This window comes from Engystomops pustulosus, chromosome 4 (genome assembly GCF_040894005.1).
Source record: "Engystomops pustulosus chromosome 4, aEngPut4.maternal, whole genome shotgun sequence".
NCBI lineage: Eukaryota > Metazoa > Chordata > Amphibia > Anura > Leptodactylidae > Engystomops > Engystomops pustulosus.
Window position 1 is genome coordinate 33,992,993 of NC_092414.1, and position 144,179 is coordinate 34,137,171.

The 144,179-nt window shown below is 43.6% G+C and overlaps 1 long non-coding RNA gene across 1 annotated transcript; it reads left to right on the top strand.

Annotated features, from left to right (window-relative positions):
• The first annotated feature begins 18,212 nt into the window (after nt 1–18,212).
• LOC140128926 (uncharacterized) lies at nt 18,213–67,152 on the top strand. Its single transcript, XR_011855192.1, has 3 exons — nt 18,213–18,285; nt 18,502–18,597; nt 66,872–67,152. It is a non-coding gene; the product is annotated as an uncharacterized lncRNA (long non-coding RNA).
• The last annotated feature ends 77,027 nt before the right edge of the window (nt 67,153–144,179 follow it).

The window sequence follows — 144,179 nt, forward strand, 5'->3', positions numbered from 1 at the left end:
GTGTCCCCATGTATACATAACACTCCCACTTTACGCCCACTATACAGTCCAGGATCAACCAAAGTTCCCCGCACCAGGGTAACCAGACTCCCTGAGTCTAGCAAGGCTTCCACCGTGTGACCACCGATTGTGACCATACACACTTGGGGTTCTGCATCCGTGACTGACTCGGCAGCCAGAACCGGCCGGGCAAACAGGGACATTCGCCGGGTCTGGTTGTAGTCCATTGGCTCCACTGACAGGGGACAGTTGGCAGCAATATGGCCCATTTCATGGCATCGCCAGCACTGGATACGGCTATGACCTCTGTCACGAGCCTCACTGGGTTTCTGGGTATCCAAGCCCCCCAGTGTACCCCCTCCCAACCTGACCTGTTTCCCTTTTTCTGCAGTAGCAGTCTTACCAGATGGTTTAATGGCCTTGTCACTGGCACTGCTTCGTGTGGGAGGGATAAGTAGAAGATCCTCCGTAGCCCGATACCTCTCTACTAGGGACACAAGTTCCTCGGCATTTGTGGGACCGGCCTGTCCAACCCACCGCTGGAGCCGAGAGGGCAGAGAACGGGTGAACTTGTCAAGAACCACTCTCTCGACCATCTGTGCTGGGGTGCAATCCTCGGGTTGTAGCCACTTCCGGACAAGATGGATCAGGTCATGCATTTGGGAGCGCGGGGGTAGTTTTTCAGAGTATGCCCACTGGTGGACCCGGCTGGAACGAACTTGAATGGTGACCCCAAGACGAGCCAGAATCTCCGCCTTTAGATGGGGGTACTCACGGGCCTCAGTTTCACTCAGGTCGTAGTAGGCCTTCTGCGATTCGCCCGTCAGGAACGGCGCCAGGACATCTGCCCACTGCTCAGCTGGTAACTCCTCTCGCTCAGCTACTCGCTCGAACACAGTGAGATAAGCCTCCACGTCGTCGGTCGCCGTCATCTTTTGTAAAGCCTTCTGCACTGCAGCCCGTGCGGAATGCTGGACAACCGGGTACCCTTGCAAACCAGTATGGGACCCCTCAGTAGTCGTCGCTTGCGGTGCTGCCATAACGCCAGAAAACTTTTCCATCATCAGCTGGAACATGGCTCGGGACTCTTCCTGCTGTTGCTGGAGCATGGCTTGCTGCTGTCGGGACCTCTCCTCCTGCTGCTGGAGCATGGCTTGCTGCTGTCGGGACCTCTCCTCCTGCTGCTGGAGCATGGCTTGCTGCAGCTGCCGATTAGCCTGGGACTCTTCCTGCTGCTGGCGGGATCTCTCCTCCTGCTGCTGGAGCATGGCTTGCTGCAGCTGCCGATTAGCCTGGGACTCTTCCTGCTGCTGGCGGGATCTCTCCTCCTGCTGCTGGAGCATGGCTTTAATAAAGTCCTCCATCTTGGCTTTATCCTGCAATTTGCCTGCTGCTTTCACCCAGGCCATGCACTGTTGCAGGATGTAGCGAGCCTTTCAGGTGTGTGTCTTTTGAACTGCCCGCAATCCGAAGCACCATATGTGGGAGATTTGGCCCAGTAGAGACCGTGGTAGCGGGGTGCTGTGATGCAGTTCAAGACAGTGACACCAAGGTTTAGTCCAAAACAGGTCTCGCCTGCGTTTATTGTAGCAGCAAAATAAAACAGCCTTTACATTCAGGCATTAAATAAACAAAAATCCTACCCGTCAGGGTGCTAACTATACAGGTATTCCACTAACTCACCACTATACAAAATCACTTGGCTGCTCCAGGCACAGAGGTCAGTGCTGTGCGCTCTCCAGCCTCCTTCCAGAGAGAGACAACACTTCCAGCTCTGCTGAGCGGTTTAAAAAAAAAGACTGATTGGGCTGCTCCCATCACCTGTGTCCAAGGTGCTGGACACCCAACCTCAGCACTAAGGCCTTGCATAATAGGAAAACCTAGGGGAAACATACCGCCCATCCACAGTTAACCCCTTCAGTGTCTCACACCATGATATTTTTTCTCTCCAGAAAGTCATCCAGGCCTCTCTTGAACATGTACATAGAGTCGGCCATAATAACCTCCTGCGGCAGAGAGTTCCATAGTCTCACTGCTCTTACAGTAAAGAACCTTTGTCTACTATGAAGGTAATGAAACATCCTACAAGTCAATAACATCTGTAAATTAAAATACCTATCAAAATTAAATTGACTTCTTTAGTGTAAGACTGGAACACTAGCGTAAAAGAGAATCTATCTGGGTCCCATATACACATAATGGGGCACCCTATCTAAGTAAAGCTGTTCATAGGTCCACAAATTAATAGGACCATAATACTGCCCAACATCACAGGGAGACTTGTATGGATGAAATATATCTACAAGCAGCGAATTCTTAGTCTAATCTCCAAGTACCCAGATGATCCCACGCACTCTACTACATCCTCTGTACAGTCTGAACAAGCTTAGAGATTAACACAAAGTAGATTGTATTAACTATGTCCACAAATGGAAGCACTTCAATATATGGGTGAAGACAAGTAATCAAGTGGGAAGCGGGAAAACTAATTATATAGGGATGAGACGTGAATGAATTATTGAAAAAGAATATATATGTTATTATGGACAATGAAGACCGACTGTGTAATGGGAAATAATTGAAAACATTTCAAGATTATAGAATTATTCTATGTTTTACTTTAAAGAGGTTTTTCCAACTACTGCCTCTTATTCCCTATCCGCAGGTTAAGTATCTGGTAGTGAGAGACGGGGTGATGAAGCCCATTACTTTAATAGGACTATGTCCAGCATCAGCATACATGATGGAGGTCACAACCTTCCTACAGGGGAGTCCATGGTCCATGGAGACCCTTAAACTCTGCATCGCAGTCTAACCACAGCCAAACCAGATGCAGCCCAAAGCATCTGAAACTCACAAGGCTACTAGCCCATAACAAGGCAAACCAACACAGATACCAAAGCAGCATAGGGCACGGAAGCCAGAAGGTTCTAGAACAGAAACTAAACTGAATTCTTGCTGAACTTGTTCCACTTGCAAGAAGTGTTAAGTTCCCAGAGTAAGATTTTGTGGAAATCACAAGATGCTGTATAACACTTTAATATCCTTTGATGTCTGGCAATTTAAGCATCATAAATTGTTCTTACTCTATAAAACAAGATTTGTGACAACTGTCAGTTTATGTACCCCTTGTAATCTTAAGGCTATCATAAACTTCTTATTGTCAGAAGCAGCAGTAGGTCACTAAATAGTCAAGTAACGGAGGCTATACATTATACATTATTCTCCTTTTACTCACTTCTCACTACATTAGGAAACCTAGCATCAAAATTAGGCGTGAAAAACCGCTGCCACTTATGTGACTATGGTAATCTTCTTATATTTGTTATCCATGGCTTTTTCTTTTTTTTAATAAAATCGACTGTTATACCAGGGAGTTTTACTGGGAGTTTTACCAGAGCACCTCCATACTACAGCTTCACATCCTGTTATACTGCCTCACCCTTCCTCCTGATCCCACAGTACTCTCCCTTCTCTCTGCCTGATGTAATCTCACGGCAGCAGAGGAAATTTGAGCATGCAGTGGGAAAGGGGTGGAAGTGTTCCTGCACAGTGTGACAGCCTGTGAAGCAATGAGGGGCTTTGGTAACACCCTGAAGTCACACCCTGAGGAGCACAAGGGGTTCATTAGCATACCTTTCAAAGTTGCTTTTAGAAGAAAGGAGACCATGGTTAACAAAAATAAAAATCATTTACACAGTGACGTTGCATAGTCTGTTAGTAAGTGTTCCTGGTTTATCATGATAGATTTTCTTTTAGGGAAGAGGTCACTGGATTCTACCGTGCAATCACTTCTGTGTACAGCTGGTATACATACAATATTACAGAGGTGTCTATCATACATAGAGCTGAGCCCCTTTATCTTAACCTCCATTATTTGGCATTCAAATTACTTAGCCTTGGAGCTGAGCTGCTGTGTCCATGTTGCCTCATTTGAAAAGATATATTAATCAAATCTTTGAATAATATAGCTAATATAACATATCTAATATAATAAATCTAATATGTATTAGAGATGAGCAGGATTGCTTTGGTCACGCCCCAATCACAGCCATAGTGTGTGTCTAGGCTCATCAATTTTCAAAATCGGTTGCACGGCCTCCAATATGGTAATATCTCCAGGTCACATGGGACGCACCCGAACCAAGGACCTGTGGACCTAAAGTTTGGGTTCACTCATCTCTACCTGTAATATTTCAAAGATCCTGGCTGCTAGTTCTGCATCAATGTAAGCAGCTAAAATGTAATGGTTGGCATATGTATTTTTTTAAGACAAAATTGTTTAATTACCACTGTATCACTGTATCAAGTGGTATCCATTAGCAGTCAATAAGTACCCATTGGTTATTGTCACGAACCTGTCCCTCAACCGTACAACCACAACTAGACTTGGCACAAGCTGTCAGACTGGGTAAGTGGTGGCAAACTAACCCTAGGGCTATGCCCTTTCTACAGCAGATAAAAACACCCGCTCTCAGGAACCTAATGAATGGTCTCTGGGTTATGCTTCAAGGTGACAGGGAAGGCATACTTTGTCTGGCAGCTGCTGGATGGTAGAGCAAACAGGTAACAGGAGATCAGAGGTAGACCAGTGTTCACACTAGTACACAGAGAAGTACAAAGCCAGAAACAAACAAGGCTGGGAAGGGGAGGCAGGCCCCACCGGGGGATACACAACATGATGAACAAACAACAGGTACAGACAGACAAGCGGAGTCGGACAGAACCGGGTCAGAGCAAAAATGGTGGAAAAGGCATAGATCCGTAAGGCAATAGAATGGTCGGTAATTGTCGCAGAAGTTGAATGTGCAAAGATAGCACAAGGCAAAGCAAGGAGAAGGACTGACTACCCAACACCCTCTGAAGGAACTGAGCAGGACATACAGGGAGCAATGGACACAACCTCCAGCACTGATTGGTTCAGTTGTCCTTCACTCAAACCACGGCTGCAAACAATACTAGCTCAAACTCACACCCAGCTTTCCATAAGGAAAGATCCTGAAAGGGAGCTGTCAATCACAGGCAGCTCTGGAATCTCACCCCATTCAGAGAAATGTGTGAGTTCTGTCAGTTATGTTGTGAATTTCAACCTTTCAGTGGTTTTCACGCCTATTGAGGCACATTTACCAAGGGTCCGACGGACGCATTTCCGTCGGGTTTCCCGAATATTTTTGATTTGCCCTGAATTGCACAGGGCTTTTTGGCACATGCGATCGGATTGTGGCGCATCGGCACCGGCTTTCATGCAACACAAATCGGAGCGTGGCCGTCGGACAATCCGACTGATTCGGACAAACTGCGGAATTTAACTTTCAAAATTGTGTCACAAGACACGCATTTACATGCATCGGGAAGAAGATGGTGAACTCTGGCGGACCTGAGCGGGGAAGCGGCACATTCAGGAAATTGGACGCAAGATCTTAGTGAATCGCGGCAGCTCCAAATCCTCGTCAGACATTCCGGATCGGTGGTGTCAACGGGACGGTAAGTAAATGTGCCCCATTGTATTGAATTGGTTGCATTAGGAAATGAGCAGCTAAGTACCGATTCATTAAAATGAGAACTAAAGTGTAGTTACCTAACCAGACCACTAGGAATAAGGCTGTTCTTAAAGTCCCTGACCTCTGATCTCTGTAAAGAGGATGAATATTAAACCCTACCCATACGCATACACAACATACTGTAGACGCTCTCCTCCTCATCCATAAGCACTGAGCACCTGACTATAAATTACAAGTCATCTGTAATTCTGGCAATATCTCCAATATCACACAAATCATAAAAATATATTTTAGCATCGCCTGATGTGACCCAGAACACTCTTCATCATATCTTGCCAACAATATGCAAATCTGCATTAAAAAGCCAACAAAAACATCACAAACATTGGGAGAAAAAGAGTTTTTTTGTGCGTGTATGCTTTATTACTTTTCTTCGGAGACATTACATCCGGAGTTATGAATCAAATTACAGACGGCAATTATCACTAATCTCTCTCCGCTAACAATGGATTTCTCGCCCTCGTCTTATGGAGTAACGGAGTAAACAAAAAATGACAATAATGGTGCATGGTAACTGCCTAATTGCTGATACCGGAGACCTGTTTGCTTCATTTTTTCATTTCCTCTGATTAATAATATATCTGTAATGGAGCCTTGGATGTAAAAGTATTTACTGAGGTATCTCCTGGGCTTCAAAGATGCCTTACAGTTTTGTTTTCTCACGGTAAAGAGCACAATACGATATAACTGTTCCCGGCTCTAATGAGACAATCTAAGCAATAATCTTTTATTCATTCATCACGGCGATGCCTAATGAACACTTACTGTACATAAATGATATTGTTATAGGCAATAGGAGGGGGCCAAACTTGTACCCAGTTAGGACCAAGCCAGTTTGGCTTTGTAATTTTTTATCTCTGCATTTTAGGATTTATTTCTTTTTATTTTTTCATGCTCAGTATCTATTCTTTTCGGTTTCAGGATATTCTATTTTTTGAAAAAGCAAAGAGAAAAAAAATTGCCCTCTTTACTTCTTACATAGCAATTCTTAGAGGGGCTTACTTTGACCCACTTCGGCCAATCATTGGCCTCCTCGGACCAAGGGATGTCACTTCCTTTGATGTGACAAGTGACTTCCTGTGGATGAAAGAGGCTTCTGATTAGTAGTGTTGATTGGACTTGTTAAAGTTTGTGCTCAGATGAATTTTAAAAACTTCTTCAGGTCTGGTTAATGGACTCAGACCACAATCAGTAACACTAGTGTTAACTGTTTAATTGCCAGTAGCAAAATCACCACCAGCATGTAATCTACAGCGGCCCCACCATTTTGGGGAGGGTCGATGCTCCTGATGACTTAATTGGTGTCACAGATGCACCCGCGATCCTTGCTGTGGATCGCGGGCACACCCGTGCCCCTCTATGTGTCCCGGTCCCCGCTGCCGCTGCCCCACTCTCCGGCATGGACTCACCTCTCCACGCTCCTGGCTGTACTCCTGCTTGGCCGCGCGCTCCTACTGCTAGGGCCCGCGCGCGCCGACTCTTTAAGACTTAAAGGGCCAGCGTCCTCCTGATTGGCTCATGCTAATCCGGCTCGCCCTTATAAACCGGCACCTCCCTTCACTCCCTGCCGGATCTTCAGCATCATTCCTGCTAAGTGAAAGCCCTCCTGAGTTTCCGGTGTTCCACTGTGTTCCAGCATTACCAGCGATCCTCTGTGTTGCTTCCATTGCTGTGACCTGCTGTGCTTTCCTGGGTTCCAGTCCAGCGGAATCTGTCGGTGCCAACATCACCAGTGTTCCTCTGTGTGCCAGCGTTACCAGTATTCCTCCGTGTTTCCTGCTGTCATCTCAGGTTTGGACTGTTTCCTGCTGTACTACCTTGGCTGCCACCGCGGGTCTCATATCACCTCCCGCAGTGGTCCAGAGGGTCCACAGACTCTTCCAAGAGACTTTTACACACTTTCCCTCTTCAAGTGTGACAGTAAGATCCGGCCATGGATCCCGCCAAGGAGTCAGACCTCGCCAAGGAACCACGTCGCCTTCTGGCTGAGCTCTCCAGTGTTGTTGACCGTCAGTCCCAGCAAATTGCTTATCATGGAGAACTACTAGGCAAAGTTGCCTCCACTCTTCAACAACTGATCGGCTTCTGAATCCACTCCTGCTTCCCCTCCATCCACCCCTGCTTTTCCACCGGCAGCAGAGCCAAGACTGAGACTTTCTATGCCTGAAAAATTTGATGGTGACCCCAAACTCTGCAGGGGCTTCATCACCCAGTGCTCATTGCACTTTGAACTTATGCCAACTCAGTTTGTCACCGAACGCTCTAAGGTGGCATTCATCCTGAGCCTCCTCTCCGGGAAGGCCCTGGCCTGGGCTACTCCTCTGTGGGACAGAAATGACCCAGTTACGGCCTCCCATGCTACATTTCTGGCTGAATTTCGCTCTGTATTTGAAGAACCCGCACGTGCCTCCTCAGCTGAAACGGCCCTGCTGAACCTGCACCAAGGACATTCTTCTGTGGGCGAGTACGCTGTCAAGTTCCGCACCCTAGCCTCCGAGCTCTCCTGGAATGATGCAGCCTTGTCAGCTACCTTCAAGCAAGGACTGTCCCCCCAGGTGAAAGACGCACTGGCTGCCCGTGACCTGCTGGTTACTCTGAGTGGTCTTATCACACTGGCCACCCGGATAGACGTGCGGTTCGCAGAACGTGATGGAGAATTGGGTCACGAGCACCCTCAAGTCTGGCTTCCATGTCAGTCACGCTTGGCTCCGGTTTTCCAAGAACCGCCTCAACCTCCAGTCACACAGTCTAAACAGGAGCCAATGCAAGTCGACAGAGTTCGTCTCACCGTCCAGGAACGTTCCAGGCGTCTCCGGGAGAAACTTTGCCTGTACTGCGCTAGCCCCGAACACCCTATTGGGACTTGTCCTGTCCGTTCTCCCACGTCCAGAAAACCCCAACACCCTGAACTTCTGGGAGGTACTTCCCTAGGTGTCAATGCTGTGTCTCCACGTCTATCGGTTCCTGTGCTCCTAGATGTCGGTGCTCGCTCTCCTGTGCGAATCCCAGCATTCCTGGACTCTGGTTCTATGGGGAATTTTGTGGATGCCGCCCTGATCTCCCGGCATCACATTCCGGTGGTTCCACTCAAGAATCCGCTATCCCTGTCTTCCGTGGATGGTCAAGTCCTGTCCAAACCGGTCCGGTACCGCAATTTCTCTCCAGGTTGGAGCTCATCACAAAGAGACTCTGGTTTTCTATGTTCTGCCACGATCCACATCATCTCTTCTTCTAGGTCTTCCATGGCTACAACTCCATGCTCCGGTCCTCAACTGGAAGACTGGTGAGATCCTGAGTTGGGGACCAGACTGTCATTCTCGCTGCTTGGCTTCACCACCTCCTGGCCTGACAAATTTACAGCTTCTTAGTTCCCTCCAGAGATGTCCTGGGACTGATAAGAAGAAGAAGAGGAGGTCAAAGAAGAAGAGGGGCCATAAAGGGGGGGGTACTGTCACAGATGCACCCGCGATCCTTGCTGTGGATCGCGGGCACACCCATGCCCCTCTATGTGTCCCGGTCTACTCAAAAAACACAAAAACCTAGAAATACTCACCTCCACTCCTCTTCACACACTGCGATCACCTAGAAAAGAAAGTTATAAATAGCAGCAAAGAGCTCTGGGACAAGATGTCTGCTAAATATGCACGTCCTCACACCTACCTCTCCCATGCTGGGAGCATTTTGAGAGCGAGGTGACGTCCCACGAGACGTTGTTGCTGGCTGTTAATCACTGAGGTAGGTAAGACCCCTAACTTTGCAGTTTGAGTCCACTCAATACTACTGATTAGCCAAAGCAGGTCATGTGACCTAAAGAGACATTTGGGCAAATGGAGGTGCTGAAGACTAGAAGTTCTGAAACGACATAGTAACCTTTCCATAGTTTATTTAAGGTACCTCAGCCCAGGCTTCCACAGATTTTTCTAGACCTTCTAGAAAACTCTTTCAATGTTAACATTATCGTCTAAGCTTAAAAGGAATGTGTCAGGGCATTTTGGACACTTAACCGGGGTTTAGCACTCCAAATATTTCACCACTGTTGCTTTACAAAATAAACACTTACCATATGTACTTGTGTATTAGCTGACCCGAGTATAAGCCGAGACCCCTAATTTTACTACCAAAAACTGGGAAAACCTATTGACTTGAGTATAAGCTGAGGGTGTAGTATTCAGCCAGCCAGCCCCCTGTAACATACAGCCAGCCCCCTGTAGTATACAGCCAGCTCCATATAGTATACAGCCAGCCCCCTGTAGTATACAGCCAGCCCCATGTAGTATACAGCCAGCCAGCCCCCTGTAGTATACAGCCAGCCCCATGTAGTATACAGCCAGCTAGCTCTCTGTAGTATACAGCCAGCTAGCTCTCTGTAGTAAACAGCCAGCCAGCCCACTGTAGTATACAGCCAGCACCATGTAGTATACAGCCAGCCAGCCCCCTTCAATATACAGCCAGCCCCCTGTAGCATACAGCCAACCCCCTGTAGTATACAGCCAGCCCAATGTATACAGCCAGCCCCATGTAGTATACAGAAAGCTAGCACCCTGTAGTATACATCCAGCCAGCTCCATGTAGTATACAGCTAGTCCCATATAGTATACAGCCAGCCCCCTGTATGCCAAGCACATAAAAAATAAATAAACTTAATACTCACCCTGCGGCGATACTCACCTCAAATTTTTTGTGCTGAAAAACTTGCCTTATACATGACTATATACGGGCACCGGAGGGTGAGTATTAAGTTTTTTTTTTTATTGACTTGTGTATAAGCTGAGGAGAGGTTTTTCAGCACATTTTTGTGCTGAAAAACTTGGCTTATACACGAGTATATACAGTATATTGCTCTGGAATTGCTTCTTCCTGCTCAGTGAAGCCATTGTAGTAGGCCCTAGCTGCAGTCCAGATACAATGTACATCTTCGGCTACATTGAAGCAATGGGAGCAACCCAAAATGATCTGTTTGACTTTACTGAACTCTGCCCTAGGTGTTTTATTTTCAAAACTTCCCCAAATTGGACCCCCATTTAGTAATTTAGTACAATAAACAACTGGTCATATGGGGCCCAGGGGTTGTTTACTCCCCTAAATTGTCCTTATAAGTTCCCATTAAAAGATATTCCCCACTACAGGAAATGTGATAAATTTATGATAACAAATGATGAGACCAGTTTACATCGCTGTTAGGTCTTCAATTCTTTCCTTCAGTTATTTTGAGCCATAATCAGGAGTGGTAGAACACATAGAACAGGTGCAAGTATTTTCCTTTTATTTTACCGCTGTGGAGTTGCTGGAAAGACTTACACCTGTTCTGTGTGTTGGACCAGTCCTGGTTTTGGTTAAACATAACTGAAGAAAAAAACTGAAGACCAAACTGAGATGTGAACTAGCCCATAGATCCCAGAGCATGAGAACAGAAGTCCCGGAGTCGTCTTTGATCAGGACTGGGGAACATTCAGAATTCAACAAAGTTTCTTGGGGTCCCTTTTGAATTATGTCAAGTTTTTGACAAGTTTCTAATATGGATGACATCATTCACATTTTATCCATGCAGGATGGTAACATACTTAGATATATTTAGCTACATGACGTAAGCTGTGCTATTTTTCACATAGTTGTATCAATTTCTCAACGAAACTTTACAGCTAAGAACAATGATGATCCATGTCAAAAATTTCGCAAGGCAGCAAATTCACTTTTTTTTGGATCCAAGGATCGAGCTACTTTCCATCTACATATTTTTACTTCACATTTGTTTCCAGAGGAAAACACTTAAAATAGAGTATGTTATACAACCTTTATTCTAAAAAAGAGTATGAGGATGTCAAGTACATTCCCTTCAGTGTGACATAAATTAAGAAAAGATTTCCCCCAAAAAATGCTATGAGATATATCGCCCTAGGCTTTGCAGCTAGAACAGAGACAAGATTGTTTTAATCCAGGTAATATATTTTATCCATAGTCTCAGTGATTAATATTGAATCATAAATTATTTATTAATACACACGCAGAGAGGAAATCCTGCAAATGTTGCTATAAAATAATAAAAAAATTGTATTACATTTATCCAACATTTTAAAAAATTTAACTCTGGTACATCAGACTCCAGGCCCCACACGTTTCTCCAATCACAGCCAAAGCTTCTTTTTTGGTAGGGTGGTATAAAGTGTCCCACTTATATCTTCTGGTCTAGAGTTAGGGGTGTCCCAACACCCCAATATGCAGAATAAGTAATGCTAAAAGTGTACAATATGGAATCAGGTCTCCCATAAAAAAACTGGAGGAATGAATCATGTCTAAGACCAAGATGGAAACATTAACAAGAAAATATTCAGTTAATAAATTGTAGTTAATAAACTCAAATCAACTAATAATTTTGATCTTGATTTGGTAAAAGGTAGCTGGGAGAATGCAGTGTAATCTGCTGGCAGCATGTTATAGAGAAGGAGTGTCCTATCTACAGGCAACACAATGGGGCTCATTTACTAAGGGCCCTGCGGACCGCAATTTAATTGGAGATTCCGTTTTGCGCCACTGTGACCAGTATTTAAAAAGTTTTTTGGTACACGCGATCGGATTTTGGAACAATCGCACCGACTTTCATGTGACGCAAATCGGGGGGCGGGCCGTCAGATGATCCAATGGATTCGGACAAACCGCGGGATTTAACTTAAAAATTGTGTCGCAAGCCATGCACTTACATGCCCCGGGAAGAAGAAGGAGAACTCCCCCGGACCTGAACGGGGAAGCGACACATGCAGGATATCAGGCGCACAATCTTCATGAATTGCGGCAGAGTTCATCCTCGTCGGACAGTCCGGATCGGGGGTTGTGCAGGGACCGGGTAAGTAAATGTGCCCCAATATAGGGCAAAGTGAACTGATCTGATTATACAAAATGTCTAAAAGAAGCGTGTATTAGAGCAGGAATTAATCAGTTTGTACATAGTGCCTTATCTGCAGGCAGCATGTTATAGAACAGAAGAGGCTGAATATAGCGTAGATGATGTCCTATCTGCAGGCAGCATGTTATAGAGCAAAAGAAGCTGAGAAAATTGTTCATAATGTCTTATCTGCAGGGAACATGTTATAGAGCAGGAGGAGCTGAGTAGATTGTATATAGTGTTCTATCTGCATGCAGCATGTGTAACATTCCCACCGGAGCCTAGCCTTTTCTTGGTGCCCGGAGGCAGCCGGGGCCCAGAATACCGGAGTGGCTGGTGGTCACGCTGTGGTCACGGTGCGTGGTATGGGGGCCGGAGGGCTGTCCTACAGCCTGACAGGTCTCCAGCAGGTGGTGTGTGCAAGAAAAATGGAGGGAGAGGCTGATATACTGGTTCTCCCTAGGGCAACCCCTTTATGTACTGAAGGGGAAATGGAGAGTGGTCCTCAGGAATAGTGCACCAGCCTGGTAGTAAATGCAGGCTGGGATGGAGCTGTGTCCAGTTGTGGATGCTGCAGCTCTTGTCCTGGAATTAGCTGAGTGTCAGTGCTGATGGTGCACAGACACTATCCCTCTCTTCACTCTGTGACAGGATGTGCTCTCAGGTAAGAGCTTGTGCTCTAAGTTCTTTCTAGAACCGACTGCCTTAGCCCCTCCTTGTCCAGGGGTTTTGTTAACCTGGTCAGCTGGTAGCTCACTTTCCAATCACACTCCAGTATACATGGTGGCAGTTTGTTCCTAAATGGAAAAGCATGTTATAGAGCAGAAGGTTTTGAGTAATTGTACATAATGGAGCTCATTTACTAGGGGTCCGAATCGCGCACTTTTGTCTGGTTTCCTGACGATTTTCGATTTGCGCCGAATTGCCCTGGGATTTTGGCGCACGTGATCGGATTTTGGCGCATCGGCGCCGGCTTTCACGCAACAGAAATCAGGGGGCGTGGCCGTCGGACGGATTCGGAAAAAAAGCAGAATTTAAAAAAGAATTTGTGCCGCAAGATCAGTACTTACATGCACCGGGAAGAAGCAGGTGAATTCTGGCGGACCTCGGCGCAGCAGTGACACCTGGTGGATATCGGGCGCATGTACCTTAGTGAATCCCGGCAGACCCGAAACATCGTCGGACAACGTGCCACGGGATTGCGACTGGACCGGGTAAGTAAATCTGCCCCATTGTCTTATCTGCTGGCAGCATGATATAGAGTAAAAAGAGCTTGGCACATTGTACATAGTGTCCTAACTGCAGACGGCATAGTTTAAAGCAGGAGCAACTGTGGAGATTACATATAATGTCCTATCTGCAGGAAGTATGGTATAGAGCAGGAGGAGCTGATCACATTGTATATAGTGTACTTTTGGCAGGAAGCATATTGTAGAGCAGGAGAAACTTACAGATTGTAGATAGTGTCCTATCTGCAAGCAGCATGTTATAGAATTGAGTAGATTGTTATATTGTCTGCAGGAGATGCTGCGCTGATCAATACTTTTATTATGCTTAGAAACTTTAGTTAAAGTGGTTGTTTAGCAACTAATTGATAAAGTTTGTGCCAAAAAGTTATACATTTTGACAATACAATTTATGTATCAATTCTTCACAGTTTTCTAGATCTCTGCTTGCTGTCATTCAACAGGAAGCTTCATTGTTTATTTCTTGTGGTTATAAAACAATCCATGGCCATGTGATGTCACACAGGTGCACTGGTAATCAGAGCTGTGTGTTATAATGCGCTGTGTACCTGTGTGACATCACATGATCATGGATTGGTTCTTATCCACAGGTAAAAAGAACAATGAAGATTCCTGTTGAATGATAGCAAGATCACAGATCTAGAATATTGCGAGGAACGGATGGAATTGTATAGCTTTTCATCACACAGACAATATTATCACCTATTTGCTGAAAATGGACAATTCCTTTAAGCTAGGACGGTCTCCGAACTGTGAATTTCAGTTATTTCTGGATATAAATACATTGAGAGCTGTCAATTAATGTTAGGACCACCCCTAGGACCAGCAAGATCACAGATCTAGAATATTGCAATGAATGGATGGAATTGTATAGCTTTTCATCACATAGACAATATTATCACCTATTTGCTGAAAGTGAACAATTCCTTTAAGCTAGAATGTGCTCCATCCTGTGACTTTCAGTTATTTCTGTATACATATACATGGAGAGCTGTCAATCACTAATAGGACCACCTGTAGGACCACCTCCGTGACTCAATGGGGCAGATTTACTTACCCAGTCCTGTCGCAATCCAGTGGCGCATTCTCCGTAGAGAATTTGGGTCTTCCGGCGACTCACTAAGGTAGTGCGCCGGAGTTCATCATCCTATCCTGGGTGCAGGTAAGTGCGTATCAAACGACACGCTTTTTTAAAAAAATACTGCGTTTTTTCTGAATCCGTCGGGTTTTCTGACGGCCACGCCCCCGATTGCCGTAGCATGCATGCCGGCGCCGATGCGCCACAATCCGACCTAGGGCAATTCGCCGCAAACGGTAATTTTCGGGAGACCCGACGAAACAGAGCGATTGGGGCCCTTAGTAAATGACCCCCACTGACTGTTTTAAAACACAGAAACATCAGGTATACAGGCAATGTGCACCTAGATATATATCTACTTCCAAGTAATCTTTTGATCTAGGAGTAGGTAAACATATGAACCTATTAAAAATTTAAAAATTAAACTTAGACTGAAAGCTTCAATCTTAACAGAAGCAAAAAAGATTGGACTCGTGTGATAGATGCAGGGGAGCACCTGGAAGCCATCCTGCCCCGAGCGCTAAAAACCTTGGCTTCGAAATCTAATCTGTAACTACAAATATACAAAATATGCAGATAATTTGCATACATTATAATATATTTATGGTGTATAAAAGATCGATTCGATCCGAGGAAACCAAGCAGATTACAATTATTCCTCTTTAAGTATCGCACACGAATGCTGAAGTTAATCAACCTGGAATTAGGTGTCATTTTCCCATGGCAGGACCTATATTGTTCCCTTAAATTTTTAATAAGGGGGATTAATGAGCAGACAAGGGTCTGGAGAATAGTTTCATTATAGTGCTTAAAGGCACAGTGAAGAAGGGGCCGCTCCGCCTTGGCCCAGCATTTCTCACACGTATTTATCATTATTTCCGTTACATTGTAAATGTAGGTCACATCACTTATCTCCCAAATAAGCAAATATTACAGAAAGCGTCGCTATTGCATATCATCTCAGAAAAAAAATGTCAACGCTTAAGGCAAGACGGAGAGTGATTTTTCATGTTTTATGAAAATGTGTGCTGAACGCAACAAATATTATTAGATGATTAGGATTTGACATAACTATATATTTTCAAATTGAAAATATTGTTCATGTTTTTTTGGCAATCGCGATCATATTTCACTCATATCGTTTGTATGCTTTTTTTTTGTCAATGTACAATTAAAAAAAGACAAAAAAGCGCCAGGTGAATGATTAATGAAAGTGCCTAAAAGAAGGTAGTTTGGTGTCAGATCAAGGATTTCATATACTTTTAAATGCTGTAGGTTATGAGAAAAAAATGTAAAGGAGTTACCGGTATGCAGGATTTTATAAAGAGGGCTTATTCTCAATGCGAAACACACTGCAGGGTAAAGTAAGTAGATCAGTCCATGCTCTATTTAGGTGCTCCCTTTTAATTAATGGGGGGCCAAATCTTCAGTTATTATGTTAGGCCCATAAACAGAGCGTAGGGGCACATTTACTAAGGGCTCTGCGCCAGTTTTCTGTGGGACTTTGAAAGTTCTTTCTAGTGTAAACTGCTTGCACAGGTAATTAAGAAGTGTCTGAACCACAAATTTGTCGCACATGACCGTTTTGTGGTGCAGCTGCACTAGGCATCATGCGACACAGATTAGGGGGCGTTCTGGTGCGCCGGAGTTATCATGCAAAGTCTGGCGTACGTCCTATGTTAAAGGTGCACCACAAAAAAGATGGTGAACTCTAGGGAAACGATTTGCCCTGAATTGCCCTGGGTTTTTGGTGCACACGATCGGATTGTGGCTTGCATGCGGCACAAATCGGGGGGCGTGGACGTCGGACATCCCGACTGATTCAGACAAACCACGGAATTTTAAAACAAAATTGTGTCGCAAGATCAGCACTCACATACACCGGGAAGAAGAAGGTGAACTCCAGTGGACCTCAGTGGGGGAAGTGACACGTGCAGGAAATTGGACGCACGATCTTAGTGAATCACGGCAGCTCCAAATCCTCGTCAGACATTCCGAATCGGAGGCGTCAATGGGACGGGTAAGTAAATATGCCCTATTGTGTTTAGTGATGAGCAGATCTGCCCAATATTGCAGTGTTCAGTCTCTTCACTCCTACTACATATTGCTCTACTATATTATATTATTGCAGTATATGTTGAACTGACTGCTAATCTGTAGTCTGAGCACTGTTACAGATCGCAGGTTGACAGACTTCTGGTACAGACTCTAAGAACAGGTAGCAGCTCCCCAATGACGATAAAAGAAGCAACAATTTAAGGCAAAATGGTGGCTAGCTACTCAAATTAATGAAACAAAATAAGATCTTTTCAGGAAAAATCTTTTTTAGAGGTAAAGAGGGGGCTATATGCCAATTTCTAGGATCCAAAATGAATCTTTTGAAAAATTCTGCGAAGTATCAACGGAGCACATCTTGGATGATTCACTACACACTTTTCACTGTAGCCATCCTTGACAAGGTATTTTCATATTTCCCAGAATCTCATAGTGGAGGATTAATGGCTATAAGTCATGCTTGTATGACAGCATTAAAGGGGGTTCAACTGTTTTTAAAATCCTGTATGCAAGCTGAGGAGGGATTATTTTTTTTAAAAAAACTATACTCACCTTCTCTGTCACTCCCGGCGTTCCGCAACGCCATGGCCTGTCACCTTGGCCGGCCAAAAACTGAACTCAGTGCAGCTTCCACGCCCCTTTAAACAAACAGGAGCATGGACTGGAGAGAGGAAGGAGGTGAGTAGAGCTTTGTTCTTTTAAAAATTCCTTCCCAGCCCGCCTGCAGAGTCGGGCAACCCTTTTAATTGGCAAAGTGCCTGTAACCTTTGAGCCATAGGTAGGTGTGCCTCTACATGACAGATTACATGCACCTCCGCCTATGATCTTCATAAGTATTGATGCTATTTGGTCTCTCCCGGTACGCTTCTCGCCCATCACTGGCTGTATTTACAGTTTGTACCGCTCTAGGCCAGAGTGAATTAATACATTGTAAATTATTAATTGTGTATCCTGCCAGCTCATTCCTCACTGCCAACATGCATCCCCGAATAACTTTGACATTATAAATGGGAAACTGACACTAAAAAATTTTTTTTTTTTTCTACAGCAACCAAGACACGGCTGCTTAAAGGGGTGTTCCCATTTCACAAAGTTAATATTATTGCTTGCTTAATGAAAAGTTATACAATTTTCCAATATACTTTTCATATACTATATCAATTCCTCACAGTTTTGTAGATCTCTGCTTGCTGTCATTCAATATAAAACTTTGTAAACTTTTTGGGGATATAAATCTGTCCATGGTCATGTGATGTCACACAGGTGTACAGCTCATTATAACACAGAGCTCTGAATACTCTCTGTAATATAAACGAGCTGTGCACCGGTGTCACCATGGACAGGTTGGACATCTCCGCGCACGCGCAGTGCCCCACTCCTCCTTCCTCCTATGTGTGAGCACTGCGCATGCACGGGGAGACACGGACGCCTCCGGATCTCCATGGAAATCATCTCGGTTGTCCATAGGTGTGTATTTAAATCTCAAGCAGACGTATGCATTGTACTAAGTCCTGATTAGATTTCCATGGTATAGTGATTTTGGATTGTTTATATATCCTTGGAGCAATTGCGGCATCAGTTAATTTGTAAGGGTCTTATTATCTTAAGGATCTTATTCCTCCTTGTTTCTTACAAGGTAGGTATATTCTTTTTCCTTATTTTCCTCTTTTTTTTCTCCTTGAGGTTGGCGACCTCAAGCTCCACCCCCTGCATCGTACATCAAGTGGCACCCACATATCATGTATAGGAAGGTTCTCTGAAGGGGGAGATGACAATGAGGTAAGCAAATATGCATTATACACAAATCTACGGGCCTTGGTGTAAACTGATGAATGATTCTGAGGAAGTGAAATACAGAAGTGCTAAAAAACAAAAACAAACTTTGTGCCGGTGAAAATTGATCACGTGAGTGCAGTGCTGTGAGGCATGCATAAATGAATCCTAAATTCCAAAGTGAGTGCCTATCATAAATAATGGTGATTGTACCGGCGTGGTAGAAATGTATATTGGTGGTAGTGTGAATTTTATAAATGCTAGTGCAATGTGAGAAATAGATGATCCTGTGTATTTGAGGGAAAACCCCTTTAATTTCCTTGACTATCACTTTTTACCTCTATTTTTAACAATCAATGCCGCATCATCCACTACTCACAAATTAGACTTGCGGGTGAAATTTTCTGGATGAACCAAAAATACTCTCTAACCTTTATAGGAGAATTTAATGTGACTTTCTCTAAAATTTTGAATGCTTGTGACCAACTGTTCATTGTTTCATTACGTTCTGCTCAACTAAGTGCAAAATCTCACTCATGCTGTATGTAAATAGCCACTTATACCCACTTGTATAGTATCTCTTTTACTGAATCTAGAAAATGGGACCGAAAATAGGTTGTCCCAAGTTTGATCGCCATCCACTAACCACAGGATAGAAGGTAACAATAAAACCCAACTGCTGGGACCCCCAAATTTCCTGAGAACTGGAGTCCCTTTTTCACTAATTGTTGGAGCAGCAGGTCAGCATTTTTCATGCTGCCCCATTTAATACTATGGGAACATTAGCATTTGCAGACCACAGCTCTCAGCTATCTCCAGCAACATCATTGATAGTGAATGAGTGTGTAGAGCAGCATGGTCACTACAGCCTTGCAGCGCTGGGGACCTGGGTTAAAGTCCCAGGTCCACATCTGCAAAGAGTTGTTCTTTCAGTGTTTGCGTGGGTTTCCTCCGGTTTCCTCCTACACTCCAAAACAAACTAGTTGATTGATTAGATTGTGAGCCCCATTGGAGTCAGCGTCTGATTTAGTAAGTTGTGTGCAGAGCTGCGCAATCTGTGTGTGCTATATAAATAAAGGAATGATTGTTATTATTATTATTATTATTACTATTATTATTATTGTTGGAGATACCCAAGCACCGTGCTCAGCAATTTCTGACACTCTCATAGTATTGAGTGGAGCAGCAGAACGCATAATGAACCTGTCACTCCATCAATTAGTATGAACAGGATTCCCATTCTCATGAATGTGGAGGTACATTATTGTTATGTTCTGGGGGGTCACCGGAATCATACCTCACATTGTTATACCCTATCCTGTCGTTAGGGGAGAAAAATCAAGCTTGGGACAACCCCTTTAAGACAACTTATAATCATGGGTGTTGATTTTTGCTCTCAGTCTCCAATAACTTCGATGCTACCCGGTCAAGCATTCATACTTATCACTATAGGAGAAGGGCGTAACTACATTAAAAAAATTGCATCCTGATATGTCATAAGTAGAGATGAGCGAGTATACTCGTCCGAGCTTGATACTCATTCGGGTATTAGCATACTCGAAACGGCTCGTTGCTCGGAGAAGTATCTTGCCAGCTCGAGATCAAGCATTTACTTAACGAAACACAGTGAAGAACAGTGAAGAATATATTGCAGATGTTTCTGAACATCTGCTAACTTATCCGAAGACACGAGTGCCGAACGGTGTTCTTCACAATAGTATGCGAAGAACAATATGTGTGAAGAACACATTGCAGATGTATGAAAACATCTGCAATGTGTTCTTCACACATATTGTTCTTCACATACTATTGTGAAGAACACCGTTCGGCACACGTTTCTTCCGATTAGTTAGCAGATGTACGAAACATCTGCAATGTGTTCTTCACTGTGTTCTTTCAGTGAAAACATCTGCAGACATCTGCAATGTGTTCTTCTTTAGTGTTCTTTCAATGTGTTCTTTCATACAAGCATACGATACAAGCACTCGAGCATCGGGAAAAGTTCGCCCCGAGAAACGAGCACTCGAGCATTTTAGTGCTCGCTCATCTCTAGTCATAAGCCTTGAAATCGTAATTATTTTAGGATTGCTCCATTCTCTCAGTTATTGACTTGGATCCTGTTGACTATAATAAAGACTGTACTACCAGCGAGCTTCCGATCACACTGATAAAATTTGTTTGTACAATTTGTCAATTAAAATGATCAATCCACAGAGATCCAAAACCCCAAACAACCAGATAATAAGTTATTTTACAATCTCGGCTGTCCCAAGCGAAGTCTCGTTCTATGCAAATCTTGCTGGTCACAGCATGAAACGGCATCATAATCCAGGCTCAACAAAAGAGTACGATCTGTAACATCTGGATTATTGCCTAAATAACGAGACTTTTTATTTAAGGAAAGACAAATAACAATATAACATTTTTTAAGTTGTAATATTAAAAATGCATTAACCCAGTTTCAAGAAATTTTTGTCTTTTTGATTAAAGAAAATCTACCATCAAAATCCTTCATGATAAACCAGGGACACTTACTCATAGACCCAATCACCGTGACTGTGTCTTCCCGCTGATTGCTGCCGGCGGCTTCAAAAAGATGGCGGCACATGGGTGCCGCCATCTTGCCATGGAACGGCGCTCCCCGTGACATCATCGGGGAGCGGCGATCCGTCACCATGACAGCCTCGGGTATTACAAAGACCTGAGGCTCTCTCGTTTTAACCCATTCATTACAATGTGCTAATAGCACATTGTAAAGAATGAGGAGGAAAATCTCCATATACTGCCATACTGTAGTATGGCAGTATATGATAGGATTGATCAGACAACCAAGGGTTAAAGTACCCTAAGGAGTCTGAAAGAAGTCCTAAAATGATAGCAATGAAAACACCATCAAAAGTTTCAAAAAAATTACACCACCCACAGCTCCGTACACCAAAGTATGAAAAAGTTATTGGGGCCAGAAGATGGCAAAATCAAAAAATTTGTACAGGAGGTTTTTTGTAAAAGTATGAAGACATTATAAAACCTATACAAATTTGATATCCCCGTAATCGTACCGACCCAAAGAATAAAGTAGACATGTGATTTGTGGCGCACAGTGAAAGCTGTAAAATCCAAGCCCACAAGAAAATGTTGCAAGTGCGCTTTTTCATCATTTTCGCCGCATTTGGATTTTTTTCCTGCTTCCCTGTACAAGGCATGGAGAATTAAATACAATCACTATGAAGTGGAATTTGTTACGCAGAAAATAAGCCATCACAGAGCTCTTTATGTTGGAAAAAAAAAAAGTTATAGATTTTTGAAGGTGGGGAGTTAAAAATGGAAGTGAAAAAAACGAAAAAGGGCTAGGTCGTTAAGGGGTTAACTGGCAGCCTAACTTTCCAATTTACAGTCATAGTAAGATTTCAAATCTGTGATTTCGAGAATATTTCCTCTTTACAGCATCACAAACACTTTCACGTCTGCCAAGAAGCCTGATTGCCCTTGAGGAGGGTACAGAATAATGCTGAGAATCTCCATTGGTAATTGTTTCAACACTGCAGCTGTAATTGCTCACCAGTTTATCACTGAACAGCATAAGGATATGTTTCTTCATGTAATGCCTCAATATTGGATCGAATACCCACTCTGCAGTGACCAAACCTCTCATTAGCAGAAAGAATCAAAAGACTAGACTACCTGCACTGTGGAACATTTTGTGTAGACAGAGCAAAAGTGGTCCACAGTACATTTTAGTAATGAAAGTAAGTTTTATTTATTTGGGTCTGATGGGAAACATTATGTTCATTGTCAAACTGGGGAAAGACCTAGACGTGTGTAAAGTGATAGGTGGTGGATGAAGTGACATGGTTTCGGGAATGTTTTCTGCAGCAGGAGCTTTACCTCTCATAAAGCTATATGGCAAAGTGAGTGTAAGGCTACATTCACACTGCCATTGCCCGCCCGCCCGTACCGTAGCGGGCAACGGCAGTGTACGGGGAGAGGAGGAGGAGGTGAGCACAGCTCACCCCCGCCCCTCTCCATAGGAAGTTATGGTGCACGGCGCCGTACTACGGAGAAAGATAGGACATATCCTATCTTTTTCCGGGGTACGGAGCGGTACGGTGCCGCATGTGTGCTGCACCCTACCGCTCCCGTAGGGCGCCGTGTGCCCATTGCCGTCTATGGGGGACGTATATCGGCCGTATATACGTCGGCCGTATATACGCCCCCCATACGGTAGTGTGGATGTAGCCTAAGTGTGTATCAGAAACTTCTTCAACAACACATGGTTCCTTCCTTAGGTTCTTCACTCAATCAGCCAAAAATTTTCATGCAGGACAATGCCCCCTATCACACAGCAGAGCATATAAAGCAGTTTCTTGAAACAGTAAATAGTGATATGAACAGCCTAGAGTCCAGATCTAAACCCAATAGAACCCCTCTTGGAAATCCTTGGTGACAAAGTTTTGGCCAAGAAACCTAAAACAGTCACAGAACTGTAGAAGAGACTAGAAGAAGAGTGGTCCAAAATCCCAGCAGAGCCACATATAAGAGACTAGTAATGTGCTGTAGGCTGTACACTTCCTGCTTTGGAAATTTTTAAAATTCTATTCTACTTGCATGGTGCACCCCTACCATCAAATGTTGATCAATGGAGATTACATTATTTCTGAATACTCATTGATTATACATTGTCCTCTAATTCTGATCTACAGTGTTTGTATTTTTTTTTAAAAGGAAACCATCATAATGCACGATCCTTGCAACGTCCTAGCCTAGACTTTGCTAACAAATTAAGAATACCAATAGCCGCACCCACCTCTCTTGTAACAGATCCCTATGCTGTTTAAACGATAAATACCAACAAAAAGCATACAAGACCAAAGTTCATACTCCAAGTACCATAAAGTAATTCAAAATATAAATCTTTATTAATACATATAGAAAATCAAAAATTGGACATTAAAAACACACACGTTAAAATCCACACAAACAAACAACATGGTGGTGGTTAGAGATGAGCGAGCACTAAAATGCTCGAGTGCTCGTTATTCGAGACGAACTTTTCCAGATGCTCGAGTGCTCGTCTCGAATAACGAGCCCCATTGAAGTCAATGGGAGACTCGAGCATTTTTCAAAGGGACCATGGTTCGGGAATAAAATGTGTTATTTAATTGAAAAAGAATGTCTTCTGATAAGTTAGCAGATGTATGCAAACATCTGCAATCTATTCTTCACTGTTCTGCGCGTATATTATCTCCCGACAAGTTAGCAGATGTGAAGAACAGTGAAGAATAGGATCATTTAAGTGAAAAACACAGTGAAGAATAGATTGCAGATGTTCGGCACATCTGCTTACTTGTCGGGAGATACGCTGTCTCCGTGCCCCGCTGTCTCCGTGCCCCGCTGTCTCCGTGCCCCGCTGTCTCTGTGCCCCGCTGTCTCCGTGCCCCGCTGTCTCCGTGCCCCGCTGTCTCTGTGCCCCGCTGTCTCTGTGCCCCGCTGTCTCTGTGCCCCGCTGTCTCCGTGCCCCGCTGTCTCTGTGCCCCGCTGTCTCCGTGCCCCGCTGTCTCCGTGCCCCGCTCTCTCCGTGCCCCGCTCTCTCCGTGCCCCGCTCTCTCCGTGCCCCGCTCTCTCCGTGCCCCGCTCTCTCCGTGCCCCGCTGTCTCCGTGCCCCGCTGTCTCCGTGCCCCGATGTCTCCGTGCCGCTGCCTGATGTCTCCGTGCCACTCCGTGCCGCTGCCTGATGTCTCCGTGCTGCTGCCCCATGTCTTCGTGCTGCTCCCCGGTGTCTCTGTGCTGCTCCCCGGTGTCTCTGTGCTGCTCCCCGGTGTCTCTGTGCTGCTCCTCGTTGTCTCTGTCCTGCTCACCGTGTTCTGCAATGTGTTCTTCACACATATATATTGTTCTTCACATACTATTTTGTTCGCACCGTTCCGCGCGTATCTTCCGACAAGTAAGCAGATGTGCCGAACATCTGTAATCTATTCTTCACTGTGTTCTTTACTGTGTTTTTCACTTAAATGATCCTGTGTTCACTGTTTTTATTCTATTCTTCATTGTTCTTCACTGTGTTTTTTTAATTAAATGCTCGATCTCGAGCAGGGGAAATACTCGTCCGAGCAACGAGCCGTCTCGAGTACCTTAATGCTCGAACGAGCATCAAGCTCGGACGAGCATGTTCGCTCATCTCTAGTGGTGGTCAATCTATTATCCGTAGTACAAAATATCAAGTCATGTAAACATACCAAATGAATCAATATATTTAGATAGGGGCTGTGCTGAGCACACAATTATAGAGTCCACCCAGGTAATACCACAAGTGTCAAGGAAAAAAATACCTGTGCCTCAAGTGAATAAGCCCCAGACCACCACCACAGCACCCCGACGCGCGTTTCGCCGTCGCTTCCTCAAGGGGGTGTGCTGTGGCACGGCGGGGGGAGGATATATCTACCCTCACACACATGACCAGTTGACCATTGTAAGCCAACGAGAGGGTGTCTTACCTAAGATATATTAAATAGGCAGGTGTCTGTTAATGGCGCATCGCTGCGGTCGTCAGGCACACCACCGGAAGACAGGCCGAAGTTCCGGAAAATGGGTGGCGCGCAATCATGCGCGTCATCACAAACCGGAAGTTCGGGCCCGTCGCCGAAATCCGAGCATGCGCCGGAGAGATGCGCAACACCCGCCCATCTTAGGTGCTGGCAAAGAGTGTGGGCAGCGGAACACACCGTAAGGACTAGAGGTAAGTATGCCACAAAAAACAAGAAGATGTTAAAATACATGCAGGGAACAGCAAAATCATCACATCCAATGTATATGGAGGACCACTTTAATTATGTATGTAATTACGTGATTAGTGTGAACAAATGGCTGGTTATACATTTATAGAGGACATGTACTATTGATTATTTATTAATTACTCATGTGCATATCAAAAGTGAAGTGAAGAAGCAAAAAAACACACAAAAGACAATACATTGTCCTCTAATTCTGATCTCCAGTGTATGTATTTTTTTTAAAAGGAAACCATCATAATGCACGATCCTTGCAACGTCCTAGCCTAGACTTTGCTAACAAATTAATCACTGCTAAATTTTTGTTGGAGTACTGTTTGTCTATCTATCTATACATATTATCAGGATTGGTGGCAGTGGATCCTCTGCACCACCGCGGACGATGACGTAAGCCCACACCTGGGACCACTGCAAAGCAGGTTGGACTTGTTGCGGCGTGGTACCACCACGTCGTTCCACGGGTACGACTTTGTCCGCGGTGACGGCCAAGGTGTAGTATAGAACCGTAAGGCAAACTCGTGGTCGGGGACAGGCAGGAAGTCGGGACAGGCAGCAAAGGATCAGAGTCGGGGACGTAGCAAGAGGTCTCAACAGGCAGTACGGGATCGGAGTCAGGAACGGAATTGAGGTCACAATGGGAAATCAGGATAATCGCAGAGGGCTTGGAATACATCTTTCTCTCAGGCATAGAAGCACAAAGATCCGACAGGGGACATTGGAAGGGGCTGGAATTTACCAGGGCAGGCAGTTGGCCAGCGCCAATTAGCGGCACAATGGCCCTATAAATTTTACAGAGCTGGCACGCATGCCCCAGGACAGAGGAGCAGGCGCGCCAGAGCGCGGACATCATGGAGACTGCCGCTGGAGCCAGGGCAGGTGAGTTAGGACCTGGGGAATACAGAGGTAAACAGGTGAGCCTGCAACTCGGGAGAGGGTTCGCAGGGGCTCTCGTAACATACATACAACTCTATCTATACATTGTTTGGAAATGACTACATTACGTAAGTCTTTCACTCGTATCATTAATGTAACCCTCAATTTTCCATTTCATCCAATGAACATCCTAAACACCCTGAAGCTCTCTTTATAAAACCTTGTTTTCCTCTTCCTCTCGACATTACGTGTCTAAATATTCTCATAACCTGGGTGTCACATAATACATAATTATAAGGAGCCGCGTTTGCTCGCAGCACTGTTTGACATAATGTAAGCAGATGTTTATTTATATGTCATCGGAAGAACGTATTGAAGGTGGCAATTGATAATTAACTCATGGATTATCGAGAGTCTTGTTTTGAAAGAGTCTTGATAGCTGTGAAATGTTGCCAGAGATGTTAGAAATGCTCGTAGCTATGACACATTTTCCTGATGGAATCAATTCCCTAGGTTCGAAGTATCTGTGAAAAATATTACATATATTTTTTTTCAAAAAACTTAGCACATAGAAATGAAAAGAAATCAACATTCCCTCCACAGTTTTAAGGAACGGTAGCTGGATCATGGAAATGGGAATGATTGTACCATGTTGCCTATGACCTTCCATGATAGCTAAAGGAGGTGTGGCCTGTCATAAAAATCGGAGTTTATAAGGACATTGTTATAAGGCAGTGATGGCAAACCTTTTAGATGCTGAGTGCCCAAACCACATATTTTTCTCAAAGTGGCGATGCGACAATTTAAGCAGTAACTTATTACTCCCTGCTCTGTCACAGGTTTAAATTGTGTAGGTACCTGAGGACACAAATACAGTACAATGAAGGAGAAGATGTTTGAATTATCATTGTAGCTTCCTTTTAGGGTTCTGGGCTGCAAGAGGCCTTGAGTCCTGTCTGGTGAACTCTGCGTTGGGGTGATGGCACAGGTACCCATAGAGAGGACTCTGAGTACCACCATAGGTTGCCCCCACTGTTATAAGGTATGAAGAGGTAGCACTGACCACCTGGACCCTGTTGCCCACTGCGGGCCCAAAGGAACAGGGTACCTTAACAAAAATCTATGGAGAGGGGTAGAAGGAAAACCTCCTTAGGAACGGCTGCAGGCTAGAAAGAGTTTTGATCTATAATTCCAGTGCTCAATTCAAAGTAACACTGCTCAGTACTGCTCTATAATGTTCTCCATGCTTCTGCTGCTTCTAATGGTGCAGACCAACAAGACATGAGAGCAGCATCTCCTCTTCTCTGTGAGATGTTTATGAGCAACATCATAGATGCTAATTTTCATCAACTAATTCAGTGGAAATTGAGTATCAGAGAAGAGCTACTGAGGACAAATGATGATTTATGAAAGAAACATGTAAAATAAAAGTCAGAGGTAGTAATATTCTCTATGGACAAACTTGACTGCTTATTCACTATTTATTAAAGGCCACCTGAAAAGGGGTTTTCAGTAATATATGGTATAATCATTTAACAGCCATGCGCCAGATTTAACATGCAAAGTCTGTCATACGCCCTATGTTAAACTGCACCACAAAAATGTTGGTGAACTCTGTTGGGTTTGATGATTTCTGGCGCATGATCTTAATGAATCTGTCGCACCCATCATTATACACGGGCAGAGCACCTTTAATGCAGTTTCCCACATTCTTACCCCATTGTGCCCCATTGTTTCACTTTTTAAAAATGTATTAAAGCACAATAAAACCGTGACGACACAGTGAAAGTCGTAACAATTGAGCCCACAAGAAAGTGACGCAAATGCGTTTTCTTGCCAATTTTACTATATTTGCCATTTTTTTCACGCTTCCCAGTAAACGGTCTAGAATAATAAATAACTTGTAATGGAAGGACACCAACAAGGACAGTAAACCCTCGTATCGAGACCCCCAATCTGTCCCTAACTACTTATTGGGTCCCCCCTAAACGGAGGCAAGATAGCAGTTTGACCAGCAAGGAGTCAAAGCAACACTGGAGACTTATAGGGAACTCAGCCCTGCCACAGGTGGAAGGAGCAACAATTACAGGTCTATAGTGTTAACTCTTGCAAGACAGAATCAGTAAGAGGAGTGGCAGACATCAGGTCAGACAGCCATAGAACCTAATTCAGACTGCAGGATGATGAAAACACAGTGGGGGTCATTTACTAAGGGCCCGATTTGCGTTTTCCCGACGTGTTACCCGAATATTTCCAATTTGCGCCGTTTTTTCCTGAATTGCCCCGGGATTTTGGCGCATGCGATCGGATTGTGGTGCATCGGTGCCGGCATGCACGTGACGGAAATCTGGGGGCGTGGCCAAATGAAAACCCGACGGATTCCGGAAAACCAACGCGTTTTTTTGTAAAAAAAAGTGTCGCTGGACACGCACTTACCTTCACCCAGCAATGGATCGTGGACTCCGACGGACCTCGGCGGACTTCAGCACAGCAGTGACACCTGGTGGACGTTGGAGGAACCCGCGAATGGACGGGGTAAGTAAATCTGCCCCAGTGTCTCCTAATCCTACCAGCACGGATAGAGGAGAAGGCAGGCGCAGACGTGACATGATGTCACTGAGAAGTAAAATTTGTAACGCAGAAAATAGCACTGTACACGGAAAGTTGTAGATTTAGGAAGGTGGGGATCAAAACATTTTATGAAAAAACACTGCATCCTTAAGGGGTTTATTATCTCAAGGTGGATTTGTTGTTACTGGGTTACAGCTTAATGTAAAAATGTTATAATTTCTTATATTCATTTATTTATTTGATATATCTGTATAAAATAATAATAAGAACAAATAATAATTAATAATACATCCTAATAATCATAATAATAAATAATAATCATAATAACAAATAATAATAATCATAATAAATAATAATATAAGAACAAATAATAATAAATAATAATAATATAATAACAAATAATAATAATAAATATTATAATAAGAACAAATAATAATAACTAATAATAAATAAACAATAATAATAATTAATAATAATAAAAACATAAGAATAGTAGTAATAATAATAATTTAAGTAACATAAGTTAATGAATAGAGATGAGCGAGCACTAAAATGCTCGAGTGCTCGTTATTCGAGACGAACTTTTCCAGATGCTCGAGTGCTCGTCTCGAATAACGAGCCCCATTGAAGTCAATGGGAGACTCGAGCATTTTTCAAAGGGACCATGGTTCGGGAATAAAATGTGTTATTTAATTGAAAAAGAATGTCTTCTGATAAGTTAGCAGATGTATGCAAACATCTGCAATCTATTCTTCACTGTTCCGCGCGTATATTATCTCCCGACAAGTTAGCAGATGTGAAGAACAGTGAAGAATAGGATCATTTAAGTGAAAAACACAGTGAAGAATAGATTGCAGATGTTCGGCACATCTGCTTACTTGTCGGGAGATACGCTGTCTCCGTGCCCCGCTGTCTCCGTGCCCCGCTGTCTCCGTGCCCCGCTGTCTCTGTGCCCCGCTGTCTCCGTGCCCCGCTGTCTCCGTGCCCCGCTGTCTCTGTGCCCCGCTGTCTCCGTGCCCCGCTGTCTCCGTGCCCCGCTGTCTCTGTGCCCCGCTGTCTCCGTGCCCCGCTGTCTCCGTGCCCCGATGTCTCCGTGCCCCGCTGTCTCCGTGCCCCGCTCTCTCCGTGCCCCGCTCTCTCCGTGCCCCGATGTCTCCGTGCCCAGCTGTCTCCGTGCCCCGCTGTCTCCGTGCCCCGCTGTCTCCGTGCCCCGCTGTCTCCGTGCCCCGCTGTCTCCGTGCCCCGCTGTCTCTGTGCCCAGCTGTCTCCGTGCCCCGCTCTCTCCGTGCCCCGCTCTCTCCGTGCCCCGCTCTCTCCGTGCCCCGCTCTCTCCGTGCCCCGCTCTCTCCGTGCCCCGCTCTCTCCGTGCCCCGCTCTCTCCGTGCCCCGATGTCTCCGTGCCCCGCTGTCTCCGTGCCCCGATGTCTCCGTGCCGCTGCCTGATGTCTCCGTGCCACTCCGTGCCGCTGCCTGATGTCTCCGTGCTGCTGCCCCATGTCTTCGTGCTGCTCCCCGGTGTCTCTGTGCTGCTCCCCGGTGTCTCTGTGCTGCTCCTCGTTGTCTCTGTCCTGCTCCTCGTTGTCTCTGTCCTGCTCACCGTGTTCTGCAATGTGTTCTTCACACATATATATTGTTCTTCACATACTATTTTGTTCGCACCGTTCCGCGCGTATCTTCCGACAAGTAAGCAGATGTGCCGAACATCTGTAATCTATTCTTCACTGTGTTCTTTACTGTGTTTTTCACTTAAATGATCCTGTGTTCACTGTTTTTATTCTATTCTTCATTGTTCTTCACTGTGTTTTTTTAATTAAATGCTCGATCTCGAGCAGGGGAAATACTCGTCCGAGCAACGAGCCGTCTCGAGTACCTTAATGCTCGAACGAGCATCAAGCTCGGACGAGCATGTTCGCTCATCTCTATTAATGAAATGTATAAAAGAATAATATTTTTTGCTTTTTTGCTTTCTGGTTTTACGTTATGAAATTGCAATGTAAAAGAAAAATATAATGAAATATTGAAACGTGCTAATGCATTCAGAGGTGCAAATTACAGAAGACAGGCGGAGAATATAGTCCAATAGGTTAATAGGCAGATTCTAAAACCTGACTGCTTCTTCGCTTTCGTTATGGAGCAATGTGCTGTAAAATGTAGAAATGTAAAAGAAGAAATAAATAAAACGTAAATCCCGGGCAGCGGTTGAATTATACAACAAAGACATTTAGAATGCAATTTTCCACACGTCCCTCTTAGATTATTGTAAAGATCTATGAATCAAACTGACTCTATTAACACCATCCAGTATGTGAGTGATTTACTACTCTCTCTCTTTCGGCATCCACGTCAAATGTAAGAAATTTGTTTATTAAGTTTCATACATTTGATGCAAATCTCTCCGGCAGATAGGATTACATCAGCCCAGACCTGGCAGTTTATTTGATGCGCAAGGAAACAAGGAAGATGATACCAAGACATGCAGAAATTGATCGGTCCATTAAAACACAAGCTCCGGGTAACCCCTTCCTTGCTGCAGTGCAGAACGTTCATTTTATATAGACTGTAGACAAGGGGGGGTGTAGTCACTGGCGTAAAAATATGATGTTACATAAAATATATATACTATAATATGTTTTTATTTTTGTATGTTTTTTAAATAAAAAGCGTCAGTTATAAAGGATACATTCTCTATCTCCACCTACTGGCCAGTGGGGATATTACAGCTAATATTAAAGCATTCACTGCCCCACAGTCTAGATTAGATTTCAACATTTCACAAAACCTCCCTTGGGGTATTACCCCGGTGGCCTGGAAGAATTAAGAAGTTATTAGCCACCACTCACTGCTATCACTTCTTTCTTATTTCACAGTTTCTTTAACCGTTTACAGTCAGATTGGTGAAGCAGTAAGAGCTAATAATGCACGAAGACTCCTTGGACCAGTTTCAGTTACACCAAAAAAAAGAGTTCTATAATATTATAGTCCTGTCAATACAAAACCGAACAACATCAAAAGTATTCAGGTCCAACAAATCAATACTTTATTAGGAAATCACATTAAAATACATAACAGTTATGGTTAAAAATGTCAAGAATAGAACTCCAACAAGACTATACTGCCATCTGACCTAAGTATTACCAAAGAGTATAATTCGAAATATATCAGTGCATAGTGCGTGTAAACTTTTTAATGGGAAAACATTACTAGGAATGAACTTATTGATATCTCATAAAAGCAAAATATGCAACACAATGGGGGTCATTTACTAAGGGCCCGATTCGCATTTTCCCGACGTGTTACCCGAATATTTCCGATTTGCGCCGATTTTCCCTGTATTGACCCGGGATTTTGGCGCACGCGATCGGATTGTGGCGCATTGATGCCGGCATGCACGCGACGGAAATCAGAGGGGGCGTGGCCGAACGAAAACCTGATGGATTCGGAAAAACCGCCGCATTTAAAAAAAAAAGTGTTGCGGAACTTGCACTTACCTTCACCAGGTATAGGCCGGTGAACTTCAGGGCATTCCAGCGGGCCTCGAGGAACTTCAGCGCAGCAGCGTCACCTGGTGGACGTCGGAAGGAACTACCTTAGTGAATCCTGGCCGGACCCGAATCCACCGCAGAGAGTGCGCCGCTGGATCGCGAATGGACCGGGTAAGTAAATCTGCCCCAATGTCCATGTTTTAGTTATGCCTAGTATATACAATCAAATAGAAGCTGATTGCTCAAACCCATTTAAATTACTCCTGGATACAAGGCCGTGGTCAATATTCCCCGTCAATGTAAAACCAGTAACTGCATCTATTGTATATACTATGATTTGGTATAGGACTCGTTGTAAAGATGTTGTCTTGTAGAAAAGACAGAAATAAGTTACGAACCCTCTGACCTGTCATCATTCTCATTCTAATGGTGCCCATCCTTCTGACAAGTCTCTTCTTCTTGTTCCCTGAAAAAAATAAAGTTACACTCAATCATTGGTTGAGACCAGCGTCGGATTAAGACTGCCATATACCCTGGGCTATATGAATATTATAGCCCCACAAGTCTGGAATACGCATCCTATATCAGGACTTGATGACACGTTCTAGATGTGTCCCTTCTGTCCGCTTTCAATCTGCGGTTTCAGGTCCTTCAAAGGTCCTGAAATGGTTCTTGTGTATATGTGTATTGAAAGCAGAAGCAGGAACACATATATGAGGATTCCCTGTATGAAGGCCTTTCTCAGTATGGGTGGCCATGGACCCCCTAGAAGGCTTTGGCCCCCGGTTTCACCTAATCCACTATAATTCACTACTGACCTGGGTCGTCAGGTTTGAAAGCCAAACAGTTTTTGCTCTTGGTTCTATTACTGTATTATATTAGCCAATAAGCAGCAGCACTGTGAGACATGAGGGCCCAAGCCCAAAGATGACAGGTGCACACTTCCTCCAAGGCTTGACTCCAGCCATTATCAATCCACAAAGAAAATGATCCACGGAAGCAGACCTCCAAATTGTAAGAAGGTAATTCATTCACCCATAGTCAGATGTACCATGCAACTTTTCTGCTCCCCCATGGAGCCATTATCAAGTGATTATACACGGTTACAAACTGGGTGCAAATACCCACTGAGGTCACTTACGACAATGCTAGAAGTGTAATTGAATACATGCCAATTCCTTTTATAAGGAATGTATAATAAAGCTGAAAGGACATCGATCATCAGATCAAGGATTGCAAACCAAGCACACTGACAGGATCTGCTTTTCTTTTCGCTTCTCATGCCCTTGATTTTAAGAAAAAAGTGCTTTAAAAATTATGCTAATGAGCCTGATGGCCTCCAGGCTCCATTGGATCCTGGAGCCCCTTAGGCTCATTTTGCCTTAAAAAAAAAAAAAACAGGGCATAAGAAGCTAAAAAAAAGAGCAGATCCTGCCAGAGGGGGCACACACCAGTATGTCAGTGTGCTTGGTTTACAATACTTTATCCTGGTGTTAGATGCCCTTTAAGGTGAAGTGTAAAGCGGTCATAGTGCCTTAAAAAAAAGTGTCTCAATAAAGTTCATACCATATTAAATCTTATGATAGGATATCACTCACCACCTCCTTGGAGCCATGAGCCACATTACATCAGCGTAACTAAACAACGTAGACTCTGACCTGCCATCCTGGAAGCGACCCCCAGCTACTTTGCACGGTACATCAGAGAGGAACCCCTCTCCTATAGGTAAGGATTATTGCTGACCAGTGAAGCATCAGATCAGCAGCCAAGACCATGAACAGACATCACTGTCTGCTAGATGTAGCAAAGTCTCCATCGTAATGCGGGGCAATTACCCACAACAGCTGAGCAACAGTTAATAAAAATATATACAAAAGCTTGATAAAAGACTAAGGCTATAAATCTATACGAGGGGGTACGAGAGAACCACAGATGTTCCAACCGGCAACGGGACACCACACACTGTGGCACATTTACTGCACTGTCCGACCAGAATGCACTCTTCTGCAATCGTGCACCCGATATCTCACATGTGTCGCTTCCCCGCTCAGGTCCGCCGGAGTTCACCTTCTTCTTCCTGGTGCATGTAAGTGCTTGATCTTGCGACAAAATTTGAAAGTTAAGTCCCGAGCTCAAGCCGAATCAGTCGGATCGTCCGACAGCCCGTCCCCCGATTTATGTCACATGAAAGCCGGCTCAGCCGCGCCACAATCCGATCACGTGCGACAAAATCCCCAGTTAAATACCTGTCTCACCGGCGCAAATCCCGAAAGCGATGGAAAATCCAACCAAAGTGAGGCCACGGACCATTAGTAAATAAGCCCCAATCAGTTGTACTCTGGTGCACTGTGTGATGTAGCTGAAATGGTGTATTGTACATCTGACTATGGGTGAACAAATCGCCTTCTTGAAATTTGGAGTGCTGCTTTCATGGATATTTTTCTTTGTGTATTACATTGACTCAATAAATGTCAGAAAAAAAGGTGTTTTTAATACAGTTCCTATTTTGCTGAAGAATGAAACTTGTGTAGACCAATCACATTACGTATGAAAAATGAAAACTTAGGCATGACTAAGACGTACTCTCAAGGTTATAATACGGATGCGATCCCAAGACCATTGTCAGACTGTAGGTTTCCCATGGAGCTATGAAAGGAACACAATACTATGGCCTTGTATTTCACATACTTATCATGTGCCGTACGGCGTGACCTGTGAATATCTCTCAAAAAATAGCATTCTACCTCTAAACGATCTATAGCTACTAGACCTTGTACAGATGTAGGACGCCAGAAAGCCGTTCTTTGTCATTGTGTACTGGTGTAAATCAAGGAATTTGCCGACTGTCCTTGCAGAACAAAGAAAAATTGAAAAAAATAATACAGAAATGTTGCATTTGAAATACAACATACAATAGTTTGAATCGTAACAAGTTGAGTCCTACAAAAAATGTTCTGTACTGTATGGCAGGAGGGTCCACGCTTTTGAGAATAGAAACTATTTAAAACGTAACTGTAAATAATTTATAGGTTACAGCCCACAATAATTACATCTTTATGGATGGCTGGTGACTGAGATGCCAAAAAGTTTTTGAAAAATCCTAGGAAAAATGAAATGTCTTATGGATTTCAGTCTATGTCATGAGCAACGTTCAAAGAGAATGCGATGCATTAAAAAAAGCACCAAAGTTTCGATGATTTGAAAAAAATATACTTTACTGATAATTTCTTATTTACTGTTTATATAATTCTTACATACTGTAGCTAGCCAGGCCCCCAGTTTATAGCTAGCCAGTCCCATGCCCCCCAGTATATAGGTAGCTAGCCCTCACTCCCCTGTATATAGCTAGCCAGCCCCATGCCCCCAGTATATAGGTAGCTAGCCCTCACTCCCCAGTATATAGCTAGCCAGCCCCATGCCGCCCAGTATATAGGTAGCTATCCCTCACCCCCCAGTATATAGATATTCAGCCCGTCCATGCCATTTAGTATATACTCAACCAGCCCCTGCCCTCCGGTATATAGCTATTCAGCCAGCCCAAGCCCCCAGGGTATAGTCAGCCAGCCCCTAGTATATAGCTGACCCGTGCCCCTAGCATCTAGCCAGCCAACCGATGCCTGTCAGTATATACTCAGCCAGCCCCTGCCCTCCGGTATATAGCCATCCAGCCAGCCCATGCCTTCTAATATATAACCAGCCCAAGCCCCCAGGGTATAGTCAGCCAGCCCCTAGTATATAGCTGACCCGTGCCCCTAGCATCTAGCCAGCCAACCGATACCTGTCAGTATATACTCAGCCAGCCCCTGCCCTCCGGTATACAGCCATTCAGCAAGCCCAAGCCCCCAGGGTATAGTCAGCCAGCCCCTAGTATATAGCTGACCCGTGCCCCTAGCATCTACCCAGCCAACCAATGCCAGTCAGTATATAGCCAACCCCTGTCCCCATTATATAGCAAGCCCTTCACCAGCACATAAAAAAAACCAAAACTCAATACTCACATTTCTGGCGCTCCCTCACAGGTCCTCTTCTTGCTTACAGTGGCAGGTCCGTTTGCACCTGCCACGCACACACTATGATATCAAAGGTGAGTATTGAATTTATTTTTTTATAGACTTGAGTATAAGCGGAGTTTGTTTTCGTCAGAATATTTTTGTGCTGAAAAACTTGGCTTATAATTTAGCATATACAGTAATTGAAAAAAACTTGTCATGGTTTTGTATCCTACTCTGTCGTTCTATGACCTACCAGGTTCTCTCCCCGAGATACTTGCTTTGATAAAGTGATTCACAAGCTATCTGAAAGCAGGGCCAACTTTTAGGAGAAACATCTTGATTTGAGAATGAAATTACAACTGTTTTAGGTTTTTCAGATGCTTTCATGCCTCTTTTTGTGGTTTTAACTGTAGTACAACCACCCAACTTGCTTAATGACAAAAAGCTCACAACCCTTCATGCTTGGACCTGCTCACCACCGCTACTTAGGCCTGCTGTTGTATAGGCATGAAATCCTGACTCCAAAGGGAGAAGGTCAAGGCAAAAGCCAATCAGCAGGTTGCTGACAGGCATCCCTGGACAATACCACTACAAGGAAAGGGCTAGGATACTTATTACTTCTGAGGAACCTTTAAGGGCAGCTAAATTTTGGAATTTTAAATGGGAATTTAGTTATATTTGCATGTACTGTAGCTTTATCACAAGTTTGTGATCCCTGAATGATATAATTACCATTCCTACAGCAATAGACGCATGTGACGCCAAAGTTTTCAATTTGTAAGTTCCTCCTAGACGCATACTTGTAAAAAATAGTTTAAGATTGTGAAAGTCATAGGTTAAGCCTCCAGAATGTAATAACTGGATGCGCATCGGAGAGATGGATGGAAAAATCTTGTTACTATATTCTCAGTCAGTCGTGGTTTATATTTTTTGGTTGATTCCCTTTGCATCTGAGGGTCACCCTATCTCATTCCGTTCTCTTGCCAAGTGCTATCTTCTGTTATGCCAAGCATGACAATATTAACACATTTGCACAGACAGGATCTCGGCAGGAATTCCAGACGACAGTCACAGGATGATTTAAGAAACTGTCAACTGAGATATTACTATATGGTGGTGTATTTATGAGCATAAACAAACAAAGTAATAAACTGTGAGGAATAAATCTGTCTATAATACACTTTCTCGTACACTGCGATATGTTACGGTAGGTGTTGATGCGTTGGGTCTTTACCATGTAAGTGATGTAGAATGGATGGAGGTCAGAAATATGTATTTATTTTGTGAGATTTGATTATATTTTTTACATTACTTACATTGTGTTTTGCATTGTTTTTTTGAAAATACAGTGGATACCCGGTTTTAATTAATTAACTTTAATATCCAACCCATTAAAAAGACTGCGACTATCAGTGTGAAATGTATGGGATGAAAACCGTTCGCCATTCTGTTCACAGTCCATTCCATAGTCTTTAAGTAGAACTTCTGAGTATACTCATGATCAACACTTTCAGTTCATATTGAGACTCCTCCGAAATAGTGGTCAGCAATGATCCTAAATTGTACAAATATCTCGATCCTTACTAAACATTTGAACTTGTTGGATAACCTTAATCTTAGCATGCGGTCATGTAGTGCGATCTTAGTCCGTTCTTGGTGCAAAAAACGAACAACGGACCCATGACTATATAAAAAGACTACCCTGCTCTATGATTTCTGGCCCAGGCAATTGGCTCATGAATGGGGTTGTGGAGCCCATGGAGGTAAATGGAAACCCATGCTATCCACTTACCAAAACAATGGGTATGAGCATGAGGCCTTAAAGGGAACCAAGGAACTTTCCATAAATAAATAGTACAAGTGACAACAAAAAAAGCTACTTAGTATAGTTACTTAACTGAATAAAGTGCCTGTTTTTCTACTTTCTTTAGCTCTTACCTCCCTTGCTCCCAAATAATCTGCTTTTTATTCAAATCTGCTTCCAAAACTCACTGAGTTGTCAAATTACCACATATACTCAAGTATAAGCTGACCTGAATATAAGCTGAGGTACCTCTTTTCTGGGAAAACCGATTGACTTGAGTATAAGCTTAAGGTGCCTCCCCCAGTATATAGCCAGCCTGCCCCCCCAGTATATAGTTAGCAAGCCCCCTGCCCTCTAGTATATCCAGCCAGTCCCTAGTATATAGCTACCCAGCCCCCAGTATATAACCAGCCACCTCCCAGTATACAGCCAACCAGAATATATCTAGACCCTTCCCCAGTATATAGCTAGTCAGCAAGAACCCGTTAAATGGCCAGCCTCTCCCCAGTATACAGCCAGCCAGCGTCTAGTATATAGCCAGCAAGCCTCCCCGAGTATATAGCTAGTCATCTAGCCCCAAGTATATAGACATCCAGGCTAATGTCTTAGAGTGTGAATGGCCAGCGTGCACTTAGTTGTTGCAGCTGGAAGACTCTTCTGTCCTGCGGGCGCATTGGAAAGGTGAGTCCTGATTATTTTTTTATTATTATTTTGTATATAAACTGAACTGATTTTTTGCATATTTTGTTGGAAAGTCAGGATTATTTTAATTCCTACTGAAAAAGTATGATCACTGGATCACTAAGGAGTCTCCATAATTAGTTCCTACTCTGGGGGGTTTCTAGGATAAGTGCTTACTCTGGGGAGAGGGGGCTCCAGTATTACTGCTTGTACTGGGAAGTCTCCGGTATTAATTCCTGCTCTGGGGGTCTCCAGTATTATACTTCTACTTTTGTGGTTCTTCTGTAGTATAGGAATGCTCTCTGGGGCCCCCAGTATTATAGGTATGCTCTGGAGGTCTCCTGTTTTATGGATCTGCTCTTGGGGATCTACGTGTTATAGGTCTGCATTGAGGTCTCCAGTATTATTATGGTCTGTTTTGTGCACTGCATTGTAGTCTGCACTGGGATCTGCAGTAGGTATTGTACACACGTAGTATTATGCAGTAGTGGTTTCTTGGGTGTCATTTGTGCCGCACCGTGGTTTTTGGCACCTCTAGGGTGCTGGTTACAAGGGCAGCCCCTTGAAGTTGGGTCGAATAACAATGCAGGCCACCCCAGGATTATACATTGTCAGGTCGGTGGCAAAATAGATAGTTCAGTTGGTTCAGACTCTTGGTTGACTGGGGCCAGATTTGTGTGCCCAAATAGACACCCATATTGAAAATTCTTGTTCCCATGACCCCCCAAAAATGTGGCTGGATATAAGAATTAAAAAAATAACAAAGCAATACCTTGACAACAATGGTACGAGCTGTAGGTTCATGTGGCTGATATGTTTATACAGGTAATCAATATAATATGACACAACAAACTAAAGAAACATGAATTCTGTTTCAAAAAATCATTTTTACCAATTGGAAAATTCATGAAGTTTGAATTCTACTTATCCTTCATGTGGCGGATGTTTGCAGACTCCAGTCTTTTACTTTGTATTGATAGAAAACCACAAATCAAATATGGCTCCCCGCTACTTCCTGTGTGGAATAACGATCCCGCTCATTTTAATCTGTATTGCCAGGCTTTGCTAATGTATCAGAAGGATTTCAGACTGTGAAGTTGTATAAAGGGGATCTCCTTGCTTTTTGTAGTTCCCACTCATATTCCCAAGTAACAGCAAGGTCAGTGTATATTCAATGCCGCACCGGATAATGATGGCGGCTCTCTGCAGGACCACTGCATAACATTAAAAAGCAGGCAAAGGGCCACCATCCAGAACTGGAAGATAGATATCATTAAATTTCTTCTGTAAAATAGGTCAGTGTCTTCACTGTAGGAATTCCAGGTGCGTGTAGCATTTTATTACTATTTTTACTCCCATTAGGATCTTTATTGAACAAGACTGTGTTGTAGTTGCATTAATAACGTTGTATCTAGGATCCCATCACTAGGGTGTCAGTAACCAAGATATTGAAGACAAATGGCTTCATGGACTTTACATTGCAATCAAATCTTTCTGAAACCTAATTTTATTTCCATAGGGAGTTAATAGTTATGAGTTTATGTGTTTTTAGGAGTCACACATAGATGGCTTATCAAGATGCCAGACCCTGATCACTCTGACCCCGATTATCCATTGTCCACATAGGCGCAGTGGCTTATCTGCATGGGAAGTATTGCATTCTATATGTTCACTGGAGACCAAGCCCACCAGACTGAAGGATTCTCGTTCTTAGAGTCTATACGAGCTCCCAAATCATAGCAGTAAACCCTATTTAGTAAAAAATAGAGATGAGCGAGCACTAAAATGCTCGGGTGCTCGTTACTCGGGTCGAACTTTTCCCGATGCTCGAGTGCTCATATCGAATAACGAACCCCATTGAAGTCAATAGGAGACTCGAGCATTTTTCACTGAAAGAATACATTGAAAAAACACATTGAAAGAACACATTGCAGATGTTTGCAGATGTTTTCACTGAAAGAACACATTGAAAGAACACAGTGAAGAACACATTGCAAATGTTCCCGTACATCTGCTAACTTATCCAAAGACACGCGTGCCGAGCGGTGTTCTTCACAATAGTATATGAAGAACAATATGTGTGAAGAACACATTGCAGATGTTTTCACTGTGTTTCCTTAAGTAAACACAAGATACTCTTCTGAGCAACGAGCGTTTTGAGTACGCTAATACTTGAACGAGCATCAAGCTCGGACGAGTATACTCGCTCATCTCTAGTGTCTTTCCAAACAAACCTTCCATGTTCCCCAACTGTCTATCATTTAAGAGAAAAGTAAATACATTTTTAGCTTCATGCAAATGTGCTGGGTGCTCTAGTAATGTGGCCACAGCTTCAGGTGCACCTTTTCTCTTCTTTCTACGACTTATTTGTAAAGAGAATGTCTGTCATCATGTAGAGGGGGGTGCTTGACTGCTCGAGGAAGAGAACAAACTGAGAGTCTCATTGGCATTGTATGTTTGGATATTATGTTCTGGTGGCATTTCTACTTAAGTTACGTAAAACACATACCAGGATGTAAAATTTATTGGACCAGACCAACCGTGCTTTGCCCAGTTGTGATATTTACTGTATGTGCCTTTTATAAGCACTTCTAGTAGTAAACAGGGGTCAGCAAAGGCAGTCAGACTCATTGGGCCACACTTATCAGGTCTGGGCAGAAATTGTCCCTAATTTCCCCATTATGCCACCTTCACACCATGGGGGCATGATTGGCAGTGGAGTGGGGAGGTGTGGGGTATTCCTGACCCATGCCTGCACATTGCCTATAGCCTGCACCCATTACAGTGCAGGATAATAATAATTCTATGCCAGGTCAGCTGCCCGCCAGAATATGTGAGAAGGCTGGAGCCTACTGATAGAAAGTGGGCTATAACCAAGGGTACATCAAAATATTTTAACAAAACATTGTACAGGGCCAACCAAGAAGTCCAATGTAAACCTTTTCTTTTTTTAATATTAATCCCCCCAACATATTAGGGCTAATTTGCAAGGGTTCGAATCGCGCACTTTCGTCGGGTTCCCCGACGATTTACGATTTCCGACGAATTGCCACGGGATTCTGGCGCACGTGATCGGATTTTGGCGCATCAGTGCCGGCTTGCATGCGATGGAAATCGGTGGGCGTGGCCGTCGGAAAACCCGACGGATTGGAAAAAATGCAGTATTTAAAAAAAACTGTGTCGCTTGACACGCACTTACAAGCACCAGGAAGAAAATGGTGAACTCCGGCGGACCAGGGATCACGAATGGACCAGGTAAGTAACTGTGTCCATTGGGATTAATGATAAGATAGTGGGCCTCATTAACTTACCCGATCCAGTCGCAATCCTGCGGTGCGTTCTCCACCGAGGATTTGGGTTCTGCCGGGATCGACTAAGGTCCATGCGCCCAATGTCCACTAGGTGTCGCTGCTGCGCTGAGGTCCGCTGGAGTTCATCTTCTTCTCTTCGGTGCATGTAAGTACGTGTCAAGCGACACAAATAATTTTTTTAAATACCGCATTTTTTCCGAATCGGTCGGGTTTTCCGACGGCCACGCCCCCCCAATTTCCATCGCGTGCAAGCAGGCGCGGATGCGATACAATCCGATCACGTGCGCCAAAAACCAGGGGCAATTCAGGGAAAAACAGCGCAAAACTGCAATATTCGGGAAACCCGGAGATTCGGCCCCTTAGTAAATGGGCCCCATTGTGTATGTATATAATATACAGTTTAGTGTATATAATATATATATATATATATATATATATATACACTACATACAGACACATATCCACGTTTCTATGACACTGATCATTAAAACAACAGCCAGTTCAGAGAATCGGGGAGAAGTAATGTGTGTTCCCGGACCACTTAATTCTTCTATATTAGCATTCACATGACAATGATATGCTTAAATAGTATGGCAGTAAAATAAAACATTAAAACATAGGCGCACATGATAGCAGATCTGATCAGGAGGTTGACGTGAGGAGAGGAGATTTTATGGGGAGGATATATGAGGTCACAATTACAGATGAGCATTTCATCAGCAAACCAACAGGCTGATTTTAAAATGGGGTTTGTTTCCCTAACATGGCATTGGCAAAACCACCATTTTGTCTGGAATCTTGTCATTCCCCATGATGTCATGTGCAACCGGCAATCACATGCTGAAGGCAGCTTTGTCCACGCATGTGGGTTAGTATGAGGAGACGCACAAGGAGCACAAGAAGATGCAATAAAAACAGGAGATTTAGACACAATTTGCAGATTGGTTGGCTATTTGCTAGGTCCTCCACCATTGGACGTCAGATGAATGAAGCTTCAGTCTAAGGCCGGGTGCACACATGGTTGTATTGGTTTCTGTCATGGTTTCGCACACACCTTACACTTGAACAATGGGGCTTATCTGCAGTTTAAATGGAGATTCTACCGTTGAAATCTGGCCAAAGTAGGACATGTCACTTTTTTCCAGGTGCAGGAGAGGTATATTAAGGGGGGCATTTGATTTTGTAGTAGAAGATGAACAATTCAATAATCAGAGCAGCAAAAGCAATAAACACCTACACCATCATAACTTTTAAGGAAAATTTCCGATAATTTTCTACTTAGTGTCAGTATTTATTTCAATATTGCGTATTACACTAAGCACAGCACAGAACACCTGTCTCCTCCATCCCTATTATGCACACTGCTACATCTGCACATTGCCATTCAGTCACTCTCTAAGATGATCTATATGAGGAAACCCATTAAAATCTCTTTGAAAAGGAAAAAAAAAAAGCGAGTGAATGAGTCTGAGAGAAGGAGAAATAAGGAGGCAGCATGGTTTGTCTTCACAAGCCCTGGAGGAACTGGCAGAGTTTGCCTCTGGTATCGCACTGTGCATATGGTCTGATTTCATTGTGCAATGCTCTGCAGGAGAATAAATGGACATAAGCATAATACTATCCGCGAAAATACATCCATCCCCGAAATCGTCTGCAAAGCAACCTTTAGAAAGAGACAGAACAAAGCAATAGTTCTCAGTTTTTGCTTACTTGCCACCCCCTCCTTTTTATTTTTGCACTCTTCTTCGCGACCCCCTCCCTTCATTTTGATTTCTTTTCTTTTTTTTTTTCCTAATTTGGTTATTTTACCGAGTTGGAAAATCTCACACAAAGAATAATGATTAATTACCAGTGTGGATTCATTATTTTGTACCCCTGCTGCCTGGCTCCTAGTGGCTTTTGGGAGGCGTCAGGCACTTTTCCATTGGGACGACGCGTGGCTCAAACCTCTCGCACGCTGCAGCCGGCACTGTTGGAAATTCAGTAATTGGCCATGGACCAAAACATTTCCATTTCGTATGTATTGGAGATGGCATTGCCACTCAAGAAACCACGGCAGTCTCTAACTTGGCAGCTACACGTGTAAACCCCTCCTTCTCCTCCATCGTGCTTCTTTCTCAATCCTTGTTTATTTCCTCCCAACTGGTGTTCTTTAATTGAGGCCTTCTCGGTTTATCTTGCAGCCCGCAGCAAACAAGCATGTATTCGGCGTCCATAACTTTTCTTCTCATTTCTGTAATCTCACGAATGAAAGGAAAGGAAAAAACTTTCTTCTACTTCCAAGCATGCTTGGCTCGGATTTTCCTACAGGGGCTTTCTCCCAGAAGGAGTCGGAGATGCAGATATTGTTTGCTTTTCCATCATCAGCCTATGTGTAGATTGGACATGATTTGCATATATAATCTTCAGAGCCATATTAAGTTGGTAACTTCACACTGATAGAGTAAAACAACAGAACCAAAAACTGCAACATCAATGCAATTTGTCAATGTCTTCCACCATGAGATAAGTCACATGACACATCACAACATGGTAAGAATTCTTGCCATTGTCAAATGTAACGTGCAACTTTTTACCTCAGCATGGACCTCACTGGCAAATCAACTTGCTACCATTTTTTTGGGTGACTCCACTGGATTACTCTGGAGCCCTGTCATAAAGTTCAATGGGACACAGACATGAAACTTTTAGAAGCCTTCAATGTTTCTAGATTTTATATTTACTTTCAAAACAACCGGTCACCAGATTTTTCACAATTACAGCGACAGGTGACAGGTTCCCATAAGGTCAATGAGTAATATGCCACTTTTTTTAGCTAAAAATTGAGGGGGCACACAGCAGTAAGTCAGAGGGCTGAGTTTACAATACTGGTGGTAGATGTCCTTTAAGCTAAAAACAACGCTCCGGGAGACTTATGGTTGTTTAGTGCCAATAAAGGCTCGTAATTAAGTCATGAGTAGAGAATAGAAAGGGGCTTTACCAAACAAAATTTTGGCTGTAATGCTGTAACTTTCAATATGGGGTAAAAGCACAGCCACTTTTTGAGAGTTTGGTTGCTAGGAATATTTTGCTCCAACAATAAATCGAGAGATTGTCAGGCAAAATGTTTCTGTAAACCAGCAGGTAGATTTTTTTGAATTTAATATGATAGAGAAATATTTGTATAGTAAAGCAGTTATACATAAACCACATCCAGATCTTAGTTTTAGGGTTTAACTTCCATCACAATTTTACATAAATCTCAAATCATTTTATATGAGGTTTTATTAGAATTACAGGTAGTCCCCCGGTTACATACACGATAGGGTCTGTAGGTTTGTTCTTAAGTTGAATTTGTATGTAAGTCGGAACTGTATACTTTATCATTGTAATTCCAGCCAGAACTTTTTTGGTGTCTGTGACAATTGGATTTTAAATATGTTGGGTTGTCATAAGAATCAGGAGTAACAATAAAGCTTCATTACAGACACCAGTGATAACTGTTATAGCTGATTATTGTAGTCTAGGACTAAAGTACAATAAATTACCAATATCCAGAGGTCCGTTTGTAACTAGGGGTCGTATGTAAGTCGAGTGTTCTTAAGTAGGGGACCACCTGTAGTTACTTAGAATTTTAAACCCATGTAAAGGAACCTCATTATATGTGGGTGGCCCAACACTCATTACTCCCAGAAATCAGAAACTGATAAACAGGGAATGGAATAGGAAGCCAACAGCTCCATTCTCTGTGTAGTGCTCAGACCGAGTTACTGTAGAGCAGCTCCTATTTTTTTAAAGACACTGACTGGCTCAGCTATTAAATGGGTTCTAGTCTCATTCTGGTGATGGGTGTCAGACCTTAACCAATCAGATGGGCAGCACGGTGGCTCAGTGGTTAGCACTACAACCTTTCAGCACTAGTGTCCTGGGTTCAAGTCCCATCCAGGTCAACATCTGCAAAGATCAGGTTACCTGGAGAGGGGAACTCAGAAGGACTCCGAGTAACCCCGTGGGAAAAAAATGAAGGACAAGACGGAGGAGCGCATTGCCTGACGAAGGCCCTGACGAACACATTGAGTTGTGCTTAAAGGAAACCTACCACTTGAAGTGGCAGGTATAAGAGGGAACTACCGAGCACCAGCTCAGGGTGAGCTGGTGCTGGAGCTTAGTTTTGTTAGTGTTTTAAACCGCTGCTTCGGCGCAGGGAGGTACGCGCTCGGCGCACCATGTAGCCCATGTAGCCGCGCGCGCATGGTTGCGCGCATGGTGCGCCGAGCGCGTACCTCCCTGCGCCGAAGCAGCTTCGGCCATAAAGTTTAAAAAGTGTTTTAAACCGCGATACTGCGGTTTAAAACACTAACAAAACTAAGCTCCGGCACCAGCGCACCCTGAGCTGGTGCTCGGTAGTTCCCTCTTATACCTGCCACTTCAAGTGGTAGGCTTCCTTTAATGTCATAATAGTAGCGCCGGTACACGTTTTCTCCATCCTTCGGGACATGCCTAACATCTGCAAAGAGTTTGTATATTCTCTCTGTGTTTGTGTGGGTTTCCTCCAGGTTCTCCGGTTTCCTCCCACACTCCAAAAAAACATACCGGTAGGTTGGTTAGATAGTAAGCCCCATGGGGACAGGGACTGATTGGGCATCTGTGTGCGCTATATAAATAAAAGGTTTATTATATTGATAATCCTTAGGATTGGAGATTACTGGATTTGAACTTTAAATTTGGGGTCCGAGACAAGGACACGCCTGGCCAATTACAGACCTGACTAGTAGCTAAGGTTGTCAATTTGCCGGATTGGCTGTACTTTATAAATTCTATAACATTCAAAACTATTTAAAAGTCTTTATTGGAATCAACTTAAAACACATCATAACATTTTTACATTGGAGATTTCTAGAAATGAACAGAAAAGGTTTTGTTTCATTGCTACTGATAGCAGATAAACTTCTAACAATTGAAAAAAACAATGATCAACAAACAGCAAAAACATAACCCATATGAATCGAGTGGCAGCTGGTTTGAATGACAAATTCAGAGGGGAGCAGATGGCACCCCTATAGACATGAGCAGAGACAGAATGTGTTCAAGGGACTATTGGCAGAAGCTGTGGCTCCATTTGGGCCCTTGAATAATATGGAAAATAAATATAAAAAAGATAAAAAAAAAGTTTTCAATGAAAATTAGTGACAAACTTTTCAAAAACAATTGAAACAATTTCAAGTGTTTCTTTTGCTCTTACACTCAGCGGCCATTGAGTCATCTATTGTATAACAATTCCATCTAATCCTTTGTATTGTGTTTGATTTTATTAAAAGGGAATGTATTCAGTGATAAAGAAGACTCATTTTTACTGTGGATGTGTCACCGCAATTCTCAAGCCCGACGCCGGTGTGTATTGGCTTTTGCCTTTTCGTATGACTGACTAATGTATAGAAAAATTTATAAATTTTTTACTGTGAAAACTTTTCTGACAGCAGCAGTTTTATTGCAAACATTCAAAGTTGATTTCTAAATATATACAGTGCATCAAGGTGTGTGCACTTTATGGCAACTGAAAATATAAGTGGCATCAAAGAAATTTCAATAGACAAATTGTCAGGGTCGTTAGGGAGAATGCTGGGACTTCTGGTTCTTCTGGTGGTTCCAGCAGCGTTCTCCGAACCCCGGCACGTATCCGCGCAAACTCCACCTCTCGTTCCGGGCAGCGGATGCTAAGATCTCGCGCTGTCTAGGAGTTGTGTTCGGAACTGCTGGGACTTGTGCTACCTCTGCTTGGTGCCTGGTTGTTCTGCACCATGAGGGGTTAATTCCCAGAAGCTGTCCAGCTCCTATCAGGTTCTGGAGGTGGAGTTCTGGCTGCATAAATTGCAGCTTCACTAGTCACCTGTGCCAGTGTTTGAAATCCCTTCTTCACTCGCTCTCAGCATTAGGTTTGACTTGCTCTGTATCTGTATCTGTATCGTTGTGACCTCGGCTAGTTTTTTGACATTGACTCTTTGTCTACTGATTTTGCTATTTGACGTACCCTTTCGTTGTGAATCCGGCTAGTTTACTACTCTTTTGTGTTTTATGTTTGTCAGTCTGTTTGTGTTTCCCTTTCCACACTTATCAGTGTATTTCGAGTCTTCAAGTAGTCGCCCCACGGGTTAGCGTGGGGGGGGCTATAGGAAGGGACAGAGGTTGGGGCAAGCTCAGGGCACACTATCCCCTGTCTTTTGTGTTACCCAATCTTAACACAAATACTATCACTTGTATATGTAGAAGTAGAGAGTAACGCTGGCACTAAGTGACCTCGAAGACAACCCTCCAAGGATTTACTCAAAGTACTGAGTGTACACTGCATCAATGGAGTGGTGTTCTGCAGGAACCTGTTATTTCTGCTGTATCTTAACGGGATATTCCCCCAAAAATGATTCTTAAATATACTACTCAGGATAATAAAATAAGACATTCTCTAATTCAATGTTATTAACAAAAATACAGTATTTCTCAGATATAATTCCAACCTGTCTCTATCAGTCCTGTGTTTACAATTTAGCTTACCCTGGGATCCAACCATAAATCTTCTATTTTCTATGGTCGAGCAGGGCAGATCCTCTCATGAATAGTGTCTACTGTCTGCCCCCTGCACCTGCCCGCAGTGTGCAGAGATGTACTCTTCAAGCTACAGGCAAGATAAGATCTTTATTCAGGGGAGGGAGGCATGTAGCATAGCTGACTGCGTGTGTTGTAGCTCAGGTGTACAGAGCTGAAGTGTTTCATTGGGTTACATGCTTCTCTTATCATCTCTTATCTCTCTTTTTCTATGTGTCACTTTTTCAAGTGTATAGAAACCTGTGACCTGATAATCTAAGCACATTGTCAGAACACTACATCTCACAGTACTAGAAGGATCATGAAGTGTCTGCTGTAGAGAATTTTATACTGACAATCACTTAGTGATAGGAGCTAAAACAGCAATAAAACTGAGTAAAATTGTAAAGTAAGGGATTAAAAATGACCTTTATTGAGGAATCATCATTAGGGGATTTAAAATTCTTTCACGGGCAAAACCTTTAAGGAATAGCCCGGGGCATACACTGACATGTATCCAGACTTTATTTAGTGACCAGTAAAGACCCACCCATTCACAAGCCAGAGTCCTGTTATTCTGCTCATGAAGACTCAATAAGGGTTGGACACATATCGGTGAGTACCACATTTTCACCTTCAAATATGACAATCTCTTTTATGACCACCAAGCCAGAGTAAATGAAGAAATGAACAACATTGCATGGGAGATTTATCATATGACGTATGACGTGCGTATGATAGTGGCTATGCCCTCCAGCCTCCCGGCGGATAGATCAAGGGGCTTGGGTCTCTTGATGAACCTGGCAGCGGCACAACTGCCAAGTAAATCTATGAATATTTGCTTGTTTTTCAGAATTACGCAGGTATGGGGTGAGAATGCCCTGTGCTTGCACGCTGGCCTCCATGCCCCTCTATGGCCCTGCCACCCCCACATGGAGGTGGCGTAGTTGCTGTAACAGTCGAAAATTAATTTTTCTCATATATTGATATATTGGTTGCCATGCCTACCTATTGACCCTTGCTTGTTCTACTCATCTGCCTTCACCTTGGAATGGTGGAACTATCAAGAATCCAGAATTCAGGCTTTATTGACTTTGCCAGGCTTCATTCAGCAAGTCTATTACGGGGCTAAAACCTTGTACTAAACTTTGCAGTTCAGACCTACTCAACACTACTCAGTGGTTCACAATAAAATTAGTAAATTCTCTGCTTAGCTCCTGCAAGAAACTGAACATCTGCAATTCATAGAACAAAGGGTTTATCTACTATTCTTTAATTTCCAGTTTCCTCAGCATAGAAAATGGCGGTCATTTACTTGTAATGTTATATCGTATTATTGGACAATTTCTGTTGACATTAATGTTAGGCCAATGAAAATGGATGCCGCAAAAATGGCTTGATTTTAGTGGTTTTTCGAGTATGCTGTAGTTACTTTACACTTACAATAAGTGGCATTTTATTTTTCTGGGCACTGTATTGTGTAGTTTATTGACAATATTCTTTTACAAGATATTACATTTCCATTAACACAGGAAATAGTATGGAGCGGCCATTAAATTTAATAAAATAAACATAATTATCCTCAATGAGTATAGGAAAGTTTATTGCAGCAATTGTGTCTCTGCTTTTTAATGGAAAAGAAACATATGATTTCATAGACGTCCTCAACAGGGCCAAGACTATATATCCCCTAAGCCCATCATAGAATACAAGATTTATCGACCTATGGTTAGATACACCACATGAACTGTGTCTCGGGTGTCCCTGCAATCCATTTCTCAGATTGCAGGCACACCCATGCCCTTCTCCATGGTGGCGCTGCCCTGGCTCCTGGCCCGCACTCACCTCTCCACGCTCCTGCTTCCATCCTGGATAGGCTGCGTGTGTGTCCCTGCTCCCTAGGGTGCACGCACGCAGGCACTAAGAAATTTAAAGGCCCAGCGCACCGCTGAATTGCACTGGCCACTTCCAGGTTCTATTTAATCCGGCGGCTCCCATCACTCCCTGCTGGATCTTCAGGCCATTTCCTGTGAAGTGAAAGCCCCTCTGTGTTCCTGCGTTCCCGTACCTGCTTCATTGTTCCTGTATTCCCTCCCTGCGTTCCTGTTCCTGTGTTCCAGTCCGTTCCTGTGTTCCTGTTTTCGTGTTTCATTCCGTTGTGCCCCTGTGCCATCTGCATGGACCTCTTGTTGTTGACCCCGGATTTGGACTCTGACTTCTGCATCTCTGTTGCCAGCCCTGACTGACCACGAGACTGTCACCTCCTAAGAAACTCAACCTAGGCTGCCATCTTGGCTAGGTGCACCTGTGGAATGACCTGGTGGCACCCTACTGGGGCAAGACAATCCCGCTTGGCAGCGAGCTCTGGTGAATACCAAGTGCTCCTCAGATTCTGGTCCCAGGTGTTGGCTAGTACCACCACCTCCCACTGTGGTCGAGAGGGTCCACTGATCCCGAACACACTGTGCAGAAATTCATCTGGTCTTCTAATATAGTCCATGGTAAAATTTACACCCTGAGCATAAATGTATGGATCCATGTATGAAGCAGGGTTAGTAAGTAGTAGAGATGGCCAACTCCCAGTTTCGATTCACTGAATCTTTACAAAATATTTGGTTCAGATCAGAATCTATTTGGTCCAAACAGATGCTTCTCTATTTGTCCCGGGAAAATTGGTATACAACCTCCTCTAATCCTTTTAAACATAGATTTTTTTGATGAAAGTCTACTATTTTGTTTCAAAAATTTTTGGGATTAATGACCATTTCACCTTTTTTGTAAATAAATTTTTATTGAAAATTTTTTCAAACAATACAACCATGTATGACAGTTGACATTCTGGTATAAAATAGCAGGGATAATACATTTTATCTATCTTTACTCTAATCCGCCAGGTACCTACATACTCATTTTGTGCTCTTGAAGGTTTTAGTCATACACTATAACTCAGAAATTAACAACACCAACAACTTAACAACCAATGGGCACAAAGGAAGGTGTATAGGCTCGCTTCTCTCACAAGCAAGAAACATACCTATAAACCGTATGGAGTGCAATTGATCTAGTGAGCTTTTGAAACAAACTTATGCTGATAAACCAGTTGTATCAGGGGTTAGCCGGGGGTATAAGCTTATCCAGGGGTCCCACATGTCTTTAAATTTCTGAACAGTCCCATTTCTATAGGCTATTAATTTTTCATACACGCAGTGTTCTGCCATCATCTCTGTTAGTTCATGGGTAGTTGGGGAAGAATTGCTTTTCCATTTCCTTGCTATCAGCAACTTAGTTGCTAATATAATATGACCCACCAATTTGCGACTTTTAGTCGGTATTTTAGTAATTCCTACTCCTACCAATGCCAATATCCTATCTGAGTTTATAGTTCTCATCGCAACTTTAGAACATATATCAAATACCATTTTCCAGAATATATTTAATTTTGGGCATTCCCAGAAAATATGTGATAAGGAGCCCTCGGCCCCACAGTCTCTCCAACACTTTCCAGATGTACCTGGATAAATTTTTGCTAATTTCTTAGGTGTAAAGTACCACCATGTTAAGATTTTCTGGTGCACTTCTAACATGTTAGCTGAGTGGGATGCTTTGGAGGCCCAATAAAATGCAGAGGCCCATTCTTTTTGGTCTATGTCTTTTCCTAGTGTATTTTGCCATTTTGTGAGGTGAGACATATGATTCTTGGCTTCCTTTTGTCTTATGGCTTCATATACATGTTTGGTGGATTTCAGAGTTTTGCTAGTTTTACCTTCTAACATTTTCGTTAAAGGGTCTGGTAAGGACAGAGTAGGAGTCGGGCCCCTAGGAAGTAATGCTCTTATTTGGGCATAAAGAAGGAAATCTGAGTCGGGGAGCATGAACTTAAGTTTTAGCACCTGAAACGGGACTGGACAGTTATCTTCAAAGAGGTCACTAAATGTGTGGATGCCCTTAAGAACCCAGTGTTTAACTTTAAGGTTAGGGTTGATTATACTCGCCGTCTCCAATGGGATTACATTTATACTAGTCAGTGGGGATAGCGAACATATAGAGGTCAGTAGTTTCCAGGTTTCTATCGCTGTTCTTATAGTTGGCACATTTTTGGGCGGAAGCGGTATATTGCCTCGGATTGTGTGGGCAATCAGATGTGCCTTCAGCGAATGACCTCCTGTTAAATATGATTCTATTTCGGGCCAGGAAGAATGAGGGTAACTTCCCCCCCAGGCCTTCAATGCTTGGGCCCCAATTGCCCTGTAATAAATCCATATATTAGGAACTCCCAATCCCCCTTGCAACTTTGGTTTGTCTAAAACATCTTGTGACACTCTAGGTTTCTGACCTTTCCATATGAATCTTAGCATCTGTTTGTGAAATTTTTGTAATGTCGACTTAGGGATGGGAATGACCAATGCCCTCAAAAAGTACAATATCCTTGGAAGGATAAGCATTTTGTATAAGGTTATTCTACCCAGCCAAGATGGTTCTACTCTTTCCAGGGCATCTATTTCTTTTTGTAGGTCGTTCAATAGTGGAAGGAAGTTGATTCTTGCCAAATTGGATATGGGGGAGCAAATCTTCACCCCAAGGTAGGTTATTGCATCTTCTACCCATTTGAATGGGAATGCTTCCATTATTTGTTTACGGAGAGTTTTGGGGATATTTATGCCTAATATGATAGATTTGTCGGTGTTGACTTTATAATAAGAAACTTTGCCGAAATCTTCTAATATCTGCATGACCTCTTTCAAAGAGGTTAAGGGGTCTGATAGCATGAGAACAACATCATCGGCGAAAAGACCAATTTTATGCTGACTATTCTGGGTGTTTATTCCCCGGATTGTTTCCCTCTCCCTGATCATAGATGCCAAGGGTTCCATTAACATGACAAAAATCAATGGGGATAAAGGGCAGCCTTGCCGGGTTCCATTAGTTATATCTAATGTTTGCGATAAGTAACCATTTGCAAGAACTCTAGCTGAGGGAGATGAATACAGTGCCTGGATAGCCTTCAAGATATGGCCCTCAAAACCAAACCGTCTAAGGGTTGCAAAAGCAAACCCCCAATGTATCCTGTCGAATGCCTTCTCCGCATCCAAAGTAAGGAGCAGAGAAGGCACCCGAGAGGACTCCATTACTGACACCACATCAATGATTCTCCGAGTACCATCCGACGTCTGACGTCCCTTTGTGAACCGAGCTTGGTTGTTTTTAATTATACTAGGGAGTATTTTAAGCAGCCTGTTAGCTAGAATCTTAGCATAAATCTTTGTATCGCTATTTAACAGGGAAATGGGTCTAAAGTTGGGAGGGGAAGTGGGTTCCTTCCCTGGCTTTGGCAAAGTTACTGTGGTAGCTTCCAACATTTCTGGGAGAAGGGTTCCACTAGTCATAGCATTGTTAAATACTTTTAGCATATGGGGCCCTAATATCTGGTAGAAGGTCTGGTAGTATTCGTTCCCAAAACCATCCGCTCCTGGTGCCTTTCCTTTTTTGGCCTGCCTTATTGTCTCGTGTAGTTCCTCTATGGAAATAGGGGAATTTAATCCCTCTAACTGATCTTTGGAGATAGATGGAAGCCTAGCTCTTGATAAGAAATCGTCAATTTCTTCTTGCTTCGGTGCATAAGTATCGCCAGAGTTTTTTAAGTTATATAGGTTCTCATAAAATGATTTAAACATATTTGCTATGCCTTGGGGATGGTTTTCCTTAACACAAGGGGTTCTAGACTTATACAGAAACGGGATAGCTGTCTTTACTCTCTGAGGCTTAGCCTTCGCGGCCATAAGTCTGCTGGGCTTATTAAAAGCGGAGTAATAAGATGCTTTAATAGATGTCATTTGTTTATCATAGTGAGACATCAAAACAGATCTAAGGTTTTGTCTAGCTACCATTAGTTCTGAATAGGTGTTTGTGTCGTAACCTGATTGGAGGACCAATTCAAGGGATCTAATTTTTTGGATACTTTCGTCAATTTTCTTATCCTTAGCCTTATTTAGCTGTGCACTAATTTGCATTAGAGTACCCCTAATTCCAATTTTATGGGCTACCCATAAGTCTTCCGGGGAGATGTTATCTACATTATTAGTGTCAAAAAATTCAAGCATAGCTCTTTCTATCTTTGCCTTTAAGGACGGTAGGTAGAAGATATAAGGTGAATTTCTCCATCTCCTAGTAGGAAGTAGTTTAGGGGATAGATTAATTTCTAAATAGATTGGAGAATGATCTGACCAAGTGGCTGTGCCTATTTCTGATGTCTCAACCCAGGGAAGTGTATTCCTATCCGTCAGAAAAAGATCTATTCTGGAGAATGTCTTATGCCTATTAGAAAAATACGAGAATTCCTTGGAAGTGGGGTTACAGCATCTAAAGCAATCAAATAATCCCTCATCCACAAGCCATTTTCCTAATGACGGGGGGGACGTCCTGCCCTGGTTCGTTGAATCCACCTGAGGGTCTGGTACGAGGTTAAAATCTCCGCATAGCACCATATGGCCCTTTTGGCCTTTACGTATCCTTCTCATCAGTTTGTTTAAAAATCTCTTTTGCGATGAATTTGGGCAATAGATATTGGCTAGTGTAAAAGGTACCGAGTTAATGCTACAAACCAGGACAAGAAATCTCCCCCCTCCATCTGCTATTACTTCCTGTACATTTATATTTACATTATTACGAATTGCTATGAAGACCCCTGCTACCTTAGAATCAGCGTTGGCTTGATAGCTGATATTATAATTTCTGTTGCTGTATTTAGGGCATTTATTTTTGGCAAAATGGGTCTCTTGGAGACATATGATATCCGCTTTTACCTTATCAGCATCCTTCCAAACTGAGGCTCTTTTAAATGGCGAGTTCAACCCCTTGGTATTTAATGACATAATTTTAAGAGACATCTTTGTTATTACCCCAAGCTGACAAAATCTGGTAGCTATTAGCATATATCCAATTTTTACCTCCAATGAAAATGTACTTATGGCCCATTAGAACTAGGAATAACCTTTTAACTAGTAAACAGTAACAAACAGTGGCAATGGAGGGGACACTGTGATCCTGCTGCCATCGCCCAACAATTGCTGCCAAAATTCTAGAGAAAATTGCATACATAAACATCAGAAAGACAGGATATTTCAAAACCTGTTGGTACATGGGGGTAACAGTCTGCCTGCAGCTTTTCGACTTGTCACCTAAATATAGATGGACAAAAGAAAGATTAAGCTTTCCTCCTTCACAGGAACGGTTAAGCTCTGTCCCAGTCCTTTTGGACCTTTTGCTGCTTATATTATTGTCGTGCATTCGGTATATCCGCTTCTTCTATGCCCCATTTAGCCAGTAGTGGTGGACCATCTTCTGGGCAATTTAGGATGTGGGTTATTCCGTCTTTACGTATCAGCAGCTTCAATGGGAATCCCCATTTGTACGGAATCTTTTGCGCCCGTAATGCTCCTGTTATCGTACCAAAGCGTTTCCTAGCTTGTAAGGTAGCTTGGGAAAGATCCACAAAAAGCTTTATCCCTGAATAGGGGTCTGGGAGAGTGGGCGCTTTCCTGGAGCAAAACATCAACGCTTCCTTTACATGGAAGTAGTGCAGTCTTGCAATTACATCACGTGGAACATTATCTGGACTGTTTTTGGGTTTTGGGAGCCTGTGGGCTCTATCAATTAAACATTCTTCTGATGGCACCTCTGGAAGAACTGTAGATATTAGCTTGTTCACATAATCTCTTAGTTCAGCAGGGGGAACTGATTCGGGGATTCCCCGGAATTTAACATTATTTCTTCTTCCCCTGTCCTCCATATCAGCCATTTTGATTTTAATAGAGTCCACTATGTCTTCCAGGCCATAATGTGCGTCAATAAGCTCATTATGCGAGCTGGTTATCTCGGACATTTTATGCTCTAGATGGTCGACTCTCCCTCCTAAGTCATCAATTGAGACATGTATAGCTGATGTAAGTTGAGTCAGATCTTTATGCAACGACCCTTTGAGAGCCAGAATCATGCTTTTTATAAAAGATTCTGATGCTGGTTGGTCTGATGATGGTAGGTCTTCTAACAGGACCCCTGCATCACTATGCTCGGCTTCAGAGTGGCACATACCTTCTGTGATATTAGACAGTCGCTGCCTCTGTTTGTCTGGGCTCTGTCCTGGCGTGTGTGGCTCTCTGGGTCTAGCTGCCGCCATTTTGGATCCTCTCCCTTTGCTTCCATCAAAGCTCTCCGGGCACAAATTTGTCTGGCGGGGAGTTTCAGGGCTTATGCCACCTTGCTCCGATGCGGTTGCTAGTCCCGTCCAGGGCTGCGAGGGAGCTGGAGAAGAACCGCCGGAGCCTGGAGAAGAAGCGTTTGAGCGCGGGAGTCCGCCATCTTGGGACCTGCTCGTCCCTTGTGTTCGGGCCGAAAAGAAGTCCGTGAGTCGTTTCGGACCACCTATTGCTGACTTCCCTCGGGTAAGCATGATAGGGGATATTCCGGTACCGTTCCGGCTCGGTTTGCTGCTGTGTGCGTCGCTAGGAGTGTGTCGCTAGCAAGTCTAGGAGTGGAGCTCACTCACATGCGTCCGTTCCGGAGCACAGTCAGGCCACGCCCCCCCACCATTTCACCTTTTTGACCTTTTCACAAGAGTAGAAAAAAATTGGATGTGCATCAGTGCCTGAAAATGGCCAAATTCATACCGAATCTACCAAGGAAATAATAGATTTGCTCATCTCTGGTAGTGAGGGATAATGATTTACATATTCTTGGGTATATAATCTTGTCTTAAATTACCCCATGGTCGAGTAATTCAAAACATACTAATTACTATACAAAAATATATATTTTTTTATCTTCAGTGTCTAGTATAATAGATTGAGTATTGAGTGTTCCTGGAATAGTTGGGAACACTGCAGCAGACGTCAGTGTTCCTAACTTTTGGCTATCTTGTCAGTATCAATAGGTTGAAGTCACTTACTCTGCTTTTGTAATACAATTACTCTAACCTTGCTTTTTAGTCTCAGAGCAAAAAAACACCAAGTATTCCCAGTATAATGAAATATTATTACGGTATGTAAACTGTTTACAGTGGCAGATTGATTTCCCCTGTTTTACCACTAAATATGCTTCTGTCAAACGACACAAAGAATCCCTCATAGCCAGAACTGCAAACTCAGTCTGTCTGATAATACAGTATCATAAAGTATCCTGCCAGAGAACACTATAACAATAAGTCATTGTCTTTAATTTAGCTCCCCTATTAAAGTGCTTTATTATACCCACCAAAGTTGATTAACTCTGTGGGATATCTGGGGTTTATGAAGTTGAAGACGTACAACTTCTTGTCTGGTAAAGAAGCAAATGAAGGGTCTAAAACTTTCCCTTTATGTGAAAATAAAAAAAAACAAAAAGATCTTTTTTTGGCAGTGCAGATAGAACACTAAAGACACAAATGTGGAATAATACAAAAGTGTATAATATACAATACAAGAGCCAATATTTTTTCTACTAACAACATTCATCCCATTCATCCAAAGGATGAGAGAAAAATGTGATCCTTTAGGTCCACATCGATTTTAATAACTGGGTCTTGCCAGCGCCCCCAAGAGCCTCATGTGAAGAGACCAAAATAAGAAGACATCCGGGCAGCGTAGCCGACACTTCGACAAACGGGTCAAACTGGGCAGTAGCACCAGAGAACCCACGGCAATGGGACACAACAGCCTTCAGCGTTGCTCCACCAGGGTAGGTAACCATGCAGTCAAAGGAAAAGAGACTAGCACTCTCCGAACTTTGCTGGTAATTCTTCATTCAAGAGGCAACAGACACATGCCCGGCCAGGGATCATTTCACTTTGATGGGACTGTGAGATATAGGGATCCTGGAAGTGAATGGTTGAGAATGGTTGTGCTCTAGTGTTGTGTTCACATGTGGTACCCTAGTGGTGACACTAGTGGTGGCACTGCACTATGGACCGTAACTGGGTGGTTTCAAATGTATTGATTAAGGTTCTTCATAAATACGAGGGCATAAATACAGTTGTGAAATCTTAAGTGATACTCAAAGTACAAGTGGTGTTATGTTATGTCTGATATGTAGCTTAAAAAGGGGTTTTCCAGGAATTTTGATCGATAACCCGTCCTCAGGGTGACCTAGGCCACAATCCACTCTATTTAGTGGCCAAAAGCTTTCACGTCTATGAAAGCCATGTGTGCAGTAATGCCATCTAGCCAGTGCAGTAAACACTGAGCCAAATGCTTTCGGCCTTAAAGCGGTTTTACAGTTTCAGAAAATAATTGATATGGTTTTTGTAAGGAAAAGTATCAATTCCTCATAGTTTTCTAGATCTGCTTGCTGTCCCTCTATAGAAAGCTTCATTGTTTACTTCCAGCGGACAGAAATCTGTCCATGGTCATGTGATGGAAGCACAGGTGCACAAGACATTAGTATCACACGGCTCTGATTATTTATTGTGATACTAATGCCTTGTGCACCTGTGTGTCCATCACAAGACCATGGACAGATCTCTGTCTACTGGAAGTAAACCTAGAAGCTTTATACAGAATTACAGCAAGCAGAGATCTAGAACACCATGAGGAATTGATACAGTAAGTATATTTGAAATTGTATAACTTTTCCATATCAATTATTTGTTTAAAGTGGACAACCCCTTTAAGGTCTGCATTTAGGCGCAGCGCTCGACAATTTCCGTCATAGAGATTAATGGAGCAGAACGGTCATGCGCGGTTGTCTGCTCCATTAGTCTCAGAAGCGGCGAGGGGTCAGTCAGACACCTCATTCTTGCGATCTGCGGGGGTCTCAGCACTATCCAAAGTTAGGGCCTAACTTTGCTTTGTGGGAGGAAAACTCCATTAAGTGATTTTTATGCCCTCATGTCACAGGTTTCATCCCCTCAATGGAGCCATGTTCAATCATCATCATCCTTGAAAATAGCTCCATTGAGGATCTGAAAATTCACACCTCTACCATGGGTGAATAACATGACTGAATGTTTCCAGGTGTGCGCCGTCTCTGGGGCTCATTTACTAAGGGACGACGGACCACTATTCTGTCGGGTTTCCCGAATATTTCCTTTTTGCGCTAAATTGGCCCGGGCTTTTGGCGCACGCAATTGGATTATGGTGCATCTGCGCCGGCTTGTGTGCGACAGAAATCAGGGGGCGTGCCGTCGGACAACCCGACGGATAAGAACAAACCGCGGAATTTAAAAAACAAAATTGTGTCGCAAGATCAAACACTCACATGCACCGGGAAGAAGCAGGTGAACTCTGGCAAATCTCAGCGCGGAAGCATCACATGCAGGAAATTGGACCCGAATCCTCATCGGACAACGCACTGTGGGATCGCGTCAAGACCGGGTAAGTAAATCTGCCCCTCTCTGTCTGTTTGGCTATCAACGTTATGCACCTGGTGTACCTGAGGTTTGCACCCTAATTGGGACTGTGATCCCTGGTGCTCTTTGTGATGCTCCTTAGCTTTTGTTTGGTATATGTTGACTTATATAGATGAAACGGCTATAGCCCAAACTTGGCCAATACTGGAAGTTTATGGCCAGCTTCAATCCGGATTCTGCATCGACTTCTCAAACTTTCTCACAGCAGGGAGGAAGTAAATTGCTTCAGTAATTAGAGCTCCTTAAACTGAATGCTTTGTGATGCCTCGAAGTGAATATCCTAGAGCACCAATTTATGTATAATTCTATACTAAATATTTCAACTTACTTACTAATGTACTGTACATATATACATATATATATATATATATATATATACTTATATATAAATGTTATATATGTTAATCAGTGGTTCTGAACTCTACACCAAACCAGTTTCTAAAACCCACGTGAAAGAAGATGAAGATGCCTTTAATAAATATTGAGATTACATTTTTTTAATTTTATGTCTATATATTGGTAACTAAAATAAATTAATGTCTTATTATTATCATTGAATTACGCTCTTACGCATCTGATGTAATAAAGCCGTAAATTTGATTTTCTCTTCTCGCATTGCCGATCTGTATCCAAAATGAGACTTCACAAATTGACTTAATGGTGTCTGCTTAGCATCGCTGTACAATACAATTTCGCTCCACATTCTGACCTTCTCCATTGAGAGGTCGACTATAAAGCAGAGGTTTGATTTTTTCCTGCACTTAAGAACTCGCACTTAAGAAATATTAACAATCTTTCCCAAGACATTAATTGGGGGTGAACGTAAACTCTCCCTTCCAAAACCCTGCAAATTGATAGAGTTTTCGGTAGAAGTTAACATCATTTTCCTGACATGAATTTGACACTGGAATTGTTACCAACAGATCTAATGGTTTTTCTCCTACATCCGCTAACAAATCTGATTGCCAGCCTCCAATTTGGAGACAAAGAGTTTGAGCACAAACCTTGTAGTCCCCTGAAACTGCCCACTGGGAATAAAAGCAATATTTGCTACACATGGAAGAGCTCCTTGTGTCTGTGTCGCTCTAATTCTCTGACTTAAGCAGAAATGTAGAGGAATGTCACTGCTCTATCCGACAAATAGGGAGCAGCGGGGTCTGAAGGCTGCAGTATGTGTCATGTAATATAAAGGAGCTGAAGAAAGGAAAAGACACACAATTGCAGTCACATGTACACATTATAAAAGCAGTGCAGACATAGACACTAAAACAGGCACTTTCGTACAAACACACTCATACATAAAAAAACACACGTATAGTACATAGACATTCATACATACACATCTATACATGCAGTAGATACACACTCATACATACAAATCTATACATGCAGAACATACATACACATTTATACATGCACTACATACACATTCATACATACACATCTATTCATGCAGAACATACACACATACATACACATTCATACATGCAGTACATACACACACACACATATATACACATCCATATATGCAATGCATACACATTCATACAAACACATGTATACATGCAATACATACACATTCATACAAACACATCTATACATGCAGTATACATACACACTATACATACACAGTATACATACACACTCATACAGACACATTCATATATGCAGAGCCTACCCACTCATACATAGACATTCATACATACAGTACATACACACTCATTCATTCACATCCATACATGGAGTACATACACGCTCATACACACACCATCTTACACGCTTATTTACTATCTCGGCGCTACACATTATCTTTTTTCCTTACACCATTTTTTTGTTACTCAATTTGGGTGCAGCTTATGAATCCAAATACTTTTCCTTCTCTTCTTGTTTGTGTCACACACTTACACCCACCAAAAGCAAGAATACTAAGTTCTATTTCAGCTTCGTGAATGTGGAGTCATAACAGACACTTTCGGTCATGCGCCAATTTATTAATCCCTTTGACATGATGAAAAATCACAGTCTAATAAACCACACAGTTTGTGTGTCACCGGGAATGTCACTTTAGCTTCCAATAGCCTGTGCTTTGCTGATTTTAAAAATGCCTTTGTCAGCATTCTGAATCATTTCAGTAGTTATTAATAGTTTATTTTACATAACATGGCTCCATGCCAGCAACATGTGGTGAGTCCCAGAGGGGGGAAGCTGCTACCTGTGTTTTTGTGATAGTCTCCTCTCCTCTGCACTCATCCATCTCTGTCCCCCATCCCCTCTTCCTGTCATGTGCATTGAGCAGACAGGGGAGGGAGGAGGAATGTGTATCTGAAAGAAGACTCACTGCATGCTGCTGGCAGGGAGCCAGGTAATGTGAAATCATTTTTTATAAGTAGTGGCAGTATTCAGAAGGCTATTGGAACTTGTCACCAGCTGAAAATGACTTCCTGGAGGCAGGTTCACTGTAAACAGAATAATGATATTGATGAGGTAACCACAGGATATCATGTCAGTGATGCCAGAGTAATACCAAAGAACAGAGGGACATTCCATGTATAATGGCAAGTGACGATTTTCTTCCATATGTGCACGTATGTCACCCTATCCCTATGGATGACTGACTATTGGCTGGCTGACAGAATGCACATCCCTCTAGTTCTGGATACTGCACGTATATACAGCACAACCATATGCTGCCTGCATGTGACCCGTATTTTATACATTTCCATTGACTTCTATGAGGCATACAGAACTGAAATACTGTAGAAAATAGGACATGTTCTATATTTTTGTATGGCTTGCTTATGTTACGCTACGGTGGGCAATACAGCCATGTAAATGGGTGGCCATAGTGCCAATTGAAATGAATATACTACCTGTAAATTTGGACAGCGTTTTCATTCGTTCGTGTGAATGCAGCCTAAGGCATGAATATTAACTTGTCCATAGCCCATCTACTAGCCACACAAACATCAAACATCAACCAAACTAGATCCCCAATGTTGTCAATTGTGCTCATTCACTGTGCAGAGTATGCATAATCATGCACAGGCTATAAACCCACCCCGCACCTCCTTGTGAATGCCGACTGCCCGCATCACAAAAATATGGCCACAAATATGTTTTCAAGTGGACATTGGCTGATGAGTGGCAATCACCCACCAATGTCAGACCAGCCTCATACTGGGGATAATTTTCCCTTCGTGCAGCCCACAAAATGTATGCAAGACCTTAGACTGTGATGTTATGAAGTAAAAGATAGGTTCAGGGAGCAGAACTAGGTCCATCTTAGCAGATCTGACCTTTCTCGTGATCAACACTGCACCATAAGTGTTTAGTCTAGATAAATCTCTGTCTTTTTCCGCCTTTCCAACACTACTTTAGGTTGAAAAAAATGTGGTTTTAGTCTAAGAAGAACAGCTCCGTAAAGTTATAGCAAATCTAGTAAACAACACATTACGTTGCAGGATATACAACAATTCCAATATGAAATAATGGCGGAAATAGAACTTCAGCGACGTCGTCCATATTTTCCCCTTGTATAGAGTTAACTTAATTCCGCCCGGCAATATCGGAAAGGACACTTGAAGTAATATTTAAGATTCAGCTTTCTTAAATAGTTATAAAGCATCGTAAAACGACATGCCATCCCTCCTATGTACTTAGCCGGAGTATCTCATTTCAGGAAAGCTTATACAGAAAGAGAGACTTGTGTATACGAATAAATCCAAATAATGGGGTAATCACATCGAACTGTTTAGCTGGAATTCCGCACTCAAGATTTTACTGCGTGCTGGGCTCCGTAGCGATGAAAAATATCTGGGAAATGTATTGGAGCACCGCTACTGGAAGTGTCTCATAAAGACCTTCTAACAACCATCATCTCTGCCTGCGAATTGGGTTTAATTCAGAATAGATGAAAACTGTCTATCATTACAGGTTCCTGATTGTTATCGTAACAGAGTTAATTAATATACAGCTCATCCGAGCTCTTCACCAATGGTTCCGGAATTGCGAGCAAAAGCAGAGCCGCGCGCAGGAGAATAGATTTAACTCTTACAACGTGGCTTCAGGGATCTTGTGATTCTGAGCATGAATGTCAGTCAATAGGGGAATACAGAATGAAAGGCAGAATAAAGAGACCTGTTTTTATTGTTTCTGTGTATTTATATTACATCTCTATATGCAGTTATTTGAAAAATAATAATTGATGATTAATGGGCTCAAATGGTGTCTTGTAGGTTCCATGTAAATTGATGTGGAATCGGTTTTTTAGAATATCAGATAGTTTATCCAGTATGTGAAAAATACTAATTTTGTAGGGTGTTTAATAGTCAACTGTTTATGTCAGAGGGGTCAGAGGTTGCAGCTCCCAAAGGATAAAGTGTGCAGCACTTGCTACTAAACTGTGTTTATGCCAGAGGAGTAACATGAACCTATTGGTCTAAATACAAAATCTGTAGCAGGCGACCAAGTATAATACATAATTTATAGTGCTGGTCTCTCTGTATATGTCCCCTATGGCTTCTGGGCCTGGATGCAACAAGTCCTGTTCCATACAATCCAAACTTTTACTTTATCAAAGAGCTTGTTCAAGGGGTTGTCCAAGACCGTAAAAAAAAAAAATGGTGGCTGGGAGGGGGCTGCTTAAAAAATGATACATGTACTTATCTTTGCTGTCCCTCCCAGTGTCCTGCGCTGCCATCTCTCCAGTATGTGCACCTGTAAGCAATAGGGGCATGGAATCTGCGCTGCGTTCAGCTTCCAGACAGGTGAGGTGGCCGTCCATGCCCATGGCCCATCGCCAGCCACCTCAGCCATGAGCCCGCAATGAAAACAAACTATCCTTACCTTGCGGTTCTTGGCACCTGCAGAGTAGTTGTTCGAAGTTAGCATCACTGAATCTATAAAGTAGCCTAGGTCTAGCTTCATTGAAGCATTGTGCAGGCCTCTGGAGCACCAGCGATGTGTTTATAACATTTATATCTATAAAGATATGAGGGAGTTATTAATCTTTAGTTTGTAAACATGCACCTGTTTTTCGGGGGGGTGGTTGAGATTGTTTTTGTTTTATTAGAGGGCATTTAAGGTGTTTTTTTGTGACTTTTTTCAAAAAAGTCCCACAAAAGTCACAAATTGTTCAACGATAATGCCCTCTGCCGAGAGTCACTAAGATCAGTCCGAATCAGTCGGATTGTCCGATGCCCCGCCCCCTATTTCTGTTGCATGAAAGCCAGCACAGCTGCACCAAAAAACGATCACGTGTGACACAATCCCCTGTTAAATATCTGTCACAGCCGCACCAAACCCAAAAACGTTGGTTAGTCCGACAAAAGTGCGTCCGCGGACCCTTAGTAAATAAGCCCCATTATGTGTAAGGATATCTACCAGCAGGTAGACTGTCCTAAATAGGCTGCTCATTATGTCTAGGGGATGGGGGGGACTGTGTTGAAACTGTATTTTAGCATTTTTATTGCCGAAATTACAACTTTGTGAAAGTGCCAGAGATGCTCTGGCAGACAGCACCTGAGTGCCTCCGGCACTTTTAAAAACAATGAAATACATGTAAAACACAGTCCCCCCATCCCCTATACTATTTAGGACACTCTTCCTCCAGTAATCTGGTGGTAGATGTCCTTTAAAGTCTGAAGCACATCACCATACCAGTGTATTTTTGTGTGTCATTTTGTTTTTTGTCCATGTTTCTTTCTTTTGCATTTTTTAGTTTTGGAAAATAAAATCTTACGCTCTTTAACTGTCTGGAATACTGGATTATTTTCCTGTTTATTCTTTGATTCTTAGCACTGAAAAATTATTGTAAGTTGCCACCACTGGGTGAGTGGGAGAGTTGTAAATTTTTGTGCAAATCTGCAAATGCTGTATTTTTAATAGATGCCACAGACAGCAGTAGTATCAGGCAGATTTGAACCCTAAACCACAGTTGTTGTAGAGTGTATATGGTCCCAAATCACCTTACAAGTTCTCTTTGAAGGAATTCTACCATGGAGAATCTACTTCTGAGAGATTCTCCATGGTAGATTCCCCTTCCGGGCAGCAGCTGCATCCTGTTTTCCAAGGCTGCTGGGGGCATGTAGTAGCCTCAGACATCTCCGTGGACGAATGCTACTCCACGCCCCCAGGAGAAATTTACAATCCCGTCTTTACCCGCTCTGGCCTGTCTTGGGCAGCATTTGAGCTCTGCACAAGTGCAGTAGTTTGCTGCCGGCAAATCTTTGACAGCGAATGGGAGCTACTGCTCAAGCACAGAGCTCCTCAACTGCAGGTACACCGCCAGCAGCAGAACAAGACCTACTGCACTTGTGCAGAGCTCCATTGCTGCTTGGGACACGCCAGAAGAACGGGCCGGAGTGGGCGGATGCGGATTTATAGTGGCTACTGGAGGCGAGTACCAGCCTTCACCCCCGGAGCTGTTTGAGGTTACTCCATACCCCCATAAATTTTAGAAATTAATATGCATATTTAAACATTAAGCTTTATTTCTGAAGCAGCTGCATCCAAGAATTAGTGAAAAACAGGATACAGCTGTTGCCCGAACGGGGAACATACCCTGTGTAATCTCTCAGAAGTAGAGTCCCCATGGTAGATTTCCTTTTACGGTATTCAAGTAAAGTTAAGGTTGGACATGTTAGTAATCAATACATATTATTTTTATCAAATTGCAATCCAAAAAAGTAATGAATAATTAAGACATATTCAAAACAATAATATTTTATTTAACTGTAGTCAGGCACATGCCAACGATCCCCCTCCCCTTATCCGTTCAATGATCCAGTATAGATCTTTTATTCTATTTTTCTGTAACGTTTTATTTTCTCTCTCCGAAATGTCTTCCAGAATCCTACAGACGGCTGGTTATTCTAGTCTTTCTGTGAATACAGAACATTACCTCCACAGCATAATATCACAGTGAGAAAGGGAAAAGGAAAGTATCCAGGCTTCACATCTAAACAAGCACAAACATTACAGCATCTCCAATAGAGGATTCGGAGTCTTGTAGCATGTGGCAAGGGTATAATTGTTTGCAATCTGTAAAAGCAGGAGAAAAGTCAATATGGTTATTATTCTACCGCTGAAATACTTCTAAAAGGTTTCGGGGCACCGGCAATTGACTGTAATTTGGAGATGTTTTAGATAAATGTTTTAAGGCTCGGAGAGATCACTTCTGTTTTGTTCAGGGTTAACCTCTACAAGTTACATTTTACTTTGATGCATATATTTCAGGTTTTTAAAAGGTGTTTCATATGAACCTCATACTTAAACACAATCTCTTCGGATTTTTGTGGGTTTAAATCATATTCAAAAGAATTTTACCAAACAATCCTCTAAAAACTATCATCAATACTTGGTTTATCTGCCCAGGATCAGAAATCTCTAAGATTGTTCCTTGAGAAATACTTTCTATTGCTGCCATCCATTAAGGCGCTGCTGATCAAAAATTTATTGAAGACCTATCTTGACATTAGGTTATCAATATCTGATCTGTGAAGGGCAAAGCACAGAGAGAGGAGCTGGTTGAATATTACTCCATGTTTAGTGTGGTGACCTGCAGCCACAGATGTATGCTCGGTTCAGATTCCCTTAAATGTGGGTCAAGCCTATAGTTCTGGCACATGGCCACTAAACAGAGCATGGAACCCTTAGCTTGGGACTGTGTTTAATAGATCATTGATGACAGATGTTGATCAGCTGTAGTAAAAGGAAATCCATCACCAGGATTTACCTACCCAAACTAACTGCTCTGAAATGCAGAAACACAATGGGGCAGATTTATTAGATGTGTCTAAAAGTCAAAAGTTGGAATAGACAGTGTTCTACTGCGCCAGATTTACCAATGTGCCAGATGTGGGTTGATAAATCTGGTGTAGGATAACACTGTCTAGTGTAACTTTGTACCTTTGATAAGTTGGCTTAAAGGGGTTTTCCAACCATACAAGTTAGATCCTATCCCTATGTCGGCAATCTCTGTCAGCTCAAAAGAGATAAATGGGACTAATTGGACATGCACGGCCATCTGCTCCACTCATCTCTGGGATCGACAAGCGGTCTGAGGGAGGTACTATAGACACCATCGGATTCCCGTTCTCGTGATCTATAGGGGTCTCATCACCAACCAAAATAAAAGCATCTACATTTCTTTGAAAAAATAAACTTAACCTATTGTAGATTACAAAAGAAATAGAGAAAAACATGTTAACAGAACATCATAGGCAAAGTTAGTTTTCAAACTCCTTTGACTGACGCGTTGACTGGCCAATCATCATTCAGTGGAAACAACTCTCCATAAATTTTGAGTTAAAAATGATCTGGCACTTAGACAAGTCTCCATTGTATGAAACAATATGGCGCTGCTTTACATAATAATTGAACTGCCAATCATAATGTTAGAAATAAAAGAAATTTCACAAATCTGTGTTACATGCATCAAAGTCTTAAGTCACCTGTGAAAGAAAGACAAAGTGTTGTAGAATTAGTGTTCAATCTCATTTGCATTGAATGTGTTGGAAGGGGATGTTGAATGCCTTCTTTGCCACCCACCTAGAGATTAAAAATGAAAAGCCTAAAATTCTGGCAATAATGTTTTTCACTGTGAAAAAACAACATGTATATGTACTAAATTTTAAAGAATTTTTCACTTATATGCCAATAAAACACGACTTTTTAGTGAAAAACTAAACCTTTTGTATACACTACAATTGTGATGTCTAACATTTTCATCAAAATGTTAGACATCACAAAAAGCCCAATCTAAAAATGATTCTCCCATGTTGTAAACACTGTAAAAGAAAAAAATTCAAATACCCAAATTCACAGTTATTTCATTATTTCCTCTCCCATACAAATGTTAACAAAAAGTGATGCAAAAAAGGTTGTATATGTTCCAAAATGGTATCGATGAAAATTTCTGCTCATTACACAAAAAATGATACCGTACTCATCTAGTCATAACAGCTTTCAAACTTTTTACAAAAAGTGGCAACATCTGGAATCAGGTGATAACTCAGGGAACACTACAGAAAACTGTACAATGGCGAACTTTGAAGGGAGGGTGTCTTAGACACAATAAATGTTGCAATGTTGCACCTGTGCCACAAAAAGTAGCAAAATATAGACAAAGAAAAAGCCAATCCAAAGCAAAAGTACACATGCCCCATAATGTACTACAAAATTAAAAAAAATAAAAAAAAACACAATAGAAACTATATAAGTACTTAATATCCATGATTGTACTGACCTAGGGAATAAAATATATCATTTGGGAAAAAAGAGACTTTAAAACATGGTGCAAATGTGATATTTTTTGTAAATTTTACCATATTTGGATTTTTTTTCCAGCTCTCTGTACACTGCATGGCATTTTAAGTACTATACACAAGGAAGTAAAATTTGTCCCACAAAAAGCAAGCCTGCACACAACTCTGTAAATACAAATAAAATAAAAAAGATATGACCTTTGGGAGAAGGGAAGCTAAAAACAGAAATGCAAAAACAGGAAAGGACATTGATTAACAAAGCGGATGTGCATGCTTCATTCCTCTATACAGTATCAATAAAAATAATAATAACTATTATTATTATTCCTTTATTTATATAATGCGCACACAGATTACGTAGCACTGCACAGAGTTCGCCAAATCAGTCCCTGTCCCCAATGGGGCTCACAATCTAATCAACCTACCAGTATGTTTTGGAGTGTGGGAGGAAACTGGAGGGTCTGGAGGAAACCCATGTAAACAAAAAGAGAACTTACAAACTCTTTGCAGATATGGGACTTGAACCCAGGACACCAGCGCTGCAAGGCTGTAGGGCTAATTACTGAGCCATAATGCTGCCCCTATTTATATATGTTATATGTATCCATTTGGGGGGATTCATCACACACTGTTGAATCGTGATAAATCCTGCTGCTGAATGTGCTGGCAGGTAATTCTATGGCAGGTCTTATCTGGCGTAGAATTATTCTATAGCCTTCACCAGTGCAGACTATAGGCAGTGCACAGAGCCCCCTCTGCTGCCTGGCAAGCCCCCTCTCCACACCCACTTGATAAATGGGGGCAGTTATACAATGGGACATTTTTATGGCATACAAACCCTCAAAATAGTCAGGAATTGTGACTATTTCACAGTTTGTACCCCAGTAGTACTAATAATGTAGCATCTGCATTTCATATTTTCTAATATCGATGAATAACCACAAACGGCAGTAACCCTTCAGTGACAGACGGATTGCTAATGGCTTTTATTTACATTTTCTTTATATCCTATATCAGAAGTTTTTCGGCCCGATGGCTCCCACTTGTATCTACAATACTATTATATCTGTGAAACTTCAAAAAAAATGTTATCTAGAAAAAAAAAAAAAGCAGCAACATCCGTCCACATTCGTAAGATCTAATCATTAAATGAGTCAAAATTCTGCTCGTCCTAGCATCGGCTGTCATCTATATATTGACGTCTACCTGCAATTACATCCCTAATGGCTAATCAGCGTAGTCAAAAGGTAAGACATGGTGACACGGGCAAGATAGACGTATAATGTCTTATAGGAAATAGCCAAATAATTAGTGCTGGGTTTTATTTACTACTCCTAATAGGCTCGTGGTTATATATGGCAATGATCAAAGAATGGGAGAGATAACAAGCCGCATAAAGTACATTGTATCCCTTTGAAGTGACTATCACAAATAGCCCTTAGTGTTCTCCCTGACTGTGTTCATTATAAACAGAAGTCACATATCTTCCCTCATCTTATTGATTCATTTGTTGAAACTGAAGTTCTAATGAAAAAGTGTTTTTTTTCCCCCCCAAAGCATTGGTGCCTTGTTAATAGCCGATCGCCTGATGCGCTAACGGAAGGAAACTCGCCAGCTGGTTACATTGTGACATCTAATAAAGCAATATTCCAAAGTACACGGATTCTGTCCTTAAATCCACACAGCTAAAGCCTAGCACTTGTATTCCACATACCCACAGTTGTCATAAAATATCCGACATGGCCTTAAAATCCAAGAAGAAAAGGGGATTATATATATGAAAGTTGGTCTTATTTGCTTTGTAAAAGAGAGCCGTGCTTATCCAATTGCCTCGGGCTGTTTTTATAAGCTCCGAGTTGACTCTTTAAAAAAAAAAAAAAAATAGAATTATTCTACAAAAGTCTCTGATTTGAATATAGATTTGGGTCTGGACATCCGACGCCTTATATCTGAATTTCGTGTATGAAAAAAAAACGTATGAAAAGATCAAACTGTTCTCAAGTATTAGTAAAGAGGATCAAGAGTAAGTAGATGGTACAAGTCGATTTGTAAGGGGTTAAATTTAGTGACAAGACATTGACAATTCCAGCATATTGTACTGCAAATGTTATAGGACATTTCTTAGAATTTTGGGGAAGGTAAATTAGTGCGAGCATGTGAGACTGGGATACTACAGGGCTGTTAAAGGGGATTTCCATGGCATAATAAATATCAGATTGGTGGGGGTCCTTACACAGCTAAGCATATCTATTTCCTGGTGCCCAATTTTAGTACAAATTTACTATTTTTCAGGCATCAAAGAACATTACAGGCATAATACACACAATGGGGGTCATTTACTAAGGGCCTGATTCGTGTTTTCCCGACGTGTTACCCGAATATTTCCGATTTGCGCCGATTTCCCCTGAATTGCCCTGGGATTTTCTGGGGGCGTGGCCGAATGAAAACCCGACGGATTTGTAAAAACCGGCGCATTAAAAAAAAAAAAATCTGTCGCGGAACTTGCGCTTACCTTCACTCAGCCCGAGCCGGTGAACTCCAGTGCGTTCCGACGCTTTTCAGCGCAGCAGCGCCACCTGGTGGATGGCGGAGGAACTACCTTAATAAATCCCGGCCGGACCCGAATCCACCGCAGAGAACGCGCTGCTGGATCGCGAATGGACCGGGTAAGTAAATCTGCCCCAGTGATGTCACAGTACAAGAATAATTCACACAGTGATGTTATAACAAAGAGATAATACACACAGTGATGTCAAAGTAAAGGAATAATTCACACAGTGATGTCATAACAAAGGGATAGTACACACAGTGATGTCAAAGTAGAGTATAATTCACAGATTGAAGTCACCGCATAGTTATAATACACATATTGATTTTATAGTACATAGATTATAAACAGTGTGATGTCACAGTACAGTGATAATGCACACATTGGGGCAGATTTACTTACCCGGCCCATTCGCGATCCAGCGGCACGTTCTCTGTGGTGGATTCGGGTCTTCCGGCGATTAACTAAGGTAGTTCCTCCGACGTCCACCAGGTGGCACTGCTGCGCTGAAGAGCATCGGAACGCACTGGAGTTCACCGAGCCATCCTGGATGAAGGTAAGCACGTGTCCCGCGAAACTTTTTTTTTAAATGCGTCGGTTTTTCTGAATCCCTCGGGTTATTGTTCGGCCATGCCCCCCGATTTCCGTCACATGCATGCCTGTGCCAAAAACCCGGGGCAATACAGGGAAAATCGGCGCAAATCGGAAATATTCAGGCAACGCGTCGGGAAAACGCGAATCGGGCTCTTAGTAAATGACCCCCAGTGATGTCACAGTGCAAGGATTATACGCACAGTGATTGTGCAGTGCAGGGAGAATGCACAAAGTAATGTGATAGTACTGTGTTAATGCACACAACAATGTCACAGTGTAGGGATTTAATGCACTTTTTTCTTTAAGGAAAATGTGATAATGTACATAAGGCACAGGAACAATGCAAAAAAATAAATAAATTAAACATGAGCTCTGCAGTGAATAGATAACTAATACACACATCTCCATAGTAAAACATACTAGAGATAAGATCAATTTTGTCACATTTCGCTCTACTTGCCACCTGCTGCCTATGAGTTGAAATGGGGTATCTCACTTCATTGGCCCCATAGCAGCTGCTCTGACAGCTACCCAGGTAGTTAGGACCATGGGTTAGTGCACAACAGAGCTGCAATATTAAGTTTCTCCTTCAATTTTTTGATACAAACATTTGATTAAATTGACCAGGATACAACCTGTCATTCTTGTTAGTCATAGAAATTCCTCCTCAAGTCTTGATCATCACAAATTGGACAAATGGTGGCGCATCAATATCAATGAAAAATGAATCCATGGGAAGTTCCATTTTCCAATAAGAAGCTTTAAGAGCCAATCAGATCATACGAGTGTGTCTGCTGTCAACCAATTTTAACTACATCAAAAATAAACCAGAGGTTAAAACTATACAGATCTCTCCCGATTCCCATTATCCTCGCGCTCTGTCTTGTCATGCGCATGTCTGATCTCAACTAATGATTTACTTGCTACTTCAATTTAATATCACTGCAGGACAAATACAGTTTTTGAAAACTATGAATAAAATTGTGGATTGTTTTCGCTTCAGCTGGTATTTTTTCGCCCCCACAAATCTCCGATTTGATGTAATTGCCGATTCTGATAAGAAACTGCATTAGCAATTATTTACATTTTAATATCTTTGGTGCACAAATGTTTCTAATTATATTTGTTTTCAACGCTAGAGTAAATATTAATGACTCTTTCAATGCCGGAGCAATGAGCAACCTCACTGCTACATTCGTAGGCAGATCCAAACACTTGTACAGGGAAAAAGGAGAGTCCATGATATGTGATGGGCTGAAAAGTTGACAATGATGAACCATCTCCGTAGCATCCAGTCATATTGCCGAAGACCAGAAAGGGAACAAGGAAATCGGTGGAAGAGACCATACTAAAGCAGGGAAAGAAGATACGGGGAAGATCCCATGGGTTTGGTTTTGAAGCCTATCACACACACTATCCTAAATTTTCAGGAAGTGGTCTACACGTCCATGTAGGGAGACCACCATGTTCCATACTTCTCACATCCTGTATTTGAGAGTATAGTTCATGGAAGATTTGGGTTTTAGCTGCAGAGAAGTGTAGAATATTTTTTCACTTACCTAGTCTCGTCTATATGTTTTTTAAGGAATGTAAGAAATCTACCTTACCACTTTGCAGGGGCACATTTACTAAGGGTCCTTCGGACGCATTTCCGTCGGTTTTCCCTCATTTTTCAGTTTTGTGCTGAATTGTGGTGGGTTTTTGGCGCACGCGATCTGATTATGGCAAGGGCACCGGCTTTCATGCGACATAAATGGCCATCGGACAACCCGACAAACGTACAAACCGCGGAATTTAAAAATCAAATTGTGTCGCAAAATCAACACTCACATGAACCGGTAAGAAGATGGTGAACTCCGGCGGACCTCAGCGGGGAAGCGACACATGCAGGAAATTGGACACACCATCTCGTGGCAGCTCTGAATCCTCCTCGGACATTCCGGATCTGCGGCGTCAACGGGACGGGTAAGAAATATGCCCCACAGCATCTGGTCATACTGTAATTGTTACAGCTACCTCACTGTTGAAAAGTGATTATGTACCATTGAAGTGGTTCTCCCGGATCCCAGAGTTTTTGTTAATATTGGTCCTAGGTGGCGTAAAATAAAGAAAGAAATTATAAAGCTGGGTTCCCATCTAGTTTTTGGTATACGTTCAGCACATGCATCGCAGTGGGTTGGAGGTGTAGCAGGGTGACGTGTATGAGCATACAGTGTGATACATATGTGCCACATGTTGTAAGGACACATCTTTACCACGTATAGCAAAAACTAAATATGAGACCTTTGTCCTCACTTTTCACCAGCGTTGATGTCACTTCAACAGAACACACCTGCTACAAACTAATATAGATTGTAAGCTTTTGCGAGCAGGGCTCTCACTCCTATTGTTTCATATGACAATGCTTTTACTCTTGTCTTATTTTATTAGTATATGTACCATGATCTGTAAAGCATTTTGTAATATAATGACATTATAGAAATAAAGTTTTATTTTTATTAATAAAAGCTACAGCCTGTCACGGCCATACCCGCAATCCTCGGTTTGGATCGCGGGTACACCCGTCCCTCCTACGTAGCACGGTGTTCCCCCGCCACTTTTCACCTCTGCTCGGGTCCCAGCATGTAGGCCGCACATCTCCTTCCCTCCAGGCCGCACACTCCGACTGCTAGGGGTTCTCTAATCCGGCCTCGCCCTTATAATCTGGCACCTCCCTTCACTCCCCACCGGATCTTCAGCATTTTAATGGAACTTCCAAGGTTTCCACACCTCGCTTCCCACAGCGGTTCCTGTTGAAGTGATTGCCCATCAGCGTTTCCAGACGCTCCTGTCCTCCAGCGTTTCCAGACACCTACATGTCACCAGCGTTCCTATATGCTCCTGGTGTCTCCTGTCTCCAGCGTTTCCAGGCGCCTCCATGTCTCCTGTCTCCAGCGTTCCCAGATGCCTCTGTGTTCCTGTCTCCAGCATTCCCAGATGCTTCCGTGTTCCTGTGTGTCTCCAGCGTTCCCAGATGCCTACAGTCCGTGCCAGCGTTACTAGTGTTCCTCCGTGTTCCTGCTGTCATCCCAGGCTCGGACTGTTTCCTGGATATCCTTTACCTTGGCTGCCACCACGGGCCTCATACCATCTCCCGTGGTGGTCCAGAGGGTCCACTGGTCCACAGACTCCTTCGGACTCCCATAGAGACTTTTAGTTCTATTGTCTATGTGACCATTACACAGCCTATATCATCACCGATCCTCAGTTAATGGGCTTTGATGAATCCAAATTCATGATCTTCAGACCATGGCGAGATTGATGTGGGAGTCACATGCAGATGTCAGGGTATAATGGACTGAATGAAATTGGTTAGTGGTGCCAGCCTGAATCTTGAGTGTTATACTTTTCTACTAATTGCGTCTGGGACCTGGCCTTAAATTCTGAGATTCTGAACTATTGATAAAGACAATTCTGCTCCGTTTAAAAAGACAGATTTTATGTTAGTGGCTTGTGACGTTCCAAACCACCTAGAAGTATGCAAAGTCAGTTAACCATTGTTTCACAGACACCCACTGGATTCACTGGCTCGGGGAGGCAAAGGAAGTGAGAGAAAGTGGCCCACATGACCTACAGCATGACCCCTTTTACTTACCCTGGTGCAGCAGAGCCCGGTCTGTTGGTAGTACGGCCACCAGCTCTCGTTAGATATAAGACTTCTCCACTAGTAAATTATATTGGGCCAGAAATAGCTCAGGTAGCATATATACAGACCTAGAACATGAATGTGTGGATTCATGGATTAAGATAAAAGAGCAACTTATATAAATTTAGACATTTCAGTGCCTTAAAAGCACAGTAGACAAACACTATACATAAGGGTAATATATATAGACTCTACATGCCCATCTTGCCCCTGGGCAGATGCTAGGACTCATCCCATCCTTCAAAATCCAAGACCGGTCAGAACTCCTTAACGGAAGATCACAGAGTACTTGTGCTGAGCCCCTAGTACACTTAGACACTCATCATGACCTGGTTTCTCTGTTTCACTTGTTAGTTCTGTATATCTCCTCATGTGGTGACTCAAAAGCAAACTGGACCCAGGTAGGTGTTTGTTCCGCTCCCCTGATAGCAGAAAAGTAACCACTGTCTAGGATACATCATCACTTCCTAACACCATTTTATCTTTGAAGATGAAACTTTTAGTCCAGCTAGTCTTGCCCGGGTTCCTTTGAAGCTAAACCCACTGTAGGGATAGATGTCCTCTTCCAGCTTGCAAGATGTATGGTCCATCTAATTTTCCATGACTTGTGACCCCTCTCCAATAATCTCCACAGGCCTGCATTAGGGAGAATTGGTAGTACTGTAGAGGTAGCTTGTAGATAACTGGTGAGTTGCCTCCCGTAGAGAGACAAAGTGAGAGGTAAAGCTGTCCTGTAAACATATTTGGACATGTCTGGGCAAGAAGAAATACAATACAAGAAATAATGTATTTGTATCTACAGAGCACCATACAGACAGTATATCATAAGGAAATCTCATTACTGGACTTGCTGGAATACACAAGGGGCAACTAATGATGCCTGATGTATTTTGTTACACGCACCATCATTGCAACCAATTATTTTATGTTAAGATTTTTTGACACAGTTTTTTAATTGTTTGGACACATTTAAAGAGCTCAAAGCGGTTGCTTCATTTCTTGTTCGATAAAACCTTTGCTGAATTATGCATTATGTCGCACTTATCAGAACGATGGAAGAAAGGCCTTCTATATGTGTTGTATTGACCTAAAACACAGGGTCGAGATGAAGGTATTTATCAATGCATTAGCATGCGGAAAGAAGAGCCGGAACCTAACTTTACCACATAACCGCACAGCTTGAAGTGCTTTTGCTGTAGCTTAGGATTCTGGGAAACTGTAGAAATGTGAGTTTAGAATTCACAGTGCATCACCTTTTTATTTTAATCATCTTGAGGTTTTATAAGCCTTATGTACTGTACAACAGAAAAAATAGATATTACCTAGGGCTAATAAAAATGTCAATGTGTGAGTTTCTATGTTTGTGAGATTAGCCTCAGTGAATATTTCACTTCAATCAATTGCTATAGTTTTTTTACCCATAAAAATTCTTTTATTTATATAGCACACACAGATTACGCAGCGCTGCACAAGCATGTCAAATTGGTCCCTGTCCCCATGGGGCTCACAATCTAAACATCCTAACAGTATGTTTTTTTTTTGAAGTGTGGAAGGAAACCGGAGGACCCGGAGGAAACCCACGCAAACACGGAGAGAACATACAAACTCTTTGCAGATGACCTGGATGTGAACCCCGGTGCTGCAAGATTGTAGTGCTAACCATTGAGCCACCGTGCTGCCCTAGAATTGACACCAACTCCCCCCCTCTTCCCTCCCTGCCAACCATTCATCCAATTATTTACAATATTTTCAGTGGAGTTTCCTGGACAAAAAAAATTTAAGTTTTCTAAAAAAAAATGTTGACCATGGCATTGCTAAGGTGATAAAAGATTTCTGGCTTCAGACACAGTGCAGTCAAATTCTTATTAGTGGCCACCTACCTACATATGCCCACTAATATTTCATTACTTTTGTTAAAAATAAGATGACTAGTATTATTCAGCTACAGAAAACTACTTATATAAAGTGACTGCAGGTAATGCAGTAATTTACTTACCCAGTTTTGTTGCGATCCCGCGGTGCATTGTCCAACAAGGATTCGGGTCTGCATCGATTCACTAAGATCGTGCGCCCGAGTTCCTGCATCCGTCCCTTCTGCGCCGAGGTCCGCCGGAGTTCACCTGCTTCTTCCTGGTGCATGTGAGTGCTTGATCTTGTGACACATTTCCTTTTTAAAATTCTGTGGTTTGTCTGAATCCGTCGGGTTGTCCGACGGGCCGCCCCCTGATTTCTGTCGCGTGCAAGCCGGCACCAATGCGTCACAGTCTGATCACGTGTGTCAAAAACCCAGGGCAATTCGGGGGAAAAAAGGAAATATTTGGAAAACCCTTACGAACTTGAGGTGCAATATAGCGATGTCAAAGCACCTCCTGGGCCAGTAGATAAGACCTAGCCACCTAGGAATGTTTTTTAATGGTTTAGGGCCTGTCCAGCTCCTGACTCCTGTCTGCCACCATATTCATTGTCTATGTTGGTAATGTGTTGGCTATTCCATTATATATGCATAGAAATAATAATTTTGATATCTTGATAGAAGAGACATTTTGGAACACAGGGATATGTGTTTATGATTTATGATACAAGATACGGCAATACAATTATATTGCAGAATATATCTGAAACACTGCTTCGCAATAGCAGTCTGATCGGAGTGTTACATCCGTAGGAGAGTCACAGAGGCTCCTAATTAGCATCCGCCAATTACATCACCGTCTGAGGGGGGGGAGGGTATATTGAAGGGCGACAATTGGATCCAAGATGCTACGCTCATTTTAGGTGCCCGCACTGATAGCAGGTGTTGTATAATACAAACGTCACCCATGCTCAATGGAAAGGGCTCCCTCTTCATACAATCTTAGGCCTCATGCACATGTCCGCCTGACAATACGGTCTTAAACAGGGAAAGTAAATGGGGGCAGGAGTGGGACCTGCTTTATAATAAGAGGTACAGCCGCTCACCTACTTCATGATGCGATTAGAAACAATGCATATATATCGTGCCTCACTGCACCATTACCATGCACAATAGACCTCAACTGTGGCTATGATTTAGCTGACATTTTTGCAGCTAGCTCATGACCCCCAAAAACTTGTGTGTACGTGATGTCTTCATGCCATCATGCTGTACCTTAACAGCATTTTCTGGGGGTGGGAGGTCATAAACTAGTTTTGGCTAAATGGCAATCCCTATAATCGCGTACAGGGCAAAAGAATATGAAAACTGTGAAAGTAAAAAAATAAATAAATGCATCAGTAAAATAAATTCTATTTACAAAAATGTAGTTGATACTTTGCCTTTAACACTTATTGAAAATATCTGAAAATCTTCTGTAAAATAGATGAATCCCGTTCAGCCATGTAACTCACAATCACTCTCCCTCTGGATGCATCTAATAGCGTTGCCTGTCTCTGGGTGTATAATTTATTCTACATTTACAGTATAGAAGAACACTACACTGAACAAATGATCCTTGTGTAAGGCGGCGGAGGGAGTTTAGGATGGCTTCATGTATGCTACAAATATAATTAACCTCTAGATCACTGGAGATGTTTACAGCTCATTTGAATCAAGTCCATCAAAAGAGATCATCCATCTGACAAGCGTCTTCACCATGATGTCCAGGGTTAGCATCCACTTGACATCCCGCTATAATGGCATCTGTCAACCGTCTATCTCGAGGAAATATACAACTGCAGTAGCACAGTACGGCTTGGCAATGATGTACGGCATTTCCCAGACCCTGGTATTTTTCAAACAAGGAACGAGCTGCTTCAGTTTTATATATTGAAGACATATCACTCTTAGAAGAAAGAACAGGACGGGAAAGGATGGCACAGCAGAGGTCTTCTCCAGAGCCTTTAATAAAACATGAATTAGGTGCCAGTGCACATTAAATTCAGCTCCCCCATGACAGAAAATCAAAAAGTTATCTTTTTCTTTCTAAAGGCATCTCCCTGATTGATCTGCAGAGAAAGCAAACACAAGAAAGGAAGGAGAGAGTATATGCACACTAAAAAATCTCTTTAATTTCTTAATTTAATATCTGACACGTAAAGATTCTCATTAAGCCAGTCAATGAAGCCTGGAAATACAATTTTCGTGCAAACTGTCGCTATCATAACTTACATGCAACTTCAGATGGTGCGCTGTAAGCAATGTGATTAAAACCATTCATCTTTTCTGTCAAATTCTCGCTCCTGTTATTAAACGAAGGGGCTTTGTGGGACTTACCAGCTGACAACTCCATTTGGGAAAGGAGGGGCTGTAAGGAATCGCTGGATGCACTCGATGCACTAGAGAAGCCCCTCGCAATACATCTCGGGATGGCAGTCAGGAACACTTATGTACTGGGTGGCTGGTAAATTGAAGGTTAAGCAGGAAGGAATAGCATCAAAGAAAGGTGTCAGGATTGTAGGAGAAGGTGCTCAATCTGGCTTTGTATATGAGCTCACACCATGGGTGGATGGAATAGTCCCCTATTACTAGTTACTGGCTGGTGACCAGGCTCTCGTCCAGTAGAGAACATAGAGCGGTGATTATATGATACGATTTTCTAGATAACACGTTTCCAATATGTGCAGATAAAATGAAATCCAAGGAACTGATCTTGAGTTGATGATATGGATCACCTTTCTTGGGCCTTCATCATGTAACACATGAGGTGGATGGTGATATTTAGAGGGATTGAACTAGTCAGGAAGAATATTCTTCATATGCCCTATTTGTCTTCTTTTTATTTGAAATGTGTTCTTAAATAACAATAACAGACACTGCAAAAATTATTCAGTTAAGTATTAGGGGAGTTAAGGAGTTAAAGTGGTTGTTCCATGTTTGTTTGTTATCCCTGATCTACGAGTAAGACAATCTGATCAGTGATACAAAGGGTAGGATCCCCCTGATCATAAGAATAGAGGTTCCATTCTCGCTTACTGATGGAGTGGCAAGTTGTGGATGCATCGTGCCACCTCATTCAGTACTGCGGGAATGTTGGATATTGTCATAGATCTTGGCTTACTCCGGGATTCCAATAGAATAGAGCGGGGTGGCAGATGGCAAATTCTTCATCAGTTACTGAGAACGAGACCTCTTTTCCTGTAATTGGTGGAAACTCGAATAATCGGGCCTCCAACAATCAGATTGTTACCTCCAACCCTGTAGATAGGGGTTAACAATCAAACTTGCCCCTGCCAGTTTAAAGATGTTGACTTGACCTTCAAAACTGATTGAACATCTATGGGATTTGCTGGATAAACAAATTTAACCAATAGAGATTACATAACATCAGGATTTAAAAGATCTCCTGTCAAAATATAGTTATACATGAGAAAATAGCCACAAACTGCCCTCATCCTTACTTAAAGGGGTTTTCCCACAAATAAAAATTCTCACAGCTCAATCCCCTAGTGATGTGAACACAAAAAAGATCATTTTAATTCCTTACTTTACAGTTTTAATCAGTGTTCTTTCTGTTTTAGCTGCTATCACTCCCACGGCTGCTCAAAATCCCAGGGTGTGTCTCTAAGCAGACACATTGGGGCACATTTCTTTACCTGTCCCGTCGCGATCCCCGCCGTGCATTGTCCGATGAGGATTCGGGTCTGCAGCGATTCACTTAGATCGTGCGTCCAATTTCCTCCATTTGTCGCTTCCCCCTCTGAGGTCCGCCGGAGTTCACCTTCTTCTTCCTGGTCCATGTAAGTGCTGATCTTGTGACACAATTTTGCTTTTTGTCCGAATCAATCGGGTTGTCCGATGCCAACGTCCCCCGTTTTGTGTCGCATGCAAGCCGATGCGACACATTCTGATCGCGTGCGCCAAAACCTCGGGGCAATTCAGTGCAAAACAGAAAAAAATTGCGAAACCCGACTAAAATGCAGTGTTTGGACCCTTATTAAATGTGCCCCATTATCATCCATCTAATTCTGTGGGGTGACAATGTGGTTACATTATCAGGGAATAGGTATATATACACTTTCATGTGGCTTCTGAAACGCTGACACATAGAAGGAGAGATGAGACAGATCAGAAATGAGATGCATGAGATACCTATTACACAGAGGCTGACAGACTTTATACTGTTACACTTTTAGCTCTACTACATCTCACAGACATATGTCTGCCACACCTTTCCCCCGGTTCACTTATCTCCTGGTAGTTTGTAGTTTCTCTCTGCTCACGATCTCAGTGAGAGCCTCTGAGCTCCGTGCAGGGGGCGTGGCTACAGGCTCAGAGCAGAAAGACACATAAATCTCAGCTGCATGATCTTACACAGAAATCCAAGTCAGAAGTTATAGGGTCGTGTCTAGGTGCAACTGAAATTGTGTACAGCAGGACTGATAGAGACCGGTTGGACTTATAGTTGTGAAATGCTGAATTTTTGTTAATAACAGTGAATTAGAAAATGTGTTATTTTGTTATCCTGAGTACATATAAAAAAAACTTGTCATTGTGGGAATACCCCTTCAAATGAGTGTACCACAAATGCTCCAAACTTGTTATTGTGATCACAAATTGAGCAGGAATGAGGCAACTTGGGGTCTCAATCTATTGATTAATGATATCCCACCAGCTAGAGCCTCAGTGATCAAACATTTATTACCTATCTGTTGTATAGAAGAACTGGCAGCTCTCCAAGGCATCCAATAAAAAATGGTTTATTAATCCCAATGTCTAAGCCGGGACACCTTTGCATTGCTGCCCGAAACAGCTCTTATTGGTAAATTTTATTAATAATTTTCTACCAGTTGAACATAGGGAGTACATATTTTTGGAGACTGTCCATACTCTAAAGCCATTGTTAGCCTCAGACTATTTTTAGCATCACAGAGAATACGGAGTCTTTGGTTTTCACTTCAGATTTTTGTGTCTTCTCGGAATTTGGAACGTCTGTATGTTGTCACTATTTTGTTCTACAGTATATTTATTATTACAATTGTATATATAATTGTATATACAATATTTACCTGCTCTTTGAAGTTTTATCATGAAGACTTGAGACTTGGGGGTTTGGTTCTTGGCACTGACTGGTATTCTTACTCATAGTTTTGGTCCCTATTTCATATGATATGGGTTTCACGGTAATTAGAATATTGTGGTAAGCACTGTCATGGTGGGGTCACTGTTATACAGAACACATTTATATGATGTCCAAAAAAATAATAAGGTTGATAAGATTGTGAGCCTCATTGGGGACATGGACTGATTTGACAAGCTCTGTGCAACGCTGCGTAATCTGTGTGCGCTATATTAATAAAAGAATTAGAATTGTTATGATTGTCAAATATCAGTTCGATGACGTTAGTGTGGTAACTTACATTACCGCTTACTCACACATCAGTGATATATGTCTTCATGCTGTAAGTGTTTGGCTTAGATAGAACATAGATTGATTGGGGGAGATTTATCATATGATGGAAGCCCTGCTCTTCCGGCACTGCAGGATACATTAAGATGCTTAGGCCTTCTGATGTATCTAGCGGGTGTTCAACTGCTAGCTGACGTAGTTTTGTGCAAAGACCATGCAAACGTTCAAGTTGAACGGTGTCATGTTCTACGTAGTGTGCAGGTGCGGGGCAAGAACTCCACTCCACCGCTGGCCACACCTCCATCACCCCCCCCCCCAAAGGGGATAATAATTGCATTATTCAGGGGTTTTGGAGATGCGGAGTTTAGGGTTCACTGTCCTGTTCGTCTTTCCTGAACCTAGTCAATTCATTACACTTATAAAAGAAAATGTGGATTTGAGCTAAATGTCATGTGATGCTGTGCTGCGGCATCACCGGAAACCATATCAAGTGAGAGTAGAAGAAAAAGAAGGGCGAATGTAACAATTAATATGGAAGTTTTTAAAATAAAAATACAATTTCTTTTTGAATAATAGAAACATGTGATATAGTTGGTACCCCGAGTTTCAGGAAAGTTGTGTTTCCATTGGTGGCCTTCTTTTAAATCATTTGAACTGTAGCCTCGCGTTGTGTGTGGTCAAAAAAAAAAAGAAATTCCTTGGTGACTATTCTTCTTACATTTTTACTCAGTAGGGCATCTCAGGGAACAATAAAAGGCATACAAAACAGATAAAATATGACTTAACTGATCAATAAAGTAGTCTGTGGGAATACACGGTGGCACTGGAGAAATGATATTGTATTCATTTCTTATCCTCCGCACCCATGGGGCTACCTGTCTTCTCGTCCTGAAAAGGAATTTAGCACAAAACCCCTTTAGAATTATAAATTATTCGGAGATGCTGATGTTACTGGTGAAAACTATTTACCCCGTTAAACCGGCAAGTGAATACCATGAAAATATTATTACAGGGAATATAATAAAAATGAACAATAACTGTCCAGTCGGTGAAGGATGCTCATATAAGAAAGATGTATGCCTTAAAGTACAATTTTCCATCTGAAATGAAGCTTAGACACTTCTGCTCTCAACATTTCCCCCCGTTTCAGACGTGAAGTTAGAAAAATTATACAATCGCTGCTCTTTATGTGGTTTCGCTGTCGTTAATGTTATTGTGAGATACTTGCCCTTTAGTTCTTTATGATCTACAACAAGTCATTTTATTCCCTGTTGTTGCTGCAACTTTAGCAGATTTACACTCGGCTGCTTAGATTTGTTTAAATATGTCACATTTGGCGAGAAATCTGCCCTTGGAGTAATATTCAACGGTTTCAGACATATTTAGGCTAGGACGAAATATACACCTGGAAAAATTGAGGAAATATATCTACCAGCACGTGACCTTAATGTTTTACTAAGGGAAACAGGGTCAAGGGTGAGATTCTGACCTAGAAAAAAATCTGAGAACCTTGGTTGAAAAAATATTACATTCTATTTCTATCCTTTTGTAAACTGAAAATGGAAAATATAAAATTTTCTGTTTTTAATTGTAAAAATTAGCAATCCAAACAAACATGGAATACTCTTTGAGGGCTCAACTAATGTTCTTCATTCCAAGACAAATATCCTAAAGCTGGACCTAAATAAAGCTTGGCATAGACTCCACAATCTTAAATTTATGGGGCCCTTCAGGGTCATCTGATTTATACCAAGTTTTTCTTAGTAATGATAAGAAAAGTCTGGCATTTTCTATTGAAAATTCGAGCATGATGAAATCGGGAATAATAGTTCTTGTCTATGAACAACATAAAACAATAAATTAGCAACATATAAGGAACATATTCCAGTAGTGGGGAAATGGCAGCGTCGTAATTTGAAGGTTTGATCACTAGTAGCAGATTATAATATAGACAGTTAGGGTGACTAACCTAGCCTTTTAGGGGGCTCATGGTCACATAAACCAAACAACAAATTTTATACTGATCCTGCTCTCTATACACATGGGGGTCCTCCAAAGGTCCTAAAACCATAGAATGAAAGCAGGCAGAAGGGACGCATCCTCTATTCTCCATGAAGCTTGATTCTAGTACCATATGTTGGAAGTCCATTCCAAACTTATAGGGGTTATAATATTCATACAGCCCAGGGCCCATGGCAGTCTTAATCTGGCCCTTTTGGTCACACCTAGTGCTAGGAGCATTAGGGTTGCCATTTGGTGCTGATAACACCCTGTTGTAAATTTTGTTCTGAAAAAATCACTCCATCATATTCTGGTGCATCAGGAAGTTCTGGTCCTGCATGGATTAGACTTACATTAGGAATTGCAACTATGTAATGGCTCTGATAAATCTACTGCCCCATGTGTCTGCAGGACTAACGGGTCTGAACATAAAAGTGCTGAACTGACCTAATGGGGGATATTTATGAGGGCCTCTGCACCACGTCAGCTTATAGATAGCACTTGTGATTACTTTCCCCTATCCCCCACCTTTACACCAGGGGGGGGTTCAAGGGGGCGGAGCCAGATGGTTGGGATGGTGTGGCTAGCAGGGAGTGGGTCAGTGTTCCTGTCCATGCGCCTGTGCACTCACTACCACCGGCAAATTTTCATATGTGAAAATTTCCCGGCTTTGTTTATTTCCACGCCAGGTAGGGAGCAGCGATAGATGTTGAGTATCTGGATACATCAAGAGGCTTTTGCACCGGAGCAGCGGCGGGGCTTTCATACTCCTGCGCGCGAGCTCCAGCCTATGATAAATAACCCTCAGTGAGTTCTGTTTAGCAGTTCTACAATCTGGTAGACATGCAAATCTTTTGGAACAAACTAGCTCAGATACAATTTCCCTAATAGTTTAAAATTTTTCATTAGTCCATTGAATATTTTTTTATTTCCTCACTTCAGGTGAATTATTTCATCTTTTATCCTCTGCTAACCTGCAAGTATATGATATGACCTATTTTAAACACAAACCAAAACGAAAGAAATGTTACTGAACATATTTCATGTTGTAAAGGATACTTTCATATCTACTCAATAGCATACTTTGTGTAAGCAAGTAAGATTCTCTAATCTCCCGAGTCCCTCATTGCAATTCCAGCTGCATTCCACATCTTTGTAATTTTAGTTAGTCCTAAACCCATTTTAGCATTGATTATCTTAAACATTGATTTTACCTTTCTGCTAAAGTGGTTTATAGAGAAAAAAAAAACCCTTTGCTCAAGTAGATTTTTAAAATGTGCTTCATTTTCTTTGTCGAAAATAGCAAATAAATAAGAATATCATATTTAAGGCTGTTAGCAACATGAAGATAGAAAATATTTTTTTTTTATGAGAACATTTAGTTGCCAGTGGCTTTTATTCAACCCTCTGTGGCATTTCCTTTTCTCTTGCTCCATTATCATTTCTAAAAGCTTTAGGATGTTTTCAGTCTTACCCTTAAAAAGTGCTTTTCAGAAATATTACACACTGGTGGGTTATATTTAACAATCCACAACCCCTCATTTTGGAAAGTAACCCTTGAATCAAAACTTGAGTAGTGCAGTTTATTTGTCATTAGATATTTTTCTAATGGAGGAGATCATGTTCTTTTCTGCAAGCTGTAAATCAAGATACATTTTGGACTGAAGTCTTTCTGCTGACATCTAGTGGTTCATACAAAAACTGCAACATGCTATTTGGGAAGTTAATCCTGTTTATTACATTTCACCCTTATAACACCAGCAGGAGGATCTCTATTGTTTGGCAGACAGAAATATAGTAGCACATAGCATTCTTTCAATTGCTATGCAATGTGCTCAAATGATCAAGTTTGGAAAGCAAAAAGGAGATTTCATTCCAACTAATGTTACATTGTAAGGCTGCTGTTTGGGAATGAACGATAAAACAGAAAATGAAAGCACAGACATGTACAGTGGGGCATATTTAGAGGCCCTGAAATTAAGAGGCCCTGAAATAATCGCAAATGCTAGCTTATTGCTAGCACTTGCGATTATTTTCCCCGATCCATGTGAAGCCAGTGGGGCGTGAAGGGGGGGGGGGACGCGTCCGGGAGAGGGCTGGAATGGGGCGTTACTGTCCCCGTGCCGGCGCACTCGCTGCTGCTGGCGACTTTTCTGGCGTAGGATAAACGCTACGCAGCTGGCTGCCCCGATACATCAAGAGGCAGAAGCCTCTTGATGTATTCGGCTGCGAATATGCAGCGCCAGCCTATGATAAATATGCCCTAGTGAGTCTATAAGATAGATCCACCCAGCTGTCCCTTTCCACTTGCCTATCCTACCCTAGATCATAGGTGATAACTGGTTAAAAAAAAAGGGAGCCAAAAAAAGGACAAGCATACACATAAAAATGGTTGTAGAAATACCGTTAAAAGCCAAGAATGAATTAACTTTAACCCATGGGGCTCAAACAAATTCAGGCATATTCTTGCTTCCCCTGGTCCCTCTCATGAAAACCCAAGGGAGGACAGCAAGACAGAAACAAACAAATGTTCAATAAATTTAAGCAAGAATTTGTGTACTTTATACCCAGCTGTAATCATAGCATTGTTCATTTGTTACGAGTGCATGAGGGCCCATCCAGCTGAATTGCATGTCAACAGGACAGTGCAGGACAGAATCAAGAGACAAACAGTTGGACAGAGAACAAACAAGGGTCAAAAGATCAATCAATACAGAAGTCTATAATAGAAGTGTTCAGACTTGAGCAGGACATGATGCAAACTAAGTACAAAATCACAGTCAGCAGCACATCTTCTGCTTTACTTTACAGGTAGAAAATGTTACATATATATATATTCTATTCTAAATGTATGTTTGTACTGGAGAGATTTGCACTTAAAGGGGAATTTCCTTCAGGAAATTTGGCCAGAAGCAACTTCAGCCACAGCTCCCATAGAAGTGAATGGGAGCCGTAAAAGAACAAAAAGCATGTGATCAGTACAGGGCGTTGACTGATGGTCAACTCCTAAGATTAGGCCATCAATCATAATTCATACCATCACAGTCAATAACTGATAACATGTATATTTTTGTATGTTCCTTTGTTCTTAATAGAGCTTGAAAGGGTTGGCCACTCTTTTACATAAGCTGCCAAGGTGCCTTTGCTGCCTTGTAGATAATCCTTGAATGTTTATCAGGTGATTAAGCTGTCCTGCTACTTACTTTTCTACTGTGTGCAGACTCTCCATGCTTCTTCCATCTTACATCACTGACCGGCGCTGGGCAGTACTGCTGGGAGGGGGGTGGGGGGCTTGCACCAAATCATAGAGTTCATGTAAAAATTTTTCTAAAATAAAGTTGCATAACAGAATGTATGTATTTCAGGTAGAGTTGGCCAGTCATAGTCATAGCATAGCAGACGCCTCTTCTCATGACCTCCAGAGACTTCCCTCTTAAATGGTCACACTATAGAGCAATGAAACGTGAAGCTAGAAAACACAATTAACACCCACCCTCCCATCTAAAATAATCTTATTAGCCTTTAGAAACACATTTACTGAAAATGTTGGCAACTAAACTATTTCATATTATTCTGTCATCCTAGATGATAAATTGCCAATATTCTGCTTCGAAGACTTTTTAAAAAACTTCTTGATACTTTTCTACTGCTCTCTCCGGAGCTTGGTTTGTAATCAGTTCTTTGTGGGATTTGTACTTAGTATTGTTCTTTATTATACATGATTATTGATTGAACCGAGATTCATGTAATCATCTTGTTGGGTGATCCCGAGGGGGCGTCAATTCTTTAATCACGTTTGGTGCAGGTATTAGTTTCAAATGACATTCAGGTGCAGAAAATTGTCTTCTTGGAACAATGTTATGAGATCTCATTTCTGAGGGTACACAGCTTGTACGGAGGTTTCTAAATTACACCGTAGGAATGAAAGGTCTCATATCACATTACTACTTAGGATATAGAGGAATGGATTGGAAAATAGGTTGTAATTTATGAAATTGTAGCCTTGAATTTATACATCAGTCATTGGCCAAAATGTATGGGAGTTTTTTTGGTTTGTAGACCTGGTAAATCAGTAATACCATATATATCAGAGTGCACTGGTTCCTGCTACTTTTGGTTTCTGGACCAGCTTCATCCATTTAGTGACCTTCTTAGACATAGGAGTTCACTTTCTGGCGCTTATTTACTAAGGGTCCCGTGGCTGAATTTCCGTCGGGTTTCCCGACTTTTCGGGTATTGTGCCGGGCATTGTGTCACACGTGATCGTATCGTGTGGAAATCACGCCGGCTTTCATGCGACACAAATCGGGGGCTGGGCGCTGGACGAGCCGACGGATTCGGACTAAGTGCAGGATTTAACATTTAAATTTGTGTTGCAAGCCAAGCACTGGGAAGAAGAAGGTGAACTCCGGCAGACCTGAGCGGGGAAGCGACACATGCAGAATATCAGGCACAGGATCTACGTGGATCGCGGCACATCGCATCATCGTCAGAGAGTCCGGATCGGGGATCGTGACTCGGACAGGTAAGTAAATGTGCCCCTCTGAGTTCTCTGAGGTCTCTGGTCTGAGGAGGCCAGTCATTGTATGAAGCAGGTCCAATGATCTTGAACTTCCAGTCAGACTCAGGCCCTAAACAGACTTGAGCCTTGACCCTTAGCAGCTTAAATAAAAACTACCACCAGAATAAAGTATTGTAAACCAAGCACACTGACATACTAGTGTGTGCCCTCTCTGACAGGCTCTGCTCTTCTTTAAGCTTCTTATGCCCTTTATTTTAAGAAAAAAAGTCTTTTACACCTATGGAGCCCGAAGCCTTTCAGGTTAATTATTATAATTTTAAATGCCTTTTTAGTAAAAATCAGATCATAAGAAGGTAAAAAAAGAGCAGATACTGCCAGTGGGGGCACACACCAGTAAGTCAGTGTGCTTGGTTTACAATCCTTCATCCTGTGTTTTTTGCCTCTACACCAGGCTCAACACCCATATTCATGGAAAAGCCCTTCAACCACGGGACGAATTGTATTTTTGAAAAGTACCATTTTGAGGAACCAAAGATATAACTTTTATTATAGATGTTGCTTTGATTACGTTAATAATACATATGTAATGTTACTGCTTTGTAAAGGCCATTATGTTTTGCAGATATTATACTCATATAGCATGTTTAGCATGAAACTTTGGTCATAATGTTGCGAAATCTTATCCTGTAGTTATTGACCACTTCCAGTTATTCCTTCTTCATTTATTCCCCATCTGCTGTCAGTATAGGCTTGGGAGGTCTCAACACATTAGATATTTGGCCAGACGCATCTAACTTGATGGGTTCAGCTATGAGAATAATAATGAAGCTGCACTGTCCACTAAGGGGAGCACTGGATACTGGGCAAAGCATTGTCCACTGGGGACAGCACTGTGACTACTGGGGACAGCACTGCCTACTGGGAGCAGTACTGTGAATACTGGGGCAGGAATGGCTACTAGCACAGAACTGTGACAATTTGGTGTGGCAATGACCACGGGGGGCAGAAATGTAACTACTGCCAGCAGAAATGGCTGCTAGGGGAACCACTGGTTACTAGGAGTGCTGTGACTACTGTGGGCAGCACTGACTACTGGGAGCAGTGGTGTGAATACTATGGGAGGAATGGCTAATAGCGCGGAACTGTATTTACTTTGTGCAGCAATGACCACTGAGGGCAGCAATGTAATTACTGCCAGCAGAAATGACTACTAGTGGGGGGAGCACTGTGACTACTGGGGGCAGCACTGACTACTAAGGGCAGAATTGGCTACTGGGAACAGCACTGGCTTCTGGGGACATCACTGATTACTGGAGAAAGCATTGTGACTACTGGAGGCAGAATTGGCTACTGGGGACAGCATTGTGACTAATGGAGGCAGAATTGGCTACTGAGGGCAGCAGTGTGACTATGGGGGCAAAAGGACCAGTGGGGGCAGCAATTTGACTACTGCGGGCAGAAACGCGTTCTGGGGGAAGCACTGGCTACTAAGGACAGAAATGGCTACCAAGGGCAGCACTGGCTACTAAGGACGCACTGACTACTGGATACAGCACTGGCTTCTGGGGAGAGAAACGACTACTAAGGGCAGCACTGTGGATACTGGGGCAGCAATGACTACTGGGGTAGAACTGTGACTACTAGGTGCAGCACTGTGACTAATGGGCGATGGCCAGTAGGTGCACAATGTCTAACCAAAGATGTCATGTATGAGTTGCTGGATTTACAGTGAGTGCTGCTATTACACAGTTTCTCACAATTCTGGGGCAGAGACATCCCATGTAAACATTCACTAATATTGCCGTTTAGCGCAATTCATTAATGAAGATAGACCAAAACAACGATGTTTTCATAAATATCCACAACTACTACTTTTACCGTAAATACCCCTTTAAATACATAAATGCAAATATGTAAAGTCCTTATGTTCCACATTCCCTGCTATAAAGCTCATTAGTCCGTATTATTCTTCATCTGTACCAAAAGTGGGGTACTTTTTCCTACTGCACCTGGCCAACATAATCATCTCATTTGCCAAATAAATCCATGGGGGTGCTCACTGCTGTTCCCCACCAGATGGTTACCATTGTATTAGAAACAACATCTTTCCTACATACTGATCAGTTCCTAGGAAATTTGCATACGTTCAGCACGAAAGGGCTGAGAACACATTTCTACGCCGTTTCATATACAACACGGTGTAAGAGTTAACACAAATACATGCAAGAAGAAAGAACAGATGCGGCGTTGCTACATTGTCTACAAGAGTCACACGTTTCATAAATCTCCTCCACGCTGATGAGATCAGAGACTGATGGGAAAATGTCACCATAATTAAAAAGGAAAATGTAAAAAGCCAGAGGAAAGCTATGAGCTCATTGTAATTGTCTTAAGTGTCATACACTTTGGCATCAATCCACAAAGCTTTTCTTTCTTCCTCTCATTTTCTTTTCTTTTCCTCTAAACAATAAACCCAGACTACAGCTTTACAATTACAATTGGCATTGAACCAAACTAGACCTGTTCTCTACGGCTAAGCGGCTTCGCGAATGGGTTCGGAAGGATTTCACACAAATGTGAGTTTGTGCGGATCATGTCCATCTGAGAACCTCTTCTTTTTTTTTTTTTAATACCAGAACAAGACTTGTTACATACAAGAAACAAAGCGCTGTTATGTACTCGCTCCCGAAGTAATGACTTTTTATGTCAAGGTCTAGAAGCTTTTCGGAGAATTCTGACATTTGCCAGTTGCTATACTAATAGTACCTAGCTGCTGATTAACATATGAGTCACATTTTTAAGCCTCCGCTGTATATTATATGTTATGTACCGCACATACAGTACTGTATCTAGGGCTGTATTAAGGTAGGTGGAATCCCCTGGAATGCAAAATCTGGTGGGGCCCCCACTGATTGTAGCCCAGACAGTGAGACACATTGGGGCACATTTACTAAGGGTCCATCGGCCACATTTCCGTCGGGTTTGCCGAATATTTCCGATTTGCCCTGAATTGCACAGGGGTTTTTGGAATCAGAATTTGGCCCATCGGCGTCTGCTTTCATGCGACACAAAGCGGAGGGCATGGCCGTCGGACAACCCGACTGATTCGGACAAAACGCGGAATTTAAAATTCAAATTGTGGCGCAAGATCAGCACTCACGTACACCGGGTAAGTGAATCGTAGCAGTGAATCGCAGCAGCTGTAAGTGAATCGCAGCAGCTCCGAATCATCGGTGGCCATTTCGGATCGGCGGACGCAACAGAACGGGTAAATAAATGTGCCCCATTATTTTCTAACTTATCATTATTATTTTCATCTTTCTACTACTTACATGCTAGCATAGCTTCTGGCCTAGCTAACTGTGAGCAGACTATCAGACATTGCTGGTGGTGCCCCCCCCCCTTATATGCACAGTGGTAGGGGCCTTGGGGAAAGCACCCCTGGAGCCCTCCCTATAATTTGCAACATGCTTCTATATCTAGACAAGGTTGTGAATATCCGAGCCACATATATGACCATATGGAATCACAGTATGCCTGCACGGAGTCATAGAGAGGAGTAAAAGTCCATGCAGGCATGCTGTAATTTCATGTGGCCTTATATGTTAATGTGGTAGTTTACTAGCATTAGGAGGCTAAAGAAAATAACCTGCAATGATGTCATCCTGGTTACACGACATTACTGTTGCATGCTGTGAAAGCATGGGGATGAGTTGCTGAATTCAGCCCAAGGAGGCCAAGCCTACCTAGACTTTCTCTAGATATCCTTGGATACCAGGCAAGGTTATAAATTCGATTTTATGGTGATGTGAGGGATACAATTTTTTAGCTAAAAGCAAGGTGTCAGTTAGTTAATACTGCTCTATGGAAACCGCTCACAAACTGTATGTGTGAAAAATGTGATGTAAAGGTTTCCTTTAAGGTGGACCTAGCGGAGGAAAATACTGGCTGCCAAGCTTCTGGATCTTCAATTCAGTTACCATTTGCATGTACATAATCATAAACTTCGTCGTTTCTTAATTGTCTACCCAGTTTATTTTTGCTTTGACTTGTTGATATACAATATAATTATCTAGTGTAGGGATGTGTATTACATATGCAAATGACTGGGTCCACTCTGGTACATCTAAGGAATTTGTAGGGGGGATTGAAAACTTTTTATAAGCACCTTGATTTTTGAAACTAAGGAAGACATAGAACCTAGGCCATACATAAAAGAAAGATTTCACATCCAACTCAAAGCCTCAAGTCTTGAGGTTCCTGTGCGACGTGCTGTAATCACGTCTATGCTTCTTCTTCAGTGTATTGTACACTGTACGCTTCCTCGGTGACATCAGTGGTTTGGAGATGTCACTAGATATTGTTCAGTCTAAATACAAGATGCAGTAGTTGTGCAGGTATTTCTACTCCATGCTACTGGATATTTTATCTTTTATGCTTTACAAATGATGCCCATAAATTCCAAGAGGTACAGTTCAGGTAAAACTGTCCCCAAGTATGGGAATATAGCCATATCTAGTGGGGGTATTTATTAAGACTGGCCTTTTGCACTCCAGTATAAAACCCCACCCCACCTCTCAGTGCACAACGTCCTGGATCCACTAAGAGGCTCCAGGCCCATGGTAGATCTAGAAGCCATCTATGCCAGGTCTGTGTTTAAACCAGGTTTGACCAGGCAAAAATTTTAGCTATAGTCTCTGCCCATTTTCAAGCCAAGAGTATAGTAAATATGGTGGGTTCAGCTTTTACACCTCCCCCTTCCCACTCCACACTCCTGATCACATCTAAACTGGCATACGGGGCACAAAAGCCTAAAAACTGGCAGAGATGGGACCTATGGCCAGTTTGGCATTTTGGGTATGGTAAATGTCCCCTAATGTGGATAACAACCAACAAGTGCACCAGGCATGAGCCTCTTTTGGAACTATACTTTCTCCAGATCCCTATTCTATGAAACTGTGACACAAGACTGAGTAGGAGCATCAAGCAAACTTTACTCTGAATGGAGTTACCGGCATGAGTTTTTGTTATGAAAGCTCCACTTTAAGAATAACAACAAGGATTTTATTTTTGATTTTTTTTTTCTCGTTTCTAGTTTGTCACGAGTGACAAAATCACACAGGAACCTTTTCAGACCTTTAAACTCTAACAGAATGCACTAAGATTTTTAATAACGATGCCATCTGGCAAGATTTTTGCAAGCTGTACAAAAATCAAAATACCCGCCAGAAAAGTCGTTGAAAAATTAGTTAATTAGGGAAATCTTGATGTGACATGCACAGCTTCCTTCATTTATTGCCCGGGGCAGCATGCACGGATCATTATATTAATAGTTAATTCCCATTCATTCTCCAGTGGGTTTTTGATGGTAAAAATCAGTAGTGTATTTATTCTATACTGGATGGATAACTGCATGAAGTCATTATTTCTGCTTTCTCTGTGGTTTTTTTTTTCTGTTGAATCACCTGTGCTGTCCATGAAGATTCTCCCAATTTCTTTTATAATTAAGGAAACTTATCCTACTGTAGAATTGGATAAAACTTAAAGTTCCATTTAATAAAGGAAAAGTAAATAATAATTCTTTATATCTAACGATAAGTCAAAAAAATACAGCATTGCAAAAATTTTTTAAAAATGACATGAAAAAAATGAGCACAATAAAGTGAAATAAATACCTGTTTTTTACTTGTTTTATTCATTAATCAGCACATATATAATAACAAAATATCCTCTTAGCCAAGGTCGTTATTTTTACATTTACATTTAGTTTTTTGCTGTTGTTTAAAAAATAACAAAATATATAACTATTCATAGGGAATAGGACAATTTTATTAAATTTTTTTATTTTTTAACTGTTAATTATTAACAGGATGTAACAAAAAAAAGTCAGGACAGGGGCATATTTCAGGAAAAGCATGCATTGGATCAGAATATTCAATTATATGTGGCAAATACTTTTTTTTTAATCAATACAATGATAGCGAAATTGAAATGGGGTGGCGGAAACTTTAAAATGTTAAATGGGAACCCTCAATGAATTACACATTTGGATTCCCCTGGGAAATTTACATTTCAATCTACAATTTAAGTCCTTTTTTGTTTTTGTTTTTTTTTTTCAGTAAAACACTCTTTTTTTATTCTTCCAAAATCATAAATCATTTACAACAGAATGTGTTTCGATCCTTCCTCAAGCCTTTATCAACTGCTAGCAGTCTACTGTGCGTGGCCTTGGGTCTATCCTCGTGCACCACTCGTTGCAGAGTGCCTCGAAGAAAGAAATGAGTTCTATACTCAGAACTTGCCCAAATCTTTCTCCCATTTCGGCTTAATAAATCTTATACCATTCTGTAGCACTTTACAAATCAATGACGTTGCTGTTGGACTTTGACCCTACACAGCATAGCTGAACACACCCCTCCTTACTTTGTATGAAGTACCTCCCTAAGATAGCATAGTATAATTGCATGACGAATATTCGCGTGCAGTACCCGTATTTGGGTTAGCCATTTAAAGGAAATCAACTAGAGATGAGCGAGCACTAAAATGCTCGGGTGCTCGTTACTCGAGCCGAACATTTCCAGATGCTCGAGTGCTCGTTTCGAGTAACGAGCCCCAATGAAATCAATGGGAGACCCGAGCATTTTTCGGTAAAATTATAAACTTAACGAGCACAGTGAAAGAACACAGTGCAGAACAGATTGCAGATGTTCGGGAACATCTGCAATCTGTTCCGGAGACACGCGTGCAGAACGGTGTTCTCCGCAATAGTATTTGAAGAACAATATGTGTGAAGAACAACTTGCAGATGTTTGGAAACATCTGCAAGTTGTTCTTCACACATATTGTTCTTCAAATACTATTGCGGAGAACACCGTTCTGCACGCGTGTCTCCGGGACATCTGCGATCTGCTCCGGAGACACCCGTGCAGAACGGTGTTCTCCGCAATAGTATTTGAAGAACAATATGTGTAGAGAACAACTTGCAGATGTTGCCAAACATCTGTAATGTGTTCTTCACACATATTGTTCTTCAAATACTATTGCGGAGAACACCGTTCTGCACGCGTGTCTCCGGAACAGATTGCAGATGTTCCCGAACATCTGCAATCTGTTCTGCACTGTGTTCTTTCACTGTTTTCTTCAATTAAACAATTAAATTAAATGTTTTAATTGTATCTTTTTACTATTCTTCACTTTTTTTTTTAAAATTAAATGCTCGTTATCGAGCAGGGCAAATACTCGTCCGAGCAACGAGCCGGTCCGAGTATGCTAATACTCGACCGAGCATCAAGCTCGGACGAGTATACTCGCTCATCACTAAAATCAACCAATAGCATGTCAGGCTTCAGAGGGAGTGGACCCTCTGGACAATGACGTAAGTCGACACCTGGGACCGGAGTCTAAGTGGCACCCGCTCTTCACCAGAGCCTGCCACAAAGGTTAAATTTGCTGTGGCGGGGTACTACCAAGTTGCTCTACAGGTGCGACTTTGTCCGACGTGGTAGCCAAGGCGAGGTACAGAGTCGTAAGGCAAGTTCGTGGTTGGGGACAGGCAGGAGGACAAGACAGGAGGCAAAGGTTCAGGGTCATAGGCAGAACAGAGGGTCAGGGCTAGCAACAGAGAAGTGTAATGTAGGATAACAAGGGGAGATCAATACAAAGGAATGAAGCAAGCGAACAAGCATATAGCACAACGATCCAGCGGGGAATGCTGGGAGAGGCAAGCTTTTATCTAAATCTGGGAAATGGCCAGCGCCAATCAGCGGTGCAGTGGCCCATTAAATCCACAAGTGCCAGCACGCGTGCACCCTAGGAGATGGGGACGCGCATGCTTGGAAGCCAGGACGGGAACAGGAGCGTGGAGAGGTGAGTGATGCTGGGGGGAGTGGGCATCACAGAGAGGGGTGCGTTGTGGGATGTGGGTCGCAGGAACACCTGTGACAGTACAGTTTTGAGTTGAGCTCACTTACACACTGTCACCTTCATTCTTTTTTTGTATGTGATTTTAAATATGCATACAATTTACGTACACAGACACACATATAAGTTATACATTTATCCAGATAAACCTTCTCCCTTTTATAACAAATACAGCAAAAATAGGAAGATGAAGGCCCTATAAAAGTATCTATGCAACAATACACACCATCCTCTCTACTATGTCCAATTGATTTTATGTGACTGAAAGCAAAACTAAAACCTAAAAGATAGAAGGAAGATAGTAAGTTGACTTGCATATTCGTTTACCATTGAGATTACATCGAGAAAGCTCCCATATCTGTCCCTTTTTCTGTCTGTATTTCCATTGTTTCATGTTTTTGGGTAGGGAAATTTCATAATGTATCTGCTCATCTATTACATACTTCTGTTATATTCCGATACATTGGGACTTTCCAGAGCCTAAATATACTTAGTCTAGCTGCTATTAAGATATGCGAGATTGGCCACCTGATAAGGGGGGGGCTTCAAAAAGATGGCGGGACCACCTCGTTGAAGATCGTCGCACCACTGTGATATCATAATTTTATGCACATTGTAATGAATGAGGAGGAAAATCCCTATATACTGCCATACTGTAGTGTGTATATATATATATATATGGTAGGATCGATCAGACAACCTAGGGTTAAAGTACCCTAGGGGGGCTGAAAAATAGCAAAAAAAATTATAAAATTATAAAATTCAGATCACCCCCCTTTCCCTAGTCATATAAATAAACAGTAAAAATCATAAACACATTAGGTATCGCCACGTCTGAAAATGCCAGATCTATCAAAATATAATAACGTTTTTTTACTGTGTTTAACCCCAAAAACTATAAAATATAACATAAGTCGAAAATGGCACTTTTTTTGCCATTTTGAAATATATAAAAAATTCAAAAAAGTGAACATAAGGTCGTACAGTCCTAAAATGATAGCATTGAAAACTTCATCAAAAGTTGCAAATAATGACACCACCTACAGCTCAGAACAACAAAGTATGAAAAAGTTATAAGTTCCAGAAGATGGCAAAATTAAAAAAAAAAAATTTGTACAGGAGGTTTTAATTTTTGTAAATGAATGAAAACATTATAAAACCTATACAAATTTGGTATCCACATGATCGTACCGACCCAAAGAAAAAAGTAGACAGGTCATTTGGGGTCGCACAGTGAAAGGTGTAAAATCCAAGCCTACAAGAAAACTGTGCAAATGTGTTATTTCACTATTTTCACTCCAACATCTGCAGTGCCTGGGTTAGGGGTGACCCTGGGTATATGCTGGGTCCGCTAGGCACCATCAAGGTGTCACCCTGTGTTTCTGCTCTCCGGAAGGGTTGGTAAGGCGTTGTGCACCCCAATGAGAAATAAGTCCAGAGAGTCAGGGTCTGAAGTAAACAATTCTTTCTTCTCCTTCTTTCTTTCTCCTTCTTTACTCAATTCAGGTGCAAAGCAATCCAAGCAAAACAACGGGCTGACTTCTCCAATCGCCTTCCTGACAGAAAAAGGGTTCAATGTTGAGGAAAGGCCTGGGCAAGCTGTCCCTCTTTTTCACTGAGGTCAAAGGCCAGGGGCCCAGGGTCTATGGCAAAGTTTTCCAATCTTAGCTTCTTCTCCTTCTAACTGCAAGACACTAACGACTGGTATCCTTATATACCTTCTACCAGGGGAGAAGTGGTTACACTTCAGCATAAAAACAATGACAAAGCATTTCCTCTAGACTTAGATTGGGTCCCCATAATATTCTATGGCAGCAAGATTCTAAAGTGTAAACAACTTTCCAGACAGCACCTGTCATTCTAAAGGTCAAGCTGTCTGCTTGTTTGGTAAACAAGTCTGTTTATCTTTTGTAAAACAATCCATACTATAACTGGAAAATTGCTGGCTTTGCTTAGAGATAAAGATATACAGTCGGGAATGTCTCTCGATGTTCATTAACCCTTTCTACTAGTCTATACGGATACAGTACTAATAAACAGAATGTATATCGCAAAACACTATAGATCAATGCAAGTTAACCCTTGATGTAAAATAAAGTAAGAAGTGCTGAATTTGTATGGGGGAAATATTCATATGTCCACAAATGCCCAAATGCTCCTCTGTTACAGGGCACTACACACCTTGCAGAATTCTTTGCTCCTGCATTACATCACAGAAACATTGGCCCAGATTGATTAAAAGTGGTGCAAATTGCCTTAGTGCAGTTTGCATCACTAATGTGCAGGTTGCCCCAGATAATACAATACTAGCCGCCTTTTTCATTCATTATACAGCGTGTGACATAATTGTGTTGAGTTGAGTAATAGATGTCACAAACTCTGACTATTCTCCGCACAGTTTTCAAAAGGGTCGGACTAAGTGAAACCGCGGCACAAAAGTACATAAATACAAAGTGCAAGCTCCAAAAATGTTATTTTTAGTGCAAAGATAGACAAAAATTGGCGCAGACACAATGATATAGTCATAAGGCTATGAAAGGAGCACCGGGACAACATAGTCATAGAATTTGCATGGTTATTACTCAAGGGCTCAAGTCAAACCAGCAACATGAATAATAACAATTTTTCCTTTGAGGTCCAGTAGTTTTAAGTTGCACCTATGGCAGGGGTCGATAGTTTTAGCTTGTAGATAGGATTAAAGGGGTTGGCCAAAGGATTTAATTAAAGTAATTACAACCTCCAGTATCAGTTGCATGTGATATACTGACTCACCCGTTATCTATTTCCTATCCCCTAGCGAGCGGCTTCCTGGCTTAGTTGTGCGCATGCGCTGGGTTTAAGGTGAAGAAGAGGCACCGGATCACCCAGAAGGATCAGGACAATGTTGAAGAATTCATTGGGAAGTTATGTGACAAAAAATCATTGTTAGTCTTCCCCAAAGCCCCACAATAACATTAGATTAAAGTGGCCAACCCCTTTAATACCTCAGAAGAAAAAGGCAGAACTACAGACTAGACATTCCAGTGGGTTTGTCTTTTTTTTGCATTCATCTCCACCGCTGCCTATAATGAAATCCTGCTCGCTGATGTATGGAGGGAGGTGGGTTTTATTAAGAATATACAGGAAGGGAGCTAAGGTTCTAATTGACAAAGACAAATGCCTTACTGACATGAGAAAGGAATTGTGATAACTAGAACCGGAAAGACTCAAAGGTTCCTAAGTACATTAAACTTTAGGAAACCATCTATTATAATAATCTTAGCATATCATTGTTCATGTCCCTTCTGCACGAATAACATTATTCTGTTAGACTTTCCAAGCATAAGGAACAATAGGAGGTGCAAGGACTAGAAATCCTCTGTTACTGTCTGGATCCTGTCTCTTTCTTGTAGTCTCAAAAGTCCCACAAAGGTAAATGAGAGCTGTCCTTACCCTATGAGGCACATTTACTTACCCGTCCCGTCGCAATCCCTGCGGTGCATTGTCCGATGAGGATTCGGGTCTGCCGCAATTCACTGAGATTGTGCGTCCAATTTCCTGCATCTGTCGCTTCCCCCACTGAGGTCCGCCGGAGTTTACCTTCTTCTTCCCGGTGCATGTGAGTGCTGATCTTGTGACACAATTTGCTTTTTAAATTCCGCGGTTTTTCCTAATCAGTCGGGTTGTCTGATGTCCACGCCCCCCCCGATTTGTGTTGCATGCAAGCCGGCGACGATGCGCCACAATCCGATCACGTGCGCCAAAAATCAGGGGGCAATTCAGGGCAAAACTGAAAAAGAGGGCGTTTGGACCCTTAGTAAATGTGCCCCTATGTGTCAATCCCTCTGCTGGTTGTTCTATCCATAGTGCTTTGCATGGAGGTGATCATGTGTCACCCCCTTCACAATGAGCTACTAATGACCAATCCTTAGTAGGTCATTAGTAGTTAATAATAAAATCCCTTTAACCCTCCTACAACCAAAACTCCCTTGTGTGAATAGGGCTGGTCACAGGCTCAAGAGCTCATTAAAGAACCGCCAGTCCCTGAGCTTTCATCTGTTGCCTATGATTGCAGGCAGGAGGACTGGTGCCATGGGAAGGACTGAATTTCTTACACAGTCCTCAACATGATAAGAAGATGAAGCTTTCTCTCCTTCTCTGAAGGTATTCTCATGGTCATTGTGAGTAGAGAGCTGGTTATGTATCCATTAGTCTCTCCATTTACTTACATGGGAGTTTGAAAAATATTTGAGAAAGCAAACTTAGAAATTCTCTGAACTTCTAAGAAGTCAATGCACTGAACCCTGAGATCGAGACAGCGGCAGTCCCCCAGATTCCTTGGAACTCCATGTGTGACTATGTACTATACCTGTAGCCCTAACAACATAATGAAGTATAGAATTGTGAGCTCATGGTTAATACAAACACTTACTGTAAATCTACTCACATATGAAGTCTGATTGAAGTCTGAAGTTCTTTTTCACCTTCTACTATGATCTAGACCGCCATGTCAACCTTTTCCAGCCTGGACCCATCTTTGAAGAATTAACAACACAAAAACATACATGCCTCCACCGTAGCCAATATAGTCACAGAGCCTTCACAGTAGCCAATAAAATAATAGTGCCTTCATAGTAACCATTATAGTGACAGTCATTCCACAGTAGCTAATATATTACCAGTACCCCCCCAGTAGTCAATATAGTCACAGTGCCTCCACAGTAGCCATCAAAGTAATGGTTCCACCATGGCAGCCAATATACTTTAGTGTCAGGGCCCCCACACTAGCAAATATAGCAACAGTGTCCCCACTGTAGCCTATATAGTAATGTTATGTCTGAGCAGTAGACAATATCAAAAAAGGGCTCCCAAGTTAGCCAAGACATGTGCTAAAACATGATGTGTAAAATCCCCATATACTGCCATACTGTAGTATGGCAGTACATGGTAGGATCAATCAAGGTAGGAAAATCATCCCCCTTTCCCTAGAACTGATATAAATATACATAGACAGTAAAAATCATAAACATTTTAGGTATCACCGCTTCCAAAAATGTCTGCTCTATCAAAATATAATTTCATTTATGACGGTTATTCCCGGTGTTTAACCCTGTAACAGAAAATAGCCCCCAAAAGTCGAAAATGACACTTCTTTTTTCCATTTTGCTAAATATAAAAAATTCTATAAAAAGTGATCAAAAGGCCACACAGTCCTAAAAATGGTAGCATTGAAAACGTCGTCATAAGTTGCAAAATAAAACACCATCCACAGTTCCATACACTGAAGTATGAAAAATTTATAAGCGCCAGAACATGGCAAAATGAAGATTTTTGGGGGTTTTTTTGTACAGGAGATTTTAATTTTTGTATATGTATTAAAACATTATAAAACCTTTATAAATGTATTATCCCCCTGATCGTACCGACCCAAAGAATAAAGTGGACATGTCATTTGGGGCATTCAGTGAAAGTCTTAAAATCCAAGCCGACAAGAAAACGGTGCAAATAATTTTTTTCACCAATTTCCCTGCATTTGAATGAAAACTGACTACTTTGGAATAGTGGTAGTGGTATAGAAATATATGCTATCTGTATATATGCCTCTGTGTTTTTCATAAGCTCACATAACCCCTAGATAGATACTTGATCCCACAATACATAAAATATAAAGTAAATTATTCACATGTTTTGCTCATGTTTTTCCCTTTGTGTATTGAGGACCATTGTGTGGGAGATTATTCGCTATTACACCTACAGGAGAATATTTCGCAGGTCACATTGTCCTCTTCAGTCATCTTCTCATTGTTTCCTGAAGGACATGCATTGATACATTAGTAGATCAAGGCATGTGATGTGATGAATATAATCTCAGAGGATGCGGATCATTTTATGTATTATTTGTCATTGTCGGTGTATAATAGGGGTTTATTTGGTGAGGGCCAATTTCTACATGAGGAAGAATAATTAGAAATTCCGGTCTATTTCATGGCAGAGGTGAGCCAATTCAACACATCAAAGCAGAAGCTTTCAGCAACACTAAAGAACGACTGTATTAATGAATTAATATGTGTACAGTATTTTTTATACTTTGTGTTATTTGCCTACTCTGTAATACTCTCATAAACACTGGTAGATGCAGTGACGTCATCTACCCTCCGCGGGCAGTGGCCTGGTACCTCCTGCGCCCCAAGTATTCTGTGAGCCGGCATGGGTGGACATGATGACGTCATGGTGTTCACCTACGATTTGCTGACTTCAGCAAGAGAAGCGGAGATGTTGAGTATTATCTTTTTTGTTTTCCTGGGGGCACTTTTAATATTTTGGCTACTGTATGGGCACCATAAATGTAAGTTTACAGTACTTTTGAAATTACGATTGTGGCTACAGGGGGGTCCCTGTGATTATGTTGGTTGCAGTGCGGGTCCTTGTGAGTAATCTGACTACTGTGGGGGCCTTCTTGACTATATTGACTATTGTTGTGGCACCTATTTCTATATGGCTACTATGAGGGCACCTTGACTTCATGGCTGCTGTTGGGCTCCGTGACTATAGTGGCAGAAGTCAGTTCCATTGGACTATAGTGGCTATTGCAGGGCCCCTGTGACTATCTTGGCTGCAGTAGGGACTTGTGACTATTTGGCTACAGTGTGGCCCTTGATACTAATATAGATAATTTTCCTGTCAAAAGGGTCCAGGGCATGGAGTTGATGACCTAGTAATCCTTTTTACAGCCATAATAGGAAAAATAATAATAATTATTATTATTTTCAATCAAACGTGGATGAAATAGTAAGGAATTACAGCTATTGACTGAACAAGAATTATAGTACGCAAAGTTGAAAAAATATATATATATCCAACAAAGGTCCATCAGGTCCAACAAAGGTCCATCAAGTCCAACATAGATCCAACAAAGGTCCATCAAGTCCAGCATAGGTCCATCAAGTCCAACATAGGTCCATCAGTTCCAACATGATCTCAATTTCCTATCGTGGCTAATTCTAAAGCTTATATAAAAAGTAAGATATCTAAGAATCACTGATTTGCTCCACAAATTCCTGTTCAACACAAATGGCTCTGAATGTTTGTCACACTGGAAAATTACACATCCCTATGGATTGTCACATATGACTGTTTTCACGCAAGTTTACCATGGTTTTCCTGGTATGACATTTCATGTATGTTGTCAGATCCTGCCACCTGGGGTGATAGTCATTCGATTGTTGGAGACATGAGACGCAGTAGAGTGTAGATGATAAGCGTCACAGAACCCGCGAAGGAGAGGCGGTAGTAATTAAATATCCTCTCTCCTCTACTTGAGCCTGATCTGTGCTTTCGCTGACATCTCTCTTTTACTACTATATGTCTCTTTTGTGTTGTACTTTGTATTCTGGGGAAGAAAACTTCATGTAGATTACAAACATTTTCTGTAATAGCAGCAGATTTGGTCCTGTCTCGTAGACAACGTCCTTATATTGCTTCATCCACATTGGATCATAGGAGTAAACAGACAGATTGCAAACACAGCAGCCTCGACTTGACAATTATTTCTCTCCCATTGTAGTAAAGGTGAACTCTGCAATACATTATTTACTTTCAGTACTCCATATTTATTAATTTATTGGCTACGGCCCGGGTGGCTGGTACTATCCAGCTGTTGTACCCAACTGTCTGTGTGATCTTACATTCAGGGCCATTCACTTGCTTGCAGCAGTTCTCCTTCAAGGACACACAATGAATGCAGACAAAGCTGTAAAAGCAAAAGGAAAAAAAAAAACTTCCTGGAAACTATTGGGAGAGAAGGCTGTAGACATGTCAGATGTCAAGGGCAGAGAGCTCCAGAAAATTCCTTTTGATCATTGGAACTAAAAAAGTAAGGAAAGAGTTGGACTGCGTGATAACTTATTACTGAGTTTATAACACTAGGGATGCAACTACCGTACTCTCTGTGGGTTAGCAAGAAAAAGAGGCAGATGAATTCAAAAATAAAAAATTTGGTGGCAAAAATGTAAAAAGTTGGTGCCAAAGTGCTCAAATTATGCAGGTCATTAGATCAGTGTCGGACTGACTGAATGAAACGGATCTTCTGGTAGGTATAACCTAATTTTAGATCCCAGATGTTAACCTAAAAGACAACCCAATTTAATCATGTCTATTTTATAAGGGTTGATAAAGGGTTGGCCCCCAAAATGTTTACTGTTGGACCCAGGGCACCTCAGTCCAACCCTGCAAAAGATAAATCACTCTTGGAATTGCCAGTATTCTCATATTGAAGTATAGTTCTGGTTCTAGTAAATAGTCCATCAGAACTTCAGACTTTAAGTTGGTGACAAATCCACTTTAAGCTCATTCAGGAGACGATTGAGAAATGAGTTGTAGAACCAGACAATCTATTTGAAGGACCGGCATACTGCAGCTTACAACTTACTACTGCTACATATGTAAATAAGGATTGATGCTTTCAATATGTCTTACATATGTCTATTATTGTTATAGGGCAGCATGGTGTCTTAGTGGTTAGCACTACATCCTTGCAGTGCTGGGGTCCTGGGTTCAAGTCCCAGGGTCAACATCTGCAAAGAGTATGTATGTTCCCTTCGTGTTTGCATGGGTTTCCTCCTCGTCCTTCGGTTTCCTCTCACACTCTAAAAAACATACTGGTAGGTTGATTAGATTGTGAGCCCCATTGGGGACAGTGAGTGATTTGGCAAGCTCTGTGTGTAGCGCTGCATAATCTGTGTGCACTACATAAATAAAAAAATTATTATTATGTAACCTCACTGTATTGTATAGTTTCCTGTGTGAACGCAACTTCTTGTAGGGTCACATGATTGTGGCATCTGTATTTTTCAATTTGAAGGCACGGACCAAAAACTTGGGCAGGAATGGGACCTGCTCCTAGTTTGCTACAGCGTCCACATGGGTCCATTAATGTGTCAGTGGACCACATGTATCAAAGATTTGTCTATCTTTGGTGAACTTTTGAGACATTTGGCGGCTCTTTTTGGCGCCTTATGTATGATCCTGTCTTTTTACTTGTGATACATGTTGAGCTTTTCCTATCCTGGCAGGTGCAAATTTTGGCTTCTTTTTGTTGCACATGTCTCAAATCCACATGGACACAAGCCACGTAAGGGGGTTATACACTGGAGTGGACACAAGCCACGTAAGGGGGTTATATACAGGAGTGGACACAAGCCACGTAAGGGGGTTATATACAGGAGTGGACACAAGCCACGTAAGGGGGTTATATACAGGAGTGGACACAAGCCATGTGAGGGGTTATATACAGGAGTGGACACAAAACATGTGAGGGATTATATACAGGAGTGGACACAAGGCACGTAAGGGGGATATATACAGGAGTGGACACAAGCCACGTAAGGGGGTTATATACAGGAGTGGACACAAGCCACGTAAGGGGGTTATATACAGGAGTGGACACAAGCCATGTGAGGGGTTATATACAGGAGTGGACACAAAACATGTGAGGGATTATATACAGGAGAGGACACAAGGCACATAAGGGGGTTATATACAGGAGAAGATACAAGCCATGTGAGGGGTTATATACAGGAGAGGACACAAGCCATGTGAGGGATTATATACAGGAGAGGACACAAGCCATGTGAAGGGTTATATACAGGAGAGGATACAAGCCATGTGAGGGGTTATATATAGGAGAGGACACAAGCCATGTGAGGGTTATATACAGGAGTGGACACAAGCCACATAAGGGGGTTATATACAGGAGAGGACACAAGCCATGTGAGGGGTTATATACAGGAATGGACACAAGCCATGTGAGGGGGTTATATACAGGAGAGGATACAAGCCATGTGAGGGGTTATATACAGGAATGGACATAAGCCATGTGAGGGGTTATATACAGGAGAGGACACAAGCCATGTGAGGGGCTATATACAAGAGTGGACACAAGCCATGTGAGGGTTTATATACAGGAGAGGATACAAGTTATGTAAAGGGGGTTATATACAGGAGAGGACACATGCCATGTGAGGGGGTTATATACAGGAGAGGACACAAGCTATGTGAGGGGTTATATACAGGAGAGGATACAAGCCATGTGAGGGGGTTATATACAGGAGAGGACACAAGCCACGTGAGGGGGTTATATACAGGAGAGGATACAAGCCATGTGAGGGGGGTTATATACAGGAGAGGACACAAGCCATGTGAGGGGTTATATACAGGGGAGGATACAAGCCATGTGAGGGGTTATATACAGGAGAGGACACAAGCCACATGAGGGGGTTATATACAGGAGAGGACACAAGCCATGTGAGGGGTTATATACAGGAGAGGATACAAGCCATGTGAGGGGTTATATACAGGAGAGGACACAAGCCACGTGAGGGGGTTATATACAGGAGAGGATACAAGCCATGTGAGGGGGTTATATACAGGAGAGGACACAAGCCATGTGAGGGGTTATATACAGGAGAGGACACAAGCCACGTGAGGGGTTATATACCGGAGAGGGAACAGGCCATGAGAGGGGTTATTTACAGGAGAGGACACAAGCCATGTGAGGGGGTTATATACAGGAGAGGACACAAGCCATGTGAGGGGTTATATACAGAAGAGGATACAAGCCATGTGAGGGGGTTATATACAGGAGAGGATACAAGCCATGTGAGGGGTTATATATAGGAGAGGACACAAGCCATGTGAGGGTTATATACAGGAGTGGACACAAGCCACATAAGGGGGTTATATACAGGAGAGGACACAAGCCATGTGAGGGGTTATATACAGGAATGGACACAAGCCATGTGAGGGGGTTATATACAGGAGAGGATACAAGCCATGTGAGGGGTTATATACAGGAATGGACATAAGCCATGTGAGGGGTTATATACAGGAGAGGACACAAGCCATGTGAGGGGCTATATACAAGAGTGGACACAAGCCATGTGAGGGGTTATATACAGGAGAGGATACAAGTTATGTAAAGGGGGTTATATACAGGAGAGGACACATGCCATGTGAGGGGGTTATATACAGGAGAGGACACAAGCTATGTGAGGGGTTATATACAGGAGAGGATACAAGCCATGTGAGGGGGTTATATACAGGAGAGGACACAAGCCACGTGAGGGGGTTATATACAGGAGAGGATACAAGCCATGTGAGGGGGGTTATATACAGGAGAGGACACAAGCCATGTGAGGGGTTATATACAGGAGAGGATACAAGCCATGTGAGGGGTTATATACAGGAGAGGATACAAGCCATGTGAGGGGTTATATACATGAGAGGACACAAGCCACATGAGGGGGTTATATACAGGAGAGGACACAAGCCATGTGAGGGGTTATATACAGGAGAGGATACAAGCCATGTGAGGGGTTATATACAGGAGAGGACACAAGCCACGTGAGGGGGTTATATACAGGACGGGATACAAGCCATGTGAGGGGGTTATATACAGGAGAGGACACAAGCCACGTGAGGGGGTTATATACAGGAGAGGATACAAGCCATGTGAGGGGGGTTATATACAGGAGAGGACACAAGCCATGTGAGGGGTTATATACAGGAGAGGATACAAGCCATGTGAGGGGTTATATACAGGAGAGGATACAAGCCATGTGAGGGGTTATATACATGAGAGGACACAAGCCACATGAGGGGGTTATATACAGGAGAGGACACAAGCCATGTGAGGGGTTATATACAGGAGAGGATACAAGCCATGTGAGGGGTTATATACAGGAGAGGACACAAGCCACGTGAGGGGGTTATATACAGGACGGGATACAAGCCATGTGAGGGGGTTATATACAGGAGAGGACACAAGCCATGTGAGGGGTTATATACAGGAGAGGACACAAGCCACGTGAGGGGTTATATACCGGAGAGGGAACAGGCCATGAGAGGGGTTATTTACAGGAGAGGACACAAGCCATGTGAGGGGGTTATATACAGGAGAGGACACAAGCCATGTGAGGGGTTATATACAGAAGAGGATACAAGCCATGTGAGGGGGTTATATACAGGAGAGGATACAAGCCATGTGAGGGGGTTACATACAGGAGAGGACACAAGCTATGTGAGGGGGTTATATACAGGAGTGGACACAAGTCATGTGAGGGGGTTATATACAGGAGTGGACACAAGTCATGTGAAGGGGTTATATACAGGAGTGGACACTACTGTTAATTTAGGATTTAACATGTTGCGTTTTTAATGCATTGTGAAACTAATTACAACAGCTGAGGAGAGGTGATTTTCCTAATTACATTACTGTTAACATTTGAATTTACAAAACGCATAGTAAATGCAATGTTCACACACACATTAACGCAGCATTTATATTGCGTTTTGTAAACGCAAATGTTAACATTAATGAAATAAGCCAAATCACCTCTCCTCAGCTGTTGTAATTAGTTTTAAAATGCATTAAAAACGCAAATGAACCGTTATGCGTTACCTCATCCTTAGAAGTAACCATTAAAAAAAAAAAATATGCAGAAATTTTAGCATTTTGACAAAAGAGGTTACTGTGCAAAATGTAAAACAGTTAAAGCATGTAAAATAATTCCAATTTATATGTTAAAATCAAGTCCATTACAAAAACACCTTGGACCAGGTGCAGATTTGCGCCAAAAATGTCACAAAAATGATGCAAAACTCGCACTGAACATCTGGAAAACATAGATACATAAGGCACACTGCACAAAAATGCAGAAAAGGCGTGCTTGAAAAAGAACAGAGATAAAAGTCGCAAAAATTGCGCAAAAACGGAAAAAGACGATAAAATTTGACAATTTGCCCATCAGAAACTATGATACATTTGCCCCCATGTGTCATTATTTACGAAAATTATAAAGTTAAAATTGAAAAAGTGACTCATTCAACAATCGAATGCAGAGAAACATCAATCATCTGTTTCTATGACCCCCAACCTAGTGGTCATGAGAGGGAACAGTGTTTGCACAGTCTGGTCATTGTGTGAAGCTCTCTGGATGTTACTTTAGTCCCAGGCTGCAATAATCAGCTGTCAGATGTCTGTAATAAAGCTTTATTGATAATCCTTGGTCCCATGACAGCAAAAATTTTGAAAATCAAACTGTTACAGGGAATTTTTTTTTTTGTCTGGAGTTAAAATTATAGAATAGTAGAAAGAAAGTAAAAGAGTTCTTGACTTACATACAAATTTAACATATATAAATATGTCTAACAGTCCGATTGTGGAGCAGCACAGCGAGTATAATGGATCAAGTCCAATGGTGGGTGTAGGTCTCCAACAAACCCGATCCACCAGTTTTTAAGGTCAGATATCCAAAAAAATGCAATGAGGCAGCATTCCGGTAAGTATAAAGGTGATCTTTATTCACCCATGGCAAAATAAGGTGCAATGTTTTGCTCATCCATAGAGCCATTATCAAGTATATTTACACTCACCAGCCACTTTATTAGGTACACCTGTCCAACTGCTCGTTAATAGAGATGAGCGAGCACTAAAATGCTCGGGTACTCGTTAATCGAGACAAACTTTTCCCGATGCTCGAGTGCTCGTCTCGAATAACGAGCCCCATTGAAGTCAATGGGAGACTCAAGCATTTTTCAAGGGGACCAAGGCTCTGCACAGGGAAGCTTGGCCAAACACCTGGGAACCTCAGAAAAGGATGGAAACACCACGGAAATGGACAGGAAACAGCAGGGGCAGCATGCATGGATGCCTCTGAGGCTGCATAATCGCACCATTATGCCAAAATTATGGGCAACAGCATGGCCATGACAGAGTGACAGAATGAAGCTAGATAGCATCTAAAACATCCAATAATTGACCCTGACACTATAGGGGACGGCATGCAGAGGCAGCGGCAGCAGCGGCAGGCTAGAGAGTGGCATGGCGACATACCCTAAATGGACTCAGGCTTCAAACCAATGGGTGGCAGAGAGGAACCAAAGGAGGTGAGCAAGAAGCGCTCAAATAATATCGGTACATGATAAAAGTTTGCCAGTATATTTTGTGGATTACACAGCAGGGTGGCGACAAAGATAACATGGAAGCCATGAAAACAACCCAAAATTCTGCCTGACACAGCTCGTTTGATAAGGGGACCATGTATGGAGGCAGTGAACTAGTAGTAGATTAAAGGTGCTGCAGTTAAAACTATGTTAGTTAGATCTTGGCATGGAGCTGGCGCTCCGCTGCCAGGCGAGCTTTCGCCAATCCAAGCCCGTGTCTCTAGGCTACTCCCCAAACAGCACTTCTAAGAACCTTTTGTATAAGATCAAGTGTAGTAGCGTTCTTATAAGTTTAGGATATGGCGGGTGAGGGGAATGTAAACAGAAGCGCAAGAAGCGCTGAAATAATATTGGTAAATGATAAAAGTTTGCCAGTATATTTTGTGGATAACACAGCAGGGTGGCGACAAAGTTAACAACTTTGATGTGGAATCCATGAAAACAACCCAAATTTCTGCCTGACACACCTCATTTGATAAAGGGACGATGTATGGAGGCAGCTATATGGACGACTTTTGGAGGTAGCAATGGAGACAACGTGTGGAGGCTGCTATGGAGACAATTTAATTTGGATAGTGCCTGTATGTGGCAGTCCAAAAAAGTTTTCAAACCAGAGGAGCAGGTAGGTGGCCCTCCAGAAAAATGAAATAGATTGAGTGCCTGTATGTGGCAGTCCCAAAAAGTTTTCAAACCAGAGGAGCAGGTAGGTGGCCCTCCAGAAAAATGGAATAGATTGAGTGCCTATATGTGGCAGTCCAAAAAAGTTTTCAAACCAGAGGAGCAGGTAGGTGGCCCTCCAGAAAAATGAAATAGATTGAGTGCTTGTATGTGGCAGTCCAAAAAAGTTTTCAAACCAGAGGAGCAGGTAGGTGGCCCTCCAGGAAAATTGAATAGATTGATTGCCTGTATGTGGCAGTCCAAAAAACTTTTCAAACCAGAGGAGCAGGTAGGTGGCCCTCCAGAAAAATGGAATAGATTGAGTGCCTGTATGTGGCAGTCCAAAAAAGTTTTCAAACCAGAGGAGCAGGTAGGTGGCCCTCCAGAAAAATGGAATAGATTGAGTGCCTGTATGTGGCAGTCCAAAAAAGTTTTCAAACCAGAGGAGCAGGTAGGTGGCCCTCCAGAAAAATGGAATAGATTGAGTGCCTGTATGTGGCAGTCCAAAAAAGTTTTCAAACCAGAGGAGCAGGTAGGTGGCCCTCCAGAAAAATGGAATAGATTGAGTGCCTGTATGTGGCAGTCCAAAAAAGTTTTCAAACCAGAGGAGCAGGTAGGTGGCCCTCCAGAAAAATGGAATAGATTGAGTGCTTGTATGTGGCAGTCCAAAAAAGTTTTCAAACCAGAGGAGCAGGTAGGTAGCCCTCCAGAAAAATGAAATAGATTGAGTGCCTGTATGTGGCAGTCCAAAAAAGTTTTCAAACCAGAGGAGCAGGTAGGTGGCCCTCCAGAAAAATTGAATAGATTGAGTGCCTGTATGTGGCACTCCCAAAAATTGTTTAAAACAGAGGACCGGGTCGGTGGCCCTCCAGAAAAATTAAATGCATAAAGTACTATAGCTAGAGCCAGTGGGCCCTGTCAAAAAATAGCCAGTTTCCTCTGCTTTACTGTACAAAGAGGAGGAGAAGGAGGAAAATGAGGAGGAGGAGGAGTGGATAAATTATTCAGGTTGAGCTTCCTTCACCTGGTGGAGATTGGAAATTATGAGAAATCCAGGCTTTATTCATCTTAATAAGCGTCAGCCTGTCAGCGCTGTCAGTCGACAGGCGTGTACGCTTATCGGTGATGATGCCACCAGCTGCACTGAAAACCCGCTCGGACAAGACGCTAGCGGCAGGGCAGGCAAGAACCTCCAAGGCGTACAGCGCCAGTTCGTGCCACATGTCCAGCTTTGAAACCCAGTAGTTGTAGGGAGCTGTGTGATCATTTAGGACGATGGTATGGTCAGCTACGTACTCCCTCACCATCTTTCTGTAAAGATCAGCCCTACTCTGCCGAGACTGGGGACAGGTGACAGTGTCTTGCTGGGGTGACATAAAGCTGGCAAAAGCCTTGTAAAGCGTACCCTTGCCAGTGCTGGACAAGCAGCCTGCTCGCCTACTCTCCCTCGCTACTTGTCCCACAGAACTACGCACTCTGCCGCTAGCGCTGTCAGAAGGGAAATACTGTTTCAGCTTGTGCACCAGGGCCTGCTGGTATTCATGCATTCTCACACTCCTTTCCTCTCCAGGGATGAGAGTGGAAAGATTTTGCTTGTACCGTGGGTCCAGGAGAGTGAACACCCAGTAATCGGTGCTGGAATAAATTCTTTGAACGCGAGGGTCACGGGATAGGCAGCCTAGCATGAAATCTGCCATATGCGCCAGAGTACCAACGCGTAAGAATTCACTCCCCTCACTGGCCTGACTGTCCATTTCCTCCTCCTCCAACTCCTCCAACTCCTCTTCTTCTGCCCATACACGCTGAACAGTGAAGGACTCAACAATGGTCCCCTCTTGTGTCTCGCCAACATTCTCCTCCTCTTCCTCCTCCTCCACCTCCACCTCCTCCGATATGCGCTGAGAAACAGACCTAAGGGTGCTTTGGCTATCAACAAGGGAATCTTCTTCCCCCGTCTCTTGTGACGAGCGCAAAGCTTCCGACTTCATGCTGATCAGAGAGTTTTTCAACAGGCCAAGCAGCGGGATGGTGAGGCTGATGATGGCGGCATCGCCACTGACCATCTGTGTTGGCTCCTCAAAGTTACTCAGCACCTGACAGATATCAGACATCCACGTCCACTCCTCATTGTAGACTTGAGGAAGCTGACTGACCTGACTACCAGTTCTGGTGGAAGTTGACATCTGGCAGTCTACAATCGCTCGGCGCTGCTGGTAAACTCTGGATAACATGGTCAGTGTTGAATTCCACCTCGTGGGCACGTCGCACAACAGTCGGTGAGCGGGCAGTTGGAGGCGGCGCTGCGCTGCCCTGAGATTGGCAGCATCTGTGCTGGACTTCCTGAAATGCGCACAGATGCGGCGCACCTTCGTGAGCAAATCAGACAGATTGGGGTATGTCTTGAGGAAACGCTGAACTATCAGATTTAACACATGGGCCAGGCATGGCACATGTGTCAGTCTGCTGAGTTGCAGAGCCGCCACCAGGTTACGGCCGTTGTCACACACAACCATGCCTGGCTTCAGGTTCAGCGGTGCTAGCCACAGATCAGTCTGCGCCGTGATGCCCTGTAATAGCTCTTGGGCGGTGTGCCTTTTATCGCCTAGGCTCAGCAGTTTGAGCACCGCCTGCTGTCGCTTAGCGACGGCACTGCTGCTGTGCCTAGAGCTAGCGACTGATGGCGCCATGCCCACGGATGGTAGTTCGGAGGAGGAGGTGGAGGAGGGGTGGGAGGAGGAGGAGGCATAGTAGGCCTGAAACACCTGGACCGAGGTAGGCCCCGCAATCCTCGGCGTCGGCAGTATATGACCAGCCGCAGGGTCAGACTCGGTCCCAGCCTCCACCAAGTTAACCCAATGTGCCGTCAGCGATACATAGTGGCCCTGCCCGGCAGCACTCGTCCACGTGTCCGTGGTCAGGTGGACCTTGTCAGAAACGGCGTTGGTCAGGGCACGGATGATGTTGTCTGACACGTGCTGGTGCAGGGCTGGGACGGCACATCGGGAAAAGTAGTGGCGGCTGGGGACCGAATACCGAGGGGCGGCCGCCGCCATGAGGTTGCGAAAGGCCTCGGTCTCTACTAGCCTATAGGGCAGCATCTCCAGGCTAAGCAATCTGGAGATGTGGACATTAAGGGCTTGGGCGTGCGGGTGGGTTGCACTATATTTGCGTTTCCGCTCCAGCGTCTGGGGTATGGAGAGCTGAACGCTGGTGGATGCTGTGGAGGATCGTGGAGGCGACAATGGGGTTTTTGTGGCAGGGTCCTGGGCAGGGGGCTGACTATCAGCTGACACAGGGGAAGGAGCAGTGGTGTGCACGGCCGGAGGTGAACAGGCTTGTTGCCACTGAGTGGGGTGTTTAGCATTCATATGCCTGCGCATACTGGTGGTAGTTATGCTATTAGTGGTGGAACCCCTGCTGATCCTGGTTTGGCAAATGTTGCACACCACAGTCCGTCGGTCATCCGGTGTTTCCTTAAAGAACCTCCAGACTTCTGAAAATCTAGTCCTTGCCGCAGGAGCCCTCGCCACGGGAGCTTCACTAGTTGACACATTTGGCGCTGATGCACCAGCTCTGGCCCTGCCTCTCCGTCTGGCCCCACCACTGCCTCTTCCAACCTGTTCTGGTCGAGGACTCTCCTCCGTCTCAGAAGCACTGTGTTCACCCGGCCTATCAACCCAGCTTGGGTCTGTCACCTCATCATCCTCCGATCCCTCAGTCTGCTCCCCCCTCGGACTTCCTGCCCTGACAACAACTTCCCCACTGTCTGACAACCGTGTCTCCTCATCGTCGGACACCTCTTTACACACTTCTTCCACTACGTCAAGAAGGTCATCATCACCCACAGACTGTGACTGGTGGAAAACCTGGGCATCGGAAAATTGCTCAGCAGCAACCGGACAAGTGGTTTGTGAGTGTGGGAAGGGTCCAGAAAACAGTTCCTCAGAGTATGCCGGTTCAAATGCCAAATTTTCCTGGGAGGGGGCAGACTGGGGGGGAGGAGGCTGAGGTGCAGGAGCTGGAGGAGTGGCGATTTCGGTGACATGGGTGGACTGCGTGGAAGACTGACTGGTGGACAAATTGCTCGAAGCATTGTCGGCAATCCACGACATCACCTGTTCGCACTGTTCTGGCCTCAACAGTGCTCTACCACCCAGTAACTTCAGACATGAACCTAGGGAGTGTAGCTCTGCGGCGTTCCCCTGCTCCCTCATAAGCAGGTGGTGTCTCACCCCGCCCAGGACCACGGCCTCTGACCCCTGCAGTAGTTGGACGCCCACGTCCCCGCCCTCGTCCTCTACCCCTAGCCCTCGGGTTAAACATTTTGAAAATGAGAGTTATAACTTTAATTTTTTTTTAACTTTTTTTTGTGTTTTTTGTTTTTTTTTGTGTTTTTTAGTTTTTAAAACCAAACGATGCTATCCTATTGCTATGGCTATTTTCTAGCCAAGTATGAAAGCACACTGCTATGCCAGATGAGATGACGCTGAGTTATTAAAAAAATAAACGTAAAATAAAAAAGGAAATGGCAGACTGTGCCTAATTGAAATCCAACCCCTAATAAATTTTCCCACTTCGGTCTTTGCGATGGATATGTGCGTCACTAAGCGCAAAACACAGTGGTCGCAAGTCTCACTACAAATTGCTCACAATTTGCTAGTAGATGCACTGCAGCAAGTACAGCCACCAGCAGATCAACCAGAAATCAAATATATATAACGCTACTGTAGGCGTAAGTAAGCCGTTTGGATTCTCCTATGGCTATTTTCTAGCCAAGTATGAAAGCACACTACTATGCCAGATGAGATGACGCTGAGTTATTAAAAAAATAAACGTAAAATAAAAAAGGAAATGGCAGACTGTGCCTAATTGAAATCCAACCCCTAATAAATTTTCCCACTTCGGTCTTTGCGATGGATATGTGCGTCACTAAGCGCAAAACACAGCGGTCGCAAGTCTCACTACAAATTGCTCACAATTTGCTAGTAGATGCACTGCAGCAAGTACAGCCACCAGCAGATCAACCAGAAATCAAATATATATAACGCTACTGTAGGCGTAAGTAAGCCGTTTGGATTCTCCTATGGCTATTTTCTAGCCAAGTATGAAAGCACACTACTATGCCAGATGAGATGACGCTGAGTTATTAAAAAAATAAACGTAAAATAAAAAAGGAAATGGCAGACTGTGCCTAATTGAAATCCAACCCCTAATAAATTTTCCCACTTCGGTCTTTGCGATGGATATGTGCGTCACTAAGCGCAAAACACAGCGGTCGCAAGTCTCACTACAAATTGCTCACAATTTGCTAGTAGATGCACTGCAGCAAGTACAGCCACCAGCAGATCAACCAGAAATCAAATATATATAACGCTACTGTAGGCGTAAGTAAGCCGTTTGGATTCTCCTATGGCTATTTTCTAGCCAAGTATGAAAGCACACTACTATGCCAGATGAGATGACGCTGAGTTATTAAAAAAATAAATGTAAAATAAAAAAGGAAATGGCAGACTGTGCCTAATTGAAATCCAACCCCTAATAAATTTTCCCACTTCGGTCTTTGCGATGGATATGTGCGTCACTAAGCGCAAAACACAGCGGTCGCAAGTCTCACTACAAATTGCTCACAATTTGCTAGTAGATGCACTGCAGCAAGTACAGCCACCAGCAGATCAACCAGAAATCAAATATATATAACGCTACTGTAGGCGTAAGTAAGCCGTTTGGATTCTCCTATGGCTATTTTCTAGCCAAGTATGAAAGCACACTACTATGCCAGATGAGATGACGCTGAGTTATTAAACAAAATAAACGTAAAATAAAAAAGGAAATGGCAGACTGTGCCTAATTGAAATCCAACCCCTAATAAATTTTCCCACTTCGGTCTTTGCGATGGATATGTGCGTCACTAAGCGCAAAACACAGCGGTCGCAAGTCTCACTACAAATTGCTCACAATTTGCTAGTAGATGCACTGCAGCAAGTACAGCCACCAGCAGATCAACCAGAAATCAAATATATATAACGCTACTGTAGGCGTAAGCAAGCCGTTTGGATTCTCCTATGGCTATTTTCTAGCCAAGTATGAAAGCACACTACTATGCAAGATGAGATGACACTGAGTTATTAAAAAAATAAACGTAAAATAAAAAGTAAATGGCAGACTGTGCTTAATTGAAATCAAACCCCTAATAAATTTTCCCACTTTGGTGTTTGAGGTGGATATGTGTGTCACTAAGAGCTAGACACAACGGTAGCAAGTCCCCCTGCAAATTCCTCACAATATGGTACTAGCTGCAAATAAAAAAAAAAAAGTATAACGTTATTGTAGCCCTAAGAAGGGCTGTTGGGTTCTTGGAGAATCACTCCTGCCTAACAGTAAGCTAATAGAACACCCTAACGCTTTCCCTGACCAGCAGCAGCTCTCTCCCTAGCGGCATCCAGACACAGAATGATCCGAGCAGCGCGGGCAGCGGCTAGTCTATCCCAGGGTCACCTGATCTGGCCAGCCAACCACTGCTATCGACGTGTAAGGGTACCACGTCATGCTGGGTGGAGTGCAGAGTCTCCTGGCTTGTGATTGGCTCTGTTTCTGGCCGCCAAAAAGCAAAACGGCGGGAGCTGCCATTTTCTCGAGTGGGCGAAGTATTCGTCCGAGCAACGAGCAGTTTCGAGTACGCTAATGCTCGACCGAACATCAAGCTCGGACGAGTATGTTCGCTCATCTCTACTCGTTAACACTTAATTTCTAATCAGCCAATCACGTGGCGGCAACTCAGTGCATTTAGGCATGTAGACATGGTCAAGACAATCTCCTGCAGTTCAAACCGAGCATCAGTATGGGGAAGAAAGGTGATTTGAGTGCCTTTGAACGTGGCATGGTTGTTGGTGCCAGAAGGGCTGGTTTGAGTATTTCAGAAACTGCTGATCTACTGGGATTTTCACGCACAACCATCTCTAGGGTTTACAGAGAATGGTCCGAAAAAGAAAAAACATCCAGTGAGCGGCAGTTCTGTGGGTGGAAATGCCTTGTTGACTGGTTTCTTGAACATGACAATGAGGTCACTGTACTCAAATGGCCTCCACAGTCACCAGATCTCAATCCAATAGAGCATCTTTGGGATGTGGTAGAACGGGAGATTCGCATCATGGATGTGCAGCCGACAAATCTGCGGCAACTGTGTGATGCCATCATGTCAATATGGACCAAAATCTCTGAGGAATGCTTCCAGCACCTTGTTGAATCTATGCCACAAAGAATTGAAGCAGTTCTGAAGGCAAGGGGGTCCAACCTGTTACTAGCATGGTGTACCTAATAAAGTGGCCGGTGAGTGTATGTATATATGAGATGCATCTGCATCCAAGGCATCCCCCCTACAGGACGTGATCGCTGCGCTGGTAACCACAGGGAGAAAACTAAAGAATACAAATAATGAATATTCACAATGGCAACTTAAAAACATGATAACAATGGGATTATTAAACATACTCAAACCAAATACTTAACAATAATAAGCAAACTCTATAATCAGCAAAATATTGGGCCTCAGCCTTTATTACCTTACCTAAACAACTTTGTAAAACTTTTCCATATGAAACAAACGTTATTAAAATTTCAGAAATCAATAATAGATTCAGCCATAAGTTCGAACCACTTTATTCATTCAACAATTTACATAAAATCAAGGCCATGAATACAAATTTACAGAAAAAAGGGGGGGGTGGGCGGGTTACATGGTCTAGATGTCCAGGATTTCAAGGAAATAAGGTCAGTGAGTACCACAGCACAGACATGTGACACAAACAAAGACGGCCAATTATTCACTGTCACTGGGGGAAAGAGGGAACTCTCCCCCAATAACAGGTGCCCATTGGCCCTAAGGCCCTACCAATTAGAACTGCTACCCTCCTGGCAGAATTCTAGTCAGGGTGGCAATGGCCTACCAATTCCTGCTTGAACTTTTTGTGAGGTAAATTATAGATGTCAAATAATCCCATGAGGAGCCCCCCTTATTGTCCGGGCTCCATACATTCTCTTACTTTGGTTCATATTGTCAATATTATGAAACATGACCCCCCCACACACAAAGCATACATAATATTTCATTACTATTTTATGTCGCTGAAAGAAGTACAAATGTGCCCACTATTAGATATTTTTTACTGTGCCCCCTCTATTAGCTATATACTTTGCCCCAAATATTATATACTATGCTCTCTTTATTATCTATGTATATATATATATATATATATATATATATATATATATATATATATATATATATATACGATAGCCCCCTGTATTAGATATATATACTGTGCCTACATATTAATACTATACTCACTGTATTAGATGTTTCCTGTGTTCCCCTGTATTAGATATTGTGCCCCCTCTGTGCCCTCTCTGTGCCCCCTCTATTGGATACTTTGCCCCCTATATTATATACTGTGCTCCCTTTATTATATTTATAAATAGAAATGAAAGAACATACTCGTTCGAGCATTAGCGTACTTGAAACTGCTTGTTGCTCGGACGAGTATTTCGCCCGCTCGAGAAAATGGCAGCTCCCGCCGTTTTGCTTTTTGGCGGCCAGAAACAGAGCCAATCACAAGCCAGGAGACTCTGCTCTCCACCCAGCATGACGTGGTACCCTTACACGTCGATAGCAGTGGTTGGCTGGCCAGATCAGGTGACCCTGGAATAGACTAGCCCCTGCCCGCGCTGCTCGGATCATTCTCTGTCTGGATGCCGCTAGGGAGAGAGCTGCTGCTGGTCAGGGAAAGCGTTAGGCTGTTCTATTAGAATAGTGTTAGGCAGGAATGATTCTACAAGAAACCAACAGCCCTTCTTAGGGCTACAATAACCTTTTATTTTACTTTTTTTTGGTTTGCTTGTGGCTGGGCTTGCTGCTATTAGTAGTGCAGCTAGTACCATATTGTGAGTAATTTGCAGGGAGACTTGTGTTTAGCTCTTAGTGACACACATATCCACCTCAAACACCAAAGTGGGACAATTTATTAGGGGTTTGATTTGAATTAGGCACAGTCTGCTGATTTATTTATTTTTTACGTTTATTTATCTTATAACTCAAAGTCATCTGGCACAGCACAAAATCCAGTAGTGTGCTGTCAGTGTAGGTTAGAAACTAGCCATAGCAATAGGATAGCATCGCTTTGTTTAAAAAATAAACACAAAAAAAAAAATTTGAAGTTTTCACTTTAATTTTGAAAATGTTTAACCCAAGGGCTAGGGGTAGAGGACGAGGGCGTGGACGAGGGCGTGGACGTGGGCGTCCAACTACTGCAGGGGTCAGAGGCCGTGGTCCTGGGCGGGGTGAGACACCACCTGCTGATGAGGGAGCAGGGGAACGCCGCAGAGCTACACTCCCTAGGTTCATCATGTCTCAAGTTACTGGGACTCGTGGTAGAGCACTGTTGAGGCCAGAACAGTGCGAACAGGTGATGTCGTGGATTGCGGACAATGCTTCTAGCCATTTGTCCACCAGTCAGTCTTCCACGCAGTCCACCCATGTCACCGAAATTAGCACTCCTCCAGCTCCTCCACCTCAGCCTCCTTCCCCCCAGTCTGCCCCCTCCCAGCAAAATCTGGCATTTGAACCGGCATACTCTAAGGAACTGTTTTCTGGACCCTTCCCACAGTCACAAACCACTTGTCCGGTTGCTGCTGAGCAATTTTCCGATGCCCAGGTTTTCCACCAGTCGCAGTCTGTGGGTGATGATGACATTATTGACGTAGTGGAAGAAGTGTGTAAAGAGGTGTCGGACGATGAGGAGACACGGTTGTCAGACAGTGGTGAAGTTGTTGTCAGGGCAGGAAGTCCGAGGGGGGAGCAGACCGAGGGATCGGAGGATGATGAAGTGACAGACCCAAGCTGGGTTGATAGGCCGGGTGAACACAGTGCTTCTGAGACGGAGGAGAGGCCTATAGCAGAACAGGTTGGAAGAGGCAGTGGTGGGGCCAGACGGAGAGGCAGGGCCAGAGCTGGTGCATCAGCGCCAAATGTTGCCCGTAGTCAAGCTCCCGTGGCGAGGGCTAGATTTTCAGAAGTCTGGAGGTTCTTTAAAGAAACACCGGTTGCGCAGGCATATGAATGCTAAACACCCCACTCAATGGCACCAAGCCCGTTCACCTCCGGCCGGGCACACCACTGCTCCTTCCCCTGTGTCATCTGCTAGTCAGCCCCCTGCCCAGGACCACGGGCCAAACACCTCCCGTGCGAAATCCCCATCTTCGCCTCCACGATCCTCCACAGCATCCACCAGCGTTCAGCTCTCCATACCCCAGACGCTGGAGCGCAAAAGGAAGTATAGCGCAACCCACCCACACGACCAAGCCCTCTACGTCCACATCTCCAAGTTGCTTAGCCTGGAGATGCTGCCCTATAGGCTGGTAGAGACCGAGGCCTTTCGAAACCTCATGGCGGCGGCCGCCCCTCGGTATTCGGTCCCCAGCCGCCACTACTTTTCCCGATGTGCCGTCCCAGCCCTGCACAAGCACGTGTCAGAGAACATCATCCGTGCCCTGACCAACGCCGTTTCTGACAAGGTCCACCTGACCACAGACACGTGGATGAGTGCTGCCGGGCAGGGCCACTATATATCGCTGACGGCACATTGGGTTAACTTGGTGGAGGCTGGGACCGAGTCTGACCCTGGGGCTGCTCATATACTGCCGACGCCGAGGATTGTGGGGCCTACCTCGGTCCAGGTCTCAAAGGCCTACTATGCCTCCTCCTCCTCCCACCTCCTCCTCCGAATTACCATCCGTGGGCATGGCGCCATCAGTCGGTAGCTCTAGGCACAGCAGCAGTGCCGTCGCTAAGCGACAGCAGGCGGTGCTCAAACTGCTGAGCCTAGGCAATAAAAGGCACACCACCCAAGAGCTATTACAGGGCATCACGGCGCAGACTGATCTGTGGCTGGCACCGCTGAACCTGAAGCCAGGCATGGATGTGTGTGACAACGGCCGTAACCTGGTGGCGGCTCAGCAACTCGGCAGACTGACACATGTGCCATGCCTGGCCCATGTGTTAAATCTCATAGTTCAGCGTTTCCTCAAGACATACCCCAATCTGTCTGATTTGCTAACGAAGGTGCGCCGCATCTGTGCGCATTTCCAGCACAGATGCTTGCACTCTCAGGGCAGCGCAGCGCCGCCTCCAACTGCCCGCTCACCGACTGTTTTGCGACGTGCCCACGAGGTGGAATTCAACATTAACCATGTTATCCAGAGTTTACCAGCAGCGCAGAGCGATTGTAGACTGCCAGATGTCAACTTCCACCAGAACTGGTAGTCAGGTCAGTCAGCTTCCTCAAGTCTACAATGAGGAGTGGACGTGGATGTCTGATATCTGTCAGGTGCTGAGTAACTTTGAGGAGTCAACACAGATGGTCAGTGGCGATGCCGCCATCATCAGCCTCACCATCCCGCTGCTTGGCCTGTTGAAAAACTCTCTGGTCAGCATGAACTCGGAAGCTTTGCGCTCGTCACAAGAGACGGGGGAAGAAGATTCCTATGTTGATAGCCAAAGCACCCTTAGGTCTGTTTCTCAGCGCATATCGGAGGAGGTGGAGGAGGAGAATGTTGGCGAGACAGAAGAGGGGACCATTGTTCAGTCCTTCACTGTTCAGCGTGTATGGGCAGAAGAAGAGGAGTTGGAGGAGTTGGAGGAGGAGGAAATGGGCAGTCAGGCCAGTGAGGGGAGTGAATTCTTGCGCGTTGGGACTCTGGCGCATATGGCAGATTTCATGCTAGGCTGCCTATCCCGTGACCCTCGCGTTCAAAGAATTTATTCCAGCACCGATTACTGGGTATTCACTCTCCTGGACCCACGGTACAAGCAAAATCTTTCCACTCTCATCCCTGGAGAGGAATGGAATGTGAGAATGCATGAATACCAGCAGGCCCTGGTGCACAAGCTGAAACAGTATTTCCCTTCTGACAGCGCTAGCGGCAGAGGGCGTACTTCTGCGGGACAAGTAGCGAGGGAGAGTAGGCGAGCAGGCAGCTTTTCCAGCACTGGCAGGGGTACGCTTTACAAGGCCTTTGCCAGTTTTATGTCACCCTAGCAAGACACCTGTCCCCAGTCTCGGCAGAGAAGAGCTGATCTTTACAGAAAGATGGTGAGGGAGTACGTAGCTGACCATACCATCGTCCTAAATGATCACACAGCTCCCTACAACTACTGGGTTTCAAAGCTGGACATGTGGCATTAACTGGCGCTGTACGCCTTGGAGGTTCTTGCCTGCCCTGCCGCTAGCGTGTTGTCCGAGCGGGTTTTCAGTGCAGCTGGTGGCATCATCACCGATAAGCGTACATGCCTGTCAACTGACAGCGCTGACAGGCTGACGCTTATCAAGATGAATAAAGCCTGGATTTCTCCGGATTTTCATTCTCCAGCAGGTGAAATAAGCTCAACCTGAATAATGTATGCACTCCTCCTCCTCATTGTCCTCCTTCTCCTCCTCTTTGTACACTAAAGCATAGGAAACTGGCTATTTTTTGCCAGGACCAACTGGTTGTAGCTATAGTACTCTATGTATTTAATTTTTCTGGAGGGCCACCTACCCCGTCCTCTGTTTTAAGCAATTTTTGGGAGTGCCACATACAGGCACTCAATTTATTTAATTTTTCTGGAGGACCACCTACCTGCTCCTCTGGTTTGAAAACTTTTTTGGACTGCCACATACAGGCACTATCCAAATTAAATTGTCTCCATAGCAGCCTCCACATGTCGTCTTTTTAGCTGGCTCCACACGTTGTCTTCATTGCTACCTCCACACGTCATCGCCATAGCTGCCTCCAAAAGTCGTCCATATAGCTGCCTCCATACATGGTCTCCTTATCAAACGAACTGTGTCAGGCAGAATTTTGGGTTGTTTTCATGGATTCCACATCAAACTTGTTAACTTTGTTGCCACCCTGCTGTGTAATCCACAAAATATACTGGCAAACTTTTATCATTTACCGATATTATTTCAGCGCTTCTTGCGCATCTGTTTACATTCCCCTCACCCGCCATATCCCAAACTTATAAGAACACTACTACACTTGATCTTATACAAAAGGTTTTTAGAAGTGCTGTTTGGGGAGTAGCCTAGAGACAGGGGCTTGGATTGGCGAAAGCTCGCCTGGCAGCGGAGCGCCAGCTCCATCTCAAGATCCAACTAACATAGTTTTAACTGCAGCACCTTTAATCTACTACTAGTTCACTGCCTCCATACATGGTCCCCTTATCAAACGAGCTGTGTCAGGCAGAATTTTGGGTTGTTTTCATGGATTCCATATCAAACTTGTTAACTTTGTCGCCACCCTGCTGTGTAATCCACAAAATATACTGGCAAACTTTTATCATTTACCAATATTATTTCAGCGCTTCTTGCGCATCTGTTTACATTCCCCTCACCCGCCATATCCTTAACTTATAAGAACGCTACTACACTTGATCTTATACAAAAGGTTCTTAGAAGTGCTGTTTGGGGAGGAGCCTAGAGACAGGGGCTTGGATTGGCGAAAGCTCGCCTGGCAGCGGAGCGCCAGCTCCATCTCAAGATCCAACTAACATAGTTCTAACTGCAGCACCTTTAATCTACTACTAGTTCACTGCCTCCATACATCGTCCCCTTATCAAATGAGCTGTGTCAGGCAGAATTTTCAGGTGTTTCACCAGATACATAGTGGAACTTGGCCCATGCTGGAGACCTGAAGTTGCAATCATAGCAGCGCAATATGGATGCCCCATACTGTCGCTCTTAATCATGGAACCATTTCCGAAAAAACAATTAAAAATAGAACCACTATGCTATTCCATTATTCCTAGGTGAAATATTCAAACGGCCCGGCCTGCTTTGAAAATTATAATTTTTTCAAAGTAAACACTTCTGGCCCCCAGGCCCATTTTGGGTGGGAAGGAGCCGAGAGACAGGGGCTTGGACAGGCGAAAGCTAGCCTGGCAGCGGACCGCCAGCTCCATCCCAAGATTAGGCAGCCTCAGAGGCATCCATGCATGCTGCCCCTGCTGTTTTCTGTCCATTTTGCCTCCACGATCCTCCACAGCGTCCACCAATGTCTCCATGCGCAACTTTCAACTCTCTATACCCTAGACGCTGGAGCACGAGAGGATATGCAGCACATCATCCCCTTATCAAACGAGCTGTGTCAGGCAGAATTTTCAGGTGCTTCACCAGATACATAGTGGTACTCGGCCCATCTGTCGCCGCCATGCTGGAGACCTGAAGTTGCAATCATAGCAGCGCAATATGAATGCCCCATACTGTCGCTCTTAATCATGGAAGTCGTCTCCATGGCTGCCTCCACATGTCGTCCCCTTATCAAAAGAGCTGTGTCAGGCTCATTTTTCGGGTGTTTCACCAGATACGTTATGGAACTTGGTCACTATGTCGCCACCATGCTGTGTTATCGACTAAATATAGCGTCAACCTTTTGTTCCCATAGGAAATCATTTCACCTCCTTTGGTGAAGCCTGAGTCCATTTAGGGCATGTCGCCATGACACTCTCTAGCCTGGCACTGCTGCCTCTGCATGCCGTCCCCTATAGTGTCAGGGTCAATTATTGCATGTTTTAGATCCTATCTAGCCTCATTCGGTCACTCTGTCATGGCCATGCTGTTGCCCATAATTTTGGCATAATGGTGCGATTAAGCAGCCTCAGAGGCATCCATGCATGCTGCCCCTGCTGTTTCCTGTCCATTTCCGTGGTGTTTCCATCCTTTTCTGAGGTTCCCAGGTGTTTGGCCAAGCTTCCCTGTGCAGAGCCTTGGTCCCCTTGAAAAATGCTCGAGTCTCCCATTGACTTTAATGGGGCTCGTTATTCGAGACGAGCACTCGAGCATCGGGAAAAGTTCGTCTCGAATAACGAGTACCCGAGCATTTTAGTGCTCGCTCATCTCTATTTATAAAGTATATACATGATATGCCCCTCTATTAGATATATACTGTGCCCATGTATTAATACTATACTCCCTTTATTAGATATTTCCTTTGTTCCCCTGTATTAGATACTGTACCCCCTTCTAAAATAATAAAATCATAAAATGAAATCAGCTATATACTCAAGTATAAGCTGACCCGAATATAAGCAGAAGCAACTAATTTTAGCTACACTGCCGCATCATAGTGTGTTCACAGGGATAGCAAGTGGATAGCAAGTGCCCGCGCCATTGCGGAGGAATCTCGAGGAGAAGAGGAGGCTCAGAGTTTATTTTTGGATTTGCTGGGTGCAGTGTGGGAATTCTGTCGCCCTCTCTTTGCTCCACCGGGTAGTACCAAGGGCAGCTTGATGAAAGAAAAGGTCCTATGTGCAGATACAACTTTGGAACCCCCACCTATCAAAAAAGTGGACCAAGTCCTCCTAACTGATGGAGTCAGTTGAGCAAAATTGCTGAGCCAAGCGCTTGGTTATATCTAATGCTCTTATTGAGAGTGAACCAGAGTATTTAATGGAGTGGCAGGGCAAACTTGGTCCAACTTCTTTAATCCTGCAGCTTTACCGTGATGCTTGGTAGAATTATTATTAGAGATGAGCGAGTATACTCGTCCGAGCTTGATGCTCGTTCGAGTATTAAGGTACTCGAGACGGCTCGTTGCTCGGACGAGTATTTCCCCTGCTCGAGATCGAGCATTTAATTAAAAAAACACAGTGAAGAACAATGAAGAATAGAATAAAAACAGTGAACACAGTGAACACAGGATCATTTAAGTGAAAAACACAGTGAAGAACACAGTGCAGAATAGATTACAGATGTTCGGCACATCTGTTTACTTGTCGGAAGATACGCGCGGAACGGTGCGAACAAAATAGTATGTGAAGAACAATATATATGTGTGAAGAACACGGTGAGCAGCACAGAGACATGGGGCAGCGGCAGCACGGAGACATCAGGGAGCGGCACGGAGACATCGGGGCACGGAGACATCGAGGGGCACGGAGACATCGGGGCACGGAGACATCGAGGGGCACGGAGACATCGAGGGGCACGGAGACATCGAGGGGCACGGAGACATCGAGGGGCACGGGGAGACATCGAGGGGCACGGAGACATCGAGGGGCACGGAGACATCGAGGGGCACGGAGACATCGAGGGGCACGGAGACATCGAGGGGCACGGAGACATCGAGGGGCACGGGGAGACATCGAGGGGCACGGAGACATCGAGGGGCACGGGGAGACATCGAGGGGCACGGGGAGACATCGAGGGGCACGGAGACATCGAGGGGCACGGAGACATCGAGGGGCACGGAGACATCGAGGGGCACGGAGACATCGAGGGGCACGGAGACATCGAGGGGCACGGAGACATCGAGGGGCACGGAGACATCGAGGGGCACGGAGACATCGAGGGGCACGGAGACATCGAGGGGCACGGGGAGACATCGAGGGGCACGGGGAGACATCGAGGGGCACGGAGACATCGAGGGGCACGGAGACATCGAGGGGCACGGAGACATCGAGGGGCACGGGGAGACATCGAGGGGCACGGAGACATCGAGGGGCACGGGGAGACATCGAGGGGCACGGGGAGACATCGAGGGGCACGGAGACATCGAGGGGCACGGAGACATCGAGGGGCACGGGGAGACATCGAGGGGCACGGGGAGACATCGAGGGGCACGGGGAGACATCGAGGGGCACGGGGAGACATCGAGGGGCACGGGGAGACATCGAGGGGCACGGGGAGACATCGAGGGGCACGGAGACATCGAGGGGCACGGAGACATCGGGGAGACTTCAGTGGAAGAAGAGGAGCGGATCCCGGGACAGCGTATCTCCCGACAAGTAAGCAGATGTGCAGAACATCTGCAATCTATTCTTCACTGTGTTTTTCACTTAAATGATCCTGTGTTCACTGTTTTTATTCTATTCTTCACTGTTCTTCACATCTGTTAACTTGTCGGGAGATAATATACGCGCGGAACAGTGAAGAATAGATTGCAGATGTTTGCATACATCTGATCACTTATCAGAAGACATTCTTTTTCAATTAATTAACACATTTTATTCCCGAACCATGGTCCCTTTGAAAAATGCTCGAGTCTCCCATTGACTTCAATGGGGCTCGTTATTCGAGACGAGCACTCGAGCATCTGGAAAAGTTCGTCTCGAATAACGAGCACTCGAGCATTTTAGTGCTCGCTCATCTCTAATTATTATACATACACCCAGTGGCTTAACTTGAAGCTGATGGGCCCCAGTGCAAAGTCTGTGCCAGGCCCCCGACTATAATGTATGGTTCATAGTACTAGTCTTCTCATATGGGAAAGTGAGACCTTATGGGCCCCCTAAGCCTCTTGGGCCCGTTTGCTAACGTACTCTCTGCACCCCCTCTGCAGACCCCCTATGCCCCTGCATACAACCCCCACTGCATGTAACCCCTAAAAGCATTTCCATAACAGATCTCAGTTGGCTACTCATACTAGAATCTTTGTCTTAACATAAAACATTGACATTTCAGTAAGTTTTCAACATAAAAAAAAAATCCAAAGAATCAATATTGCAGTTGTAATAAACAGAAATAAGAAAATGATATCCGGTGTAAGGGCTGGAAATCAGTTACACATCACACATTTCACATTTGTAACAACCTCTATTTTATGGGGAAAGCGCCTGCTGTACTTATGAGCGGGATCAGCACAAACTAATAAATCCCACAGAGACTTATTATGTGAATCCACATTGGAAGGATGTTTCCTACAGTCACCTGATGAATAAGTCTTATCTAATGATATTCCGCTAGATTGAGGTGACATTTACCATCTCAGATTAATTATTGTAGGAACAACGTTCATAGATTTGCGCATTTGTATTGATTTTCTAATCTCCAACATGTTTTCTTGATTACAGTTTTTTGATGGATATTGGGAGACAGATGGCATTAAAGTGCTATGAAATCTTGTGTGGGCTGTGTGTAATCTTAAAAAACAAAATTTAGTTTTTTAAATTTTCTTCATTAAAGGGGGTCATCGAATTTATAAAACCCACACGTCTTACTAGAGTATTCCTAGTTAAAGTGGCTTTGCAGGAATACTGGTGAAAAACCTGTTGGGGAGGAGGGAGGGGTAGCAAAAAAGAGTTTGTATGTTCTCTACATGTTTGCGTGGGTTTTGCTCTGGGTCCTCCCGTTTCCTCCCACACTACAAAACATACTGGTAGGTTGATTAAATTGCCAGCCCCATTGGGGAAATGGACCAATTTGGCAAATTCTGTGCAGTGCTGCATAATCTGTGTGTGCTATAAACATAAAGAAATTATTATTATTATACTAAAGAAAGAAATAATGAAAATAACTTTCCCTGGCTCCGGCATCACTCCAGTACTGCTGGTTATCATCCTTGTACAGGTCCCGTCTTTGCAAATGGCCTCCACTGACCACAGGATGTGTCTTTGTTGCCCCACGTCCAAGGAGGCTAATTATTGGCCAAAGCAGGGCATGTGACCACCCAGAACTTCACCTGGGATCAGGGTCAAAAACTGTGAACCTGGAGCTGGAGCCAGTTCAGGGGCAGATTGATAATGTCATCTGCCAGGAAAGTTCCTGGTGGGTCGGTCCCCTCAGGGGGCCCATGCTCTGTTCACAAGCCAATGGAGTGCTGTGTTTTGTTTTTCAATGTTTTTGGAGTTCACTGGGTGGAGGATACTAGATAGAACCCTTCACTTTTCTATCTATTATATTCAGTATCTATCTAACTCCTATCTAATCTATCTATCTATCTATCTATCTATCTATCTATCTATCTATCTATCTATCTATCTATCTATCTCTCTATCTAACTCCTATCTATCTATCTATCTATCTATCTATCTAAAAAGTAGAAGATCCAGAGCACCACAGAAGCCGGTGATCCCTTGCCCAGGGTCTCCAATATAAGTTCAGTGAAGAGGCAGCACTCCTTGTAGAAGTGATAGGGGTGAAGCTTTATTCCATAAAAAGCAACGTTTCGGTGTACTGTTACACCTTTATCAAGGCTTGATAAAGATCTATCTATCCTAAAGAAGCCAGAAATGGATTGTAAAAGAAATACTTTAGTGGTCTTTATTCCATATTGCATGCAATGTTTTGGGTAATGGTTGCTTTTTTTAAGCACCTTCATGAAAAAGGCTACCATTACCTGAACCATTGCATGTAAGATAAAATAAAGACCACTACAGATTTTTTTTTACAATCCAACTTTAGCGGGTGGCTGGATTTTTTAGTTTATGTTTGAAGGACCTCCAGCCTAGTCCTATGTAGCATGCACCCACCTGTACCATTTTCTAATTGGTCATGCTGCTTGGACTTTCTGATTCTATCTTCATATCTTATATCCTTCCATCTTTCATTCTATCTATTGTACCATTATTTTCAGTTTCCAATAAAGGAAAGAAATAATATGATGGGTTTGTACAGATGTACAGTGCATCTGGATAGTCACGCGTACACATAGGATTGGTTCTATCATGATGTGAATAGGCCCTAAAGCCTTATTCAATTTTCATTTATTACAAGCACAATGATGGACACAAGTTCTTTATGAGAAAAGTGCAAAAATATATACATTATATAAAAAGCTGCTGATTTTTTATGACATTGAGTTATATCTGGCTATGCAGCTTTACACAGACGCTGACACAGTGCAAAAAATATGGAGCAGATACGGCCATGTTCCCCAGACTGTACACTGCCTTATGACATATCTATGATTTCTAGCTACTCTGCGGGTCATCCTCGTGACTGCAGGCTACTCTGGGAGCAATCTCTGTTACTGCTGGATACTCTGTGGGCATCTCTGTAAAGGCTGGCTACTCTCGGGGGCATCTATGTGACTGCTGGCTACTCTCGGGGGAATCTCTGTGACTGCTGGCTTCTCTGGGGGATATCTGTGACTGCAGGCTACTCTGGGAGGAATATATGTGACTGCTGGATACCCTGAGGGGTAACTGTGACTGCTGGCTATTGTGGGGGCATCTCTGTGATGACTGGCTACTCTGGGGGGAATATCTATGACTGCTGGATACTCTGAGGGGTAACAGTGACTGCTGGCTATTCTGGGTGCATCTCTGTGATGACTGGCTACTCTTGTAGGCATCCCTATGATGGCTGGCTACTCTGGGGGTGGGGGCATCTTTGTGACTGCTGGCCAGTCTGGAGGGCATCTCTGTGATAGCTGGCTACTCTTGGGGGCATTTATGTGACTGCTGGCTACTCTGGGGGGAATCTCTGTGACTGCTGGCTTCTCTGGGGGATATCTGTGACTGCAGGCTACTCTGGGAGGAATATCTGTGACTGCTGGATACCCTGAGGGGTAACTGTGACTGCTGGCTATTGTGGGGGCATCTCTGTGATGACTGGCTACTCTTGTAGGCATCCCTATGATGGCTTGCTACTCCGGGGGGCATCTTTGTGACTGCAGGCCAGTCAAGAGGGCATCTCTGTGATGGCTGGATACTCTGATGGGCATCTCTGTGAAATCTGGTTACTCTCAGTGGCATCCCTGTGAGGGCTGGCTACTTTGTGAGGCATCCGTGTGACTGCTGGCTACACTGGGGGACATCCATGTGATGCCTGGCTTACTGCTGGCTACTCTGGGGGCATATCTGTAACAGCTAGCTTCAAAATCCATAACTTATTTTATTTTATATCTCTTTACTGAGCTCATTGTAAGCTTGTTATCCCGAATACTTCCCAGCGGCACCATTTAATATTTAATGCAAAATATTAAGAACTTGGAAAAAAAAGAACAAGATTAATTATACAGAGTGGTTCTTATGCCTTAACATCTGGGCAAATGTTGGTTTGGATAGTGGGTGGTGGGGGCCTCAGTTGTGTGAACAGTCAAGGGCCCATGGGAAACTTAATCCTCCACTATTATTTAGTCAATGTATGGTGGTGCTATTAAGTGAGAACAGACATATTATTGAGCCACATCATGGTGGTTTTCTAAAGTCACATAATTGTGGTATTATATAGTCCATATACAGTATTTAGAGATGAGCGAACATGCTCGTCCGAGCTTGATGCTCGGTCGAGCATTAGGGTACTCGAAACTGCTCGTTACTCGGACGAATACTTCGCCCGCTCGAGAAAATGGCAGCTCCCGCCGTTTTGCTTTTTGGCGGCCAGAAACAGAGCCAATCACAAGCCAGGAGACTCTGCACTCCACCCAGCATGACGTGGTACCCTTACACGTCGATAGCAGTGGTTGGCTGGCCAGATCAGGTGACCCTGGGATAGACTAGCCGCTGGCCGCGCTGCTCGGATCATTCTGTCTCTGGATGCCGCTAGGGAGAGAGCTGCTGCTGGTCAGGGAAAGCGTTAGGGTGTTCTATTAGCTTACTGTTAGGCAGGAGTGATTCTCAAAGAACCCAACAGCCCTTCTTAGGGCTACAATAACGTTCTACTTTTTTTATTTTAATTTGCATCTTTTACCATTTTGTGAGGAATTAGCAGGGGGACTTGCTACCGTTGTGTTTAGCTCTTAGTGGCACACATATCCATAGCAAAGACCGAAGTGGGAAAATTCAGTAGGGGTTGGATTTCTATTAGGCAATAACTCAGTGTCATCTCATCTGGCATAGTAGTGTGCTTCCTTTGATACTTGGCTAGAAAATAGCCATAGGAGAATACAAACAGCTTCTTGAAGCCTACAGTAGCGTTCTATATATTTGATTTCTGGTTGATCTGCTGGTGGCTGTAGTTTCTGCAGTGCATGTACTTGCCAATTCTGAGCAATTTGTAGTGAGACTTGCGACCGCTGTGTTCTGCGCTTAGTGGCGCACATATCCATAGCAAAGGCCGAAGTGGCAAAATTCAGTAGGGGTTGGATTTCTATTAGGCAATAACTCAGTGTCATCTCATCTGGCATAGTAGTGTGCTTCCTTTGATACTTGGCTAGAAAATAGCCATAGGAGAATACAAACAGCTTCTTGAAGCCTACAGTAGCGTTCTATATATTTGATTTCTGGTTGATCTGCTGGTGGCTGTAGTTTCTGCAGTGCATGTACTTGCCAATTCTGAGCAATTTGTAGTGAGACTTGCGACCGCTGTGTTCTGCGCTTAGTGGCGCACATATCCATAGCAAAGGCCGAAGTGGCAAAATTCAGTAGGGGTTGGATTTCTATTAGGCAATAACTCAGTGTCATCTCATCTGGCATAGTAGTGTGCTTCCTTTGATACTTGGCTAGAAAATAGCCATAGGAGAATACAAACAGCTTCTTGAAGCCTACAGTAGCGTTCTATATATTTGATTTCTGGTTGATCTGCTGGTGGCTGTAGTTTCTGCAGTGCATGTACTTGCCAATTCTGAGCAATTTGTAGTGAGACTTGCGACCGCTGTGTTCTGCGCTTAGTGGCGCACATATCCATAGCAAAGGCCGAAGTGGCAAAATTCAGTAGGGGTTGGATTTCTATTAGGCAATAACTCAGTGTCATCTCATCTGGCATAGTAGTGTGCTTCCTTTGATACTTGGCTAGAAAATAGCCATAGGAGAATACAAACAGCTTCTTGAAGCCTACAGTAGCGTTCTATATATTTGATTTCTGGTTGATCTGCTGGTGGCTGTAGTTTCTGCAGTGCATGTACTTGCCAATTCTGAGCAATTTGTAGTGAGACTTGCGACCGCTGTGTTCTGCGCTTAGTGGCGCACATATCCATAGCAAAGGCCGAAGTGGCAAAATTCAGTAGGGGTTGGATTTCTATTAGGCAATAACTCAGTGTCATCTCATCTGGCATAGTAGTGTGCTTCCTTTGATACTTGGCTAGAAAATAGCCATAGGAGAATACAAACAGCTTCTTGAAGCCTACAGTAGCGTTCTATATATTTGATTTCTGGTTGATCTGCTGGTGGCTGTAGTTTCTGCAGTGCATGTACTTGCCAATTCTGAGCAATTTGTAGTGAGACTTGCGACCGCTGTGTTCTGCGCTTAGTGGCGCACATATCCATAGCAAAGGCCGAAGTGGCAAAATTCAGTAGGGGTTGGATTTCTATTAGGCAATAACTCAGTGTCATCTCATCTGGCATAGTAGTGTGCTTCCTTTGATACTTGGCTAGAAAATAGCCATAGGAGAATACAAACAGCTTCTTGAAGCCTACAGTAGCGTTCTATATATTTGATTTCTGGTTGATCTGCTGGTGGCTGTAGTTTCTGCAGTGCATGTACTTGCCAATTCTGAGCAATTTGTAGTGAGACTTGCGACCGCTGTGTTCTGCGCTTAGTGGCGCACATATCCATAGCAAAGGCCGAAGTGGCAAAATTCAGTAGGGGTTGGATTTCTATTAGGCAATAACTCAGTGTCATCTCATCTGGCATAGTAGTGTGCTTCCTTTGATACTTGGCTAGAAAATAGCCATAGGAGAATACAAACAGCTTCTTGAAGCCTACAGTAGCGTTCTATATATTTGATTTCTGGTTGATCTGCTGGTGGCTGTAGTTTCTGCAGTGCATGTACTTGCCAATTCTGAGCAATTTGTAGTGAGACTTGCGACCGCTGTGTTCTGCGCTTAGTGGCGCACATATCCATAGCAAAGGCCGAAGTGGCAAAATTCAGTAGGGGTTGGATTTCTATTAGGCAATAACTCAGTGTCATCTCATCTGGCATAGTAGTGTGCTTCCTTTGATACTTGGCTAGAAAATAGCCATAGGAGAATACAAACAGCTTCTTGAAGCCTACAGTAGCGTTCTATATATTTGATTTCTGGTTGATCTGCTGGTGGCTGTAGTTTCTGCAGTGCATGTACTTGCCAATTCTGAGCAATTTGTAGTGAGACTTGCGACCGCTGTGTTCTGCGCTTAGTGGCGCACATATCCATAGCAAAGGCCGAAGTGGCAAAATTCAGTAGGGGTTGGATTTCTATTAGGCAATAACTCAGTGTCATCTCATCTGGCATAGTAGTGTGCTTCCTTTGATACTTGGCTAGAAAATAGCCATAGCAATAGGATAGGATTGTTTGGTTTTAAAAACTCAAAAAAAAACAAAAAACACAAAAAAAAAAAAAAAACACAAAAAAACACAAAAAAAAACATAAAGAAGTAAAAAAAAAAAAAAAAGTTATAACTCTCATTTTAAAAATGTTTAACCCGAGGGCTAGGGGTAGAGGACGAGGGCGGGGACGTGGGCGTCCAACTACTGCAGGGGTCAGAGGCCGTGGTCCTGGGCGGGGTGAGACACCACCTGCTGATGAGGGAGCAGGGGAACGCCGCAGAGCTACACTCCCTAGGTTCATGTCTGAAGTTACTGGGACTCGTGGTAGAGCACTGTTGAGGCCAGAACAGTGCGAACAGGTGATGTCGTGGATTGCTGACAATGCTTCGAGCAATTTGTCCACCACCAGTCAGTCTTCCACGCAGTCCACCCATGTCACCGAAATCGCCACTCCTCCAGCTCCTGCACCTCAGCCTCCTCCCCCCCAGTCTGCCCCCTCCCAGGAAAATTTGGCATTTGAACCGGCATACTCTGAGGAACTGTTTTCTGGACCCTTCCCACAGTCACAAACCACTTGTCCGGTTGCTGCTGAGCAATTTTCCGATGCCCAGGTTTTCCACCAGTCACAGTCTGTGGGTGATGATGACCTTCTTGACGTAGTGGAAGTGTGTAAAGAGGTGTCCGACGATGAGGAGACACGGTTGTCAGACAGTGGGGAAGTTGTTGTCAGGGCAGGAAGTCCGAGGGGGGAGCAGACTGAGGGATCGGAGGATGATGAGGTGACAGACCCAAGCTGGGTTGAGAGGCCGGGTGAACACAGTGCTTCTGAGACGGAGGAGAGTCCTCGACCTGAACAGGTTGGAAGAGGCAGTGGTGGGGCCAGACGGAGAGGCAGGGCCAGAGCTGGTGCATCAGCGCCACTGTCAACTAGTGAAGCTCCCGTGGTGAGGGCTCTTGCGGCGAGGGCTAGATCTTCAGAAGTCTGGAGGTTCTTTAAGGAAACACCGGATGACCGACGGACTGTGGTGTGCAACATTTGCCAAACCAGGCTCAGCAGGGGTTCCACCACTACTAGCTTAACTACCACCAGTATGCGCAGGCATATGAATGCTAAGCACCCCACTCAGTGGCAACAAGCCCGTTCACCTCCGGCCGTGCACACCACTGCTCCTTCCCCTGTGTCAGCTGCTAGTCAGCCCCCTGCCCAGGACCCTGGCACAAAAACCCCATCGTCGCCTCCACGATCCTCCACAGCATCCACCAGCGTTCAGCTCTCCATACCCCAGACGCTGGAGCGGAAACGCAAATATAGTGCAACCCACCCGCACGCCCAAGCCCTTAATGTGCACATCTCCAGATTGCTTAGCCTGGAGATGCTGCCCTATAGGCTAGTAGAGACCGAGGCCTTTCGCAACCTCATGGCGGCGGCCGCCCCTCGGTATTGGGTCCCCAGCCGCCACTACTTTTCCCGATGTGCCGTCCCAGCCCTGCACCAGCACGTGTCAGACAACATCATCCGTGCCCTGACCAACGCCGTTTCTGACAAGGTCCACCTGACCACGGACACGTGGACGAGTGCTGCCGGGCAGGGCCACTATATATCGCTGACGGCACATTGGGTTAACTTGGTGGAGGCTGGGACCGAGTCTGACCCTGGGGCTGCTCATATACTGCCGACGCCGAGGATTGCGGGGCCTACCTCGGTCCAGGTGTTTCAGGCCTACTATGCCTCCTCCTCCTCCCACCCCTCCTCCACCTCCTCCTCCGAACTACCATCCGTGGGCACGGCGCCATCAGTCGGTAGCTCTAGGCACAGCAGCAGTGCCGTCGCTAAGCGACAGCAGGCGGTGCTCAAACTGCTGAGCCTAGGCGACAAAAGGCACACCGCCCAAGAGCTATTACAGGGCATCACGGCGCAGACTGATCTGTGGCTGGCACCGCTGAACCTCAAGCCGGGAATGGTTGTGTGTGACAACGGCCGTAACCTGGTGGCGGCTCTGCAACTCGGCAGACTGACACATGTGCCATGCCTGGCCCATGTGTTAAATCTGATAGTGCAGCGTTTCCTCAAGACATACCCCAATCTGTCTGATTTGCTCACGAAGGTGCGCCGCATCTGTGCGCATTTCAGGAAGTCCAGCCCAGATGCTGCCACTCTCAGGGCAGCGCAGCGCCGCCTCCAACTGCCCGCTCACCGACTGTTGTGCGACGTGCCCACGAGGTGGAATTCAACACTGACCATGTTATCCAGAGTTTACCAGCAGCGCAGAGCGATTGTAGACTGCCAGATGTCAACTTCCACCAGAACTGGTAGTCAGGTCAGTCAGCTTCCTCAAGTCTACAATGAGGAGTGGACGTGGATGTCTGATATCTGTCAGGTGCTGAGTAACTTTGAGGAGTCAACACAGATGGTCAGTGGCGATGCCGCCATCATCAGCCTCACCATCCCGCTGCTTGGCCTGTTGAAAAACTCTCTGGTCAGCATGAAGTCGGAAGCTTTGCGCTCGTCACAAGAGACGGGGGAAGAATATTCCCTTGTTGATAGCCAAAGCACCCTGAGGTCTGTTTCTCAGCGCATATCGGAGGAGGTGGAGGTGGAGGAGGAAGAGAATGTTGGCGAGACACAAGAGGGGACCATTGTTGAGTCCTTCACTGTTCAGCGTGTATGGGCAGAAGAAGAGGAGTTGGAGGAGTTGGAGGAGGAGGAAATGGACAGTCAGGCCAGTGAGGGGAGTGAATTCTTACGCGTTGGTACTCTGGCGCATATGGCAGATTTCATGCTAGGCTGCCTATCCCGTGACCCTCGCGTTCAAAGAATTTATTCCAGCACCGATTACTGGGTGTTCACTCTCCTGGACCCACGGTACAAGCAAAATCTTCCCACTCTCATCCCTGGAGAGGAAAGGAGTGTGAGAATGCATGAATACCAGCAGGCCCTGGTGCACAAGCTGAAACAGTATTTCCCTTCTGACAGCGCTAGCGGCAGAGTGCGTAGTTCTGCGGGACAAGTAGCGAGGGAGAGTAGGCGAGCAGGCAGCTTGTCCAGCACTGGCAAGGGTACGCTTTACAAGGCTTTTGCCAGCTTTATGTCACCCCAGCAAGACACTGTCACCTGTCCCCAGTCTCGGCAGAGTAGGGCTGATCTTTACAGAAAGATGGTGAGGGAGTACGTAGCTGACCATACCATCGTCCTAAATGATCACACAGCTCCCTACAACTACTGGGTTTCAAAGCTGGACATGTGGCACGAACTGGCGCTGTACGCCTTGGAGGTTCTTGCCTGCCCTGCCGCTAGCGTCTTGTCCGAGCGGGTTTTCAGTGCAGCTGGTGGCATCATCACCGATAAGCGTACACGCCTGTCGACTGACAGCGCTGACAGGCTGACGCTTATTAAAATGAATAAAGGCTGGATTTCTCAGAATTTCCAATCTCCACCAGGTGAAGGAAGCTCAACCTGAATAATTGATCCACTCCTCCTCCTCCTCCTCATTTTCCTCCTTCTCCTCCTCTTTGTACAGTAAAGCAGAGGAAAATGGCTATTTTTTGACAGGGCCCACTGGCTCTTGCTATAGTACTTCATGCATTTAATTTTTCTGGAGGGCCACCTACCCGGTCCTCTGTTTGAAACAATTTTTGTGAGTGCCACATACAGGCACTCAATCTATTCAATTTTTCTGGAGGGCCACCTACCCGGTCCTCTGTTTTAAAAAATTTTTGGGACTGCCACATACAGGCACTCAATCTATTCCATTTTACTGGAGGGCCACCTACCTGCTCCTCTGGTTTGAAACATTTTTGGGACTGCCACATACAGGCACTCAATCTATTCCATTTTACTGCAGGGCCACCTACCTGCTCCTCTGGTTTGAACAATTTTTGGGACTGCCACATACAGGCACTCAATCTATTCCATTTTACTGGAGGGCCACCTACCTGCTCCTCTGGTTTGAAGAATTTTTGGGACTGCCACATACAGGCACTCAATCTATTCCATTTTACTGGAGGGCCACCTACCTGCTCCTCTGGTTTGAACAATTTTTGGGACTGCCACATACAGGCACTCAATCTATTCCATTTTACTGGAGGGCCACCTACCTGCTCCTCTGGTTTGAAGAATTTTTGGGACTGCCACATACAGGCACTCAATCTATTCCATTTTACTGGAGGGCCACCTACCTGCTCCTCTGGTTTGAAACATTTTTGGGACTGCCACATACAGGCACTCAATCTATTCCATTTTACTGGAGGGCCACCTACCTGCTCCTCTGGTTTGAAACATTTTTGGGACTGCCACATACAGGCACTCAATCTATTCCATTTTACTGCAGGGCCACCTACCTGCTCCTCTGGTTTGAACAATTTTTGGGACTGCCACATACAGGCACTCAATCTATTCCATTTTACTGGAGGGCCACCTACCTGCTCCTCTGGTTTGAAGAATTTTTGGGACTGCCACATACAGGCACTCAATCTATTCCATTTTACTGGAGGGCCACCTACCTGCTCCTCTGGTTTGAAACATTTTTGGGACTGCCACATACAGGCACTCAATCTATCCCATTTTACTGGAGGGCCACCTACCTGCTCCTCTGGTTTGAAAAATGTTTGGGACTGCCACATACAGGCACTATCCAAATTAAATTGTCTCCATAGCAGCCTCCACACGTTGTCTCCATTGCTACCTCCAAAAGTCGTCCATATAGCTGCCTCCATACATCGTCCCTTTATCAAACGAGGTGTGTCAGGCAGAAATTTGGGTTGTTTTCATGGATTCCACATCAAAGTTGTTAACTTTGTCGCCACCCTGCTGTGTTATCCACAAAATATACTGGCAAACTTTTACCATTTAGGGATATTATTTCAGCGCTTCTTGCGCATCTGTTTACATTCCCCTCACCCGGCATATCCTAAACTTATAAGAACGCTACTACACTTGATCTTATACAAAAGGTTCTTAGAAGTGCTGTTTGGGGAGTAGCCTAGAGACAGGGGCTTGGATTGGCGAAAGCTCGCCTGGCAGCGGAACGCCAGCTCCATGCGCATCATGCGCTTCTTGCGCATCTGTTTACATTCCCCTCACCCGCCATATCCCAAACTTATAAGAACGCTACTACACTTAACTTGGTGCAGGCTGGGACCGAGTCTGACCCTGGGGCTGGTCATATACTGCCGACGCAGAGAATTGCGGGGCCTACCTCGGTCCAGGTCTCAAAGGCCTACTATACCTCCTCCCACCCCTCCTCCACCTCCTCCTCCTCCGAATTACCATCCGTGGGCATGGCGCCATCAGTCGGTAGCTCTAGGCACAGCAGCAGTGCCGTCGCTAAGCGACAGCAGGCGGTGCTGAAACTGCTGAGCCTAGGCGATAAAAGGCACACCGCCCAAGAGCTATTACAGGGCATTCCACATCAAAGTTGTTAACTTTGTCGCCACCCTGCTGTGTAATCCACAAAATATACTTGCAAACTTTTACCATTTAGGGATATTATTTCAGCGCTTCTTGCGCATCTGTTTACATTCCCCTCACCCGCCATATCCTAAACTTATAAGAACGCTACTACACTTGATCTTATACAAAAGGTTCTTAGAAGTGCTGTTTGGGGAGTAGCCTATAGACAGGGGCTTGGATTGGCGAAAGCTCGCCTGGCAGCGGAGCGCCAGCTCCATGCCAAGATCCAACTAACATAGTTTTAACTGCAGCACCTTTAATCTACTACTAGTTCACTGCCTCCATACATGGTCCCCTTATCAAACGAGCTGTGTCAGGCAGAATTTTGGGTTGTTTTCATGGCTTCCATGTTAACTTTGTCGCCACCCTGCTGTGTAATCCACAAAATATACTGGCCAACTTTTATCATGTACCGATATTATTTGAGCGCTTCTTGCTCACCTCCTTTGGTTCCTCTCTGCCACCCATTGGTTTGAAGCCTGAGTCCATTTAGGGTATGTCGCCATGACACTCTCTAGCCTGCTGCCGCTGCCTCTGCATGCCGTCCCCTATAGTGTCAGGGTCAATTATTGGATGTTTTAGATGCTATCTAGCTTCATTCTGTCACTCTGTCATGGCCATGCTGTTGCCCATAATTTTGGCATAATGGTGCGATTAGGCAGCCTCAGAGGCATCCATGCATGCTGCCCCTGCTGTTTCCTGTCCATTTCCGTGGTGTTTCCATCCTTTTCTGAGGTTCCCAGGTGTTTGGCCAAGCTTCCCTGTGCAGAGCCTTGGTCCCCTTGAAAAATGCTCGAGTCTCCCATTGACTTCAATGGGGTTCGTTATTCGAGACGAGCACTCGAGCATCGGGAAAAGTTCGTCTCGAATAACGAGTACCCGAGCATTTTAGTGTTCGCTCATCTCTAACAGTATTTCATGTGCTGTCAATGGTGCTGAACACAGAGCTGATCCTGGATCCTGTCTTAAAAGAGATATTGCAGATCTGATTGTTGTAATTGATCCCAGAGACAATTCTGACTATCTTTGATATGACCACTTTCCAATTGGAAAAACTTACCCTTGATCTAATATGGCGACCTTCTAGGTGGTGGTCATGTTCCAGACAACACTCAAGATATTTCATATTCTCTTTTCTGAATTGAACAGAACTATTGGCACTTTTGGACTCCCTATATCTGATATATAAAAAAGTCTTAAACTTTATTATGTTACCTGTGGCTCCATCATCTTCCCATATATAGACCTGTCTGAAAATAATACAACCCCCGCTCATGTAGACACCACTGGAGGCATCTTAATTCCGGATTTAAGGATATGTCTTGATGGACATTTGCCAACACATCATGTAATTATTGTACTTTATTTTATTAATATTGTACAAAGGGGAATTATCTCGACTGTCAGACCACTGCCTGCTGCGCTTTATGGAGAGATTGATATCATATAAATCTAGTGAATCCTTGAAGACACCAATACGTTTCATTTTATCTTAGAGACACCATTTATGTACATTAACATAGTACAATCACAAAGACGTCTTACATATCTTTCAGTCTTAATTGCTGAAACCCGAGGCACAGAATTAAAAGTCTTATCTTGTTTTGGGGACTGTATTCAATCTTCTAATCTGCTCAAAAACAACATTTACATGGCTAATAGGAAATGTCCTGCAGAAGCCTTTGACAAATTATTAAAAGGGACAGGGACTTAACTAATGAAAGCGAAAAGCCGGATTGTCTCATGAATATCCTAACACAATATTTGCATAAAGAATTCTGCAACATTTTATTATTTTTAAGTCTGATGCTAATAGCAACAATACATCATAAAAACCTTCAACTCTTAGGCCACATTTAGGCGGCCATGTGCTCCCCAGGCCGGAACAAGGGTGTGGCACACACTCAGGCGGAGGAGGAGGGAGGAGGGGTGAGCTGAGCCATAGTTAGTGTTGCAGTTGCTTAAAATGAAGATCCCCTAATGCCCTATCAGATATAAATATCAAATTTCACATTTAAAACGTGAAAAATCACCACAGAGCACAATGGGGCAGATTTACTTACCCGGTCCAGTCGCGATCCAGGGGCAGGTTCTCCAACGCTGATTCGGGATTCACTAAGGTCCATGCGCCCGATGTCCACCAGGTGTCGCTGCTTCGCCGAGGTCCACTGGAGTACACCGAAATTCATCTTCTATTTCTTGGTGCAGGTAAGTGCGTGTCAAGCGACACTGTTTTTTAAAAAAAAAATCCTATTTACGTTGCATGCAGCCCAGCGCGACTGCGCCGAAATCTG